The 144,179-nt window shown below is 43.9% G+C and overlaps 1 protein-coding gene across 2 annotated transcripts; it reads right to left on the bottom strand.

Annotated features, from left to right (window-relative positions):
- Positions 1-12,597: 12,597 nt before the first annotated feature.
- UCHL5 (ubiquitin C-terminal hydrolase L5) lies at positions 12,598-105,594 on the bottom strand. Of its 2 annotated transcripts, XM_040359676.1 has the most exons (12): positions 105,395-105,594; positions 103,664-103,727; positions 94,334-94,439; positions 87,520-87,645; positions 79,776-79,837; positions 75,995-76,125; positions 72,758-72,821; positions 68,414-68,516; positions 55,133-55,243; positions 49,141-49,239; positions 45,230-45,295; positions 12,598-13,560 (listed from the first exon to the last, which is right to left on the bottom strand). In XM_040359676.1, the coding sequence occupies exons 1-11, from the start codon at positions 105,468-105,470 to the stop codon at positions 45,263-45,265; spliced, it is 975 nt and encodes a 324-aa protein (XP_040215610.1). In that variant the 5' UTR covers positions 105,471-105,594; the 3' UTR covers positions 12,598-13,560; positions 45,230-45,262. The 2 variants fall into 2 exon arrangements, with proteins under 2 accessions (XP_040215610.1, XP_040215609.1); XM_040359675.1 differs by lacking the exon at positions 45,230-45,295.
- Between the last annotated feature and the right edge of the window lie 38,585 nt (positions 105,595-144,179).

A 144,179-nucleotide genomic window follows, 5' to 3' on the forward strand; every position in this document is an offset into this window, starting at 1 on the left:
TGACTTCCTCCTGGGGCTGTACCCCTGCTGTGCTCATTATGAGGGGCTCCCATCATCCCTGTGCTGTGCTCATTATGAGGGGCTTCCACCATCCCTGTGCTGTGCTCATTATGAGGGGCTCCCACCATCCCTGTGTTGTGCTGACTTCCTCCTGGGGCTATGCCCCTGCTGTGCTCATTATGAGGGGCTCCCACCATCCCTGTACTGTGCTGAGTTCCTGGGTTTTTAACTTCATCACCAACGAATAATCGTAATTATTATGATAATAATAAAACAATATTAATGAACATTCTTATTTTGTCTGATTCTGAATCTCCCATCGACTACCAGTACCAGTCTCCCACTCCCATATTTAAAAAAAGGTTATTTTCCCAACCCTCACTCAGCAGCAGAAGAAAACCTCTGATTGGTCAACAAAACACCAGTCACGTTTCCGTTGTAACGAAATTTTGATCGGAAATTGGTCAACGAAATTTTGTATTTCGTAAAATTCGGAAGCATAGCAATTCGGATTTCGGATGCTTCTGAATGTACGAATTTCCGATTCGTACGAAACGAAACGCACATGTCTAGAAAAGGCGGAGGATGTTTTGATTCCATGGCAGAGACAGTAAATGTGAATGTGACTGAGTACTAACTTTACTGCCATAATAAGAAAACAAGGATTTGAATGGGCTTTGTTAAAGGGTCACTAAAGGAATTTTTTTTTTAGCTAAATAGCTTCCTTTACCTTACTGCAGTACTGGTTTCATGTCCTCATTGCTCGTTTTTGATTTGATGTTGCTGTAAAACTGTTTTGATCTCCACACTCCCTGGTTGTCTGGCTCCTTATAACCATCGTACTGGGAGATTTTCATGATGGTCTAAGCCAGGGAAATGCAATTAGCGGACCTCCAGCTGTTTCAGAACTACAAGTCCCATGAGGCATAGCAAGACTCTGACAGCCACAAGCATGACACCCAGAGGCAGAGGCATGATGGGACTTGTAGTTTTACAACATCTGGAGGACCGCTAATTGCATATCCCTGGTCTAAGCTGTCATTACTGTGTGTCTAAAACTTAACAGAACCAATCAGATTCATTTTAAAAACAAAACACTGCCCTGGATTTGTTTGTTTTTGTTCTGTGGGTCTCTTTACTTCACATAAACTACAGGCACATTATATGATTGAATTTAATCTATTTTTAAATATTTTTTAAAAGGAATCAGTTAACTTCTATGTCTCTATACCCTGTAAACAGTCATTTCAGCAAAAACATTTTTTTTCTTTAGTGATCCTTTAAGAGAAGTGTGCAGTAGCACTGAAGCCCAGAGAGAGGTGAGAAAAGAGAAGACAACAGACCTAATGCTTCCATAGCTCAAGATAATGTGTTTTTCAAAAAGAAACCAGGAAATGCTATAATTGTGGCAGGATTGGCCATCTTGCCAGAAAATGTAGATTGCCTGACAGACGTAAACAGAAGAAAGAGGGATATGATGATAAATGAATAGTAAAGCAGCATGAACTTTCTGAGCTCACAGAAGTTAATTTGTGCATCTCTGAGATGGAGGGTAAAGACGCTTTTGTAACATTATGCTTTCCACAACTAACAGATGGTGGAATAACAGAATTGCAGTTGAGGAATCAAAGCTACGATAGTCTTTGTTTGGATGGTGATTTCATGGCTGCATTCATTTCTGACCTTGCTGAGATAAATCACATTATTAGGTTTAGTGGGAAGGATGAGGAGCAAACGTTTATGCTCATCTGAAAGACTAGCAACATGAAGAAAAAAATGGTGATGAAGGCAAAGATGGGACTGGTGACAGTACTGTAGCATTTAGTTCAATTGAGGGGTGTCCAATTTGTCTGAACAGTCTTTCCCTGGAGGTTGGCTTTCCAGAAGATTGATGTCAAGTTTTCTGTAAATCCTGCATTCTTAAATGGTGTGAAATCTCTTCATCCTGCCCTGTTGACCACAAACTTTTTCAAACCATGTATAAAATAGATCCGATTGGTGGATGCACCAAGATCCATGTCGTGGCAAGAACACAAAAATAAAGCTGCAGCTGCAACCTGTGTTAGTGGTGCTGTACAAAAAAGAAGATATGCTTTGGAACAGATGTTATGAAGCAATACTGCTTGAATTAGGAGAAATAGAAGTGAAAAGATGTACTACAATCAAGCCTGCCAGCTTTTTTTTCCTAGAGAGAAGACCTCAAAGATGAGGGTGACCAAATCTGCTTAAAACCTAAGGAAGAAGAAATGCAGCAAATCTCCCCAGTAAAGGACACTCCTCTTGAAAATTCTGTTCTGATCCTGTTTGCAGAGGGTTCACGCCTGTACAAAGATGGAGTCCCAAGAATGACATATGCTGTGACAACATTGGAGGAAGTTATTGAGACCCAACTACTCCCTTCATCACTTTTAGCGCAGGTTGCCAAAGTGGTAGCACTCACAAGAGCCTGTGAGACCGCAAAGGATCAAACAGCCAACATCTACACTGATAGCAAGTGTGCTCTCGAGTAGGGATGAGCCGAACACCCCCCTGTTCGGTTTGCACCAGAACCTGCGAACACACCAAATGTTCGTGTGAACTTTAAAACCCCATTAAAGTCTATGGGACTCGAACGTTTGAAATCTAAAGTGCTAATTTTAAAGGCTAATATGCAAGTTATTGTCCTAAAAAGTGTTTGGGGACCTGGGTCCTGCCCCAGGGGACATGTATGAATGCAAAAAGAAGTTTTAAAAACGTCCGTTTTTTCGGGAGCAGTAAATTTAATAATGCTTAAAGTGAAACAATAAAAGTGAAATATTCCTTTAGGTCTGGTGTGGATTTTAAGGGGAACTCCACCCCAAATTCAATTTTTTTTTACGTGGAGTTCCCCCAAAAATCCACACCAGGCCCCTTATCCGAGCGCGCAACCTGGCCGGCCGCAGAAAAGAGTAGGGGACGAGAGAGCGCCCCCCCCTCCTGAACCGTACCAGGCCACATGGGGAGGATGTTCCCATGTTAATGAGGACAAGGGCCTCATCCCCACAACCCTTGCCTGGTGGTTGTGGGGGTCTGCGGGCGGGGGGCTTATCAGAATCTGGAAGACCCCTTTAACAAAGGGGACCCCCAGATCCTGCCCCCCCCCATGTGAATTGGTAATTAATTGTACCTCTACCATTTCACTAAGGAAGTGTAAATAATTGTAAAAAAACACACACACACCATGGAAAAAAGTCCTTTATTAAAAAAAAAATCCAGCGGTGGTAATCCACTCTCGATCCCCGCTCCAAGGTTGTCGGTATCCAGCGATGGGTGATCTCCTCTCCGCCGGGGTCCAGCGATGAGAAGTTCATCCAGGTCCGGGATCCAGAGCGCAGCATCGTTGGCCGCCTGTCTCCACCGGAGACAGCCCGGCGAATGGCATGGCTGGAGCTAGTGACATTTCTTATATAGGTGAGGCGGGGCCACCCGTCACGTGACCCCGCCCCCCTCTGACGCAAAGGGGAAGCCTGGGCTAGATGTGGACATTACAGTGGGGAGATGTGGACATTACAATGGGGGAGATGTGGACATTACAGTGGGGAGATGTGGATATTAGAGTGGGGAGATGTGGACATTACAGTGAGATGTGGAAATTACAGTGGGGGAGATGTGGATATACAGTGGGGAGATGTGGATATTACAGTGGGGGGCTTATGACATTAAATTGGGGGAAGCTGAGGACTGTGTTGTGGGGGTGCTGAGAAATGTAATGTGGGGGCAATGAGGACAGTAATGTGAAGGGGGGCTGAGGATAGTAATGTGGGGGGATAATGTAAATAGGGTCAAAGGACAGTACTGGCGGGGTTGGTGTCAAGGAAGTGTGAGAACATTACAGTGGGGAGATGTGGATATTACAGTGGGGAGATGTGGACATTACAGTGGGGAGATGACGTGGATAATACAGTGGGGAGATTTGGACATTACAGTGGGGGAGATGTAGATATTACAGTGGGGGAGATGTGGACATTACAGTGGGGAGATGACGTGGATAATACAGTGGGGAGATTTGGACATTACAGTGGGGGAGACATAGATATTACAGTGGGGGAGATGTGGATATTGCAGTGGGGAAGATGTGTATATTGCAGTGGGGGAGATGTGGAAATTACAGTGGGGGAGATGTGGATATTGCAGTGGGGGAGATGTGGATATTGCAGTGGGGAAGATGTGTATATTGCAGTGGGGGAGATGTGTATATTGCAGTGGGGGAGATGTGGATATTACAATGGAGAGATGTGGACATTACAGTGGGGAGATGAGGATATTACAGTGGGGGAGATAAGGATATTACAGTGGGGGAGATGAGGATATTACAGTGGGGGAGATGTGGATATTACAGTGGGGGAGATGTGGATATTTCAGTGGTAAGATTTGGACATTACAGTGGGGAAATGTGGATATTACAGTGGGGGAGATGTGGATATTACAGTGGGGGAGATGTGGATATTTCAGTGGTAAGATTTGGACATTACAGTGGGGAAATGTGGACATTACAGTGGGGGAGATGTGGACATTACAGTGGGGGAGATGTGGACATTACAGTGGGGAGATGTGGATATTACAGTGGGGAGATGTGGACATTACAGTGGGGAGATGTGGACATTACAGTGGGGGAGATGTGGACATTACAGTGGGGAGATGTGGATATTACAGTGGGGAGATGTGGACATTACAGTGAGGGAGATGTGGAAATTACAGTGGGGGAGATGTGGATATTACAGTGGGAAGATGTGGATATTACAGTGGGGGGCTGATGACATTAAATTGGGGGAGGCTGAGGACTGTGATGTGGGGGAGCTGAGAAATGTAATGTGGGGGCAATGAGGACAGTAATATAAAGGGGGGCTGAGGATAGTAATGTGGGGGGATACTGTAAATAGGGTCAAAGGACAGTACTGGCGGGAGGGGGGGGGTTAGTGTCAAGGAAGTGTGAGAACATTACTGTGGAGGGGGTGTTATAAAGGAGGACCTGAGGACACTCATCAAGAGGTAGAGGACTCTCATGTGCATTGGGGACTGAGGATGCTGATGTAAGAATGGGTTCAGATCTGTACATGTGCACTAGGTGCACATGTCGTGGGTGGGGCAGCCCATTTTAATGGGCTGCACTACCCGCAAGAAACACGGAGAAAGACGTCTTTGATGTCTTTTCCAAAATAGTGTGGCAGCCGCATGCGGTTTGGCACATGCAAAAAGGCGCCACGGGTAACAACATGATGTTTGGACCTCTGCTGGAAGAAAATTTTGCTGACCGGACCTCATTTCATTACCTCTGGTCTACAGGATTGGAAATAGTGTAGTGGTTAATAATTCTTACTCTGAATGGTCTAAGGTTATCAGCGGTGTACCCCAAGGTTCAGTGTTGGGACCCTTACTTTTTAATATATTTATAAATGATATTGGGTCTGAGATCAAAAGTAACATTTCTGTCTTTGAAGATGACACCAAGCTATGCAGTGGAATAACGTCCTTACAGGATGTCGCAAATTTACAAGCCGACCTCAATGCTCTAATTGGGCGACTAAGTGGCAGATGAGGTTTAATGTAGATAAATGTAAAGTTATGCACGTGGGGGCTAAGAATATGCATGCATCATACATACTAGGGGGAGTACAACTGGGGGGATCTGTAGTGGAGAAGGATCTGGGGGTTTTAATTGATCATAAGCTTAATAATGGCATGCAATGCCAAGCTGCGGTTTCCAAAGCGAGCAAAGTCCTTTCTTGTATTAAGAGAGGTATGGACTCCAGAGACAGAGATATAATTTTGCCCCTGTACAAATCATTAGTAAGACCTCATCTGGAATATGCAGTTCAGTTTTGGGCCCCAGTTCTCAAAAATGATATCGGAGAACTGGAGAAAGTGCAGAGAAGGGCAACCAAACTCATAAGAGGCATGGAGGAGCTCAGCTATGAGGAAAGATTAGAAGAACTGAATTTATTCACTCTTGAGAAGAGGAGAATAAGGGGGGATATGATCAACATGTACAAATATATAAGGGTTGAAAAGAGATTTCACCTCCAAATACGGAAAGGTTTCTTCACAGTAAGAGCTGTGGAAATGTGGAATAGACTCCCTGCGGCTGGACAAGCCGTAGTTTTATATATTATTATTTTTTAGGGTAGGTGTATAATTGATTTTTCATATATGTGATTGATTCATACAAATATATGTTTTCTATACATTTTTAATGAATGGTCAATGAGGTCCTAATAAAGATATAATTTGTCCCCGTAGATAAAGATATACATAGGAACATCTTTTAATTTAATTTTAGACTTGTTTTTTTATTATATGAATATGGCGATACATCACGCACTCATGTGGAGATTAGATTGTAATGGGACATTACCACGGAGGTCAGCAGTGTGATCGAACGAGAGCGCCCTGCTGGTTTGCAGATTTGGGTGACACAATCTCATACTCTATGAATGTGAGCTCTGTAGTCACAGGAAGAGGGAGTGTCCTCACAGACTGTGGACAACTGTGGTGATGCCTGAAGGGTTGCATAGGCAACAGTCAGGTATATAAGGTTTCACCTAATTTGACCCACCCATCTACTGATGAAGGCCAATGAAAGGCCGACACGCGTTTAGAGGGGAGGAGTTTTATATGTGATGTCAGGCGAAGCACCGTGAGTCTTGATCTGAGGTGAATGAGCTGGTGATTTGATACATGCTGTTTTTATTGTTATTTCTTGTAAGTGTAACTTTTTAAGGGGGCTTTTTTAATAAATTTAAAAGCAGAGAACACTATGGTACTTGTGTTTTTTGTTTTATGTCCTTAACCCCTGGATATATAAATGGATTATTAAAAAGCGAATGGAGGAAGGTGGTGTTTGGAGACAATGTAAACGTTGATTTCCCACACAGAGGTGCAGTCTGGAGACTGTAGGAATTACTACCATTGGTAAAGTGGATTATACTCATCCTTGAGGTGAGCAGGCATTTTAGCAGGTGGTGGCGTGCACTGAACATTGGATCCATTTGATTAGGATTTTTCACAGCGGTGACAGATTTGGAAACCCACATATGAACTGATTTTTATAATTTATTCATTTTCTTTTTTATAAATTGTTTTATGGAATGTATAATTATTTGTTTACATAAGATTTATATATACGCAGCGCTGCACTATTTTCACAAAATTCATATGGGATTGTATGATATTATTTTTTTATGGTTGAATTGGATGGACTTTTTTCAACCTAACTATAACTATTTTGGGCTGTTGCTTGCCCCTTTTGTTGGGCAGTGGTCTCCATTGGGAGGTCCCCTCTGACTGGGTGTCATCATCCTTGTGGAGGCAGATGCGTTTAATATATGCACATAGTTCCTGTTACTATTATAATAATTTTTATATGTTCATTATATCTTTTTATTTTTGTTTAGTATTGTGAAATTCTTCTGTTCCGCCCGTATGTCCCTGAAAGGGACTAATACGTGTAACTGTATATTGAATCGATTCAGCCTTATACCAATGTATTGTGACCATCCAGCTGCTGTTCCGCTATATTGTGACTGTTGCTATCAAGTTGACTTTTTTTTAACCTTGAGCTTTATTAAAAGTTGTCTAAAATGTACTATATTTCTGTATCTGTTTCTCATTACTATATGTAGAGCACTGCAAAAGTCCCCCTTTGTCCCTTCTAACTTTGTATACATTATCTATGGGATGAGGTGCTAATCCTTATGGGTGTTTCTGCCATTAGTCTGACCCAATTCTTTTTGGTCTACATAACTCTAAATACTTTAACCCTTTTGCTGCACCAGGTTTGTACAACGTACAGACCTACAGCACTGCTTCCAACTGGCCAGGTTTGTTCACTGTAGGCACCTGAATTTCTCCTTCTACTATAAGCTCATGGTCACTTCAGTGACCTCAAGTCGAACCTGAATGTTTTACATGCAACAGTGGGTCCGACATTGCACAGGGACAAGTCACATCCAAGTTACACCCATTCAAAGTTGCGTCAAAGCTGCATCAAGGTTGCACTGCAAAGTTATGTGACTTTGGAGTTGTACAAATGTCAATGGAGCCTGAGCCAGAGTTTCTCAACCAATGTGCCATCTGGGCTCCACTGGGGTGCCACAAGCAGGGGACCCAGTTTGCCCTGGATCAGCATCATGAGTTGACATGGTGGGGGCAGGCCAGCCACCAGCACCATAACAACCAATAATGCTTGAGAGCCAGAATGTGCAGCATTATTTGTTGCTATAATGATGGTAGCTGGCTTGCCTGCACCATGGCAATGTGTGACTGATCCAAGGCAGGCCACCCCCATGGAAATCCACCTCCTGCAGACTTCTTCGACCTCCCACCCTCTGCCGCACTGTTGGAGCCAAAGGGTAGGGCTCTGATGTGAAGAAAAGACTGTGTAATTGGATGGTTTGGTGATGGGATGGCTCTCTGATTCAATGTATACAGTATATAAGGTGGTTGTGTGCATTGTCCCAGGCTTAGTTTTTTCCATTGTCATGCACCTGTGCTTCCTTGCAGTGTTTTCAGCAATCTCTTTGGAGCCTGTCAGGTCCTTCACAGGGCACCCAGACTTGAATGAATGAAAAAACGTATATAGCGCGGCACATGCGAACTGAATCGCCTCTGGGCTGGACTTGTCTTCCTAGCGCTTGCAACTGTCCACACTGATCACCGCTAGCAGCCCCTCTGTGCCTGCTAGCTCCATCAAAGCTCACGTCCAGCGTTTACAGCTTTCCATCCTGACATCTGTCATTTCTCCCTTCCGAGCCTGTCAGGTCCAATCCAACAGATACACAAGAAACGCAGGCACATAGACCAGAAGATGCGAGCAAGAACTGGATTCCTTTTGGCTTTCCCGAAACCTTTACTATACTTATTCTAAGCGCCAGTTGTTTGTCATTATACCTATCAGTAACATTTATTGTTTTTTATATTTTAGACTGGGTGCTATAAGCTTTTCTATACTTTTATAGGGTGTTGTGATTGAAATTTTTTTGTCTTAAGTGCATTTGACCTTATATACCAGTACTTGTTTCCATCAAAGAGTTAAAAGTCTTTTTAAACTGCTTACACAACATTTATTAGGCCTGATCATGGGTGCAATGCTTTGCAGGCTCCTGTTGGGAAAATAATTATTTTTGTATTAAAAGGTGGATTTGGGCTGGGTTCACACTGCAGCTCACAGCAGGAAACCGCTGCGTCTCCATTCACTGTTTCAGCCCAAATTTTTGGCTGATATTGGACCCAAATATGCACAGGACTCCTGTGCAATTTGCACTGGAGCCACTCCGGAGATGTGTGAACTGGTTCTATAGAAACCCGGTCACAATCTCTCCTGTGATGCGAAGAAATTCCAGCCTCAAGCCGTCCATAGATCAAATCTCGGCCAGTTCAGCACGGACCGGATGGGCAGGCTGATTGTACCCAAGTCGATCAATCAATAGACTTGGATACCACTAGCATGTCCGATTTCCGGCATGCAATTATTGCCAGTAGCTATGGCCGCTAGCAATAATCAGCCAAGCAGAGATGGATTTCAGCGCTCCCCCCCCCTTCACCAGGAGGGCACAATAGCTCCGCAGGAAGGATTTCCCCATCAACAAAGACTGTGTTGATGGTGGAATTGAGCGTGGTTGCAGGAAAGAAAATCACATCATCTAGGGCCTGCCTTCCAATAGAAACCGACCAGCATTCAGCCAGTGCGTACTGGAGTCGGTTCGGCCAGCTTCTGTCGAAGGGGCATGACTGAAAAAGGTCTGCCGATCAGCAGTGTTCTTGTGGGGGGCGCGTCCCCCTGTCAGAGCACAATAGAACAGCAGAGGAGATCGCTGTACTAACATCAGATAGTTAGTACAGTGGCTCCTCCTGAGCCATCAGTTTTTCTTCCTTCAGCCCTGCCAGGTTAAATGAAAAGAAATTACACTGTGTACTAGGCTTTAGCCTTCAAACTCTCAAATAATGTATGTGGGTCTTTTATATGCAATGTGTTCCTTTAGTCAGTTTGTCTTTGAGGACTATAGTAGAGCTTTTCGTGTGTGTGTGTGTGTGTGTGTGTGTGTGTGTGTGTATAAAAATATACATAAACACCTTTTAATTTGGGTTTTTGACTTCCCCCTGCCAATTGTAACATAGAAACAGCCTAAACCTATTATATATTTGGTGTTTTTTGGGCCAAAGGGGTCTTAATATAGAACATATAAAAATATCAAGGGTATTGTTTACAGGTGTCAATGCAAAGAACATTAAAAATAAGATTTTTTAATACCAACTATAAAATTATTTGAGGGACAAATTAACTGAAGACGAGTGGCGTATACAACCACCTACAGGAGACCAGGACAATGGCAAACAAAAAACTGTAGGCCAGTCCTGGGTATTATTCCTCCTATAACCCATGTGTGGCAGTTTTGTAGCAAATTGTAGCAAACAATAGCAATAGTACAGCGCATGCGTGAGTCGTGCTGCGCCATGCTGACTGGTTCCCGCTGTGTTCTGGGAGCCGAGTGTTTCCCAGAACACAACGGGGGGGGGGGGGGGGGGGGGGTGGTTCGGTCGATGGGATCGGACATCCTGCCCGCAGTCTACCCGCAGACTGTGTGGCAAGAAGTGGGTGAAAATACTTGTCTTTAGACAGGTATCTGCACCCCCTCCCCCTGAAACCGGAGGGGGGGGGGGGGGGGTTCCGACATGCAGGAGTGGAGGTGGAGCTCCGCTTTTAGTGAGCTTTCAAATAAAAGTAGGCGATTCTGCTCCTTAAGACCGAAAGCTTGAATGCTGGTCTGACGTACCTACATACAAGTGGTCAAACTGGAAGCTTGCAGCACCCACTATTTTTTTTCCTCCCTCTCTTACGCCTCCTGCTTTGAGTAAATTTCTAGAAAAAAAAAAAATTATGATTTTCACATGAAGAATACATATCAGAATTGACCTGGGCTGGAAGTAGTTAAAGGATCTATAGTCCAAATGTAAAATTAATATTTTTCCATACTGATTTTCAGTTTACTTAAAGCAGTAGTGGAAGGCTTAAAAAAAAAAAAAAAAAGCTTTCCAGCGGCATGCTGTCACCACTGCAGAATGGCTGAGCCGTGATGACTTTACTTCCGCACATGCTCACGAGAGTCGCGGCCATGCCACAGGGCTCTGAAGGAACGGCACGGGTATGGCGTTACCTCAGAGCGCATGCTCTGGTGACGTCACCGGCTGCACCCTAGAATATCTCTTAAATGGTGCGCTTTTAAGAGGTATTCATTTACCCTACAGGTAAGCTTTATTATAAAAGTTTATCTGTAGGTAAAAATAAAAATACTGCCTTTACTACCACTTTAATCTTGATTATCTTTGAACATTTATTTCCTTGAATCCTGGGACACACTATGCCCGGTTAGTAGGCACTGCTTTGTCACAGAGCCTACCTCTTAAATTACCCAGGTGCTGAGAGGAGAAATTTCAGGAGGCAGTCAGTACAGGAATCACAGCTTGCAGGTAGCAAGGTACCATGGGATATGTAGTTCTTAGAAAACCAAAAGTAACAGCAGAGGAGAAGCTGAAAAAGATGCAGGGAGTCCATGAAAAGAGTGAAAGAGATGGCCTGCAGACATGAAAGGACATTTTTAATGTAAGCTTATATTGGATTGTCAAAAATATCATTTGTTTTTCAATTACAATGTTGATGTTAAAAAAATATATGCCGAGACTGTAGATCTTTGAGGAAAAAAAATACCTTAAGTTTGTTTGATCATCAGAAATGACATAAGTAGACTAATATACACCTGATTTCTCCTTAAAAGGGAACCTGTCACCTGCACTACGATATCATATATGAACTTTATCAGCTTAAAGTGGAGGTCCGATCCCTACTGTGCTTGCACGCTGCACTTTTCAATTGTTCCGGCGACAATAAGGTGGCGAACTTTCAAGATGAACAAGCAAAGGTTCCAGTTTGGGGTGGAACTCCGCTTTAATAAAAATACATTTAAAAACATCTAATTGTGCCACACATATTAGGCGCTGCCATGCATGCTGTATTGAGAGCGATCACCACTAATGTACTTCCAAGAACCAATGGAAGTGATGTCCATCCCATTCTGCCCACAAACTGGATGGACCTTGGCAGGCATGCACATCTTCCCCTGTACTGTTGGTGTTTACTAAGGAGCCCCTGTAATGGCACCTCACCTGCCCACCAGATGGATCTCCTCACCCCTCCACAAACTTTCGCCATACTGGCAGCCTCAGCAGGGGGTGAAGAAGAGCCAAAGGTCACAATCAGGGAGGATGTAGAAAAAGCGACCCGACTCTTGGCACAGGACCTTATCTGTTGATGCCAGAGAGGTCTGGCAAGGCATTCCCAGGTGAAAGGTGACAAGTTAATCATAAAACAACGGTAGTTGCTGTGCGTGTGCCTACAGGAGTTCAGGAAGCACAAGAACTGAAGGGCAGTAGCTATCAATTTCTCTGTGTGCTTGGGTTTCCTGTAGGAGAAGGTGCCTATTTTTCATGTGACCGTCCTGGAGTATGACTTGGGAAAATAGAAGGTTTGGTTTTCATTTAATTTGCAAACACCAAAAGGCCTCTTCATCATCCTTTTCCATGTCATTATTAAATAAAAATTAAACTTTTATTTTGTAAGAAAATGAAAATGTTGGAGAAAAATCCCCAGTATAATTGTAATAGGAAAGCACACTTGTAAGCAAGTTGTCAATTACACCATACAAAAAAAAAAAGTAATGGTAAAAAGGAGGGACCTAAACAACTAGGCACACAAAAAGATATTTTTTTTAAACAGAACAATGCTACATAGGAAGGAGTTTAAGAGAGTGTATAATTGTCATGGTTATCCAAATTTAAAGGAATGTCAATAAGGGTAAAAGTACAAAATAATCATTAAAAAAAACCCTACAAAAAGGATGAAAAAAAAGTCTGTTTTGCTTACTTTTTATATTCCTGAAACAAAGGCTCCATTCAGAGCTGATCGTGGGTGGAAACTCCGCAATTCTGCCCGCGTTTTTAAACTGCTGGAAAACATGGGGTTTGTTTCCAATGCCATTACTTCTAATAACAACCCGATTTTGCCATGTGGCAAATTGCAACGCTGTCGCCCAAAATAAGCTTGTGTTCCTTTTTGCCATTCGAAGTAATGACAGCGCAGACGCATCCCACGTTTTACAGCAATTTGAAATCCCGGGGGGAAATCGCAGTGATTCCACCCGCGCTCAGGTGTGAATGGAGCCTCATAAGTTTTAGGCATTTATGTTAATAATGGACAAGTCCATACTTCATCTTCCACTATATTTGTAAACACATTTTAATAGTAACACAATCTGTACAGGGCTTTCTGTAATAACTGTAAATGTGTGCCATCGGTAGGAATTCAAATAGTGATAAATATATGTATAAAAGAACTGGAATATTTGCAATACATGTGAATGACATAAAAAGTCTGAGTGCTGATTTCCTCCAGAACTATGCAAAATAAGCAAGACTTGTTTCTTTTTTGCCTTCAGCAAGGTTTTTTATTTTTTATTTTGCTTCCTGCGCTCTTCTTGTCTGCTTTTCTTTAGCCTAGAAAGAAGGGGAAAAAATGTCCCAGTAAGTAAAGTGCTGCAAATGGAAGAAAAGGTTTTGTGTATATACGTAAAATATTACATACATTGTATGGTGTAAAGGTTTCTAAATTAGTTACTTTAAAGGCAAGATGAGTATAATAAAAAGTTATATTTTATTTACAGTGAATCATTTACAAACAAATCAAATATAGGAAGAATTAAAAAACATACTCAACACAAGAAATGCATAAAACTATGGTGTAAACAGGAGGTAGACACCAGATGGCAGTTTACGTGATAAACAATTGTCCCCTTGATACCACAAGATCATCATTTAAATTCCACAGCAGAATTGTGTATTGCCATGAAACACATACGTACTTTTATGGGTACTAAATAGCGAACTGCATTTAATCTCACAAACAACTTGAAATGACTGGGAACATTAACCTCTTGACCACTGGGCACTTAAACCCCCTTCCTAACCAGATCAATTTTCAGCTTTCGGTGCTCTCACAATTTGAATGACAATTACTCAGTCATACAACATTGTACCCATCTGAAATTGTTGTCCTTTTTTTCACACAAATCGAGCTTTCTTTTGGTGGTATTTGATCACCTCTGCGGTTTTTATTTTTTGCGCTATAAAAGAAAAAAGACTGAAAATTCTGTAAAAATAAAAATAAAATTCTAGTTTCTGTCATATTAACAGGTTATTTCTCACACACAGCATATGTATACTACAAATTACACCCCAAAACACATTCTGCTATTCCTCCAGAGTATGGCGATACCACATGTGTGAGACTTTTACACAGCATGGCCACATACAGAGGTCCAACATGCAGGGAGCACCATCAGGCGTTCTGGAGCACCCAGGCCAATTCTGACATTTCTCTCCTACATGTAAAAATCTTCATTTATTTGCTAAAAAATTACATAGAAACCCAAAACATTATATATGCTTTTTTTTTTTCAAAGACCCTAGAGAATACAATGGCGGTTGTTGCAACTTTTTTATCTTGCACGGTATTTTCGCAGCAATTTTTTGAACGTGTGTTTTTAAAAAATAAACTGTTTTGTGCTTAAAAAAAAAAACAAAAACAGTAAAGTTAGCCCAATGTTTTTGCATACTATGAAAGATGAAGTTACGCTGAGTAAATAGATACCCAACATGTCACCCTTCAAAATTGCACACGCTCGTGGAATTGCACCAAACTTTGCTACTTAAAAATCCCCATAGGCGACGTATTGCAAGGTATTGGGGTATTGTGGAGTATTGGGGTATTGTGAAGTATTGAGGGTATTGCAGAGTATGGGGGGTATTGCACAGTATGGGGGGTTATTGCACAGTATGGGGGGTATTGCAGAGTATTGCGCAGGGATGGATGGCTGGATCTGTGACTGCAATTGTCACAGATCCAGCCACAGCAGCTGCTACTGCCACCCGCTCCCCCCCCTCGCCTCTCACACTGTACCGAACGGTACAGAGAGGAGAGGGAGGAACCGGCGTCATTACATGACGCCGGTTTGTTTAAAAGTGATCGCTCCGTCATTTGACGGAGCGATCACGTGGTAAACAGCCGCTATCAGCGTCAATTTTCCACGATCCGTGATGCGCCGGGTCTTCTAGACCCCAGGGGGCGTGCGAGAGGAGGATTCTGGGAGGACATCCGAGGGACGTCCTCCCAGAACAACTCCACCGCGCTGTAGACGTATTTTCTCTATAGCGCGGTGGGAAAGTGGTTAAGGTGAGCCTTAACGCCCACACACTGCACATGTGTGTCCATGGCAGCCGAGTCACAGGCTGCTTGTGGACAGCCAATCAGAGATTGGGTCCTGGCCCATAAACACATTGAAGGGCCACCAAATAGGAGTAGGAGGGGGTTGATAAGTGCCCTTTCTTGTGGTCTGTAGATAAAAATTCAAATATCCTAATACATGTACTAGAATTTTTCAAATTGGCAAACACAAGCATTTTCGGTTTACTGAACTGTAGACATTAGTGAAAATAATATTGCATGGGTCTTCTGCAAAACCACTACATAGAATAATCAGTCAGAAGACTACGATGATTTAAAGTGCTCCTAACCCAAATATAAACCAAATGTCACTGCACATATTCCAGTAATGTCAAGGAGTTTAATTAAAATGTTCTACTTTCATTTAAAGTGGTTGTAAACATTTACATATACCCAGTAGAGCGACTAGCCTCAGGTGATACACAGAGAGGAAACCTATCCTCCTACATAAGTTGTACCCAATTATCTACAGCTCTCTCCTCTACAGCCATTCAAAGTGCACAGAACCTTTCTGAACTTCAGGAGGCAGGAATCTGATGTCACACAAAGCTCAGCACAGAAAGGAGAGTCGAGTGTAATCTGAGATTTGAGTGGAGGGAATGGACACAGCCCCCTCCACACCATCTCACAGGAAACATGCACAGCGGAGGCTGGCAATCACCTGCTGTGTGCTGGAGATCAGAAGTAAGTCATGCAGATAGCAGAAAGGCTAGAAATCAATTATTTTTTTGGATTGAGGCAAGTACACACTATAGAAGTATATGCTTTGTTAAATTTTCCTTTCAGTGGTTTACAACCACTTTAAAAGTGTATCAAAATGTTTGAGAAAAAGTGTAATATTTAGCAGCTCCTATCCTTTAAGACAGTAGCTACATGATTTTTTTTTTTTTTTGAAGCCCCGCCCTGCAAAACTGTCGACAAAGGATGTCAAAAGTAACACTGAGATTGCTTTGTATCCAGGGGGAGGGGGAAGACTGCGATTATCGCTAGCGGGTGTAGCAGCTGCTTGCGATATCTGGAAGCGGATCCGGAAGGCTGGTTGTACCAAAGTTGATCGCTCAACCAACTTGGTACATTCAGCCTGCTCATTTTACAGTTTAAATCTCAGCCAGTTCCTGCTGAACCAGCAGAGATTTAAATGGTGTATGGACGACATTATCAAGTAGCTCTAAACCACACCTTTAAATTAATTTCATTATTTGGACTCCAGGTGTGCAAACTACTGTCTCCAATTAGCTTTTATTGACGCAATTAGTCTGAGTTCACATTTTTTCCCCCATCCAGCATTGTGCAGCAGGGTGCGTTCAGGAAAGGAACAAACATGTTATACTTACCTGCTCTGTGCAGTGTATTTGCACAGTGCAGCCTGGGATCCTTATCTTCTCGGGTCCCTCTTCAGTGCTCCTGGCCCCTCCCTACTGTTGGAGTGCCCCCACAGCAAGCAGCTTGCTTTAGGGGCACACAAGCCTAGCCACAGCTCCCCAAGTCCATTCAGACACAGAGCCACCCCCTTTCTCTCCTCATTGACTGACAGCAGCGTGAGCCAATGGCACCACTCTGCTGTCTCAGCCAATGAGGAGGGGAGTCCCAGGCAGCCGAGACACTCCTACAACATTGCTGGATCTAGATAGGGCTCGGGTAAGTATTAGGGGGGCTGCTTTACACAGAAGGCTTTTTATTTTAATGCATTTTCCCTTTCATGACTAAGCATATTTCTGACATTTGATGCTTACAAAATCCATATTTTTTATACTAGAAAATTACTTAGAACCACCCCCAAAAACACACACATATACGTATATATATATATATATATATATATATATATATATATATATATATATATATTACACACACACACACACACACACACACACACACACACACACACACATTATATATATAGTTATATATAGTAACGTTTTGTAGAGAATGGGGGGGCGGGGTCTTTCTTTACCACGGTTGCTGAGAAAGAACAAGTTTCTGTTTGTCACTTTTTATTTGTTACTACTGAACTCTTACTCCAAGTTGTACTACAGGCACTGTCATATGTCCTGATGCATTTTATATTGACCATCCCTATGCTAGATATAGCTCCTTATGGCTTAAATGTTGAAGGTGATTTATTGGAATGTTAGGGGTCTGAACTCACCCCACAAGCGGTCCCTACTTAAAAAACAAACAAACCCCATATTGTTTGCCTTCAGGAGACTCGCCTAACCAATGCTACAATACGGACCCTTAAAACACCCCTGGCTGGTTACACAATACCACACCACCTACTCCCGAGAGGTCTCTATCCTGCTAGCAAAATCCCTCCCAGCAGAAATTCTATTAATAATGACAGACCCTGAAGGGAGGTAAATCATAATTTCCCTCCCTCCGTATTGTCTCTTTACATTAGTAAATATATATATCCCACCTCCATTCTCCCCAGACTTACTGTCTCACTCGTCTCTTCTACTGTCTAGATCCCCTGGTCCACTACTGTTTGTAGGAGACTTTAATGCTGTACTTGACCCTGCCATAGACCGCTTGAGGGGTGGGGGCAGGCCCTACCCCTCATTTGTTGATTGGACCCAGGTGTAACCTTGCTGCGATATGGCGATGGAAGCATTCAGATAAGCGCCACTTTTCCTGCCACTCTGACCATTTCAAGAGCATGTCTCGTAGAGATCTGGCATTTGCCCCTGCGGAGGTACTCCCTATAGTTCAGGTAGCCTATCTACCCAGAGGAATCTCTGACCATGCACCTTTCTGTGGTTCTCCTCCCCCTACCAAGTGCAGAGAAAAACAGAAAAAGGCGCCGCCAGGTTAGAAACAGTACATTTTTAATTAATAACAGGTGCATTTATCCACTTACATCTATAGTGTAAATCCGGCACATGTTCTTTTTCAAGCCCTTCAATAGCAACCATCCGCGGCTGTGAAGCCGTTTCAGCTCTCCTGCAGCTGTCTGTGTTGGTGAGAATGGTCCTCCTGTCATCTGACAGGAAATTCGGATGGCTAGGGTGCTGAGACCAAGGCTTAATCCAGGCTAGTGTTGGAGCGCAGCGTAGGGCATAATGACGTCATGGGCGGTTGCGACGTTTCGGAGCATGCGCACTCCTTTTTATAAACTTTGCGAATGAGAAACGTATTGGATTTATTCCCTTGATACTCTCTCGCCCGAGGGTCTCAAAGAGGCCCTGGAAGTGTCCACCATATTATAAAGACCATCCCAATTGATTGTTTTTCTTTTTATAGGCATTATTATCATGATGTTCTGTACCTAAAGCAGTTTCATCCATTTGGGGTGGTGGGCATACCAATCCAATAGTAAGTAAACTTATATACTGCTTCATAAATTGGGATCTTAGTACATACAAACACACTCCTTTGCTGCTATAATAATCTTTATACTATATCTCAAATGGCCATCTTCCCCCTATTTTTATTTAATCCAATCTTTATCTGTAATATTAAAATTAGATTTTATATTTTCACTCATCATCATCATGTATCCTATTATTAAATTATCTTTATTCCATATACATAGATATATATTTCCTTCTAAAATGACCCAAGTTTTATCCATTCATTACTATCAGTTATCAATGAATAGAATTGCACATATATTATCGTAGGATTTTTTCACGAACCAAAACTATTTAGGTCTTCGGCCTCGTACACACTGGCGAGAATCTCATCAGGAAAAAAACATTTTTTCCCCCGACAAAATTATTGGCAAGAAGGCTAGGGGAATACTTAGATGTGTTCCTACAGCCACTAGCAGCAAAAGGTGAATCATTCATCAAAGACAGTAAGGATGTTATAAATACATTAGCGCAGGAAAGAATAGATGACTCCACACTGTTAATAACTATAGATATAGAGTCTCTATATACTAATATAAAACAAATAGACGCGTTTGCAGCAGTAGCATGGGCCCTAAAACAGAGAAGATTTGTTTTGGAGGGGTTGAGAATGGCCATGAAGAATAATTTCTTTTGGCACAACCATAATTACTATAGTCAAATAAAAGGGGTAGGTATGGGGAACAAGTACACCCCAAGTGTGGCAAACATTTTTCTAAACAAGTGGGAGAGTGAAGAGGTTTTTGGAAAGTGTTGGCCACACATACAAGCGGTTTCATTGATGATATCCTGATTATATGGAGGGGAAACCGTGAACAACTAAATGGTTTTATAGAACATATTAATACCAACAAATATGGAATTAAGTTCACAGTCAACGTACAACCTGATGTAACACAATTTTTAGATTTGGAGATATTCAAACTAGGAGATGAACTGCACACGAGAAGCTATTTTAAAGATACGGACCGTAATGGGTACATCCCATATAGTAGTTGCCACCACCCACAGTGGAAACAGGCCATACCCAAGGGGCAGTTCATCAGAATCAAACGAAACTAACTCCACGGAAGACTACTGTTCACAGACTAACACCCTTATCGACAGATTTTTAGATAAGGGCTACGACAGAACCAGGTTGGAACAAACAAGATTAGAAGTAGGATCTCTGAACCGGGAAGATATGCTTAACCACTTCCCGAGTGGTCGTACGGCCGCAGGGTGGCTCTGAATCTCTGGGAGGCCATCTTTCCTCGTTCCCCCGAGCGCGCATCGGGGAACTTCTGTACTGGCCGTGTCCCTTGGACACAGCCAATCACAGATCGCGGTAAATAAATAGCCAATCACAGCGGCTATTTACAGCACGATCGTGTGGCCAATGAGAGATGATCTCAAATGTAAACATATGAGATCATCTCTCATTGCCGTCTCTCCATCCTCACACAGACAGCGCGTGAGGAGAGAGAGAGAGAATCTGTGAGTGATACAAAGTAAAGTGATACTGTAAAAAGTGTTACAAAGTGCCCAGTGCCCAATCAGTGCCCAGTGATACCTGTGCCACCAGTGTCCACCTGTGCCAACAGTGCCCACCTGTGCCACCTCATCAGTGCCCACCTGTGCCACCTCATCGGTGCACATCAGTACCCATCTCAGTGCCATCTGTGCCGACTCATCGGTGCACATCTGTGCCGACTCATCGGTGCACATCTGTGCCACCTCATCGGTACCCATCTGTGCAAACAATCAGGGCCCATCTGTGCCACCTCAATGCACATCTGTGCCACCTCATCAGTACACATCTGTGCTGCCTCATCTGTGTACATCTGTTCCGCCACCTCAGTACCCATCTCTGCCACCTCAGTACCCATCTCTGCCACCTCAGTACCCATCTCTGCCACCTCAGTACCCATCTCTGCCACCTCAGTACCCATCTCTGCCACCTCAGTACCCATCTCTGCCACCTCAGTACCCATCTCTGCCCATCTGTGCCGCCTCAGTGCACATCTGTGCCACACACCTGTGAAGTCGCCAGTACCACCAAAAGAAAGCTCTATTTGTATGAAAAAACAAAGTTACTTACCGGTAACGTTCTTTCCCGTAGTCTTTCAGGACAGCCACCTGAGAGACCTTGGCTCCTCCCCTCTATTGGAAACACTGCGCCAGCCTATAAATTTCCTCCTCCCCTGCTGGTCCTCAGTTCTTTTAGAGCACCTCCAGTTACTGGGGAGACACAAGAAAAATTATACACATCGTTAACCATATCACAATTCCTGTAAGGAAATCTTATACATACCTTTGGGTGGGTTACCCGGCTGTCCTGAAAGACTACGGGAAAGAAGGTTACCGGTAAGTAACTTCGTTTTTTCCCCTAATCGTCTTTCAGGACAGCCACCTGAGAGGATAACCGAGCACTTACTCTAGGGCGGGACCACAGCTTGCAAGACCTTACGTCCAAAGGTCTGATCCTTAGCTGACCAAAGATCCACCCTATAGTGTCTTACGAAGGTGGCAAAACTGGACCATGTCGCCGCTTTACAGATCTGCTCCGGCGTTGCTCCAGCTCTTTCTGCCTGTGAGGCTGCCATAGATCTTGTGGAGTGCGCTCTGATACACTCTGGAATCTGTATGCCTCCTAACCTGTAAGCTTGTTCAATGGCTTCTTTTAACCATCTAGCTATAGTGCGCCTGGTAGCTCTATGTCCTTTCCTAGCTCCAGAATGCAAAATAAATAAGGAGTCCGTTTTCCTTAAAGTTTTAGTCACTTCTAAATAATGCAAGACGCATCTCCTGACGTCTAAGTTATGGAATTTTACTTCCTGTTCCCTAGAAGGGTTCGGACAAAATGAAGGTAATATAACTTCTTGCTCTCTATGGAACCTCGAGATTACTTTAGGCAGGAATTCCGGGTCCATCTTAAAAATTATACGATCTGCGAAGATCTGAAAAAAAAGGGGGTCTGATCGATAAAGCCTCTAACTCACAGACCCTTTTTGCTGTGGTGATTGCCACCAGAAAGACTGCTTTTAGCGTCAGCGTCTTTAGGTTGCAATCTTCTAATGGCTCAAAAGGGTTTTGCTGTCAAAGTCTGCAGTACTAATGACAGGTCCCATTTCAGGAAGACTGAATTTTGTATAGGTCTTTGCCGGCTCAGGGATCTGAAGAATCTGACTATCCATGGGTCAGATGCTAGCCTTTCCTCTAGGAAAACTGACAGTGCGGATACCTGACTTTTTAACGTACTAAGGCTTAGTCCTTTTTCTACACCCCTCTGCAGAAACTCTAGGACGGCCACTGAACTCTGTGTATTAAAGGAGTTTTCTATGCACCAATTGCCAAAGCACTTCCACACCTTATCATAGATCTTGCGTGTCTCTATTTTTCTACTTTAGCAGAGTCGCAATTAAGTGGTTCGAGAAACCCTTTGCTTTCAGCAGCTGCTCCTCAGAAACCACGCGGCCAAGTTCCACTTTTCCACTTGGGGGCAGTATACTGGGCCTTGGGAGAGTAGGTCCTCCTGGACTGGCAACAACCAGGGGGGCTCTATAGCTAGTTCTTTCAGTATAGAGAACCACGGTCTCCTGGGCCAGTGAGGTGCTATGAGAATCAGGTTGGTGTTCTCTGCACGCAGTTTTCTTAACACTGCTGTAATTAATATTGGTGGAGGAAAGGCATAACATGTCCTGAAAGTCCACCCTTGTGCCAATGCATCCACTCCCAGTGCTCCGTCCTCTCTGTTAAGAGAGAAGAAGGTCTTGACTTTTTTGTTTTTCTTGGATGCAAATAAGTCCACTTGAGGTGTTCCCCATTTTTGCGTGATTTGCTTGAACACCTTCCGATTCAGTTCCCAGTCGCCTTCCTTCAGCTGAATTCTGCTGAGGAAATCAGCTACTGTGTTTAAATCCCCTTTTAAGTGGATTGCTGATAGAGAGTGTATGTTCTTTTCTCCCCATGTCAGGATTTCTTTCGCTAGTGCCCACAGGGTTCCGCTTCTTGTTCCACCCTGCTTGTTTACATAGGCAATGACTGAAGCGTTGTCGGACCTTATTTGAACATGATGTCCTTTCAGTTGTTTCTGGAAGAATTGAAGTGCAAGCCCTACTGCCTTCAACTCTTTCCAGTTGGAGGATCTCATCCTCTCTTCCCTCCTCCAAGTCCCTTGGGTTATTTGGGAGCCCAGATGTGCTCCCCATCCTATACCACTTGTGTCCGTGGTAAGGATTTGAGAAATGGGAAGTGTCCACAGCCGACCCATGGTCATATTCTCCACCGTCCTCCACCACCATAGGGTTCTTTTTACCTGTGTCGGTATTTGAACCTGGGTGTCTAAGGACTCCTGCTTGTGGTCCCAAACCTTTAGAAGGAACATTTGCAGTGGTCAAAAATGTAAGGCTGCCCATTGAACAGCTGGGATTGCTGATGTTAGTAACCCCAGTGTTGACATGATCTGTCTGATGGCACATGGTGAATTTACCTGGATTGCCCTTGCTTCCTTTTGGATTTTTTCTATCTTCCCTTTGGGTAGAAAAATCCTTTGCTGAACAGAATCTATCACGTACCCCAAGTATGTAATTTGTTGTGTGGGTTTTAGACTTGACTTTTCCACATTTATTAACCACCCTAGATCCTTCAGAAAGGTCTGTGTGATTTCGAGGTTCTTTTGCAACCTCTCTGGGGTTTCTGCGAACAGCAGCAGATCGTCCAAGTAGGCGATGATGGATATGCCTTGGACTCACAAGGGTGCCAGGGCTTCTGCCAGAATCTTTGTGAAGATCCTGGGTGAGGAGGAAAGGCCGAAGAGTAAAGCCTGAAACTGTAGATGCAAGGTTCTGTTTTCCGTCTCTACCGCCAATCTTAGGAACCTTGATGGTCCTTGTGTATTGGGACGTGTAGGTAAGCGTCCTTTAGATCTAAAGAGACCAGAAAACAGTTTGGAGGTAGTAAGGCCTTCACTGAATATATTGAGTCCATTCTGAACCTCTTGTAGGTTATGGACAAATTCAGGGGCTTGAGGTTTAGGATTGGTCTGACCTTTCCCGTGGGCTTTTGTACTCCAAAAATGTGGGAGTAGAACCCGAGTCCCCTTTCTTTTTTGGGGACCTCTACTACCTCCTGTTTTTTGAGATCCTCCAGGGCTCTCATTAACCCTTCGGCTTTTCCTCTGTCCTTTGGAAGCCTTGTTAAATAACATTTCTTTGGGGGTGGTTTGTAGAATTCCAGATGATAACCTTCCTTCATGATTCTCAATATAAATTGATTGGAAGTTATCTTTTCCCACTGAGGGAGGAAGGCCCCCAGTCTTCCTCCCACTGCGAGCAATTTGTCATTTTTTATCATAGGCTTGTTCAGGAGCACGAAAAATAGCTCCTGCTTTGCCTTTTCCTTTCTGGGCCCAGGGCTTTTTTTGATTGTCTGCCTTGGGTGTTGTGAAGCGGGGACCTTTTGGAACCCAATTAAAATTGTTTTGTCTCTTTTTATTCTGCTGTGGCTGACCCCAAGGTGCTTTGCGTTTCAGCGGAAACGCTTTTTTCTTATCCGCTGTACGGTCTAGCACCTTCTCTAATCCAGGCCCAAAAAGCAGGTCCCCTGTAAATGGGATGCCGCATAGTTTGGCTTTAGACGCGCAATCCCCCTGCCATGTCTTCAACCATAAAGCCCTCCTAGTGGAGTTAGCCAATGCAGATTATCTGGCTGCCATCCGCACAAGTTCAGCTGAGGCGTCTGCAATATAAGCTATGCCTCTCAACAATGTGGGAAATGAGGATAGGATTTGCTCTTTTGCAGTCTCCTCCTCAATGTTAGCCTGAATTTGGTTCAGCCAAAATTCCATGTTCCTGTCCTACCACCGTGACTGCCATTGCTGGTTTCAAACTACCCAGCGTGGAGTCCCAAGACTTTAATAACAAATCCATTTTCTTATCCATAGGCTCGGATAAAATGCCCATGTCCTCAAAAGCTAGGTCTGTATGCCTTGATACTTGGGAAAAGGCAGCATCTAGCTTTGGTGTCTTGTTCCATATTGAGGATGGGTCATTCGAAAATGGAAATCGTCTTTTCAAAGCTTTAGAAAAGAATGGTTTTCTTTCTGGTTCCTGCCATTCTTTCTTAATTGCTTCGATCAGAACTTCATGGGCTGGGGAATTTTTATTTTTCTGTTCACCTAAACCCTCATACATCTGGTCATGCAGGGATAGTGATTTGTTCTCTGTTTGAATACCCAGAGTGGTATATATAGCTCCCAAGAGGTGATCTACATCCTCCAATGAGAGTTTGTAACGGGAGGGCTTTCTGGAATCACCTTCCTGAGCCTCCTCCTCTGATTCTTGTGAACCGGACACTGCGCTGTCAGGTTCCTCTTCTGGCTCCTCACTAGGAACTCTTGAAGGGCCTGCACTAGTGGAAGGTCTTACTTCCGGTACTAACGCTGTTGCCTGTACAGGAGGAGAAGCTGGCTGAAGCTGCGGGATCTGAAAACTTTCAAAAAATGTTTTAAAAGAACCAAAGGTGTTAGATAGTTCTTTGACTGATGATGCCAGATCACTTTGTTCCGCAGTGTGCTCCTGTACTAGCTTGTTAATACAGTCGCTACAAATAGCTTTTTTCCATGATTCCCCAAGTGTGACTTTACAGGATGGACACTTTTTCCTTGAGCTATGGGTATTCTTATCTTTGTCAGTTTTCTGAAAGACACAAGGGAACAAAATATACCCCATGGTTAGTACCGTAACTTTCCCCCTGCTACACGGCAGGTGCGCAGTGCATTCATACGGGCTTACCACACTAGGGGCCCTATGAATCACCCTCTGACACTGAGGGGTTAAACCACCTCCCTATTACCCTGGGGGGTGTAGAGGGATGGTGGGCTTTTCTAGGAGAGGGGAAATACACCCTAGGTTCCCCTTACCTTAGTATGGCTGGAGCTGGTCTCTGCTGGAGCAGTATCTTTGCCTTCTGTTCCCGACATGTCTGTCACCAGCGCCGCTTGTGCGGTCTCTACAGCGTTATGCAGCTCCCTCCAGCCATTGCCTGGCTCCGTTTTTGAAGTCCGCGCCCGGAACCGGAAGCCGTGAACCCGGAAGTGCACGCCCCCGTATGCCGGACATGACGTCACCCGCCGTCGGCTCCGAGCGGTCCCAACACTCAGCGTGGTTTGCGTTCTGGAATCCCCATTCCTCCTGCAACCACACGCCGCTGAGCATGAGACGCTGGCTGCACTTTACCCGCACCGCACTCGGTGCATACAAGAAACGGAGCCCCCCCCCAACCTGCACTCAGGGATGTGGGGGCGGCACCCCTGTCTCCAGGTTAGTAACTTGATTTTTTTGTCCAAGAGCCCCTGCTCCCTTCCAGGACCGGTATATGCCTGAGCCTCCCTTGGCTCTTCCTGGCTGATTACTGATGGTGTCTCCCCTCTGGAGGAAACACAAATAACTGAGGACCAGCAGGGGAGGAGGAAATTTATAGGCTGGCGCGGTGTTTCCAATAGAGGGGAGGAGCCAAGGTCTCAGGTGGCTGTCCTGAAAGACGATTAGGGGAAAAAAGGACAAAGAAATCATTTGGGTACAATGTAGCATGACTGAGTAATTCTCATTCAAAGTGTGAGAGCGCTGAAAGCTGAAAATTGCTCTGTCAGGAGGGGTGTTCAGGGTGCTCTGTCAGGAGGGCCCAGTAAGGAAGTGGTTAAAGAAAAGGTAAAAACACAACCCGAAAAGAATGTCACCTTTATAACATTTGTTAGGCCCAAATTTATATACAGGAGAGCCAGAAGAATTAGAGACACCATAGTCAAAAATGTGCCGGACCCAAAGAAGATGGTGTCCTTCCTAGACCAAAAGGGTTTCTTCAGATGCGGTAGGTGCAAATCTTGCCGCATTACAGAGGGACCGAGGAAGGTACACCATTTTCAATCTCATGTAAATAAGGGGGAATTTAAAATAGAGAAACTAATCACGTGTTGCAGCACACATGTCACGTATGTTTTAGAGTGTGAATGTGGACTGCAATACGTGGGTAGAACCACAAGAAAACTTTCAGTACGAATAGGGGAACATATTTTGAAAGGGTTCATACACCACAGTGTATCATTGCACTTTAGGCAAAAACACAACAGAGATCCAAAGTAAATAAAAGTTTTACGCCATCGACAAAATGGAACAAAACTGGAGAAATTTGAATTTAAAAAGAGAAGTATCGCGTAATGAAACCCAGTGGATTTTTAAATTGGGCACACTCAGACCTAATGGAATGAATGTGGAATTAGATATAAAATTGTTTTTTGGAAGATTATTAGTGAATTTTTATATATATATATATATATATATATATATATATATATATATATATATATATATATATATATATATATATATATATATATATATATATATATATATATATATATATATATATATATATATATATATATGTATGTATATATATATATACACACACATACACACACACACACACAGTACAGACCAAAAGTTTGGACACACCTCATTCAAAGAGTTTTCTTTATTTTCATGACTATGAAAATTGTAGATTCACACTGAAGCAGTGGCGGCTGGTGCTCCATTAGCCCGTATACTAATCAATTCCCATGTTACCGAACCATTCCCAATCACCAGAGGCACCTCTGTCACCCCTCTTGTTTGCTCTGGCTAGGGAGCCCCTGGCTGTACAGATCCATAGCTTTCCATTAAAGGCCTCCCCATAAAGGATATAGAGGAAAGGATATCACTCTACGCAGATGATACCTTATGCCTCGTTTCCACTGAGCGGATCGGTACGGTATGCTATTTTGGGCGTTTCTACTATGAAAGTGTGCCATTAAACCGAACCGTACCATTCTGGGTCCTGCTTCAGACGTGGGGCCATAGAAAATGGAACGGTTCGGTTAGGGTGGAGCTACAATACATTCCACTGATTGGTGGACACGCTAGGCATTTTTTCTAAACCCTGTATGGCCCCTGACGGTGCGACTTGCAGTGGAAACTCTCACCAGAATAGACCGGACCATTCTAACTGTTCCAAACTGTACCGACCCGAACCGCTCCGCTCAGTGGAAAGAGGCAATAGTCTACCTAGCAGACCCCCAAGACTTTCTCACTAATATCTTAGCTGAAATTAATACATTTGGTGACTTTTCCAGATTTTGAGTGAATTGGGACAAATCATTTCCTTTTCCCCTAGACCAAGCTACTATGTCAATAATTCCTTCGGACTCTAAGCTGCAAGTCGCCACCTCCTTCACATACCTAGGAGTCACAATTCAATTACCATTATCCCTATACATAACTAATAACCTATGCCCCTTATTGCTACAATTGCAAACACAAACCAAAACAGTGGAAAGATCTACCCCTAGACCTAATATTCTCAAGACGATTTACCTGACTAAATTACTATAGGTCATGGCAAATTCTCCTTGTAAAATTCCAAAATCCATTTTTAAAAGTATTGACTATTTTCACTGCATTCCTCTGGAATGGTTGCCCCCCCCCCCCCCCCCAAGGGTTGCACTGGAGACATCCACGATTGGCTCCAACCCAACCCTAACAATGCCTGTAACACTACTGAAGGCGCTATAGTCTCCTCCTTTCATAACATTGTATATAGAGGATACCCTCCACCTGGACCAGGTATGACCATTATACGTACCTCCCTCTCCCTAATGCAAACTGTAGTAGCAAAGCTTTCTACTGACTCCTGGAGGGCTTCCACCAATAGTCCACTATGGTTTAACCCTTACTCTCGAATGAACTATGCTCCGTGCCTGACCCAAAAAGATGGACGTCTAGGGCAGTGATGGTGAACCTTGGCACCCCAGATGTTTTGGAACTACATTTCCCATGATGCTCCACTACACTGCAGAGTGTATGAGCATCATGGGAAATGTGGTTCCAAAACATCTGGAGTGCCAAGGTTTGCCATCACTGGTCTAGGAGAATTAAATATCTATGCCATATATATACCCCTCAGGGGTTCAAGTCCTTCTCTCAAATGCACTTAGACTTTATCTTACCACACACCTACCTGTTTTACTACTACCAACTCAGACATGCTATCCAAACACAAGTCGGTTCCCTGGACAGTCCTCTCAAAATGCCAGACCTGGAAAAGCTCCTTAGGTCCTCGGACCAGACAAAGCTCATCTCCACCTACTATTAGGCTCTTGTGACAAACACCAACCCTAGATTTAAGACAGCACAAAATACAACACTTATGAAAAAATACACTATCTAATGAGATATTAAAGTGAGTACATAGTGGGTTAATAGGAGTAAACCCATATGCAGCCCTGTAGGTGATCAGCTGGCGTCTCCTCCTCACTGCTTCTCATTAGACAGAAAACGACCTTCCCAAAGATCCAGTCAGAAATATTGGCACCCCAGATGTTTTGGAACTACATTTCCCATGATGCTCCACTACACTGCAGAGTGTATGAGCATCATGGGAAATGTGGTTCCAAAACATCTGGAGTGCCAAGGCTCCAAGTTAGAGACCCATGACTAAGTCACGTGCCGAGTGACGTAACGCGTGGGGGAGGAGCCTATGTGACGGGATTACGATCCTAGTGAGGAGACCATCACACTGAGCGGCAACTTGATTCCGAGCCTGTGTTAATCGGCGGATTTGTGAGTTCATACACCGTCGGTGTAGTCCCTTGTCCACTGTCCTTGTCATACAATATTGTACTATGAGGCTTGTCCTCTCTTTTTTCTCTTTCCTACATATTGGAGTATTTCTGACTGGATCTTTGGGAAGGTCGTTTTCTGTCTAATGAGAAGCAGTGAGGAGGAGACGCCAGCTGATCACCTACAGGGCTGCATATGGGTTTACTCCTATTAACCCACTATGAACTCACTTTAATATCTCATTAGATAGAGTGTATTTTTTCATAAGTGTTGTTGTTTCCTAGTAACATTATTCACTGTTTTCGATAAATACTATCACATTTACTGTATTCACTTAGCACTAGTTAATATTAGCGCTATCTCCTATTCATTTCACTCCAGATGGGACTGGTCGCCTGCATGCCAATGTGCTTTTGAAGTTTCTAAGCGGAAGCTGTTGGCGTCACGCATGCTCGTGCACTATGACCTCCAGAAGCCTCTCACCTTGGCTTGTGATGCTTCACCCTATGGTCTGGGGGCGGTACTATCCCACATCTTACCAGATGGGTCAGAAAAACCAGTGGCATTTGCCTCCAGGTCTTTGACAAAAGCAGAAAGCAATTACTCACACATAGACAAAGAGGCTCTTGCGCTGATATGGGCAAGTAAGAAGTTTCATCTTTTCCTGTATGGTAGGGAATTCACCATACTGACGGACCATAAACCGCTCCTTCAGATCTTTAGTCCTGACAAAAGAATCTCCCAGACTACTGCGGCCCACCTCCAACGCCATGCCCTATTCTTGGGGGCATACAACTACAAAATCCAGTATCGTGGTCATGATGCCAATGCGGACGCAATTTCCCGACTGACAGGGAGGTCCATGGACTCTTCTCAACCTGTCGAGAGTTGTCGTTACACCAGCCTGTCCTTCTTGTCTTCTGGGGAGATAGCAGCCCATACAACCAAGGATACCTTTCTGAAAACAATACTCTCCTGGGTACGGTCCGGTTGGCCTGCAACCGTCACACAGGAGTATGAACCTTTTTCCGTAGGCGTATGGAATTAACTGACTGGCGACTGTGTTTTATGGGGAAGACCGAGTGATCATTCCACAAACCCTGCAGAGAAGCATTCTGGACTTGCTACATACTGGTCATCCCGGGGGCACACGTATGAAACAAAAAAGCCAGAGGCTATGTGTGGTGGCCAAACCTAGACTCATATCACAACATATGTGAATGCTTGTGCTGGATGTGCACAAATGGCAAGAGACCCTCCGAGGGTGCGTCCAGCCCTGGACTTGGCCCACGGTTCCTTGGTTTCGCCTACACTTGGACTTTGCAGGCCCGATCAGAGGACACACCTTCTTGATCATAGTGGACGCCCATTCAAAGTGGCCTGAGGTTATTCCTGTTACTCAGCCGACTACGGCAAAGGTTTTCATACTGTTACATCTTGCTGCTACGTTTGGATACCCCAGAGAAATCGTCACAGACAACGGTGAACAATTCACCAGTCAGGAGTTTCAGCATTTCCTGACTACCCACAACATCAAGCACAAGTTGACTGCACCTTACCACCCGGCTACAAATGGTCAAGCAGAGCGGTTTGCTCAGACTTTCAAAACGCTATTTCAAAGCTACAGTGGCTGCAAGTAAACAACACTCCCTGTCACACCAGCAGCTGGACTCCTTCCTTTCTGCTTACAGAAACACACCACATGCAACCACTGGGAAAACTCCAGCGGAACTCCTCCTGAGTCGGCAGCCATGGACCGTTTTGGATATGCTCCGCCCTCAAACAGTCCAGGAACATGTACTGCAGTCCCAAGACAAGATGGTCAAACACAATGAGCTCCCCCGATTCACAGCCCAACAAAAAGGTATGAGCCCGATCTTATGGGGCTTCCAACAGCCGTTGGCTTCCTGCTGTCATTGCAGAGACTTTGGGACCCAAGATGTACAAGGTGCACCTGGAAGATGGTTCCATTTGCAGATGTCATGTGGACCAACTGCGTCCTCGTTCTCAACTGCCCAAATCCCTGATGCCGGCTGAACCACCAGTGTCTCAAGAAACTGCTCCCAGCGAATCAGGATGCACGGACACTGATGATTGAGGGAATTCTGAACTCAGCTCCAACAGAGCCCTCCAGCTCTGGTCCGGAGGTCTGTTCACCCTCTGAGCTGGTGGATCCCTTCTTGGCCCCACCGGTGCCCATTCCGGCCAGCCCTGTTTCCTCCAGTCCCCAATCGCTGGATGCCCGGCCTCAACGACACTGTCGCCCTCCTGACCGGTTTCAGTTGCAAGAGCGATTACGAGACTTTCGACTGGGCCAACGGAAGTGATCCGATGACATATTAACCCCACAACTGTTCCTAGAAGCTTGGTCTCCCATCTGGATGCGGGAGAAGTCTTGTAATTCTCCTGTGTTTGAAGGACTGTTATTGGACAGTTATCAGTTAATGTTTTGTGCCTGTTTTGTTGTTTTTTGTTTAGGGATGGGTGGAAGGTGTTATACCTGAAGGGTTCCACATGTACTGTCACTTTAAGGCTAGCTCCACCCAGCAGTGATGACAAGGGTCAAGGGGCATAGTAGCCATCTTGAAGAGCGCATGTAATCAAGCAGATAAGATGTACTGTCCTGGGATGCATGTTGCAGTGTACAGATGACCTGAAATAAACATCCATTGTTCCAGACCAGAGTCGTGTCTCTCACAACACAGAGGAAATAACACCCCCTCTGCCAACTGTTTCTGGGGATGTGGATAATCAGCTGATTTTCTCCACTGCTTTTGGACCTGTCCCAAAGTACAAGATTTGTGGAGAACCATAGGCTCCATCTCCTCTGCACTAGGTCTCCCAAATAAAGTCAACCCCAAGAATTTTCTATTGGGCATCTTTGGCGACCTCACCATTCCCTCCCAGACCAAAAGAAGAAGTCCCTTCTACTGAGTCCCTACCTATATACAAGCTTACCTTTAACATCTGAAAGAGGAAAAAAGCATTCCACAAAATATGGGGCAGATGGCAAGCTAGTCCCCAGTCCCTCTCCCCTATACTGCCATAATAAAAGACTACTGTAAAATCCGCACTGTACTCCTACTCTGCCTCAATCATAATGTATGAAACTATAACACTTAACCTCCAAGATTAATGTTTGTACAAGATGTATTTCTACACTGCCTAGTGAAATGTCTACATGATGTAAACCTCCCCTTAGTTATAAGCTGGAATATGAGTATTATGTACTGAGATTTTTTTTTTTTTTTTTGTATGCATGTCTGTTGAGAAAATGCAATAAAAATATCTAAATGACAATTGTTGCAATATTTTATGTCACACGATATTTGTGCAGCGGTCTTTCAAACGCAATTTTTTGGGGAAAAGACACCCATGAATAAAAAAAATAAACAGTAAAATTAGCCCAATTTTTTGTATAATCTGAAAGATGTTACGCCAAGTAAATGATACCAAACATGTCACGCTTTGAAATTTCGCACACTCGTGGAATGGCAACAAACTACGGTACCTAAAAATCTCCATAGGTGACACTTTTTTTTTTACGGTTACCAGGTTAGAGTTAGAGTTCTAGTGTTAGAATTATCGCTCTGGCTCTGGAGACAGGGGTGCTGTAAAAAAACTTTATTTTTTTACATTGTGTTTTAAAAAACAAAACAAAAAAACTCTGATTCTGAATACTGCATTTATTTATTTTTAAAACCGGCGCCATTGACAGCCGAGTAAACCGGAAGTGGCGCTGTGATGTCGCTTCCATGTTTACATACAGGAGACTGGCACAAACCGGTTTCCAGCTTCATGCAAGTCTGACTCTAGCTGCCGAAACGTGTCTCCTGGTGTTACAGGAGGCCCACCAGGAGATCCGCTCCTCCAGTATAATGTACTGCCCCCTCTAAAAAAAAAAAAACAGTCCCGGGATGATGCTTGCAGCTGCAGGCATCATCCCGGTATAACCCCCTAAAGCCGAGGCCACATATATGCGTACGCTTGGCGTCAAGGGGGTTAAGATAAAAAAAAAAAAAGAAAACACGTCTGACTTTACAACCACTATCTACATGCGCATTCCCTGGGATTCATATAGAATGGCACAGACAGATTTTGCTAAAGTGTCTCTTGTGCATTCTAAAAGTGGTGAAGAATACGCCAAATTCATGTACCGGTCTGGAACTTGTACTTTGAATTTAGTTCATGCTGTGCCACTTTTGCCAAATCTGTACACCAAAAAAAGTAGGTCTTGATTAGCACGATTTATACGGTTGGCGCGTTCAATGCGACACAATGTAAAAGCGAAGCATTTTAGAACTACCTGAATTTGGTGCACTAGTCACTGTCAGAACCAGAAGTGTTGCAAATGCTTAGTGAATTTGGCGCAATACAGATACAAGAGAGATTAACAACAGAAATGTGGAGCAGTAGCTTTATTGGATTCCCCTATTGCGTTTGTCTGTTGTATCTTACAGTAGATGAGGATAAAATCAAATGTTCTAACAAATGCTGCAGATAAACAGTTAATTCCAAGGGGTTCATATGCTTTTTTTTTGCCACTGCACAATTAAGAGCGTTCCATTGGAACGGACTGGGCAGGGGGCTCAAACTAGATGCATAATTTACTTATTTTTTACTCGTTCTAGAATGATAATGGATGTTATATATTTTAACCACTTCAATACAGGGCACTTTTACCCCCTTACTGTCCAGGCCAATTTTCAGCTTTCAGTGCGGTCACACTTTAAATCACAATTCTGCAGTCATGCAACACTACCCAAAAGTACATTTTTATAGCTTTGTTCACACAAATAGAGCTTTCTTTTTGGTGGAATTTAATAACTACTGGGATTTTAATTTTTTTGCAATAAAAAAATAAAAAAAGGCCGCCTCGCGATAGGATGGGAAAATCACCTCCCGGTCATCATTTGTCTATAGCAGGGATATGCAATTAGCGGACCTCTAGTTGTTGCAGAACTATAAGGCCAATGAGGCATAGCAAGACTCAGCCAGCCACAAGCATAACACCCAGAGGCAGAGGCATGATGGGACTTGTAGTTATGCAACATCTGGAGGTCCGCTAATTGCATATCCCTGGTCTATAGGCTGTGCGTAAAGTGGTTAACCAAATGTACTGTACATATTTCTTCCTGAAAAAGATGTATACTGGGTGAGTGAGTAGCTTTAGAGTCCAGAATTACTATAAATATTTGGGGATTTTGATACCTAAAAATAAATTTATGACATATGCTCTTAATTACCTCCCTATACCTAATAAAATAATATCTGAACTACGGCAATGTTGGACAGGTATCATTTGATTAAAATGATTTGTTTGGCTAGGTTGCTATATCCGCTCCCGACAATTCCCCTACTGTTAAAACAGATATTGAGAGGTTAAATTAGGTCTTTTCTTTGTGGCAAGGTAAAAGGCCTAGAATTGCTCTAAAGAGATTACACATGCCTAAAGTGTTCGTTAGGTATTATTCTTCCAAATTTTTGCATATGCAATTTGGCTTGCTTGGTACACTAAGTTAGGGATGGGGTTAATGGCACATTATACTATACCAACATTATATAGAGTCTCAGATGGTAGAACCATGGTCTACTGTGGGTCTTTTGCATATGCCTTTTTGAACTCTCCCTATACATATTAAAAAATAATTTGCTTTTGCAGGATACTTTGACATCATGTAGAGGGGTTGAAGAAGTTTTTTTTGGCTTTGGGAAGGCAAACTCAAGTTTTTTATTTGGAGAGAAGTTTGTACAATATGTCCTCTACATCCCAATAGTTTCCTCTTACCATTTTCAATACTTTGTCATAAGTATGGTATATTGGAATTACATTTTTACAACATGCAGAACATAGGAGTTTTCCCATTTCTGTCTTGGGAAATTGATTCTCATTAAAGCTCCATCTGATTTTTAGGTGTCTATTAGATAAGCCATCTGAAAAGTTTGAATTACGTGGTTATATCCTCTTGAGGTAAGACATAAAAAAAAGGACAAAACCTTTTAAACTCGGGAATTCTAGTTTAACCACTTGAGGACCGGCGGACGACGATATACGGCGACAAAATGGCATGGCTGGACACAAGGGCGTACATGTACGTCCCCTTAGAACCCAGCCGTGGGTCGCGAGCGCGGCACCCTGTCCTCTTCTCCATGACCGTCCCCGCGGGAACAACGGACCCGATCGCCGCCAGTGTCCCGCAATCGGGTCACATAGGTAGAACGGGGAGAGGCAAGTGTAAACAAACCTCTCCCCGTGCTTTCTAGTGTGGCTGTCACTGATCGTCTTTTTCTTGTGTTAGGGAACGACGATCAGTGACGTCACATGCACAGCCACGCCCCCTCCTGGTTAACCCCATTCACTGCCAGTGTAATTTTTTACAGTAACCAGTGCATTTTTATAGCATTGTTCGCTGTAAAAATGACAATGGTCCCAAAAGCGTCCGCCATAATGTTGCAGTCACGATAAAAAAAAAACCGCTGATCACTGCCATTACTAGAAAAAATAAATAAAAAAAATGCACTAAAACTATCCCCTATTTGGTAGATGCTATAAATTTTGCACAAACCAATCAAACGCTTATTGCGATTTTTTTACCAAAAATATGTAGAAAAATACGTATCGGCCCAAACTGAGGGATATTATAGCAAAAAGTAAAAAATATTGCATTTTTTTCAAAATTGGCGCTCTATTTTTGTTTATAGCGCAAAAAATAAAAACCGCAGAGGTGATCAAATACCACCAAAAGAAAGCTCTGTTTGTGGGAAAAAAATTTCGCCAATGTATGTTTGGGAGCCAGGTCGCATGACCGCACAATTGTCAGTTAAAGTGACGCAGTGCCAAATCGCAAAAAGGGGCCAGGTCCTTAAGCTGCATAATGGTCCTGGGTGTAAGTGGTTAAAGAGTTTTTGAATATACCACTCGAGGAAGCTTGATCTCATATCCAGCAGGGTTGGAAATGTACTACTAAAGTAAAAAGTGAAAAGGTAAGAGCCGTTCCTCTCGAGTTCCCCTTGCGCCTATCTCACGATCAGCGCGTGGTTCCGTAGGTATCAGCAGCCTCTAGGCGTTTCGCGTAGAGGCTGCTGAGGATGCAATATACTTTGAGAAACGCGTAGAGGCTGCTGATATCTACGGAACCACGCGCTGATCGCATACATGGCTGGAGAAGCTTGGTGCCGGCATACGGGCACAACCAAATGCGAGTGCAATACTTACCTGTTTTTATGTGACCAATACATTTTTTACGTACTACACCATGAGGGGCACTCTTTTTTTTATGAGCCCTCGTAGGAGGGAAAGAGACCCCACTAGTACATCCAAGGCATCTGGCAGTTGGTGAAAATACGTGCAAGAGGAGTGGTTATCCTGGGAATGAACCAAAGGCATTTATTGAATGAGATCTGGCGAGTGGCCATTTCTAGCGGTGACGGGAATATCACGGTGACATTTCATTGTGTTATAACACCTCACGAAAGAAGCATTCATATAAGCACCTGATTAGTATATTGGGACTTTAATAAGAGGACCAATTTAGAAATCCTCTGTCACATATATATTTTTTCCACTACATTTTTTCATATATATATATTTCTATTAGAATACTTGTTTGTTTTTGAGGTAGTGATCATTTGAATCTGGCATAGGGGCACATATGCTTTATAAGAGCACTATTTTATAAGTGTATAAGCAGATATATGCAAGTTGTTTTGTGTTTTCTTGTGTTTTTACAATTTTTCTGAGAAGAATATTTGTATATAAGCACTTGCCACATATTTATACACATTTATACTTATTCGGTGTATTACCAAATGGAGGTGATATGTATTGGGGGGCTAATAACTAAAATCATTGCCCAGAAGTAGGTGGCGATAGATGAACCACTAGGGAAGCGCAATTCACAATACACAGCATATTACATGCTGTTCCTACTTCATCACTATGATATTCGTTCTCTGTATTCTACAAAAAAAAAAAACTGGTTTAACCTGCTGCTCTCTGTCTCCACTGTCTTCTGCTTATGTCCCCAATTCAGCTAGGGATTTTGAAGCTGTGTTGGAAACACTGCACATGCTCTGGTTTTAGCGAGTTTCTATGCTAAGCCTTTCCTCCCCATCTCATCTGAGCAGCCCATGTGACTAGAGAGTCACACGTGTGGGTGTATACACAGTGGTAAATGACAGCCCACCCCCTCCTCCTCCATGCCCACTAACCACAATATATTGGGGGGGGGGGATTATTGCATGTAAATTAATGGTGGAGTCACCTCCTTCTTATTCCAAGATACAGGTTGGAGGGGCGTGACACGGCCTGTGACTGGCAGAAAACTGCCCACACCATGTTATTGCCACAAAATAAGATGTGATTTCAAATATATATTTGTATGCCAATTTCAAAGTTTATTGATTTTATTTATATTTACGCTGTATTGCAAAGGCTGTTTTTTTTATATTGAACATAATATTCTTAATTTATTGAATTTGTGTATACAACAATGGATAATATACCATAATGCCATAGATAAAAAAAAAAAAAAAAAAAAAAAAAAAAAAAGCATACTGCAATATAGAAACAATATAAAAATGTACATAAATGTCCAACATATGCATCCCACAAAAACCCTTACCCATATGTTTCATGAACTCGTACAAATTTTTCTGGGTATAATATCCCAGAGCAAGAACGCGTCTCTTATAAGAAATAAAGTGCTATTCAGAACCACAGATTGTTGGGGCCCTAAAAGGGATAGCCATAAATTTCCCATTTAAAATCTGCACTTCGACACTTAAATATCTGGTACTTTTAATGAAAATTAGTGGCATCATCCACATACATGCATGGGTGCTCAACCTGTGGTCCTCCAGCTGTTATGGAACTACAAGTCCCATTATGCATTGCAAGGCTAACAGTTACAAGCATGACTTCCAAAGGCTGAGGACTTGAATTTCCGCATCAGCTGGAGCGCCACAGGTTGAGCACCCTTGAGAAAAGACAATGTGCGTTTAGTATTACTTTAATTTCATATGATTTTTATTATTGTTTTCTGTTAACAAGTTAACTGATTATATTTCAGCTTTTTATCAGATTATTTAAGATATGGTAAAAGAAATATAACTTTTCTTTTGGTTGTGTTACAGTTGTTTGCTAATGTATTATTGATATTTGGCTGGGTTGCCTTTTACAGATTTTTTTTGGTGGAGTTTCTATATCAGACAACTAATTAAAGCAGTAGTATACCGCTGGAACCCCCCCCCCCCCCAAAAAAAAAAAAAAATAAAGCCGCTATGACGTCAATCCTGCGCATGCACACAGGAGACCTCCATTCCAGCAATTTCCACCACGACTGTATTCACAGAATATGTTGAGATTTCAGGTGATCAATCAAGTTTAATTGGTCAATTAATTAAACAAATTCTCTGGTCACATGGTCTACAGTGAAAAAGTATTTATACAAAGTTAATTTCTGTGATTTTTAGCTATGACTAAGCACTGTTTGTTATTGTGAAATGCGTCGGCTCTCCTGTCAGTCCTGCTGTAGCATGTATTTTTGATTTCATGTTTTGAATAAAGAGGCAAACACTTTTTTGGAGTGTGGCTGTCCAGAACTTCTTCCTGTTTTATTGCTATATGTATTGCCATGCCAGCACCTGGGCTTCTAAACTGGAAGAGAGGTTTTCACCTTTGTTTGACCTACCTAAAGCGGCGATATCCCCTTCCGCCACGATCCACTGGACCTTCAGAGCGCATGCGCTGCTCCTAAACCGTGCAAGTTTAGGAAATCTTAGTTTTGCCTACAGGTAAGTATATATATATATATATATATATATATATATATATATATATATATATATATATATATATATATATATATATATATATAGGATTACCTGTAGGTAAAAATCACCAAGCGGGGTATACGGCCGCTTTAAAATCTTACTGTAATGATTCTTTAAAATGTTTTATATGCAGTGGGTACAGAAAGTATTCAGACCCCCTTAAATTGTTCACTCATTGTTATATTGCAGTCATTTGCTAAAATCATTTAAGTTATTTTTTTCCTCATTAATGTACACAGCATATTGACAGAAAAACAGAATTGACATTTTAGCAGATTTATGAAAAAAGAAAAACTGAACTATCACATGGTCCTAAGCAAAGTCCCTTTGCTTGTAAAACTCATATTTAACTCAAGTGCTGTCCATTTCTTCTGATCATCCTTGAGGCTGGGTTCACACTATACTACACGACAGTCATAAGACTTTCATCCTACTTTGCTCTGCGACATCAATCCTACATTGGTCCTACATTGGTCCGACTTAAATAAACAGGATACTACTTTGATCCGACTTTGTCATAGTCTGACAATCAAAACAATCCCAGTGTGAGATAATTCCTTTTACTGCTGCTGTAATCACAATGTCAAAAGTCGGATGGTTAGGACAAGGATCCTACTTTGAGCCGACTTCAATGATATTCAATGGGCTGAAGTAGGATCAAAGTCGGACCAAAGTAGTACAGGGAGCATTTTCAAAGTCGAACTGACTTGTGTCAGACCAGTTAACCACTTAAGGACCCCTTCACACCGATATACATCGGCAGAATGGCACGGCTGTCCTGCGATCGGTCACCTGAGCTGAAGAACGGGGAGAGGTGTGCGTAAACACACCTTCCCTGTTCTTCATTGTGGCAGTGTGAGCGATAGTCTGTTCCCTGATATATAGGGAAAGACGATCACTGGCGTCCAGCCCCGCCCCTCCTACAGTTAGAAACACATATGAGGTCACACTTAACCCCTACAGTGCCCCCTAGTGGTTAACTCCTAAACTTCAATTGTAATTTTCACAGTAATCAGTGCATTTTTATAGCACTGTTCGCTGTGAAAATTACAATGGTCTCAAAAATGTGTCAAAATTGTCCGATGTGTCAGCCATAATGTCGCAGTCACGAAAATCGCCGTCATTAGTAAAAAAAAAAAAAAAATTATTAATAAAAAAGCAATAAAAAACTATCCCCTATTTTGTAAACGCTATAAATTTTGCGCAAACCAATCGAAAAACGCTTATTGCAATTTTTTTTTAACCAAAAATAGGTAGAATACGTATCGGCCTAAACTGAGGGAAAGAAAATGTTTTTTTTTTATATATTTTTGGGGGATATTATAGCAAAAAATATTGCATTTTTTTCAAAATTGTCGCTCTATTTTTGTTTATAACGCCAAAAAAATAAAAACAGCAGAGGTGATCAAATACCACCAAAATAAAGCTCTATTTGTGGGGGAAAAAAGGATGCCAATTTTGTTTGGGAGCCACGACGCATGACTGCGCAATTGTCAGTTAAGGCAACGCAGTGCCAAATCGCAAAAAGGGACAAGGTCTGGGTCTTAAGTGGTTAAGACGGCTCTCATAGGGAAACATTGATTTTCACACGTCATGCGACATGAGCTCCCAATGTCGGACCAGTGTGAACCCTGCCTGAGATACACCTTCATTTGAGTCCAGCTGTGTTTGATTATACTGATTGGACTTGATTAGGAAAGCCACACACCTGTCTATATAAGACCTTACAGCTCACAGTGCATGCCAGCGAAATGAGAATCATGGAGGTCAACAATTCTGTGTTTTTCTGTCAATATGGGGTGCTGAATGTACATTAAAGAGGAAAAAAATGAACTTAAATGGATTTTAGCAAATGGCTGCAATATAACAAAGAGTGAAAAATTTAAGGGGGTCTGAATACTTTCCGTACCCACTGTATGTGCATTAATTCTAAAAAAGTACAAATAAATTGGTATATTTTAATTGTTGAAGTCTTGAATAAATGAAAGCATCTTAAAAGCCCCAGAACAAGTGTAAATGCCAAAAGATGGCTATCTTTTGGCATTTACACTTGTTCCTCAAATATTATCCCCATACATTCCCTTGAAAGCACAAACCTATATACAGTACATGCATCATCAGCTAAATACTCGTTACTTGGCTGTCTTGGATTTTCATATTTTGAATTAGTGGCCCAAAAAAATCATGCATTAAGAGAAGTCAGTAAAGTCACACCACTTTATATGTATACTTGTCCTAAAATGTATGGATCAGTATAAAAGCCAGGGAAATACGATTTGCCAGGGCTTGACAAATTTGCTTAGAATCTAGGAGCCAGCTGAAAAAGTTAGGAACCAGTTTTTTAAATCAACTGCCCAGTGCCCATTTGCAAAATCTTATAACAGAAACTACGAAAAACTTTTTTTTTTTTTTTTTTTTTTTAATATTTGGTCTTTCATTTATAGCGCAAACAAATTAAAACCCAGTGGTGATTAAATACCTACAAAAGAAAACTGTGTGAAAAAAAGATAACATTTTCATATGGGTACAGTGTTGCATAAGTATATATTCAAAGTGCAACAGCATTGAAAGCTGAAAATTGGCCTGTGCAGGAAGGGGCTGAAAGTGTCCAGTATTAAGGTGATTAAACTGACAGTGGGTGCGGGGATAATTACCCCAAACCAATGTCACAATGGTAAAGGAAATCTGTAATAAGAAAAGAAAAGTGAACTGCCAATGTAGACCGTATTGTAAAAATGCTAACCGCTTGCCTGTCTATAACTTCAATATTCTGAGTTACTGGTCCAAAACAAGCATGCAAGTGAAGACAAAGCATCCGATTTGCACAGTGATGATGTGACTTAGGAAAGACTGAAATCAGTGGCTCAGCATGAGAGCTAGCCAACTAGCTATTTTTCTCTTTTTTTTAGAATGGCAGGCTACATATTTTTCTCCCAGTACAGATCCTCTTTAAAGGCCAAGTTCACCTTTTGGAAAAAACGAATAAATGCACATATTTCTGCAGCTCACGGGCACAATGTCAGGCTCCTACAGACTCTCATTATTAAGGTATTTATATAGCGCAGTCAATTTACGCAGCAATTTACATATACAATGTACATTCACATCAGTCCCTACCCTCAAGGAGCTTACAATCAATCTAGCCACCTGCCTGTACCAGCAGTTACCGAAGAGCGGGAAAATCAATTTACTATGAGAGCCCTCATCAGCACCCTCACAGTTGACTTAAAACTACAACCATCTGCTGTGGCTGAAGATGGTACTTGTAGTCTATTCATTCACAGATCACTGTTAATGAATAATGCAGCTGTGTGGGCAGAGCCACGCACAGCTGCACAATTTTTAAATTCTGTCAGCACGTGTGGGGAGTATATCCCCTGCCCACTGTCACAGGGGGAGGATTTGGGGGACTGCTGGAGCATGTTACAACCTGAATATGGGTGTAGCTAGTGACATGCTCCAAAGTTGAACTTATCCTTTAAGTGTTTACATGTGTGATCAATTGGCATACACATTTTCTAAAACATATGATCAAAATTGTATGTAACTGCTTAATAAAAAAAAAAAGAAAAAAAAAGGAAATGTGTTATTTGCAGAAACAGTCATAAACCAAGCAACAGGATCGCTACCCATAGTGCTTCAGTTGTTAAGGCAATACTTTATCTTTTACATTAAATGAGAGATTTAAACAGAGCACACTAAAGATGGTGAGCTCTTCTTGTCCCTACTTGCATTTGTTATATCTGAGATACATCTATCCACCTGGGCAGAAGGCAGTGAGGATTCAGAAGTGGCAACTGCTATCTCTATCCCCTTAGAGGAAAACTGCATGTGACCTACTGATAAAAGCAGGGGTCACGACAGTGAGGTGAGAGACCATACTGCACAGGTGGTGGAATCAGTGTGAGCACAGCTGTGATTTTCTTTGATTTATATTTTTTATGCTTTATATATTTTTTGGACATTTGTTAGACTGCATGCATTAATAAATATAATATATTGAAATATTTTTTGTATGGATTTCCACAATTTGTATTTATTTTCTGCACATTTAAAATGGAGCGATATATAAGATTATATAGCTTCTGGTAAGCCTCCATTCATTTCGGTGCTGGATTTATACATCTTTTTTACCTATGAAGATTTATTACCATTTCTTTATTGAAGTTTATTTTGCACATTTATCCACTGTGAAATGAATTTTGAGGATTCATTTATTATTAATTTTTTCAGTTTTTTATGGACTACTTTAATGTGTTTCATACGGACACTTTTCAATGATTGGTTAATTATTAATATACCCAATCCTTTATCTCACTTATAATTAGCGCTACACTTTATGTTTTATAGGGTTGTCCCGATACCACTTTTTTAGGACTGAGTACAAGTACCGATACTTTTTATCAAGTAGTCGCCGATACCGAATACCGATACTTTTTTTAAAATGTGTCCCCAAATGCAGCGATGTCCCCCCACAGATGCAGCCATGTATCCCCCCATCCAGCCATTGTCTCCCCCCATGCAGCCATTGTCTCCCCCCATGCAGCCATTGTCACCCCCCATGCAGCCATTGTCACCCCCCATGCAGCCATGTATCCCCCCATCCAGCCATTGTCACCCCCCATCCAGCCATTGTCACCCCCCATCCAGCCATTGTCACCCCCCATCCAGCAATGTATTCCCCCAGCCATTGTCACCCCCCATGCAGCCAGCGTCACCCCCCATGCAGCCAGCGTCACCCCCCATCCAGCCAGCGTCACCCCCCATCCAGCCAGCGTCACCCCCCATCCAGCCAGCGTCACCCCCCATCCAGCCAGCGTCACCCCCCATCCAGCCAGCGTCACCCCCCATCCAGCCAGCGTCACCCCCCATCCAGCCAGCGTCACCCCCCATCCAGCCAGCGTCACCCCCCATCCAGCCAGCGTCACCCCCCATGCAGCCAGCGTCACCCCCCATGCAGCCATTGTCTCCCCCCATCCAGCCAGCGTCACCCCCCATGCAGCCATTGTCTCCCCCCATGCAGCCATGTATCCCCCCATCCAGCCATTGTCTCCCCCCATGCAGCCATTGTCACCCCCCATCCAGCAATGTATTCCCCCAGCCATTGTCACCCCCCATGCAGCCATTGTCTCCCCCCATCCAGCCAGCGTCACCCCCCATGCAGCCATTGTCTCCCCCCATGCAGCCATGTATCCCCCCATCCAGCCATTGTCTCCCCCCATGCAGCCATTGTCACCCCCCATCCAGCAATGTATTCCCCCAGCCATTGTCACCCCCCATCCAGCCAGCGTCACCCCCCATCCAGCCAGCGTCACCCCCCATCCAGCCAGCGTCACCCCCCATCCAGCCAGCGTCACCCCCCATCCAGCCAGCGTCACCCCCCATCCAGCCAGCGTCACCCCCCATCCAGCCAGCGTCACCCCCCATCCAGCCAGCGTCTGCCACCATCCAGCCAGCGTCTGCCACCATCCAGCCAGCGTCTGCCACCATCCAGCCAGCGTCTCCCCCCAGCCAGCGTCTCCCCCCATCCAGCCATGTCACGCTTACCTGCATCCCCGCTGCCGCCGACTGTGTAATACGCCGGGAACATTACAACTTTGAATCACTGTAATGATTGGCGCCGCGCTGCGTATAGACACTCCCCCTCGCTCGGGATTGGACAGTTCACCCGAGCGAGGGGGAGTGTCTATGCGTGGTGCGAATCATTACAGCTATTCAAAGCTGTAATGTTCCCGCCCGTATTACACAGTCGGCGGCAGCGGGGATGCGGCGAATGGCGGCGGATTGCGGCTTCGGTCGGCGGCAAGTATTCTATTTGTGTATCGGGGCGGGGTATCGGCGTCTGAGTACCGCCGAAAAAACTCGGAATCGGTCCCGATACCGATACTAGTATCGGTATCGGGACAACCCTAATGTTTTATATATAAGATATTGCACTTTGTTGCTGCATCTAAGGTTGCCGATTTATAGCACTTGTGATCAAAATTTTGTGCAAATGTATTATTAAATTTTATGAAAAGTTGCACTACACAAATTTGGGTATATAACCAGGGAACTACCATTTGCGAAATGACAAGTAGTAAGGACAGCCTTCATGTCTTTCTCTTGAAAGAGGGCATCCTGTTCTAGAATAAAAAATACATAGAAAGAAAAAAATAAATAAAACATTCATATACAGGGCCTTGAAAAAGTATTCATACCCCCTTGAAATTTTCCACATTTTTGTTACAACTAAAAACGTAAATATATTTTATTGGGATTTTATGTAATAGACCAACACAAAGTGGCACATAATTGTGAAGTGGAGGGAAAAAGATAAATGGTTTTCAAATTCTTTTTACTAATATCTGAAAAAAGTGTGGCGTGCATTTGTATTCAGCCCCCTTTACTCTTATACCCCAACTAAAATCTAGTTTAACCAATTGCCTTCAGAAGTCATCTACTTAGTAGATCGAGTCCACCTGTGTGCAATTTAATCTCAATATAAATACAGCAATTCCGTGAAGCCCTCAGATTTGTTAGAGAACCTTTCTGCACAAACAGCATCATGAAGGTCAAGGAACACACCAGACAGGTCAGGGATAAAGTTGTTGAGACGTTTAAAGCAGGGTTAGGTTATAAAAAAAATCCCAAGCTTTGAACATCTCAAGGAGCACTGTTCAATCCATCATCTGAAAATGGAAAGAGGAAGGCACAACTGCAAACCTACCAAGACATGACTGTCTACCTAAACTGACAGGTCAGACAAGGAGAGCATTAATAAGAGCAGCAGCCAAGTTGCCCATAGTAACAATGGAGGAGCTGCATAGATCCACAGCTCAGGTGGGAGAATTTGTCCACAAGACAACCATTAGTCGTGCACTCTACAAATCTGGCCTTTATGGAAAAGTGCCAAGAAAAAAGCAATTGTTTAAAGAAAGCAATAAGAAGTTCCGTATGTACGTATTTTGCGAGAAGCCATATGGGTGACACAGCAAACGTGGAAAAGGGTGCTCTGGTCAGATGAGACCAAAAATGTGCGTTTTGCTTTTAGGCCAAAAAGTTTATGTGTGTGGCGGAAAACGAACAGTGTAGATCACCCCGAACGCACCATCACCACCGTGAAATATGGTGGTGGTAGCAACATGTTGCGAGGATGCTTTTCTTCAGCAGGGACAGGAAGCTGGTCAGAGTTGATGGGAAGATGGATGGAGCCAAAAACAGGGCAATCTTAGAAGAAAACCCTGACTGGGGCGGAGGTTCAGTAGGACTACAACCCTAAACACACAGCCAGAGCTACAATGAAATGATTTTGATCAAAGCATATTCATGTGTTAGAATGATTAGAAAGGCACAAAAGTGAATGTGAACAGAATGTATATAAAGTCTGTAAAAAAAAAAACATAAACAAAATATATATAAAGTCTGTGTGGAGACCCCCAAGAACAAAAAAAAAAAAAAAAAATTATATATGAAGTCCGTGTAAGGTCCTATATCACACTGAATGTGACACTAGGTTAATAAATAAATCACACAGTGCAGTGCACTTAGAATTCCATAGGAAAGGTGATGAATGAAAACGTTGACATGATGGTTGAGTATATAGTTGTCTGAAGAGATCAACAAGGCATCACATGAAAGAGGTAAGTATAGTAAGGTACTCTTACCGGAGGATGTGGACAGCAAGTCTCATGAGCGTGGTGGGTCTCAGCGGACCTGAATCTCTGCGTCGAAGGACTCCCCAGACACGATGATTGGACACGTCAGATGAGATGAGTATCACCGATCACAGGAACTGGGCAGACGTAGCTTCAATTGCAGGGCATGAATGGAAGGCCCCAATGGGCAAGATGGAAAAAATGGAAAAGAAAAAAGATGCTCCAAATGGTGCAGGTCAAAACAAACCTTGACAGGTTTTATTTGGTATACAAAATATAAAAATATGGTCACGTGAACAATACAAATAAAAGCAGTATGGGGTGCTATAATCCAATTATGCATTATAGCACCCCATACTGCTTTTATTTGTATTGTTCACGTGACCATATTTTTATATTTTGTAAACCAAATAAAACCGGTCACGGTTTGTTTTGACCTGCACCATTTGGAGCATCTGTTTTCTTTTCCATCTTGCCCTACGAGCCCATTGGGGCCTTCCATTCATGCCTTGCCATTGAAGCTACGTCCGCCCAGTTCCTGTGATCGGTGATACTCATCTCATGTGTCTGGGGAGTTCTTCTACGCAGAGATTCAGGTCCGCCGAGACCACCACGCTCATGAGACTTACTGTCCTAAAAAAACAGCCAAGTCCACACCCTCCGGTAAGAGTACCTTACTATATATATATATATATATATATATATATATATATATATATATATATATATATATATATATATATATATATATATATATATATATATATATATATATATATATATATATATTTTTGTTTATGGGGTTTTTATAGGGACTTTATATACATTCTGTTCACATTCACTTTTGTGCCTTTATAACCATTGGGCACACCATTTAGCGCTTTACTATTGTTCTACCATTTTCTCCACTTTGTTTGTGTGCCAGCTGCTTTGTTTTATATTTATGTTTGGTTTAGCGCAGTGTTTTCCCTTTTTTTATGTGTTAGAATGGCCCAGTCAAAGTCCAGACCTAAATCCAATTAGGAATCTGTGGCATGGACTTGAAAATTGCTGTTCAGACACTGTTTTGACAGAGCTTGAGCTATTTTGCAAAGAACAATGGGCAAAAAATTCACCTCTAGATGTGCAAAGCTGGCAGAGACATACCCAAAATGACTTGCAGCTGTAATTGCAGCAAAAAGTAGTTCTACAAAGCATTGACTTAGGGGGGTTGAATACAAATGCAGACCACACTTTTTACATTTATTTGTAAAACATTTTGAAAATCATTTATCACTTTCCTTCCACTTTAAAATTATGTGCCACTTTGTGCTTGTCCATCACATAAAATCCCCATAAAATGTATTTATGATTTTGGTTGTAACATGACGAAAATTTCAAGGGGTATGAATACTTTAAGGCACTGTAAAAACATTCCAATTATAATTCTACCAACCTGATATTTTAACCTCTGCCACAAGGCTTCTTTTTCTAACATTGAAACTAGTTGCACAAAGATGGCTCTCTCCCAATCCCCCTACATTAAAACTCTGGAAATCTCATGTTAATGTCATCTTGTCCATTGAAAAAAAAATAAAAAATAACCTTTCAAGAAAGTGAGGTGGAAATGGAAATCCTCCCCTCTGGGCCATTGTTACACAGGTGTCAATCATTAGATTGACTCGAATGAGAACAGCCATTAATGGATTGAAATTTAGCTGGCCCCTGCTGAACTGGCCGAATTTCGATACACTTTTGGACTTCTTAAATCAGCGTTGCCCCCAAAAGTGGAAGTTCCTCTTTAAGGACTCGTCGTCCCCTTACATGCCACATTTGGCATCCACTTCCACTCGGGCCACCTAAGCCACGCAAGCGGAAGTTCTCCTCTCCCTCCCTTCAACCTTCTGGGACACGTCACAGGTCCCAGAAGATTGCCTGGCCAACTCGCCCATGCGATGCCGGGGAGAGGCTAGGGAGAGAACTGAGGGTTCAGGTAGCCACATTGCTGGATGGTGGTATAGTGAGGGTGTGTTTATTAAAAGTCAGCAGCTACAAAAAGCTTTTTTTGTAGCTGGTGACTTTCACTAAACACAAAAATGACTGGAACTCCCCTTTAAGTATTAACTGTCTCAATTGAAGTTGCCTACAGCTTTTCATGGAGAGGGAAGGTCATCTGTTAGGATCTTTTTGTTTATCTTCTGACAGCACAGGAAAAACACATTTTAAACTATTTTTTTATTATTTCATTAAAACACCATATTCTACAACTGAATTATACATGGTTTTTGTGGTTTATAGTTTACAGTCTAGTTCTACGTTTACGGTAGAAAAACCCTTTGTCAGTTTCTGCTTACCTTTTCTACTAGCGGTATTAATTGTTGGTGTTCTGCCAAAGTTTTTAATAACTCCATAATGAATGGTAGATAGTTGTGTTTTCGTCTGATATTTTCAATCTGGAAATAGAAAATTAAAAACAAAAATGTTTTTTTTAATTTGAAAACCCAACACGAAAAAATATTTGTTACTCACCCTAAAATGCCTTTCTCCAAGTTCATTGATGGACACAGCTTCCTTCTTCTTTATATTCAAGACTGATAGAATTTTATAGCGCTAGCTAGCAGTAGGACACTAGGCAGAAAATAATTTGGCACCTCCTGTGGGCAGTCCTTACTGAATAAAATCCCCTCTCTGCATAGGCAATCCAGTTCATACTAAAGTAGTGTCAGAAGTAAATCTCCAACAGAGGGGTGGGCGCTGTGAACTCAGAAAAGGGGATTTTACGGCGAGTAGTCTTTTACTACGGACTAAGACTAGGATGCCATTAAAGTTCATGTAAAGGCAGGCGTCAATACTTTTGGTAATATAGTGTATATAGCCACATAGCTATGTGTATACAACAACCAATAATAGAATTTAGCCTCATACTTGTTTTTGTATTGGGCCGTTTTATTTATCTTTAGTATTGTGAATCAGTTAATTGCAGACTAAGCTCCGTGGGGCAGAGTTAAAACATGGCCTGGAGGGAGCCCAGGTTGAGGTTGTCCCTCTCATACCACCATAGAACTCAGTGGATGAGTGGCACAAGGGATCTTTCCTCTCCCATCCTTCCAGTGAGTACAGGAGCTGGGACAAGCTCCATCCCCTGCAGGTACTCCTGCAGTGGTTGCAGCATCACCCACACTACCCATAGTGATCGAGCCTCAGCAGCACACTAAAACTGTGGGTCACAGTGGGGGGGGGGGGGGGGGAGTGTCTGTCAGCCAGGGTAACACAGTGACACAGAGTGCAGGCACCCAGTCATACGTGTCCCCGCAAGACATTAAACTCAGTGTTCATCCCGCTCCAGGATGGGGCTCGTCGCAGTCGACCCAGTGCATAGCCAAAGGTCTGCATGCACTCGTTGGCCAGACTGAGGTGACCACTGGATCTAGATTATCCAGCCTGTTGTTCATTCCTGCTGCCAATTGAAGCTCTCCACAGGAGAAAAAAAAAAGGAATAGAATCACAGGTCCCAAGCAGGGAACTGGATTGCCTATGCAGAGAGGGGGGTTTATCCAGTAAGGACTGCCCATTGGAGGTGTTGAGTTATTTTCTGCATATTGTTCTACTCCTGGTAGGTAGTGCTATAAGACCGTATCAGTCATGACTATAAAGATGAGAAGAAGTGTCTGTCAACGAGTGAAAGAAAACTTGTTTCTATACCTAGCAGAAGCAGAAATAAACTCTTCTATACTTTACAGTCAATGAAGCCGCCATCTTGTTTGATCTGCATTTGCCACGGTGCTGCACATGTGGTAAATTATGACACCAGTCATTTGAATTGTTTGACCAGTTTGGTTTAGAGAACAAGCAGCTGTGACAGTTATCATTCCTAGCCTCGAATGTAATCATTAGTTTTAGTTCCATTTACTTCTATTTTAAAAACTAGTTTGTCCTTTTCTACACAGGAAGAAAAGATCTGCCTAGAAAAAAGAACTCATCATGTTAATTTAAAAACTGTCATGCATGTTTGGTAAAATCAGCAATTTTTTATAGAAAACATCTTAGAACCCTTATTTTAAATGTTAAACATTTTCTGAACGAAAAGGCCCTGGAGAATAAAATTGTGGCCATTGCTATTTTTAATACTGCATAATATTTGTGCAGCCATTTATCAAATGCTTATTTTTAGGAACAAATACATTAAAATGGATTTTAGTGCACACAAAACACAATACCCCATTGTTTAGACAACAACAGTGTCCCCTGACCAGCCTTCCTTGAGGAAGATTGACAGTATCCAGTTGAAATATGTCTGTATAGGCAGGAGGTGATGTCGTCAGTACATGTGCATTGTTGTAGTGTGTGCACTGTCCGTTTTCTACTATTGAATGTAAATGGCCGGGGCCCAGCCCGTTTGTGTCAAGTTGATTAGTGCATCTTTTTCTCGCTCTGCTTCTATTGAACCTGTCATTGGACACAATGACACTGCAGTAGCAAAACGGAAGCAAGACAGCTCAGAAGCAAGACAGCTCAGAAGCACCAGGACAATGAAAGGAGAGAGAGGCACAGACAGGGAAACTTTAGGCAAACTAGCATAATGGCTCAAAAGGAGGAAACTTTCAGAACCAAGTTCTGAAAGGCCCTTCACTTACCTTATCCAACGCTGCAGGACTCTGCAAAATACAGGCAGTCCAATCTTCGCCTATCACGGAGAGCTAAGTCTGCAGACCTTCAGGGACCGGGGTCCATGGACAGGAACACCACACCCCTGGACCTATATCGCACCCTGTCAGTAAGCTTTTGGTATTGGGAAATTGACCAAAGCACTGAAACCCAGGATCCAGCCCTCAAAAGAGGAGCATTACAGGCCAAACCCCGTTCTTGTCAACCGGGGCCCAGGTACCGTCCACTTTGGCTAAGAAGCACTTTGGACGGATCCGGTTTCTATGAAGGGTTTTTATATCCAGCATGGATCCCTCCAGTTTAGCTCCTCAGAGAACATGTTCCCTCGTGACCAACACCTTAGACACTGGCGAAAAAACTAAGGTACTCCCGGTATGGGAGGGGTTATATAGGGGAGAAAACTTCTGGCCTTAAGGGTGTGCCAGTGTCCATCACCTGAAGGTAGACTCTATAACCCACATAGTAATTACTATGCTTCTCTGTGTCCCGTGATGTACGATAAAGAAACCTGTAAAACTGTCAGGTGGTTTGCAACTAGGACCAATGTCAGGAAAGGCCTCATGTACTACCTACCAGGCAGCGGGCGCTCATGAGGGTTTCAGATGGTCTGAGGTGACAGTCATTTTAGCCAGGCAGTGAAAAGAAATCAGAGATCGTAGTTTCACTTGGTGCTTTAGCAGTAGTGCGATAGTGCTTTTTCTAGTCTGCACATCAGAAAATAATGTAGAGCAAGGGCAGAACTCCACCTAGTAGATGACGTCGGTGATCTGTACCTTATTGCAGTGAAGATGGGGAAAAGGGTGAAAAATTTCAAAACGGGCACCCAACGGTACCAACTGTGAGATAGCTCCTGGTATTTCAGCCTGACCAGCCTTGCTCAGTAAGTCAGTCTTCAGAGACAGGGCACACCAGAGGCTGTGCCATGGCTCTGGACCAAGAAAGCACTCTGGGGCTAACAAAGTACATGAAGGTCTGGAAAGCACTACAACTTTAGAGCCCAATGTCCAAAGGTCACATTCCAGGCTAGCTTCACTATGTTCAGAAGCCTTTTAAAAGTGTGAGTCGTCAAAGTGACTCTTGAGGCTGTGCTAGGACTCTTGATCAGGACAGGCCAACTTAACCAGTATACTCAGGTCTGGAAAGCACTTACAGGTTAGCCCCACATTTATGCAGTTTAACAGAATTTGAGTACAGCCTCCAAAGCTTATGCAGAGGCTACAACGATCAGGATAGCCCTGTGCAGCCCAGGTAATTCTACATTTAATTTTTTTTAGCAAAATACTTCAGGGTTTTCAGCAATTCGGGTTTCAGGGCTACTTTACATGAGAATCTCTCTTTTTAAACTGAAAGCCACATCATATTTTTGTAGAAGTGAGCAAAAACTCGACATACACCTAGCAAAAAGGTACTATACTTCCCTTATCACACATGTAAAGTAATGAACCGTTTGAAAGGACAGAATTGTTTTTTTGAAGAGGCGTTTGATCCAATAATTTTGTAAAGGAAAGAGAATTAATTTTAAACCCTGTACTAAACCCATGTTTCAAATGGTTAAGGTCCTTTACAAGTACAAAACTAGAAATATGTTAATCTGCTCTCTATAACTATTATATTAAAAATCTTCACTTATTTGAAGACAGAGATACAACTGCCAATTAACAGTCAGGGCAACCCGATTTAGATCTGGCCATGTATCTGTAGCCCAATATATAAAAGTTGAATTACAGAATCTTGCTTGGTAACCCATATTAAAATGTATTATTGCTTTTAAAACTGGAAGCTTTGGTAATTTGGTCTTAAACGACTAGCTATTGGGGGTGCGTATCTTCGATTCGATTCCAAGATGCATCACGATTAGAAAGATGGGAGGAGTCTGGAGATGGGGAAGAAGGAATCCATGAATAGGAAAGGAAGGATGGCTGGAGTAGTCTGGAGATGAGAACTAGTGGTAGTCTGGAGATGGAAGAGTCCAGGGATAGAACTGAAGGATGGAGGGGTCAAGGGATAAGAATTGAAAGATGGTGAAATCCATGGAGAGAGAAAGGAAGAATCCGGGGATAGGGAAATAGGAATCCATGAATAAGAAAAAAAGGATGGAAGAATCGGAGGATAGGAATGGAAGGCTGGAAGAGTCCAGGAATATTATTCAATGGAAGAGTCGGGCGATAGGAACTGAAGGATGGAGGGGTCGGTCCAGAGAGAATTTTTTTGTTATAGAATTATTGTTTAGGGCTGCATGGGGTGGGGGTTGGAGCCTGTGAATGGAGGCGAGTTGGGTGAGGGCTATGCGGTAGCCATTGGTTTGAATGGGGAGGTGGAAGAGGAATGGGCTGGGAGCCATATCCGTCTGATGTGTAGTTTGAGTGATTAGGAGTAGTTTGAGACATATATAAAAGGTGGGGGGAGGGGTTGGGCGAAAGATAGTGGAACCTGCGGGGGGAGGAAGGGGCTGTGAAGAACATTAGGCAGTTTGACAGCCAGCTGGGGAACATGATGTCATATCTGCATTAAAAACAACATCAAGCGGGCGCTGTATGATTAGTTGGCAGCTAGCACAAGGTGATAGTGAATATACAACTTTTAATAGACCATAAAACAAAAAAGGTGTGCAGTGCTTTGCGGTGATAAATGTACAAGAGAGTCTTATTAAGTAGTGAACAAATATAGTCCCGAAATATATTTATATATAAATCTGATTGAAAGAAATCTTCTGTGTATTCAAAGTAATTCCAGCGCTGAGTGTGCTCTGCTGTGTTCAAATCATTCACCAGAAATCAGGAATGATTTGAACACAGCAGAGCACACTCAGCGCTGGAATTACTTTGAATACACAGAAGATTTTTCAATCAGATTTATATATAAATATATTTCGGGACTATATTTGTTTACTACTTAATAAGACTCTTTTGTACATTTATCACCGCAAAGCACTGCACACCTTTTTTGGTTGTATTGCCCCATCTACATTCTGTATGCAGTCTGGCACCTCCCTTACCATGTCAGTCCTCTCAGTGTCCTCCCGACGGCCCCCTCACCTGGTTCTACCGCTGTTCTGGCTCTCCTCTGGCTCCACTTCATCCTCCTCCATCACACCTCCGGCTGGATACGCCGCGGCCGCCCTGAACCATTCCGGGGACCAAAAGCACTGATGGCTCCACTCTCCTCCTCAGAGCTCCGTGCTCCACAAGCCGGCCATGGCCGCTGCCACTTAGCAGCAGGGACAGCTCCAGCCACCACAAACTCCGCACACAGCACTCCATGTTCCCGCCAACCTGCACAGTGCACACAGTGTGGGCTCCTCACTTCCGCATTACGCTGCCTGGGATCACTTGCTATTGTCCTCCTCTCCTCGCAACACAGCGGGATAACGTCAGCAGGAGGCGGGAAAAAACGTCATGTAAACTCCGGCTGCTTTCGGCTCCACTCGGAGGCGGCACAACGCGAGAATGACGTCATCCTCCATAATCGATTACTTAAAGCTACAACATCGATGCCGCATCGTGGACGGATCCCGATGCATCGATGCAACGATTAAATTCAACACCCCTACTAGCTATAGCATCCATTTTTCTATCATCTCATTCTTACCATTATCCCATTTAACAAATTCTGAATTACATTACTTTTATAACCCACAGGTAGCCAAATCAAAAAATACAATTAAGCAAAATAAAAACGAACCTTATATCGCTTAGTCTTTTGGTTTTCTTCTTCAAGAAGGAGTTCATATTTAGCAATTTCAGATTTATTCGAGCTTACAAAACTACAATGATCCATTTCCATTGGCTGCACCTGTCAATAAGCGGAAAAACACATCATTGGTTTTATTTTATACATATAAAAACAGATGAAATTATGTGGAAGCTTACCAGAAAAAAAAATCCAGACAAGTTATTGTACAATCCCTAGTCCGAATACAAAATTGTTAGTCAAGGAGGTAAAGTAAAGTGCAAGTCCAGTATTTCTTGTGAAAAAAAAAAGTGCAAGTCCAGTCAAAACTTTTTTTTTGTAGTTCTGTACAATGCGGAGAAGAATTAGTCCTGTTTTTACTGCTATCTGGGGCTGTGTTCCAGAGATTTGCCTTTTCTGTCATGACAGCCATAACTTCAGCAGACAGAAGTGAGAGAAATTTGAACAGTGATATGGAAAATTAAAATTAAAAACATTACAACAAAACATTAGCCTTCCCCTAAAGCACTTTTATTTTTATCTGCATTTCTGTTTAAAAGAAAAAAAAAAAAAAAAAAAATAGATGATGATATTTTTGATCTTTAAATCAACGTTTCAAAACTGAAAAAAAAAAAAAAAAAACTTAGGGGCTCAAACACCACCAGCCTGTAGCATGTAGGCTGGTTAGGACCTTGTTTATACTTGTGGTTGGGGGGTGGTAAAAACCTTGCTCAACTTCACATTTTCAACATTGCTGTACTTTATAAATGTGTAGAGTATTTTTTTTTTCTTTAACAGGGGTATGGTCATACTGCAACATTTTATGTTTCAATATGTTTGTTTTTAAACAGAACATGACAAGCTCACAGAGATAAACATTCAAATAAGAAAGCAGTCACATATTGGCATTGGGAAAAACAAACCGATACATATGAATACCAGCAATGCGATCAGATTACATATCCCCAATCATAACACGGCTGTCCTCTAAAGGGCAGCAGCGCCCAAAGGGGTATATACTACCCCGTAAACTATATATTTGGGATCGTCGCAGACAATTAGAGACGGACCCAACAGGCTGGCTCCAGAGAGCAAAGAATAACTGATCCAGGGTTCCCAAACCTTGAAATGCGAATCCTTCAGGATACTGGACATCTGCACATTAATCTTTAGAGCATTCATATGAGTTTTCACACCCTGGATGGCAACAGTCTGGGTTTTCCAGGCATGAGCAGCAATAGTCATATTGCAGCTTTTTAAATCTGCCTTGATGTGTAAACATTGCATACCCAAGGACAAATTTTCATATGCAGAATGATCTCTTCTGTATGATCTTTAAATGATATACAAAAATATGTAATCGATTAGCAGTTAGGTGCTCCTATTGGTTCAATTCAGCTGGTTACATAATAGTGATCACATTATATTCCTATTGCAGCAGAATAGTGACGAGTAGTTTCCATCAAAAAAGTAAATCATTTAAGGTCAATTCATCTGTGCGGTCCAGGGCGATGAGCAAATATTTGTTGTGTTAAATGGTCATATTAGAATCATTGAGGCCTCCTTTGCTGAACTTAGGGCTCTCCTTTTCAGAAAGCTACATTCCCTGGCTGTCGTGCTGAATCAATGCCTTAAAAGCAGTGTTCAATCTCCTTTTTACCGTCGAGGAATCCCTGGCAAAAGGTTTGAGATCTCGGGGGAACCCAAAAAAATAGCATTCAGATCTACAGCTCAGGGAACATTGGAAGTCGCGATATAACAATTATTTTAAGAAACAGCATTAAATATTATTAGAACTTACTAATTTTATGTGAAATGTGTGTTTTTTCTTCTGAAACAAACACACACACACACACACACACACACACACACACACACACACACACACACACACACACACACACGTGTACAGGGCACATAGCCGGTTACAGGTCACACGACATGGCACAGTTCCCATAGCAGGGAATCCAGCACACGTCAGCGCACGCGTCCCATAGCAGGGAATCCAGCACACGTCAGCGCACGCGTCCCATAGCAGGGAATCCAGCACACGTCAGCGCACGCGTCCCATAGCAGGGAATCCAGCACACGTCAGCGCACGCGTCCCATAGCAGGGAATCCAGCACACGTCAGGGTACGTGTCACACAGCAGGTAATCCAGCACACATCAGGGTACATGTCACACAGCAGGGAATCCAGCACACATCAGGGTACGTGTCACATAGGGAATGGAGCACACGTCGGGGTACAGAAGTTTTTTCAAATGCAGAGTAGCGCCTGGGGTGGACGGGGGGGAAAGGAGGGGCCAGCCGGAAAAATTGTGCCATGAGAGAGCTCTTATTACAGTTCAACTCTGCATGCTGGCTGAGACCCGTCAGCTGTCTGTGATTGACCGGTAGACTTGCCATGGAACCCCTGGGGACTTCTCCCTGGTTGAGAAACACCACATTAAAGTGTTACTAAATCCACAACAGTAAAATCAGTCTGAATATGCAGTAAAGCAAGCACGTTATACTCACTGCGGAACCCAAGGGGTTAATCCTCCGCATTGTGTAAAAATGCCGGTTTGATCCTGTCTTCTCTGATCCACCCTTCTTCCACTGTCCCCAATCTATATCCCAATAGTACTGAGCCTCTGGGACACTATGCACGTGCTCAGTTTGGTGTGTATTGCTAGAGAGTCATTTTCTTTATTTTTTTTCTTGTGAGGGTGCATGTGATCAGCACAGGTCCGATCAGCATTGTCCAGAGTAGAAGGAAAGCTCATCCTACAAGCTTTAACCACTTGCCGACCGGCCACCGCCGTTATACGTCGACAAGTTGGCTCGGCTGGGCGAGAGCACGTAGTATGACGTCCTCTCTCCCAGCCGCCACTAGGGGGCGCGCGCGCCCCCCGCTCGCCCCCGACTCCCGTGCGTGTGCCCAGCGGGCGCGATCGCCGCCGGGCACACACGATCGCTCGGTACAGAGCGGGGACCGGGAGCTGTGTGTGTAAACACACAGCTTCCGGTCCTGTCAGCAGGGGAAATGCTGATCTTCGGTTCATACAATGTATGAACCGAGGATCAGTGTTTCCCCTAGTGAGGCCACCCCCCCCCCCCCCACAGTAAGAACACACCCAGGCATACTTAACCCCTTCCCTGCCCCCTAGTGTTAACCCCTTCACTGCCAGTGGCATTTTTATAGTAATCCAATGCATTTTTATAGCACTCATCGCTATAAAAATGCCAATGGTCCCAAAAATGTGTCAAAAGTGTCCGCCATAATGTCGCAGTACCGAAAAAAAAAAAAAAAACGCTGATCGCCGCCATTACTAGTAAAAAAAAATAATAAAAATGACATAAAAATACCCCCTATTTTGTAAACGCTATAACTTTTGCGCAAACCAATCAATAAACGCTTATTGCGATTTTTTTTTACGAAAAATATGTAGAAGAAAACGTATCGGCCTAAACTGAGGAAAAAAATGTTTTTTTATATATTTTTGGGGGATATTTATTATAGCAAAATGTAAAAAATATTCTTTTTTTTTCAAAATTGTCGCTCTATTTTTGTTTATAGCGCAAAAACTAAAAACCGCAGAGGTGATTAAATACCACCAAAAGAAAGCTCTATTTGTGGGGAAAAAAGGACGCCAATTTTGTTTGGGAGCCACGTCGCACGACCGCGCAATTGTCTGTTAAAGCGACGCAGTCTGGTCTTTGGGCAGCAATATGGTCCGGGGGGTAAGTGGTTAACCAGACACCGATAGAGGTCACTAGACTGATTTATAATGCTGATGAGAAAATAGGATTTTTGGACTCACAGTAAAATCCATTTCTCTGAGTTCATGGACAGACACAGCAGCATTGTCCTTAGGGTTATATATCCTTCCTTTCAGGAGAGACTAGGCAGAAAAAACAGCACTTCAAGTGTTAAAACACTTTTCAGTACAGCACCTCCCAGGGGGCGGGTCCCCCGGGTACATCCCACTCTCTGCACATGCAGCCCCAGTTCGTAAACAAGCAGTACAAAGGAGGGGTGGGTGCTGTGTCCGTCCATGAACTCAGAGAAATGGATTTTACGGCGAGTACAAAAATACTATTTTCTCTTCCATTCGTGGACGGACACAGCAGCATTGACCTTAGGGACGTCCCCAAGCAGTGTCAAAAAATTTCAAGGGGTGGGAAAAAAAAAACACAGCAAACCAAGCTTCACCCAAAACAAACCTCAACAGAGGAACTTCAACCTTAAACTGCCTGTAAAACCTTGCGGCCAAAGGAGGCATTCGAAGATGCACTCACATCCACCTTGTAAAATCTTGAGAAGGTGTGGATTGACGACCAGGTCGCTACCTTACACACCTGTAACACAGACACTTGATAGCGGAAAGCCCAAGAGGCACCAATCGCCTTGGTCGAATGCGCCGTAACCTGAAAGGGTGGCGCCCGCCCCTTTAGGGCATAAGCCTGGAGCACGACCTGTCTGATCCACCTAGAAATGGTGGCCGACGAGACCGCCAGACCTTTCTTAGGACCAGTTACTTCCAGAACGGAGCCGTAGCAGACAAGTACAGCCGTAGGGCAAGAACCACGTCCAAGGAATGAAAAGTGGCCTCCTTCTGGTTTTTCGGCCGAGGACATAAGGATGGCAAAACAATGTCCTCAATGTAAAAAGCCAAAACAACCTTTGGAAGGAATGACGGCTGCGGCCACAGCACCACCTTATCCTTATGGATGACCAAGTAAGGAGCCTTGCAGGACAAGGCCGCCAGTTCAGATACCGTCTGACCGAGGTAATTGCCACCAGAAAAAACACCTTCTGGCACAGAGTCAACAAGGGAATCTCCTGAATGTCTTCAAACGGAGCCTCTTGAAGCACCGAAAGGACTAAATTCAAGTCCCATGGAGGCAGTGGAGGGCGCACAGGAGGGGCCACATGAGGAACCCCCTGCACAAACGTACGCACCAGGGAGTGCGCCGCCAAGGGTCGCTGAAAGTAGACAGCTAGAGCCGAAATCTGACTCTTAACCGTACTTAAGGCGAGAGCCTGATCCACTCCACGCTGTAAGAACAGCAGAATCTAGGACATCACGTATGTACAGGGGGTGCCATTTCATCTCCTCACACATAGAGATGTAGGCCTTCCACGTACGATGGTAAATCTTTCATGAAGTAGACTTCCGTGCTCGCAGCATGGTAGAGACCACCGAGCCCGACAGGCCTCAATCTTTCAGCACCTTTCTCTCAACAGCCACGCCGTCAAAGCCAGCGACTATAAAGCAGGGTGAAAGATCGGACCCTGCGACAGAAGATCTTCTCTCAGGGGTAGACGCCAAGGGACGTCTGCCACCAGACGCACCAGGTCCGCGTACCAGGGCCGGCGTGGCCAATCCGGAGCGATCAGGATTGTTGGCATCCCCTTGGCTTCCACTCTGCGCAGCAGGCGAGGAAGAAGCTTCAGAGGAGGGAAGGCGTAGATTAGGTGTAAAGTGACCCCATGGTGCGTCCGCCCACAGATCCCTTGACCTGGCCACGAACCGCGACACCTTCCGATTGAGACGGGATGCCAGAAGGTCCATGTCTGGAGTGCCCCATTTTTGGCACAGGCTCTGAAACACCTCCGGGTGTAGCGACCATTCTCCTTGTTCTAGTGTTTGGCAACTTAGGTAGTCGGCTTGCCAGTTCAGCACTCCCGTAATGTACACGGCCGACAGAGCCGGCACGTACCTTTCGGCCCACCAGAGGATTGCGAGACTTTCGTCGCTGCAGCCGAGCTCCGTGTGCCCCCCTGATGATTGACGTACGCCACGGCTGTGGCGTTGTCGGACTGGATCCTGACCAGTCGGTCCTTTAGACCCAGAGACCACTTGGAGAGACAACTTGATTGCTCGGAGCTCCAGTACATTAATTGGTAGGCAGGACTCCTCCTGAGTCCAGCGCCCCTGGGCTGACTGGACACTCCAGACACTCCCCCAGCCGGAGAGGCTGGCATCCGTCGCGACCACTGTCCAATGGCATGGCAGAAACGACTTTCCGGTCCGAAGTACCGGAGATGTCAGCCACCACACTAGGGATGACTTGACCAGTCACCTCACCCGAATCTGGTAATCCAGACGAAGGAAGCTTGTCCCAACGTGACAGAATCTCTTTTTGCAACACTCGAGTGTGAAATTGGGCATACGGCACTGACTCGAAAGAGGCCACCATCAGACCCAGCACTCTCATGCAAAAGCGAAGCGACGCCCATTTCTGGGTCGTCAACCGCTGCACCGCAGTGTCTGTAGTTTTTCCGTTGGGAGGAAAACTCTCGCCTCTGCGGAATCCAGGACTAACCCCAGGTATTCCAGCCGCTGAGACGGTACCAGTACTGGACTTCTGGGTATTCAATAGCCAACCGAATTCTCGGAGGGTCCGACAGGTGATAGACACGTCCTCTTCTAATTCTGAGCTTAAAGAAGCTCTCAGAAGAAGGTCGTCCAGGTATCCCACGATAGCGATCCCGTGCTGCCTCAGCAGGGCCAGAATCGGAGCGAGCACCTTGGTAAAAAACAGTGGTGCCGAAACCAGACCGAACGGGAGGGCCACAAATTAAAAGTGGTCCTCTCCGACCGCAAAACGCAGAAATCTCTGGTGTTTTGCGCATATGGGGATATGCAAGTACGCGTCCTTGATATCCAAGGATGCTAGAAAATCCCCCTGATGGAGCGCTGCTACTACTGAGCGAATCGACTCCATCCTGAATTTTTGTACTTTGACAAAGCAATTGAGGGCCTTGAGGTCCAGGATTGGACGGACCCCTTCCTTCTTGGGGACTACAAACAGATTGGAGTAAAACCCCTGAAACCGTTCCGTTGAGGGAACTGGTACAACCACTCCCCTGACCAGCAGGTCCTGGACAGCCCCTGACAGATCCTTCCTGCGATCCGGAGGAAGCCTGAGGTTGGAGGGAAAAAAATCTGTTTGGTGGACAAGAGAGAAACTATCTTGTACCCCCCGAGGAAACTACTTCGCAAACACAACGGTCGGAAAGAAGAGACCTCCACCGAGCCGCAAATTCACGAAGTCGGCCCCCCACCAGAGATGCGGGCGGGGGCAGACCTTCATGCAGAGGCAGGCTTGTTGGGCTTGCGGTACCAGGGGCGCTTTTGTCCTTCAGCGGACGCCTTAGCACCCTGAAAACGTTTTCCTGCCGCACTTGGTGGGCGAAAAAAACGCTTGGGGGTAGTAAAGGAGGGCCCTTGCTTCTGGTGAGGCTCCTTATCCTTTCCAGATTGCGGGAGCAGAGTGCTCTTACCGCCTGTGGCATCCTTTATGATGTCATCCAGGGACGCCCCAAAAAGCAGTTCACCCTTAAAGGGTACGTCCACCAAGGCCGTTTTTGAAAACTGGTCCGCAGACCAACACTTCAGCCACACGAGGCGGCGTAGCACCACCGCATAGGCAGAGGCCCTGGAGAGCAAAGGGATCCAGGCCCTGCACCAACTGGTCGGCCAGGTCCATAGAGGTCTCAGACATTCTGTGCCTCCAGATCCTGTAGCAAGGACTTTGCCCGTTCTGTAAGTGTCTGCGACACCAGAGCCCTGGCCAAAACCGGTCTCACCGCCGACCCCACCACTGTGAACATGGAGCGGGCCATAGCCTCAGTTCTATCGGCGGGGTCCTTAAAAGCGGGAGCCCCTTCCACAGGTAACGTGGTAGCCGTGTTCAGTCTGGACACAGGGGGGTCCACTGACGGAGGAGATACCCGTTTTGAGGAGGATTTCCTAAAAAAGTGGGTAACGGCCCGCAAAGCATTTTGGAACAGCAAAAACTTTCTGCGGCCGATCCATTCCTTGTACAACAATTTGTCCAAATATGGAACACAAGGAAACACTTTAGCGGTGCAGGGTGGTTTGCGGAACCCAAAAGGGACCGGCATGTCTGATGCCTCCGCCAAATCCTCGAGTTTCTGAGTATCCCGCACCGCAGTGATAAGAGCTCCAACAAATTCCTTATCATGCTTTGACCCTGAAGCAGAGTCATCCTCACTGTCCGTGTGGGCTAAGCCTGCATCATCTGACATGACAGAAGCAGGGCCTGATTCCGTGTCAGAGACATCCCCAGAAGAAGGCAGAGGAAGGGGGCGCTTTTTACCCCCCTTCTGGCCACTCGCCTTTTCAATCCCGGCAACAAACGCCTCAAGGACCGCCGTCATAGAATCCACTGAGGCCGCAGGAACAGGGGCACCAAGGGTTAACTCTGGCATGCTTGGGGTAGAAGCTTCCGGTTCGGACGCCATGCTGACCCACCGTATATGCTGGCCTTGTACTGCATGGCAGGACCCACAGGCCACCCTCCCAGCTGCAACAGAGAGCAGGGGACACCCCAGAGGACTCACCACCCCACCAGGCTGTAGCGCTACTGAGAAGCGGAGAACGCTGCCCGTGCTGTGCCGTCCCTCAGGAAGAGTGCTGAGAGCTTTTGGCACCGTTATTCTGGTCACTAGAGGCCAAAACTCTTCCAAGATGGACGCCGACATGCAGAAAAACAGCATGCGGACTACAAGAAAATGGCAGCCGAGTCAATAGAGGCGCGTCAGCGGCAAAATGGCAGCCATACACGTGTTTTAAAAAATACAATGACAAACACAGCAAAACACAGTAAAATCACCAGGCCCTGCAGGCCCCCCCCAGCGCACACGGCATCATACAGGACAGGAAAACCACACCCCACAGCAGCGCAGCCCCCCGGTAGTAACGGAGCCCCCAGGGACCCCCACCTCACGGCCGCCACCCAGAAAAACGGGGAAGGAGGGAGAGGAAGAGAGAGGAAAGCAGGGCGGACCCTCAATCGACCTCCCCAGGAATGCACCAGCCGAACCACCATGCCAAGGCAAGGGGATACTACTTACCCGTCCTGCAACCACCGGCTGGAGGCATTCCAGACAGAACCAACATCCGCTTACGGCATGGCTGTCGACCCGGCACACTGTGACACGGCCATAGAGACCGGTCATATGTGTGCCCTGGAGCACGTCGCTCACCGGCCACCCCTGGAGCACGGGGAAGGTCGTGGACGGCCCAGCGCATAGCTAAAGGCCAGCACACGCTCGATGGCCAAACATGAGGGGACTACATGGATCAAGGATCCAGCCTGTCACCCAGTTAGCAGTTGATTGTAGATCCCAGGGTCCAAAAAAAATGCAGGAAAAAATAAAATAAAAGCGAAAAAAAATCGCCTAAAAACCTCCAGAGCACATGGGCCCCGAGGAGCCACGGTGCTGTACTGAAATAAGTGTTTTAACACTTGAAGTGCTGTTTTTTCTGCCCAAGTCTCTCCTGAAAGGAAGGATATATAACCCTAAGGTCAATGCTGCTGTGTCCGTCCATGAACAGAAGACAACAGGTATTTAGCAGTTTATATTTACTTAAATTGCATTTACATGTTTTGTGTACTGTGGAAGACCAGATATAGTGAAATGCAGGGTCCTGGGTTTAGTAACACTTTAAAGTGGAATTGAACTCCAAAAACTAAAAACCCCTGACAAGTAGGGTTATTATAAACAGAAGAGACCCTATTGGTCTGCTCTGCATACTAACAAATTTTGGCATAAAGCTACTGGGGGCCCATTAAAGTGTTACTAATCCTTAAAACATTTTTTATTCTACTGCATGGTTTTCATTAACAAACATTTTCAGGTTTCCTTGTGAACCCCCCTCCCCTGTATGAAGAGAGAGGGAAGAAGGGGGCAAAAGGGGGCAGAGAGGGGAGAATGGCGGCGGTGCGTCCATAAAAGGGGCGCAGGTGCCCCGCCCCCTCTCTCCTGCCCATCACCATAGATAGATTCATGAATGCATGAATCCATCTATGGTTGCCGTCCCCTATTCAGGTGTCCGGCCCCCCTTTTTTTTAACCGCCTGATTAGAGCCGTTGGCTCTAATAGGCTTCCAAATTGGCAAACAGCGGGCGCAATGTTGTGCGTTCGCCGTTTGTGTTAGGGAAACAAATAAATCGCTTGGGTCACCCGATTGGCTGAAGCGACAGGCACTGTGATTGGACGCCCATCAGGTGTCCAATCATAGCAGAGGACGGGAGAAGACAGACATCGACGAGGACGTGGAGCGTGGAGGACAGCGTGTGACCCGAGACAAGTTTCAGGGCGCGGGGGGCCACAGCAGTGGCGCCGCTTAATTTTTTTGTTTGTTTGCGCCCCCAAAAAAAATTGAGCACCAGCAGCCGCGAGGGAAGAAGAGAAGAGATCAGCAGTTGCACAGTGTTAATTTTTACATCAAATTTCGATTTAGTTATGGATCTTTTCACCAACATGCCATTTTAGTTTTAGTCATATTTTAGTAGACTAAAATCAAATGTGTTTAGGTAAATTTTGATGCATTATTTCTTTAGAACTGCCAAACATTATATACTTTTGTAAAAATCTATTAACATGTTTAATTATTTATGGTATTAAAGGTTTGAACATGCACTACAGACACAGATTTAGCTGTTGTGTTATAAATTTAACTTTGTTTTACTCAGTGACAAAAATTTAATTTTAGTTTTAGTCATATTTTAGTCATCTGAATTGTTTTAGTTGTATTTTAGTAGACTAAAACAGTATTAATTTAGTAAAAAAAAATAATAATAACACTGCAGCTGCATCTATTCTGCCCTTACTACCTCTTCACACAGCATTCAAGCAGCAGCAGGAGCCATTGGCTCTTACTGCTTTTAATGAAATACAGTGAAGAGGAAGCTGGCCCACGTCCCGCTGTGTAAGTCTATGGAGCACAGCATCAGACACAGGTTGGGAGCAAGCACGCACAGCATGTCTCCATAGCAAACGACTTGCTGTGGAGACGAAAAAAGTTGGAAAAGCAAAGATCGCCGCCAGGGACCTGAGAAGAGGAGGAGAGCCTACAAATCTGTTTTGAAAGAACTGGGGGGGGGGGGGGGGGGGGACCAGATGAACCTTTGAGGGGGGGGGGGGAAAGAGACATAAGGTTCACATGTAAACAACGGTTGATTTCTTAAATCTGAGTTTCAGCCAAAAATGGGGAAGCTCTGCTTGTTTTCTTCTCCCTTTTAGGTAACGGGTAACTTTTTTGACAAGTCATCGTGCCGCAGCGAGTTTTCCCGGAAATTCGCCCCCCCCCCCTCCTTCTTCCCTTGCCGCTGGGCCATTCACAATGCGCAGTGTGCTTCGCACATGCACAGTAGGGAACCGGCAAGTCTCCACTGCATGTTTTCCCTACAAGGAATGGGAGCGGCAGCACCCGAGAGCCGACTGAAAGATTGTCTGGGGTGCCCACATTGCAGGATCCCTGGACAGGTAAGTGTCCCAATATTAAAAGTCAGCAGCTACAGTTTTTGTAGCTGCCGACTTCATTTTTATGGTTTTGTACTGGAGCTCTGCTTTAACCACATTTAAAATTAGAAGCATTTAACATAAAATCTCCCACGGTACATCAAATGTAACAACATTACAACCTTCTGGCCAACAGCCCCAAGTTAATTTTTTTCTTATGAGCTTACACAGCCATTAAACTTGGTGTGGTGTATATCTATCTGTTGCTTAGCAAAACTCCTAGAATGACTGACTCCCATGCTTACAAGGCCCCACCTTTTCAAATAGATAAAAAGGTCCACTTTAGGAATTGTAGCCACAACATACTTTGCCCATTTCACGTCTATTCTTAATCCAGTTCAGACTCATGAGTATGCCATCAGAAGGTAGGCCTGGGAAATTGCATTGGCATTCCCTTGTTGCTAGCTAGTCCTGTGTTCCACAAGAATAATGCAGCTCTGGAAGGCTAGATGAGGCCAATATTTCTCACAATGTCACACATGTGAAGGTACAAAAGTCAGTAATGAGCCATAAAAGACAACCCATAAAATTAAAGATTAAAGCTTCCAGCAGCAATTTAATCATTAGGCATTCCCATGCCACAATACTTTATTTTCCTCTGCAGGTGGCATCTTCCTGTTCACATAGTCCACTGGATGACTTGGTGGACCCAAGGACTCCTAGTTCCAAACCAAACACCTTCAGATACAAGACCAGCAACTCTGAACAAGACAAAGTGCAGGAGGTGTTTCATGTCGGATTACTGCAAAAGGTGAAATACACAAAGGATACCATGTTTGAAGAATACACATGCCTCCTGCATTTAATAATTTATTTGGTCTGGCGTTCAGCTCCAAGATTGTCTAGATACCAGCACTGCTATTCTTAGCATCATCCGACCTTTCTGGCAGTGTTAGAGGCTCTGTGTTCCAGCCCGTCACCACTGCTCCTCCTCTCTGGCCCTGATGTCCTCTGTGCTGCTGGTAGCGGCCAAGGAACCCCAACAGGATCCGTAAGGACAGTTTGAAGTAGAAAAGGCAGCGCTGTTTGTATCACACTAGCAGCGCAATATTAGAAAAAAGTAGTAGATTCAGCTACTAAAATGCGAGTTGATTTACATGACATCTTAATCCTGGAATAGATGGGGTGGTGACTGTCTCCAACATTCTCTTGAGCCTTTGAATTTGTTGGATCTCTTGAGAGTTCAAAATGGGCTCAAAAACCTGAAGCTCCAACATCATGGGAAGCTCCAAGGTCTATGGGGACACTGGTGCTTCACCAGCCAAAACTGGCAAGGTACCAAAAAAAAAAAAAAAAAGTACAATTTCATATATAATCTCTCTCCCTCTCTTTCATTTATAATCAAAAACAGACGGAAGCCTCTCCACAAATTTGAGCTGTACACTCATAATGGGGTCATGACAAATTCATAGCAGGCAGATCCACTGCCGGTCTTTACAGTCCTCGTGGATTCAGAGTACTCTAATCTGGACCCGATTCAGTTTCTTTAGATCCACCAGATTGGTATGGACTAAAAAGTCAGACTTCAAGAGTCTAGGAGGACATGATAACCATGATCACATTTACCATACACCCAGGCAATTTTGTTTTTCAGGTACACACCAGACAAGGGAAAAAAGGAGTACGACATATCACATCCACCAGACATTCAGACTGGGCAAAGCTTTGGCATTTTCTCATAGTGCTGACGCTTGTTTATCTGCTCCCTAGCAGTACAAGTTTTTGCCAAAACCAGGACTGGCATTCAAGCGAAGCAAGGGATACTGAAAGCCGCTACTGTTCTAGTTGCCTGCACTTCATACCTGACAACAGCTTTCCATATTCTTACAGTAATTAAATAGTATTCGTACAGTCTTGTCATAACCTGATTTTTTTTTTTTTTCCCACAAAGCAAAATGTTTCAAACCAGTTAGAAAAAAAATTATGAAATCTTTGATCTACATTTAAGAACAAACATTTTTTACTGACCTCTGTAAGCTGTTTTTGTAAATCACAGATTTTCTTTTCATATATCTTCTTTCTGTCTGAAACAATTGCCATCAGATTGAAACGTATCTCACCTTCAGAGTATCTGAAAGGGTAAACAAAATCATTTGATCCACATCATTATAAAGAGGGGAAAAAAAATAAAAATAAAAAAAAAAGCTTATGGTAGTAATATTGGATGGACAGATCAACATTTTCCTTGCTGTCCATGTAATTATTATGTTGGTAGCAATGTTGGCATGCGCACAAACTTTTGCTTTTACTCCCGACTGCCAGCAGATTTTGGGAGCCGCCCAATCACTTCTATACACTAGTAATGAAACCATTGCCCTGTACTCTCATCAGCTTCAAGCGCAGAGATATATTTGAGAAAAATAAACAACAATTTAATAAAAAACACTTTAAAGAAAGTGAAAAGCGTGCAGTCTTTTAAAGCATTTCCTTGCACTTTGTGAAAATAATACAAGGCTTTTTGTGAATGAAGTAGGGGGTAGGGCCAGCAGAGCCAATGTCATGATCCTTGCACTGCACAATAGTCAGATAACTATGTCTGTAGCATCCAGGATAAAAAACAAAAAAAACACACACATATTAGTTATACTTGCCTACTCTGTACAATGGTTTTGCACAGAACAGCCCAAACCTCCTTTTGGGGTCCCCTGCTGGCTCTCCTGGCTCCTTCTCTTCTTGGTGTGCCACCATAGGACGGTGGCACCCCTGTGGACTCAATTCAGAGCAGTGCGTTCTGCCTCTATAGACAGACAAGGCTAGGCTTCGTCCCCCCACTCCCTCATCACAGGATGTTCGTTTGGGTTTCCACCTGGAGCAACTATTCCCTTTTCCCCTAGATTAATTTTGGGTTAAATTTGTTTTGGTTTAAATATTCATTCACTAAGCAGCAGCTGTAGTTTATTTCACTTGTTCATTATTGGCACAGTGGTGATAGAGGTTACCCAGGGCGTTTGTATCCTATAATCAATCATATATTGTCAGTTTGTGGGATTAGTTATTGGATATTATAACAATTTATGGATTAGGAAGTTCCTCACAGACCTGCAGGATTATGCTCGAAATTAAAAAACAAGATACAAGATAATACGGCGCTAATATTTAAACCTGTGAAAAATATATATGTGAAATATATCTTAAAAAGTTGAATGCAACATTCATAAAAATAAATGTAAAATAAATGACCAAAAGAATGATCAAAAATTTGATAAAAGAATTGACAATATGGTATTCAATGTGACAAATCCAACCATATAAATAAATGAAGTGACAAAGAAATAGTCCATAAAAAATCAGTGCAAATTAAGTCCAATTAAGGTGAGCATCTGTGATTAATCAGGAAAGGGATCCTCCACCAAAAAGGTCACCCAATGTGTGGGAAATGAAATCTCCTTACCAGAGACAAAGACCGGGCTTTCAACGGTCTAATTCAGCATAAGGATGTTTAAAGTCTTCCTTGAAAAGACTATTCCAGACACTGCTATGAATCACCAGTATTGATAACTCCAAAAGATAGAATCCCATTCAAATCCGCTCCAGTTAAACATTGGTGTTCATAAAAACATTTAGTGTGTCTTTACTCTGGATCTTTCTGCCATATGACCGGTACTTTCATTCCGGAAGAGTACATGCTAAGTTTGTTCATACTTCCCAGATCATTTCTTAACCTGTTTATTATCAGTAAAGGAGTCTGTCATTTGCAGGTCAAAAAGTAGCAGATCTCGTAGCTCCCTGTGAATGGATTCGCGAAGTAGCCGCTACATCCAGCGTGTACAGGTGAAGGGTCACTTTGATTTTCAACTTGTAAATCAAAGTGACCCTTCACCTGTACACGCTGGATGTAGCGGCTACATCGCGAATCCATTCACAGGGAGCTACGAGATCTGCTACTTTTTGACCTGCAAATGACAGACTCCTTTACTGATAATAAACAGGTTAAGAAATGATCTGGGAAGTATGAACAAACTTAGCATGTACTCTTCCGGAATGAAAGTACCGGTCATATGGCAGAAAGATCCAGAGTAAAGACACACTAAATGTTTTTATGAACACCAATGTTTAACTGGAGCGGATTTGAATGGGATTCTATCTTTTGGAGTTATCAATACTGGTGATTCATAGCAGTGTCTGGAATAGTCTTTTCAAGGAAGACTTTAAACATCCTTATGCTGAATTAGACCGTTGAAAGCCCGGTCTTTGTCTCTGGTAAGGAGATTTCATTTCCCACACATTGGGTGACCTTTTTGGTGGAGGATCCCTTTCCTGATTAATCACAGATGCTCACCTTAATTGGACTTAATTTGCACTGATTTTTTATGGACTATTTCTTTGTCACTTCATTTATTTATATGGTTGGATTTGTCACATTGAATACCATATTGTCAATTCTTTTATCAAATTTTTGATCATTCTTTTGGTCATTTATTTTACATTTATTTTTATGAATGTTGCATTCAACTTTTTAAGATATATTTCACATATATATTTTTCACAGGTTTAAATATTAGCGCCGTATTATCTTGTTTTTTGTTTCTTTGTTTACTATGGTATTTTAGTATTAATACTGGCAGCTTTTCACAGAAATTAATTTTTTTCACTGTTAATTTATTTACACGTTAGCGCAGTGTTTTTTTCTGTCTATACAGAGAAATCCCTTTCCATATTATGCTCGAAATTAACCTACCACCACTAACTAGACCTAAAGATCCTTCCTGAACTCACCGCTGACCCTTGAGGAATTGACAAAGGCAGAGGTTACCTATAGAAATATTTAAAACATATACAGATACTGGGGTATGCCTGTACTTTACTTCCATAATTGCTAAAGGTATACTAGGGGTGCTCTTCTGTGATTGACAGAGGCTACTGTAGTACCAGTTCTTGAAGATAAGCAGCCCTTAGATTCAGGCCCTTATAAGCCTATAGCCTTATTAACCAGCAATATAACAATTTTGGGAAAAGTACTGGCAAACCACCTGATGTCAGTCAATCAATACATGGTGACCAGTCAGGATTGTTGCCAAACAAACCCACCTCTATGAACCTTAGTAAGCTGTATAAAAAATAAAAAAATAAATAAAAAATAACACACAAACTCTTCCTAAAAAGTCCAGGTGAACTGGCCTTGCTGTCACTAGATACAGCAGAAGCCTTTGACAGCACAGACTGCACGTATCTTTAAAGGGTGCTGAGATGCTTTGGTGAATCTTTTATTGCTTGGGTGCAGCTGCTCTACATTCATCTGCAAGTCATCATTAGAAAGGAAGGCTCACGTTCTGAAAAAAAAAAATTCATACAGGTACCAGGGGTACACCATGTTGCCCCTCATATTGGCACTAGCCAGTGAGCCGCTGGCAACTCCGATAAAGGAAAATGAGCATATGAAGGTGTAATGGTCAGGGGTTAACGCCGTTACGATATTCCATTCCACCAACCCAAGACAGCTTCTGACACTCCACAATCCAGCAGACAAGACCCATTGGATTTCCCCCCAGAATAATGACACAGCTCTGTTCTCTGGTTCCAGACAGAATGACACTTTAATGGTAAACTTAGGTTTCTTATATACAGTTAGAAAGCATGCTGCAGGAATCAAAGGGACAATGACACACCCCACCCACAACATCACACAATGGGTGCCAACGAGTCCCCCTCAATCCACATCTTAGACAGACTTTCTGACTCCGCGATAAGCTATTCTCACCTGCTACACTCACCTGCTACACAATACACATTCCTTTAGTGAACATAAGTCAGACGTCTGACCTTTAGAGTGTGTTAACTCACAACACATATTAGCATCAATAGAACTTTCACACAATACAGGGTTAGTTAGCATGGCACCATGAAATTTCTTAGGAGCCAAGCTTAATTAACACAAAACATGAATTATCATTACTGTCCCATCTTTTGTAATCCATGATATCAGTTCTCAGTCATCCTATGCCCCTAGTGGACATAGGATGACCCTAGACACAAGAGTCATTGGTGAAACTGACACAGGAGTACCCCACATCCTTCAAGAGCCTCTGGGTCTCACAGGCCATACCGTTACAAAAGGGTTTTAAAAGACATAGTTTAATGCTCTTTTTTTGGGGTAACACCCAGTTTGCTACAGGCTTTAATGGACACTATGAAATACCGTAAGCTGGACTAAATCAGCCTTGTTACTACTTAAAGATAACCCAACAACTCCACAACCCACATGTAGGAATCTGGCAGTGAAAACTTAGTCTGTCCCTGTTTAGCATGATTTTAAATCCCAATGCATGTAGTCACACCAGACTGAGGAAAAAGGTAGTAAAAATGTGAAATTACTTTTGCATTCGCTTTTCAATAACCGGCCGCACAACACTTATCCAGTCATCTTGGTTGCATGTCCCTGCAATAAAAGTAGACAGGAAAATAACTTTTAAATGTGTTTTCAAATATTTGAGGTTGTGCAAATTTTCCAAATGTAACTTTTTCGAATGTTGAATGTGATGAAATTTTAAGTTGAAAGTGTACCAGAGAACTAAAATATCAGAATCTGAATCTCTGCATTCACTAAACACCCCTCACTGAGAACAGTTATTTTGGTCCTCAAATTTGGACTAGTATTGCCCTGTCCAACATATTCCCAACAATTAAAACATAACTATTCCCTCCAACAAAGTAATATACCATCCTGTTTGAAATGCATCAACTGAGGTTAAAATTGAGTAGAGATGGGAAGGTATGGAAAAACCTGGGGGGGGATTTTTTTTTCCTCAAACCCATTTATTTTCTAAGAAAAAAAAAAAATGTGGAATATATGTTTTTTTTTTACAATGATTAATAAACAAATCTATAAACATGAAGGTCTTAAACATTTGAGACTTTATGTAAACTCTTTCAGATTTCTGCCTCTACGGGGCACTGCAGGGGAAAGGCTCCAGTTTGGTTTGCTTGTGTGCTCCATCTTGTACCTTCTACAGTTGGGTGTGTGTTGGGATACAGTAGATGATAGTTTTTTGTCCTATCAGGACCTTAATTGGCAGGTAAGATAGCAAATTTGTCTGAAAATTGTGTTTATTTTTTTAAACTTTAAGGCCCCTTTCACACTTGTGTGACCGGAAATTTGTGCGATTTTGCCACAATTTTTGCCCACGACTTTGACAAGACTGGAAGGACAGGACAAGTTGCACAAGTGTGAAATGGGACTTCATTGCAGCATAACATTTACCTATAGACTGGTCAGTAAATTGTTTTTTCTTGCTCTCCTCTTAGTAAAAATGGTGAGACCAACATCCAGAGTTTGGAAACATTTTCACTGTGCAATTTAATATAGCAAAAAAAAAAAAAAAAAAAAAAGTTATTTTTTTCAAAAATGTCGCTCTTTTTTTGTTTATAGCGCAAAAAATAAAAAAACAGCAGAGGTGAGCAAATACCACCAAAAGAAAGCTATAATTGTGGGGAGAAAAAAAAAAAAAGTTTTTAACCACTTAAGCCCCCCGAACCTTTAGGCAGCTAAATGCCCAGGCCAGGTTTTGCGATTCGGCACTGCGTCGCTTTAACAGACAATTGCGCGGTCGTGCGACATGGCTCCCAAACAAAATTGGTGTCCTTTTTTACCCACAAATAGAGCTTTCTTTTGGTGGTATTTCATCACCTCTGCGGTTTTTATTTTTTGCGCTATAAACAAAAATAGAGCGACAATTTTGAAAAAAATTCTATATTTTTTTACTTTTTTCTATAATAAATATCCCCCAAAAACATATATATAAAAAAAAAATTTCCCTCAGTTTAGGCCGATACGTATTCTTCTACCTATTTTTGGTAAAAAAAAAAAAAAATCGCAATAAGTGTTTATCGATTGGTTTGCGCAAAATGTATAGCGTTTACAAAATAGGGGATAGTTTTATTGCATTTTTATTAATTATTATTTTTTTACTACTATTGGCGGCGATTAGCGATTTTTTTCGTGACTGCGACATTATGGCGGACACTTGACAATTTTAACACATTTTTGGGACCATTGTCATTTTCACAGCAAAAAATGCATTTAAATTGCATTGTTTATTGTGAAAATGACAGTTGCAGTTTGGGAGTTAACCACAGGGGGCGATGTAGGAGTTAGGGTTCACCTAGTGTGTGTTTACAACTGTAGGGGGGTGTGGCTGTAGGACTGACATCATCGATCGAGTCTCTTTATAAAAGGGATCACTCGATCGATACGCCGCTACAGTGAAGCACGGCTCTCCCCGTTCTTCAGCTCCGGGGAGCGATCGCGACGGAGCGGCTATAAACGAATAGCCGCGCCGTCGTCCCGGATCGCTCCCCGAGGTAAGCTGCCCGCCGCGGGGGGGGGGGGGGGGGGGGGGGAGGGGTCCCGATCGGACCCCCCACCCGCTAGAAGGCAAGGACGTATATATACGCCCATCTGCCTGTACGTGCCATTCTGTGGACGTAAATAGGCGTGCGGCGGGCGTTAAGTGGTTAAAAAGCAAGTTTAGTTTATTTATTGAACAAACTAGTCCATATAGTAAACTTTGTGTTGAGCTATTCACTTCACGGTCAACACGTCTAGAAGAAAAGAGATTTCATCTCCAAATACGGAAAGATTTCTTCACAGTAAGAGCTGTGAAAATGTGTAACAGACTCCCTCCAGAGGTGGTTCTGGTCAGCTCAGTAGATTGCTTTAAGAAAGGCCTGGATACTTTCCTAAATGTACACAATATAACTGAGTACTAAGATTTGTAGGTAAAGTTGATCCAGGGTAAATCCGATTGCCTCTCGGGGGATCAGGAAGGAATTTTTTCCCCTGCTGTAGCAAATTGGATCATGCTCTGCTGTTTTTTTTTGCCTTCCTCTGGATCAACTGTGGGTATGGAGATGGGTGTATTGGATTGTACTGTGTTTTTTTTTTGTTTGTTTATTTTTTTTTGTGGTTGGCTGGATGGACATGTGTGTCTTTTTTCAACCTGAATAACTATGTAACTAAATAATAATAAAAAACACACACGATTTTTTTTTGGTCATGACTTCACAATTTCTGGAAATTTTACATCTCTAAGGCTCCATGTCAATGGGGCTTAAAAAAACAAAAACTGCAGTACCCTTGGCAGAAAAAAAAAACGCTTATATAGAACATTTTTGTACAGCAAATAAAAAAAAAAAAGAAAAATCTGAAAGGTTTTTGTCTCTTAACATTGAGCTCAAAATATGCAGAAGCAACGATTTTTATGGAGCCTAAAGTTGAGATTTACACAGGCCTGCAAGGTCGACGTTGGTGACCTAAGTTTTTCCAAATGCACTTGGGCAATACAGCTTTGGTCACTTCCTGCGGCGAAGTAGAAGCTGGCTGATTGAACCATGGTGAAAAGTGGAGAACCAGGGCATACCTCTTATTTATAGATTTATTTTTCACAATAGAGTTGTTTTGAAGAAAGAAGTTACATGTAAATACAGGATAAGACGGTCATATATTGGTACACTCTAATTGGTTATGAAGTTATTGTTACATCAAATGCCCAATAAATAGAAAATACATTGAAGTCCAACTAAAAATATACTTTGAACATAGAAAATACTTACCTAGGTCAATAGGTCCATCTCTCAAGCCATCTAGCTCATAAAGTCTCCCATTGACTGGAACATAACTTACGAAATGAAAAGCATCGTCGTCTTTTGCCGTAGACTTTGCATCAAACTCAAACATCTGCTGCCTAAAATTAAAAGGAAAACAAATATTTAGGCAATTGATATACCTTTTCCCCCCCTTTAATGCTTTGTAAATCAGAATGTTAGGACATTCAAAAATAGAAGCATTTTTTTTTATAATGTAATTTCTAACAAACTAGGGTGTGTCACAATATGGCATCTCAGAAGGCGATAACTTGCCACTATGTCAAACCACTGAAGACTCAGTGTAGCAACTCTTCCATGTGCAACAACATCTCACATGTTCCTTTGTCAGAATATAGCAAGGTAAATGATATTAAAATGGTTGTATGTATACACATATATGTGTGAGATATATATATATATATATATATCTCTATCTCTATCTCTATCTCTATCTCTATCTCTATCTCTATCTATATATATAAAAAAAATATTCTATCTTGCAAGACAAAGGCATAATGAGCTAGTATGCATAGTAGCTCATTATGAATTACTTACTCCTCGTACCCCCCTCCGGCCGGCGACATCTCTCCCGGGGGTTACTTCTGGGTATTGCGGCACCGGCGCTGCGGTTGGCCAGAGCCTCGATGACGCCACTCCCACGCATGAACCATGGGTAACTGCACACTGACTGAAGCAATGGCATACACGTTCCATTGCTTCAGTTTGCTCTACTACTCATGTGCCGATGACATTGGCATATGCAGGGGACAGGGGATATCTCCTAAACCATGCAGGTTCAGGAGATATCCTGGATAGCTGCAGGTAAGCCTTATTATAAGCTTACCTGTAGCATAAAGTGGTTGTAAAGGGCTTACAACCACTTTAAAAAAAAAATTTTTTTTTTTAAGCAAACAATTGCCACACAGGCCAAATGCTGACATTTTTTTCCTTCATGTAAATTTTTTATTTTTTTGCTGGAAAACTACATAGAACCCCTAAACATTATGTATGTTTTTTTTAGCAGAGACCCTATAGAATACAATGGCGGTCATTGCAACATTTTATCTCGCACGGTATTTACGCAGGAAAAAAAAAACAAAAAAAAAACAAACAAACACTGTTTTATGCTTTAAAAACAAACACACACAAATCAGTAAAGTTAGCCCAATTTGTGTGCATAATGTGAAAGATGAAGTTACACAGAGTAGATACACTTTTCATGCTTTGAAAATTGCACACGCTCGTGGAATGGCACCAAACTTCGGTACTTAAAAATCCCCATAGGCAACGCTTTAAGTTACAGAGGAGGTCTAGGGCTAAACATATTAGAATTATTGCTCTCGCTCCAACGTTTTTTGCGGCAATACCTCACATTAGAGCTGCACGATTCTGGCTAAAATGAGAATCACAATTTTTTCGCTTAGAATAAAGATCACGATTCTCACGGTGCAACATCTTTTTTCACATTATACAAAAAAATGCGGCTAACTTTGTTTATTTATTTTATTAATTAAAGTGTATTTTTTTTTTTTTTAAATCGTGTTTGAAAAACCGCTGAGCAAATACATAAAATATTGCAACAACCACCATTTTATTCTTTAGGGTCTCTGCAAAAAAAAAAGGATTTGGCAATTTTAAAGCGTTTACATGAAAAATCAGTTTCTGGTGGAGTAACTAATGTTAGAACCTATCTAGGTTAAAAAACACTTATTTTTGAGCTTACCACATTGTGTACAACAAAATAAATATTGCCTAGTAAACTATCTGGTAAAATCTTACCCAAGCACGTCAGCCATTTACAACATTCAGTGCTGCTGGCTCCTGCGCTCTCAGTACCATTTCCTTGAACTCTAGTCTTTACAGGCAAAAGTTACCAGTGAACGGTGCAGTCTCAAGTCAGTCTGTTAGTTAGGAAAGGAGAAGAGGAGCAGGGAAGTGCCATGCCATGCTAGGCTAAGGGGCAGTGTGTTCCTATTGATGGGGTGCCCATCCTTTTAAAGAGCGAGGGCCACTTAGGCAACTTGGTAACCAGTTCCAGGCCACAATGAGCAGATGACAGGTGTCCGCTCTGTGGCTTTACTGTGCGTTGGCCGCACTTTGCCGTAGACTCCCATTATAGACTGCAGGTGTGGTGCACTTTCTGAAAGTATAGCAGAAGTCTATTGCCCAGAAACCACTGCAGAAAATTAAAAAGAAAAACACACACACACACACACACACACACACACACACACACACACAGTGATTTTAGAAACAAAACTGACCTTTAATAATAATATTATTATTATTTACTTTTATTCAGGAATCTCCCTTGCTACAGGTATTGCCGGCTGTTGCTGTCCCAGGCAGAGTGCAATTGGTAGGACTCCCTCTGACAGGAGTTGGTGCAAATTCTGGAAGCATCAATTTATGTGTCCCTGCTCTCTCCGCAGCCGTACTTACTCTAGCACCGGCTCCATTCAGAACACTGATGCTCTGGGATGACGGGTCAGAAACCCATGATCTGGGCCTCCCAACCCGTCATCCCAAAGCAGGAGGTCGCAGGTCGTATCCAAGGGCCAGCGGCTGGGCACCACTGGTGTAAGTAGACACAACTCTAATCCCTGCATGCAAAAGTGGCGCCATAGTATTCTGGCAAGAGAAAGAAGCCACCATGAAACAGGAAACCTGGGGCAGTGGTGATGGCACCAGCTGAAACAGGAACACAGGCAAGGATTAAAATGTGAAGATGTCAGATACTCCGTAGGGGATTAAATCAGTTGATGAAAGTGGTGAAAAAACTGAGGGTTTGAGGGTTTATCATCACATTAAGTATGTATAATTCAACCAAATGAGATTTCACTTTTCCAACTTTATAGCAAATCAAACTGCCTCGGGATTAAAATGTTGCATCTTGCCTTAGGGGCTGTGAGGAACACAGATGGAAAATTTCAAAATCGAAAGTATGCTTTAGTGCTTTTTTGACCTTCAATGCAATTACACCACCACTCAAACACCCTAGTTTACTACAACAGACTGGGGTGAGTATCATCCATGCCGACTCATCTGTTATTCCCCATGGCTCCATTGGATATTATCAATGTAAAGAGCATCTGAAATTGTGGTAAATAAGCAGCTGAGGGATGAACAAGTAGTACAGTTCAGTTTGGGGTTCAGCGAGTTGACAAAAGTTGTTAAAAGTACACCTGCCCTTTAAGAGCCGGTTCACACTGGGGCGACCTGGGATCCGACTTCATGTCGCGCGGTCGAGAAAAAATGAATGGAAGTGAATGGGAGCCGTCTTAATGTACACTACTGAAGTCGCTCTGACTTCAGAAAAGGTTCCTGTACCACTTCAATCCGACTTCTAGGCAACTTGTACCCATTGATTTCAATGGAAGTGGCCTCAGAAGTCGGATCACTGTCTTAACTGAAGCAACAATACAGAAAGATAACATACAATTCTCAGCCAAACCCGTCCCCCCACAGAGCTGATTGTTGTTTGATTGGCCACTGGAAAGCCTCCTGTCCTGGAGGCAACTTGAAGTTGCCTTGTAAGTTGCCTGATGATTCATACTCAAGTCGTGTCCAAGTTGCCTCCCAAAGTCGTGTTGCCCCTGTGTGAATGGGCTCTTACTGTTGACTTGGAATTCCACTCGAACTCCAAGCATTTTTAACAATGTAAATATTTAAAAAAATTTAATAAATGTGAAAAAGCAAATTCCCATCTAAAAAGGTCCACATTAAAATTATAAACATAAGGAAGTACCTTGCAAAACTATTATGCACTTGTCGGATCACTTCTGAGTTGCTCAATGCCAATCCTTTCATCTGAAAGACAATAAAAGTGCAACACTCAGGTCACTTGTGCTCTATAGAGTCTCTGAACCCCCTTGAATCTTGCTCACACATTTGAAGAAAACATTTAATGTTTCAACTAAGATTAAAAATAGGATTTTTTTGTACTCACCGTAAAATCCTTCTCTCTCGTCTATGGACGGACACAGCTCCTTAAATATTGACATTTGGGTTATGTTCATAGGAGAGGACTAGGCAGAACATGTTTTTTTATCTTAATACATGTAACTTTAACAGAGTTGAACAGCCCCGCCCAGGGGGTGGTCCCTACGGTCATAACCCCTCACCCTGCAGCTCAGTTTCACTTAGTCCTCAGGGACTAAGTGAAAAACCCTTAAGTCCACCCTCCTTGCTGCACCGACCGGGGGGGGGGGGGGGGTTAACCAGGGGACTCACCACCCAGAGGGAGACCACTCAGCACCGCTTCCCTGTATACACAGCGCGTGTGTGTGTGAGGTAAAAACTGTGGAGAATGAGCTGTGAAAGTCAGTGCTAGAGGCCAAAACCCACTCCAAAATGTCCGCCAGGCGCCTCAGATAAAAGGTCTCGGACCACAAGAAAATGGCCACCCACAATACAACCTGCGCCACAGCACGGCCGCGACAAAATGGACCCCATTGGAAATTTTTAATAGAGAAAGCAAGTACACTAAAAATGGCGTTGGCGCTTCAAAAAAATGGCGCCCAATCCCCAGGATGTGGACAAGAAGGCCGTGCAGCGACTTCCCAGGAGACAGACCCCCCCTCACAGAAAGCGGACACCAGCGCCCCACAGGGACCTGGAGCCCCCCCACAGGTACACCACGGTCGCAGCGGGCCCTAGGGCAGGAGGGAAAAGGGCGACAGAGCAGGGAAAGGGAGGACAGGAGAACCCCTTAATCCTGGGAATGCCCAGCTGTTCCATCCTGCCGAGGCAGGAGGAACCGTACTTACCCGTCCTTGCTGGCACGTCCCTGACGGACCCACAACCGATGGTACGGAGTAGCTGTCGGCCCGGTCCACTGTGAGCGAGACAACAGAAGCCCAGTCATATGTGGACCCTGGAGCATATGCTCACCGGCCACCCCTGGAGCCATGGGGTATGTCGTGGCCGACCCAGCGCATAGCCAAGGACTGCTCACGCTCAATGGCCAGACTGGGGAGACTACAAGGATCTATAATATCCAGCCTGCCACCTAGCCGGCAGTGAATAGAAGAATCACAAAAATAAAATTAAAAAGGTCTTCAAGGACTCTGGGCCCAAAAGGGAGCCACATCCTTCTCCTCTGCTAGGCAGGAAAAAAAAAACTGGAGCTGCATGCTAAGGGGTTGTGACCGGAGGGACCGCCCCCTGTGCGGGGCTGTTCAACTCTGTTAAAAAGTTACATGTTTTAAAGATAAAAAACATGTTCTGCCGAGTCCTCTCCTATGAACAGGAACATAACCCAAATGTCAAGATTTAAAAGAGCCGTGTCCGTCCACTGCCACTGTAGAACCCCACAGACTTCCACAGGACTGTGTCCCAAAACAGGAGTTTCTTCGGAGACAGCCCACAAATTAAATTATATAGAAAATCTAAAGATAAGCTATAAATGAGGTCTTCAACCTATCTGAAAGAACAGACAACTCTAAAGTGACATAATAAATCATATCATCCTTTTGCTTATGGTCTTGTCAGCGACACTAGTGAACTAAATAGGTAGTGCCAATGAATTTAAAAGGTTACAGTTTATTTAATATGACTCTGAGAATCTAGTGTGTAAGGTAATCAGAGTTGTGACTGCCAGACCTTTTGACCAAAACTTCAGATTCTTTTAAATTAGGGTTGTCTCGATACCGATACTAGTATCGTATCGGGACTGATTCCAAGCATTTGCCCGAGTACTTGTACTCGGGCAAATGCTCCCGATGCTTCACCCGATACTTGTACTGTCAGCGGTGATCAGTGCGTGGGGAAGTTGCAAGCACCGATCACCGCTGTATAGATTTAAAATTGAATTTCTCTGCTTCTCTCGACAGTCCCCCCCCCCCCCCCCCCCGCGGCTTTCAGCTACTTTAAAATCAGCTGTGATCTGTGCTTGTAACTCCCCCACACACGATCACCGCTGACTGTCCCGTGTCCTCATCCAGCCCCCCTCCGTTTTGCTGCAGTCCGTCTCCCTCCCGCCGTGTATCCCGCCGTGTTTCTCTCCCCTTCCATGCTCCTCCTCCACCCCCCTGGAAATGTCAGGATGGAGAGCGGGGTAGGAGCCGGTAAATCCGGCTCCTTACTGCTCCTAATGGACAGAGTCAGTGATCACTGACTCTGTCTATTCACATAACTGAAACATTGTAAACTGTGATTACAATGTTTCAGTTTATGAATGAAGAGAAGACGCTGTCTTCTCTGCATTCATTTTCAGCGCAGCTAATGCTGCTGAGAAAGGGACGGGGAACATGTGTCCCTAGTCCCTTTCTCTGTCTCAAAGGGAAGATGTCAGAGGTCTGTCAAGACCCCCAATATCTCACCAAAGCCCCCCCCAACAGGGCTGAAAAAAAAAATAAAAAAAATAAAGAATAAAAAAACAAAAGTATAAAAAAATTATTGTAGAAAAATAGGATTTTTGTACTCACCGTAAAATCCATTTCTCTGAGTTCATGGACAGACACAGCAGCATTGACCTTAGGGTTATGTACCTTCGCTCTAGGAGCGACTAGGCAGTACAAAAAAACAGCACTTTAAGTGTTAAAACACTTCTCAGTACAGCACCTCCCAGGGGGCGTGTCCCCCAGGTACATCCCACTCTCTGGAAGCATCCAGCCTCAGTTCGTAGACAAGCAGTACAAACAAAAGAGGGGTGGGTGCTGTGTCCGTCCATGAACTCAGAGAAATGGATTTTACGGCGAGTACAAAAATCCTATTTTCTCTTTCGTTCATGGACGGACACAGCAGCATTGACCTTGGGGACGTCCCCAAGCAGTGTTAAAAATTTCGAGGGGTGGGAAAAAACACAGCACACCAGGTTTCACCCCAAACAAACCAGAGTTCCTCAACGGAGGAACTTCAAGCTTAAACTGCCGCCTGTAAAACCTTCAGATGCCTCCTTTGGCCGCAAGAAGCCCTCACATCCACCTTGTAAAAGTTTGAAAAGGTGTGGATTAACGACCAAGTCGCTGCCTTGCAAACCTGCAAGACAGACGCTTGATGACGGAAAACCCAAGAGGCACCAATCGCCCTGGTCGAACGCGCCGTGACCTGAAAGGGAGGCGCTCGCCCCTGTAGGGCATAGGCCTGGAGCATGACCTGTCTGAACCACCTAGAAATGGTGGCCGACGAGACCGCCAGGCCTTTTTATATGACCAGTCACCGAGACGAACGGTGAGTCCGACCTCCGAAACGGAGCCATAGCAGACAAGTACACCCATAGGGCTCGAACCACATCCAAGGAATGCAAAGTGGCCTCCTTCAGGTTTTTCGGCCGAGGACATAAGGATGGAGAACAATGTCCTCATTATTGTGAAACGCCGAAACCACCTTTGGAAGGAATGATTGCTGCGGCCGCAGCACCACCTTATCCTTATGGATGACTAAGTAGGGAGCCTTGCAAGACAAGGCCGCCAGTTCAGAAACTCGTCTGACCGAGGTAATTACCCCAGAAAAAAACACCTACTGGGACAGAGTCAACAGAATCCTCCGAATGTCCTCCAACGGAGCTTCTTGAAGCGCCGAAAGAACCAAGTCCAAGTCTCAAGGAGGCAGTGGAGGACGCACAGGCGGAGCAACATGCCTGACCCCCTGCACAAACGCACGCACAAAGGAGTGCGCGGCCAAGGGTCGCTGAAAGTAGACAGCTAGAACCGAGACTTGGCTCTTCACCGTACTTAAGGCGAGAGCCTGATCCACTCCATGCTGTCAAAACAGCCCAGTGGACGCACTTGGCGGGCAAAAACAAAACCGTTTGGGGTTAGTAAATGAGGGCCCTTGCCTACGGCGAGGCACCTTACCTTTCCCAGATTGCGGGAGCAGAGTGCTCTTACCGCCCGTGGCATCTTTTATGATGTCATCCAGGGACACCCCAAAAAGCCGTTCACCCTCACAGGGTAAGTCCACCAGGGACTTCTTAGAGGACTGGTCCGCAGACCAACCTTTAGCCATACAAGGCGGGGCAGTACCACCGCGGAGGCCCTGGATAGCAGGGGGGAGCACATCCAGGGCCGACACACAGACACATTTTAGACCTTGTACCAACTTGTCGGTCAGGTCCACACAGGTCTCAGAAGCATTCTGCACCTCTAGCTCCCGCACCAGGGACTTGGCCCGTTCGGTAAGTGTCTGCGACACCAGAGACCTGGCCAAAACCGGTCTCACCACCGGCCCCACCACTGTGAATATGGAGCGGGCCACAGCTCTCCTATCTGCGGGGTCCTTAAGGCGGAAGCCCCTTCCAGAGGTAACTTGGCAGCCTTGTTCCAAAACAAGCTTCCCAGCCTGGATACAGGGGGGTCCACTGACGGAGGAGATACCCACTCTTATAGGAAATCCTCAAAAGGGTAACGGACCGCAAAGCATTTTGGTACTGCCAAAAACTTCCTGCGACCGATCCCATTCCTTGCATAACAGTCCAGATATGGAACACAAGGAAAACATTTTGCGGTGCGGGCGGCTGCTGGACCCAAAAGAGACTGGCATCACTGATGCCTCCGCCAAATCCTCAAGTGCTGGAGTAACCCGCACCGCAGTGCCAAGAGCCCCAAACGCACAATCATGCGCTGACCCTGCAGCAGAGTCATCCTCACTGTCCATGTGGGCTTAGGCCTGCAGTATCTGACAAAAACTGAACAAGAGCCGGACGCCGCAGCGAGGCCTGAATCCGTGTCAAAAAACATCCCAGAAGAAGGCAGAGGGGGGGACGCTTTGTTACCCCCCTTTTTCCCCCCACCACTTCCATACTGACCACAAATGCCTCGGACTGCCATCACAGCATCCACAGAGGCCACAGGGACACTAAGGGTTAACACCGGCATGTCAGTGAGAGTCACTGCAACTGCCATGCTAGTACTGCCAGGCAGGACCACAGGACACCCTCCCAGCCGCTACAGAGAGCAGGGAACCCCCCCCCCCCCGGAGGACTCACCGCCCAACCAGACTGCCGCTGCTGAGAAGCTAAAACGCTGTCTTGTGCTGCGCCATCCCTCAGGAAAGTGTGCTTAGGCCATCAGTGCCGTTATTCAAGCCACTAGAGGCCAAGAGCTGTACCAAGATGGCCGCCGACATACAAAAAAAACAGCCTGCGGGCTTCGAGAAAATGGCCGCCGTCATTACAACTGTGCCATAAAACACAGCCGGTCACCGGCAAAATGGCGCCGAAACTGCGTTTTTTTTTTTAAACATACAGAGTGAAGCCCCAGTGACACACGGCAACCTATATTGTTCTGCCTAGTCTCTCCTAGAGCGAAGGTACATAACCCCAAGGTCAATGCTGTTGTGTCCGTCCATGAACGAAAGAGAAAAACACACTGACACGGTCCACCCCCCCCACCCCCTTAAAAAAAAAAGCATTATAAATAAAATAAAAAAATAAAAAATACTGACACATGTGCCGCTGTCACATGAGATTAAAAAAAAGTATTGGTATTCGGTATCGGCGAGTACTTGAAAAAAAAGTATCGGTACTTGTACTCGGTCTTAAAAAAGTGGTATCTGGACAACCCTATTTTAAAATGCATAAAATATAAAAAAAAAAAAAAAAAAAAAAACACATGTCTTCTCGGCACTTCTTAAATTAGATGTCCCTGCAGATAACACAGCACAACAATCACCTGACTTTATCTACATGGTCTTAAACTAAGTATATACAGTTAGGTCCATATACATTTGGACATAGGCACAATTTTCATACTTTTGGCTCTGTATGCCAATGGAAAAAAATTAAAACAAACCAATCCAAATGAATTTGAAGTGAAGATTTTCAGCTTTAAAGCAGAGGTTCACCCTAAAACAATTATATACCATTCCATCCAGCATACTGTCGACATGTACAGTATGCTGTTTTTTTTTTTTTCCGCTGTACATACCGTTTTATACTTCCATTTATTTTCTGACTCCCGCAGGGAATAGGCGTTCCTATGAAAAGGCGCGTCACGCGTTCCGAAAATAGCCGAACTGGGACTCGGCTATATACGGCGCTGTATAGAGCCGAGTCCCAGTCCGGCTATTTTTGGAACGCGTGACGCCCCTAATACGCACGTCAACATCTACGCCTCTTCATAGGAACGCCTATTCCCAGCGGGAGTCAGAAAAAAAAGAAGTATAAACCGGTATGTACAGCGAAAAAAAAAAAATAACACACACAGCATACTGTACATGTCGGCAGTATGCTGGATGGAATGGTATATAATTGTTTTAGGGTGAACCTCCGCTTTAAATTCAAGGGGTTGAACATAAATATCAAGTACAAATTTTAGTAAACTGCAACCATTTTTATACACAGAGCCCCCCACATTTTCAGGGACTCAAATGTAATTGGACAAATGAATATAATTCTCTCTCTCTCAAAAAAAAAAAAAAAAGTAAAATTGGAATATTTTGTTGAGAATCCTTTACTGGCAATGACTACCTGAAGTCTGGAACCCGTGGACAGTACCGAAGACTGTTTCCACCTTGCTGATGCTTTGCCAGGCTCTAAAGGCAGCTCCATGTTTTACAGATTACCTTGTGTGCTTTGGATCATGAGTTTTTCTACACTTTTTTTCTTCCCCTCATTCTGGAACAGATTAATCTTAGTTTCACCCATCCAAAGAAAACATTTCTAGAACTGGTCTGGCTTTTGATTCTAAAAGTGTCCTTCACTTGTCTGGGTGTTGTGAATGATTTTTTCTTTACCCTATAGAGCATGGGTGCTCAACCTGTGGCTCTCCAGCTGTTGCGGAACTACAATTCCCATGAGGCATTGCAAGCCGCTGACAGGTACAAGCATGTCTCCCAAAGGCTGAGGCATTATGGGAATTGTAGTTTTGCAACAGCTGGAGAGCCACAGGTTGAGCACCCATGCTATAGAGGATCCTGCGATCATCCACCACTGTTGTCTACATTCTTCTTTCCTCAGAATGTACCAAACTGTTGATTTGGACACTCGTAATGTTGCCGTTATATCTCTGATGGATTGGTTTCCTTTTTTAAGCCTTACAATGGCATGTTTCACTTGCATGGATGGCTCCTTTGAATGCACGATGTATGTTCACAGCAATAGATAAAAATTGTGCCCGTGTGCAAATGTTCTATTTTTTTTTTCTTGAGATAGCCATGCATACAAGAGACTGTTCAGTCTCCATAAATTTTCCCAGCAACCAGGTAGTGGTGGATTCTTTAGGTAGGTCTGCTTAATATATAGTACAGTATGTACATCTTAAAAAAAAAAAAAAAAAAAAAAAAGGTCTGCAGAGATTTTATAGTCATATTATAATTTGTATAGCCAGCTTGGAAATCTATCAAAGACAAAACTTTAAAACCTTATACAAATCTGTCCAAAGTTTGAGAGAAAGACAGCTTGCTACATCTGTGCACTCTTTAGATGAGCCACAGTAATATGGGATTTTCTTTTTGTTATGTACAGTATAGATGCACATTAATAAAGCAGAAATAAAATTATATTATGAAGCATAAAAAAAAAAAAAAAAAAAAGATAATCAGGTACTTACTGCAGCATCAAAACTTTGGGTAAACTCTTTAAATTCTGTGAGTGTTTCTCCCAAGTGTACATCAAGATGGTTTGTATTCAACAAAATGCTGACAATTGCTTGAGTAGCACATGCATTGTTTATTACCTGGGAAAAATAAAAATGTATGTTTGTTGCAACTTATACAGACTCAATGATTAACAAATATGCCCAAGAATGTCAAACACTTTTATATAGCTTGTGAAAAATATCCCAGCAACCGTGATTTTTTGGTTTGTTATATACTGTATATTATATTTTAGAAAAGGATTAAAAAATAAATAAATAAAAAAACACATGCAGGTAGGTGCTGAAAAGGGCATCTAGAGGAAGCGAGTACCCTCCCTGCTGTCCTTAACAATTAGTGGTTTGAGAAAATAGGATCTTCTGATTCTTAAAAAACAGACGTTAATCAGCATGAACCACTTTAAAAAGGAATTCTACTGTCACAGAATACACTTAAAAAACGATTGTATTAATGCAAATAATAGTTATTTTTGACAATCCAATAAAAGCTTACTTGGAAAATCTCCTTCCATGCTGCGATTGCTCTGTCTGCTGGCCATTTCTTTCAACAATTTCCTGGACTGCCTGTGTGCTTTAAAGGTTCTCCTCTGTTCATACCTTTGGTTTACTTTCTAATGAGTACATATCCCTTGATACCTGCAAGCACCGACTCCATGTCCTGAAACTCCTCTCAGCTCCTCTGAAGCTCAGAAGACAGACTCTATGAAATGTGTGACACAGCATTACCTACTCACAGGATATAATGACTACGTGTCACAGAGGGCAAGAGGCAAATGTGTAGTGATCTTTACTGGGTTGTTTTATCGACTTCAAAATTGTTGAGAATAATAGGAGTAGGCTATAAATAAATTCAAGGTGTTAGGAGTAACAGTGACAAAAGCACATGTTCCGCCAACCTATTATAAGTGTTCAAAACACAGGACTGGCCTTTTTCTGTAAAACGTTACCACGGTTACTCAGAACAGGTGCCATTCAGAGAACACTTTGCATTTTCCCAATGAAAGTACTCACTTCCTCCTCCCAAAAAAGCTGCAACTGGGCTTGAGGCTGAGGTGGGTGGAGGGGTAGAAAGGAGTGGCACTTAATAGTTTGCGTGAGGTTCTACTTAATTTTATAATTCCAAATATTATCCATTTCCTTATCATTCTGACAAACTACATTCATCCCATAATTCTGCCAAAAGCTAAAAACAGATCACCATTTCAGCAGAAAGTCTGTCCTGGATTCAAAGAATATTAAGAAGCCAGTGATGCCAGTGACTGCTCATGGCAAAGGACTGAAAACAAGATTATTATAACCCAATGAAATCTCACTGCTTAAGGTAGAAGTAATCGGTGTTCGGGCAAATCTGCTGATCAATTCTACCAATTACAACAAAGATAGCCCGAGTTAAAGCGGAGTTCCACCCAGAAATGGAACTTCCGCAGATCTGCTTCCAGTTCCAGGGAAAGATCTCTCCTTGTGCGGCGATCTACACAATGTCTGGGCTCTCCTCCTCCCCCCGCTGCCTTCTAGGAGAGACAGGTCCCAGAAGACAGCAGGGACCATTCAGAAAGCGTAGCGCGACTCGCCCATGCTCAGTAGGAAACAGGCTGTGAAGCTGCAAGGCTTCACTTCCTGTATCCCTTAATAAGGATGCCGGCACCTGCACCTAGAGTTGATGGACGGGTAAGCTTCGGGTGCCAACAGGTAAGACAGGTAAGTGTCGTTATATTAAAAGTCAGCAGCTACAGTATTTGTAGCTGTCGATTTAAAAAAAAAATCCCCAGGCGGAACTCTGCTTTAAAGCAGCCAACCTTCTGATGGCTGCCTTAACTCTGGTACTGGTACTGTATACAGTTTACACATGGGTCAAATGCCGAGAGATGACATTTGGCCCGTGTGTATGGCAGCCGGTCTGACAGAAGCTGGTGTTTCGTCAGATTAGGCGACCCGTCAGAATTGGCGGCAACCGAACGTTGCTTCCGTTACCATCTTGCTACACCCCTGTACTCCTCGATAGTAATGATACACCAAGAAGGGGGCAAGTGAACCCACCAGAGTTTTTCATTTCACACAGGAAACAGAGCATATATGGTGAAAAACAGTATTTAGAAATCCCTCTGACTGCTTACATGTTGAACTATAAAAGCAGCAGTGTTCTGTCACATTAGCAAAACTGAGATTGGTTTGCTGCTGCTTTTAAAATTCAACATTCAAACAGTCAGTCGGATTTTGAAATACTCCAATTCACCATATAAGCTCAGTTTACTGTTAAAAATAACAGTGAAATGCAAATGGGTGTAACAAGATGTCCGCTTGCCCCCTTCTCGTGTATCGTTACTGTGGAGTGGGGGGGTGTAGCAAGATGGCGGCGACGGAACATCACTTGCGTTACCAATTCTGATGGGACGCCATATCTGACAAAACACTGGCTGTTTGTCCGGCTTCTGTTGGACGAGCATGCTGAAATATCAGCAGACAACCGGCTCCTGATCAGCACTCTTAGCCAATGACGCTGATCGGAGTATTCTGGCGGGTGGCCCCCCCCCCCCCTGTAGGAACAGTTCAGGAGTAGGAGCTTTGACTGCCTCTAAGCTCTGGTAAAAAGACTGAGTGCATGGCTTTTATTAGCGTTATGTACAGGGACATTGGCAAAAAAAATGCCAAAAGCTCTAAAAAAAAGTGAGTTTAGGAGCAGCAATGTGCAGAAGGCCTTAAGCCAGGGTTCCAATTACCTAGTAATTTCAGGATGGTGAGCAGGGAGAGACTGGGTTCAGCATCAGGGTGTAGGTGGGCAAATATTTTGAATTGCAGGAAGACATTAGGAGTCTAGGTAAACCACTCATTCAAGAAAGGTTTAACAACGTCCAGACTGTCTTCCGCACATTTATTGCGGCAAGGCGGCCCGGCTGCGCGAAACGGCGTACCTGTACGTTAGAGCTGCACAATTAATCATTAAAAAAAAAAAATCGTGATCTCGATTCAACCCCCTGATCATCTCCAATGCAGATTTTTTCATATAACAAGTGGAGAGACTTTATCACAACTCAGCTGTCAAAAACTTAGTAGACTGCCCGGATATTTTCTTTTAACAGGAAACATTGTTACTAAGGCCCCATGTACATAGGACGCTGGTAAACGCACGTTCAGAGGCAGTTGGACACTTTTTTAAACTGCCCCTGAACACATTCAATGTTATCCTATGTGTCCATGTACACAGTCTTGTTTATTGTCATTTGCATGCATTTTCTTTATGAAGGTGAAAATGCCCCACCTATTGTCCTAATCACTCCTGTCTAACGCTCACCCAGCTCCAGCACCACTCTCCTCACTTCCTGATTTCACAGGAGACACTTAAGGCAGCGGAGCATTAGGCTTAGCTCATCAGCACTTCATGGGTTTTCAGATGACAACCCTGCTCAGGAGCCAGTGGTAGTGCCTCCTTAGCAATTTTTCTCTTTCACTAATGTGCGCTGATGAGGGGGCACTGGTGGGCACCGACAGGCCACACTGATGGGGAGGCACTAATTGGCAGCACTGGAGGGCACTGGTGGGACAGCACTGATGATCAGTGCCCTGATCAGTGTACATGTCCTTTTTACACAAACTGGTTAGTGTCTCTTCTAATCATGCTGTTAGCGTGAGGAAAGGAGTGCCAATAACCGGCTTCTGTTTACCTCTGATCAGCTGTTATTGGACACATCTGATCACATGGTAAAGAGCTGCGGATTGGCTCTTTACCTCAATCTGTAATCAGCAATGTCAGGAGGACAATGCAATCACAGAGCATACAATCATGGGAGGTCACCATATATGCCGGCGTACCAGAACTGGACGACAGTGCTGTAGCCGTCACGCAGCTATAGTACAGTCGGAAAGTGGTTAAAGGAGAAGTACATCCAAAACTCATTTGGCTGCACTTTTGTGGAGTTCAAAGTGGAAGTCACCAGCTCTCTGCTCACTGAGAACTGCAGTGTTTGATCGCTCAGTTCTCAGTCTTACCTGGTAAATATGATTTCTTAAAAATAAAAAAAAAAGCCAAACTTTTCTTTTAAAACATCATTAAATGTAAGCAGTCCAAGTACCTGACTTTAGCTTAGTATCAGCCTCTTGCACTTTACAGCAGAGATCACCACAAGGAAAAGAGCAGCATCTCTCTAATATGTTAATAGATACCTTGAAGTTCTCATGCAGCTACCAACCCATGTACTGACAGGAAGCCAAGAACACCTCCCTAAACAAGGAGGCGCACATCATACGTGAGGATCTCCCACTAAAGGGCTAGAACCTGCGACGCCATCAGCAACTAGAGCTACCAGAGCAGAGATGATTTAAAATAGAAGACATATTCCTCCACAGGGAGAGGCATGTCCCTCTGGAGTGTCCTGACATGGAAATAAGTAAAAGTCTTCACTATGAAGGAATCATCCTGTGCCACTTTTTACTTTTGTGAAAAAATAAAAATAAAAGACTGTATCCAGGAAATGGTCCAAGTTTTCCAGTTGTTGCAGTGGAACTACAGAGAAACTCAGATCATTTACCAGCCACCTCAAGGTTGCAAAGGATTTGGTGCAATTAGACTGCATTGCTATGATGGGGCATTGATATTAAGATAATCGATAAAGGCAATTACCAAGATGCCCCTAGTTCTCAGCACCACTGACATTGGAGCAAGTACCTTAATACCCTGAGAGCTGTACCCTTACCAAAGAGAAAGGATACATACTGAAAGGGTTTCTCCCCAAGCAAAAAGTGCAGAAAACCTTGACGATAAGAAAATAGACGGGGACATGACTACATCTCAAAAGTCCACCAAGATCATAAATTCTCCCTGTTCTAGAGAGGTCAATTAGATAAATTCCATCACAAATTTTTGAAGGGGGAGAAAATCTTAAAAGAGCCTTCCAATCCAAGAAGCGGTAGACTGAAATGTCTAATTTAAGTACTATGAAGAGATTTTAAAAAACCTGAGACAGTACAGGAGCTAACATTTCCTTAAAAATAGGCCTCTGCACTGAAGAAAAGCGAGGCTTAAAAAATAGAAAAAAAGAAAAAGAAAAGGCGAATGGAAGCAAAGGAACATGTTGGAAGGGGGGGGTTAAGATTTCTTCCTTACCTGCAAAATCCTTTTCGTAGAGTACATTTCTAAAGAAAGGAAAAAGCGATTGATGTGTGCTAAAATGGCAGCAAGAAAGTACAGCACAGCTGCCAGGTAAGTGAAAATAAGTTACTGCTCAAAAGTAAAAAAAAAAAAAAATCAAACTTTGGTGCCTCTACCCAGCAAAACACAGAAAACCCTTTTCATGCACTACACACAATACGACACCGAGTGGGGCAACGGCCACTGTGGAGAATACCAGCATCTATGGGTCCAGTCTAATGCCGCATACACACGATCGGACATTCAAACAACAAAACCGTGAACTTTTTTCCGTTGGATGTTAGCTCAAACTTGTCTTGCATACACACGGTCACACAAATGTTGGAAATTCAGAACGTCAAGAACGCAATGACATACAACGGGCCGAGAAAAATGAAATTCAATAGCCAGTGCGGCTCTTCTGCTTGATTCCGAGCATGCATGGAACTTTGTGCGTCGGAATTGTGTACACACGATAGGAATTTCCGACAACAAAAATTGTTGTCGGAAGATTTGAGAACCAGCTCTCAATTTTTGTTGTCGGAAATTCTGACAGGAAATGTCCGAAGGAGCCTACACACGGTCAGAATTTCCGACAACAAGTTTCCATCGAACATTTGTCGGAAATTCTGATCGTGTGTACGCGGCACAACTCAAGGTGTCAGAAAGCAGCTGCAGTAAATATCTGATTCTAGGAGTCTGTCGTGACTTTTAGCAAATGTTGGTTGTGAATAATCAGGATCTGGGGTTCTAGTATGACACTGACAGTTACTTTTGATATAAATATCTTGAGCTTCAAGAGAGGTCTTACCTACCAAGGACAATAAGCTAATTGGACATCATCATTTGCCTTTTGATTTTGCTCAAAGGCTCTCAAACAAGAGATTAAAGGATGCTGCTATTTCTAAACTCTATGAAAATGCTAGTTCCCTGGTTGGCTAGATGTCTGATGCTTTTTACTCCAGTGTTTAAGTTGCTAACCCAGAAGAAGAATAGGAGATGGCTCTGACACTGACTCATTTACAGCATGCTCATTTGGATCTATGAGGTCTACCACAGCCAGACATTAGCATTTGTGCAGTGGCAGTCAATTTCCAACCTCCCAAAGGCAGGGTGAGATCTCCTAATGAAGCCTTCTAAACAAAACCCAGGCTAGATATAGATCGTCACATTTTCAAGTGTAGTGTGCATACAAGTGAATTATGTGCTTTGGTTCTTCCCTGATGGAGGGCTTTAGTCCACACACCAGAGAGGGGGATAGAGTGAATGAGCAGCAACAGTTCTACATCGTGAGAGCAGATGGTCCTAAGGATTACTGTGCCAATGGTCACAGTGAAAGAGTAACAAACCACACGGTCATTGAGTGGGGATTACAACACTTATAGAGCGCATTTAACCCCCATAGGAAAGCAATAACAGCTACTGTTGTTGGAGAGGAATCCTAAACTGTCAGTGGCCTGTTGCTGCATTTACAGTAGACTAATTTACCTATTGCTGGATTTGATGTTGTGGTATTGGATGCATCAGTAATATGCATAGTATTTTGTGTTTTATGCACTCCACATACCCGCTGCTGATACCCAGCACATTAGTCTTGACAGCACAAATAATCCTGCAAACATCCAATACTATTTTTATTTAAAATACCTGTTTTGCAAAAAATATTGTATCCAAACGGGAATCTTGTACTAAAGATCCAGGTGGCTCTTCTCCAGGCTGCCACTTAAAAAGGAAGATCAAACCTTGCACTGGTCTGCAACACATAATGATAAACAGTATAAACTACACAGAAACAGCACTGAAACATAACAGTATATCCTGATAGACACATTTAACCAAGAGTAGTGCTACCGGCAAAATTACCAGGTGAAAAAAAAAACACACTATAAAATGTTTGTACACTAACTACAGTATAAGCCAAGTGATATTCAGTGACTTGTTTTTTTTATATATCAATCCTCTAACTTTCCAAAATTCCTTTTTGGGGACACAAAGACATTAGTTATGTGTAACGGTGTGTATCCCTATACAGTAAAACCTTTGAGAGCGTTTTGCAAGACGTTTTGGACTTGATACACAAGCAGCGCCATGTCACAACCGAGTATAAAACAGAACAGAGACACCTATAAGTGTAGCAATATGGTTACATTTAATGAAGGTACAACATTTAGCAAGTCACAGGGTTGACGATTTAAACAGGCACATCCAAAAATGCAGGCATCCGGGGTAAAGTGATTCACATAGACCAGGGGTGCCCAACCTTTTGAAGAGCGAGGGCCACTTAAGCGACTTGGTAACCCGGTTGCGGGCCCCAATGAGCAGAGCGGGTGGATGGCATGTTTGTTTCTGCTCTGCCTATGCACAGAGGACACTGACATAGCCCACTATACTTTTTAGCAGATCGTATTGGAGGTAGGACACAAGTTTGTTTATGTCTTCCACTACTTAGAGGTGAATGGAGGGTCCAATTGGTTGGACTGACCGTGTGAAAGGGGCCCAAGGCTGCTTTCACACTGATGTGCTGTGGTTAACCCACACCACGGGTGCAACGCAGTGTACCGTTGGCTTTCCTACACTTTTCAATAGACTTCTATTATATTCTGCAGATTTGGTGCACTTTCAGAAAGCTCACCAAACTCGCAGGTAATAGAAGTCTATGGCTCAGTACAGGTAACCCTCGGGTAAACTAATCTGCACCTGCGGATCCGTTTTAAAGCAGCCCAGTAAACACTGCAGAAAATATATGCCTATATACACACTGATCATTAATAACAGTATTCTATTCCATCCCAGAGCAGGAGATCGCACGCCACATCAGAGGGCTCCGCGGGACACTGGTTGGGCACCCCCGACATAGACCATCCTCCACATCACCATCGATGCTGTCCCTTACACGAGCGCTTCAAGCCTCGCTTTTAGATCACTCTACTGCAGGGTAGTCTTCCTGGTCACTATTGCAGACTGACAGCGGTGAGAGTAAGTGGTGCGGAGGACGGTCTAGGTGGATAGCTTTACCCCAGATGCCTGCATACTTGGATGTGCCTCTTAATCATAAGCCAGAGAGTGTCAAACTTTCATTTAGTTTCTTGAAGTCGTCACAAAATCTTAGGGAACCATGCAGCTTAGGAATTAGGACTTCACCTCCATTCTTCTTCAGCCACTGCCTGTCTGCAAGCTTCTGGAATATGATAGAGCTTAAAACTAACTCAAATATTGGGGTTGGTGACAATGTCATGTTTATAACTACATCTGTGCAGCCTAGCAATTCTGAGAAGAAATCTTTATTTTGCGATAGAAACTGTCTCACCTCTTGCTGTTGTAATAAAGACATGGACTAGGGTATCTGAACCGCGTTTAAACCACCAATACACGGATCAAAATTCGGCCAATTCATTAAGGACCAGACAAATTTCAATCCCTGTATGGGCACCCTGGTTATACATAAAAATCAAAAATCAACCATTTTTTTTTTTATTCAACCCACTGACTAAAAAAAAAAAAAAGTCTACAACGTATTACACCTTCCCTCTTTGTTTATGGGCTTTTCACCCAGGGCTAGGAGGGCTTCTCTATCTTTATGCTTTGATTACATTTACATGATCGATCCGGTTACCTCCCCAACCTTTTCCAGCATTTCTTAGGGTATTTGCAACTTGGCCAGGAACTTACTTTCCACCGTGGGTACTAAAAGGAGTATACGATCCCCAGGGTAGAAAGTGCTAACCTTTGCTGATCTATTGTACACTCATACTATGCTTGCTGCAATCGGTTTTCGAACAAGTAGCAGACATTACCAAGGTACGTCTCTCTTGCATGTCTAAGATATGCCCTATCCCTATGATGATCCACTAGGGAGTCGTTTCAGTCTTCCAGGTTTATTTTGCAATACCTAGCAATCCTCAGAATGTCTCTCATACAAAATATTAAAGGGTGGAAACCCAGTGGAAGACTGTAGGACCTCTCTAATTGAAAACAAAACAAGGCAAGAGACAATCCCAGTCTTTCCCATTTTTATCCACCACCTACTTTAGCATACCTTTGAGGGTTTTGTTAAATCTTTCTACCAAACCAGCCATCTGAGGGTGGTAAACTGAAGTATGCAAGTGCTTAATACAGGGCTCGACAAAATCCGGGCGCCCGGTCGCAATTGCGACAAGAAATTGTGACCTGGCGTCGGGGAAGCTTAGGCCTGCAGAAGGCCGCAAAGCCACGGCCTCAATTGCCGGCTGGCGCGGCGGGGGAGCACGCCGGTAATTGAGGCCGCGGCTTTGTGGCCTTCTGAAGGCCTAAGCTTCCTTCTGTGATCTGGCGCCATCTTGTGGTGGCCGTTGGCATTACAAGTAAAACAGCAGTTCTAATGTGTTTTTCACTGCAATCTCCTTCCCTCTAATTAGAACCCCCAAACATTATATACATTTTTTTTTCTAACACCATAGAGAATAAAATGGCGGCCGTTGCGATACTTTGTCACACCGTAATTGCGCAGCGGTCTTACAAGCGCACTTTTTTTGGAAAAAATTTTTTTTATTTAATTAAAAAAAGTGTAAGACAACAGTAAAGTTAGCCCATTTTTTTTTATATTGTTAAAGATAATGTTACGCCGAGTAAATTGAAACCCAACATGTCACGCTTCAAAAATTGCGTCTGTTTGTGGAATGGCGACAAACTTTTACCCTTTAAAATCTCCATAGGCGATGTTTAAAAAAATTCTACAGGTTGCATGTTTTGAGTTACAGAGGAGGTCTGGGACTAGAATTATTGCTCTCGCTCTACCAATCGCGGCGATACCTCACATGTGTGGTTTGAAAACCGGTTACATATGCAGGCGCTACTCACGTATGCGTTCGCTTCTGCGTGCAAGCTTGGCGGGACGGGGTGCGTTTTCTGGTTACTAACTTTTTTAGCTGGCTCCTAGATTCCAAGCATATTTGTCAAACCCTGGCTTAATAGTCAACAATTTATATAACTCTTTCATTAGCTTCAACATAAAGGAGGTCTCTTGGGACTTCCTGCGGGTAAACATGTGGAACAACTCTCTAGAAATCGTCTGGAGTAAGAGTTTAAGGAACAGCCTCAGGATACCATGGGGATTTGGTCAAGAGAGACCTCAATCACAGGCAACGGAAGCATTGGGCTAAATCAGGCTTAAAGACCAACTTTTGACACTCTAGAAAGGACTGAATAGGTTTTTCCTATGCCAGGTGACCCCCCCCCCCCCCCCAGGAGATGTGTAGGGGCCATGTCAAACACTGTCCTCCTGCAACGGCTAGACATCACGAGTTTAACAATCCCATCCCAAATGTTGTCAACCTGATAGAACAGGTCATGGTAAACAGCAATATGAGGAAACGCATTCTCAAGCCCTGGAGCTAACGGGCTCCCATTGTTTATCTTCACGTTTTCCCAGGCTTTTGCTAGCATAGTCATGTAACTGGGCAGTCCTGAAGTTGTCCCAAGAGACCTCTAGCTCCAATACACCCGGTTCACCCACAAAGTCTGCTAGGGGAAGAGACATTTTCACCAGGGATCCCTACGGCATTACCATCAACATTCGGTTCAAAGAGGTTGGGTGCCCACCCCTAAAAAGTCCAGGCTCTGGACTCTTTTCCTAGTAGACCCTAGCAAGCAAACAGGGATGTGCGTCAGACTAGCTAACACTCCACAGGCTCTGGGTCCAGAGGACACTTGGTAACAAAGTGACACCACTCACTGCATCACCAACACTGGGAATGCCTATGGATTCTGCAGGGGAATCTCAACATAAGGCAGTCCTCTGACCACTCTCAGTAGTTCCTCTTGACATTACTGACTGTGATGCCGGTTTTAGACTGCAGACCCAGAGAATAGGTCCTCTCAGACAAAATAGCATTCCACCAGCTCAGTTTGTCCTTCGACTTCGGATCAACTTGACTCATTCAGCTCTGGAGGAAGAGCCCCCAGAAACCATATTGTCTCTCTTCACTATTTCGGGCTGCAGCCAACATTTAGCCAGGTTGATTAGGCCAAACATGTTGGAGATGGGGGATCCATCTACATTGTACCTCCAGCTGAGTACTTGCAGCACCCTCACCGAGGTTGTGACCCCCATCTTTTAGTTTGTCATAATCTCTGGCATCCTCCGCGGTCAAGTCGAACTATGCCTTATTAGCAGTCCCCTGCTAACAGTGGTGCAACAAGCGCAGGGACCTTCAAACCAGGCCTGCGCCTCTGCAGTTCTCTTAAACGTGCATAAGAAGGCCGCCACATTATTTTGGGGCGTCATCTTTTGTAGGAGGTGGCTCTTTGTGCCTGAAAGGATGTCGCAAGGGAACACAGTGGAAAAAGTCCAAGCTGGCAGCTGCTGTAGCACTTATGCTAAGGCCTGTCGGTCTCTCTCGACTGCCTGGGCCAAAGCAGTCACCTGAGCCCCTGTGCTTGCCAACTGGGCAGGTAGGAGTCTATAGATATCCCATTTTGCTACTGGGCAGCCAGCAGCTGAAAGGTTTCTTGTGCTTGCTGCTGCTGGACAGCCAATATGCTATTGTTTTTTTTAAGTAGTCGCCGATACCGAATACCGATACTTTTTTTTAAATGTGACTCCATATCCAGCCATTGTCTCCCCCTATGCAGCAATGTCTCCCCCCCATATCCAGCCATTGTCTTCCCCCTATGCAGCAATGTCTCCCCCCCATATCCAGCCATTGTCTTCCCCCATGCAGCAATGTCTCCCACCATATCCAGCCATTGTCTTCCCCTATATATCCAGCCATTGTCTTCCCCTATATATCCAGCCATTGTCTTCCCCTATATATCCAGCCATTGTCTTCCCCTATATATCCAGCCATTGTCTTCCCCTATATATCCAGCCATTGTCTTCCCCTATATATCCAGCCATTGTCTTCCCCTATATATCCAGCCATTGTCTTCCCCTATATATCCAGCCATTGTCTTCCCCTATATATCCAGCCATTGTCTTCCCCTATATATCCAGCCATTGTCTTCCCCTATATATCCAGCCATTGTCTTCCCCTATATATCCAGCCATTGTCTTCCCCTATATATCCAGCCATTGTCTTCCCCTATATATCCAGCCATTGTCTTCCCATATATATCCAGCCATTGTCTTCCCATATATATCCAGCCATTGTCTTCCCATATATATCCAGCCATTGTCTTCCCATATATATCCAGCCATTGTCCTCCCATATATATCCAGCCATTGTCTCCCATATGCAGACATTGTCTCCCCCCATATCCCCCTTACCTGCATCCGCGCTGCCGCCGACTGTTTAACACGCGCGGGGAGTGTAATGATTGGCGCCGCGCTCAGACACTCCCCCTTGCTCGGGATTGGACAGTTCACCCGAGCAAGGGGGAGTGTCTATACGCGGCGCCAATCATTACAGCTGTAATGATTCGTGCCGCGCTGCGTACAGACACTCCCCCTTGCTCAGGATTGGACAGTTCACCCGAGCAAGGGGGAGTGTCTATACGCGGCACGGCGCCAATCATTACAGCTGTAATGATTTGTGCCACGCTGCGTACAGACACTCCCCCTTGCTCGGGATTGGACAGTTCACCCGAGCAAGGGGGAGTGTCTATACGCGGCGCCAATCATTACACTCCCCGCGCGTGTTAAACAGTCAGCGGCAGCGCGGATGCGGCGTAACGGCGGCGGGATGCGGCGTAACGGCGGCGGGGGGGGGGGGAGTATTCTATTTCGGTATCGGGGGGTATTTGCGCGAGTACGAGTACTCCCGCAAATACTCGGAATCAGTCCCGATACTAGTATCGGTATCGGGACAACCCTAATATATACTATTAGATTTTCGTCTTCAGATTTACCACAACCATGTAGTGCTAGGGCCTGCCTGATTGCATACAAATTGAAACGCTTAAGATTTGACATTATACGGTTTTGGTATATCTGAATACAAAAATCTAATAGTGTGTATGGGGGGGTCTAAGCCTCCTGGCTAGTAGTGAGACCACACTGGCTCTCCTTCAGGCCTCCAGACATGTTTCACAGCTTGCTTCCATCCTTTCCCAATAACCAACAAATTAACCCAAGTAAAAGACAAAATTATACAAGGTGTGAACAACTGATGGGTTATTTTTTTAGATTTTTTTTTTTATAAAAAAGATAGTTTTGTGATTTGGGCTGTATGTTTGAGAGCATTATCCTGCTATAGAATTTGGGAATGCCAAGATGCCTTCCCCTGATGGTACTGCATGATGGAAAGGCATGTGCACTAAAGAGACTATTAAAGGGTCACTAAAGGAAATTTTTTTTTTTTGCTGAAATGACTGTTTACAGGACATAGAGACATAATAGTTAACTGATTCCTTTTAAAAATGATTAAAAATAGATAAAAAAACAATCATATAATGTGCCTGCAGTGTAGTTTCGTTTTTGTTGTTGTTTCCTGGTTCTCTGATGTACAGAGAGCCACTAGAGGGCAGTCAGCCAATAGAGAGCAGTGATACTTTGTCTAAAACTCCTCAGCACCAATCCAGTTTAGTTTTACTCACACCTCCTTGATTAGTGACCACCGTGAGAAATCTCCCAGTACTGTGGTCATCAGGAAACAGGCAACCAGGAAGTGTCCAGAACAGAGAGGATTTACAGCAACATGAATGCAAAAACGAACAATGAGGACATGAAACCAGGACTGCAGCAAGGTAAAGGAAGCTATTTAGATAAAAAAAAAAATTCCTTTAGTGACCCTTTAATTCTTACCAAACCCCCAATAAATGCAGTTGCAAACCTGTATGGAACATGCACCATGCTTCAATGTTGCCTGCAGGCACTCATCCTTATATCACTCCCCAGGCCTTTAGTGGAAAAACTAACTGCTTTCATTTTTATGCACATCAGTCTTTATGTTTTCGTGCATAAGCGAATCACTATGGAAATGTTACCATGTTGGAGGTTCAGCTTTTCTTCCATGGAGACCACTTCCACCCAGACTGCAGATAGGAGTACCAGGATCCCACTGGTTTCTGCCAAGTCTGAGGTAAAGGTGCCACTGGACTTCTTGGTTCAACATGGAAATTTTTACCCTCTGGATAAAGGAGATTATTTTATGGTGGATTTTCTATCACCATCCGGGGATTTGGGGGACTGATCATCCTCCATTTATTTCATCATTTACGGACTGAATTTTATTTAAATTGCTTATCACATTCATTGTTATTTAAGGACTTCTTATTCATATTGTCACATTATTTGTGTATATGTGTCACTATGTGTTTGATATTTTATGGTGATTGGTGAACCTTTTTTTTTTCCAATATTTAAATCACTATCAATATATTTTTTAGACACAGGTTTAATATATCATGAGTCTTCATTTCCCATTTATATAATGGGAACTTCTTTAGTGCAGCTTTAAAATTTTTACAAGTGTTATTTTTGTGACAAACATAACTTTTGGAATTATGGCCAAAAAGTTCAACCTTGGTTTCATCAGACCAAAGCACATTTTCCCACATGCTTTTGGGAGACTTCAGATGTGTTTTTGCAAAATTTAGCCTGGCTTGGATGTTTTTCTTCGTAAGAAAATGTTTCAGTCTTGCCACTCTAGCCCATACATATGAAGAATACGGGAGATTGTTGTCACATGTACCACACAGCCAGTACTTGCAAGATATTCCTGCAACTACTTTATTTTTTACTTATATCTAATGCCTTGGAAATTCTTTTGTACCCTTCTCCTGACTGTTAGCTTCCAAAACATCAGAGGGATCTCATTGGCTTTGCTGTAGGATGTGACTAAGAAAATGCCAAAGACCAACACAGAGTAAGCCCGCACAAATGGCACCAGAGCAAATGGCTTGCTATGGGAGCACTCAGCGTGGGGGAAAGAGCCCAGAGTGCTGACTGGGGACCCAAGAAGAGGAGGTTCATTCTGTATTGCGTTGTCAGTGAAAAGTGATCTGCAGTGTAATGCATTTCACAGAGTGGCAAAGGGGGCAGCTGACAAGCATTCAGGAGATAAACTGGGCTTTTTCAATGGGAATACCGCAGCACATCTACGAGCCTACAATTTGGGTTGCTCTTCCACCAGTCACTTTAATAAGTTGCAGAGGCAGCAGTACGGCCAGCCAACTGCAACTGCTCATTTTTGCTGTGCCAGAAAGCATTGTGTACACCCATCTGATGCTTTTGTGTCTTGAGGGACAGTGGATGGGGGGGGGGGGGGGGGTTTTACAGAAAAACCTTGACTCAACCACGTTTTCACTTCCCAAAAAAGCAAGGGGAAATGAGCCCCTAAAGGGAGAGGATGGACACATCAAACATCAAGTTGATTTTTTTTTTTTTTTCAATTATACACACACACAAAGTTCACTTAAAGTGGAACTTCAGCTCATTTGTCTCCTCGACCCCCATGGTATCCGCCCCCCCCCCCCGGTGCTACACTTGACACCTTTCGGGGGGCGGATACCTGTCTTTGATAGGTATCCTGTCCCCACTTCCAGGAGACCGGGCCGCAACGCATCAGCTGCAGTGCCAACATCGCCGGACTCCAGGAAAGGCAAGTGTCCTATTTCTAAGTCAGCAGCTGCGGTATGTGTACCCGATGTCTTTTAGTTTTTGCAGGAATGTGCGGAACTCCGCTTTAAACATAATAGAAAAAAATATATATATTATATATCAGTTTGCTTATCATCAAGCCAACCTGACCACTAGCAAAAATTCCCATCTCTTAAAACTAAATTATTGCAAAGGATATCTCTGAAAATTAAAAAAGAAAAATTGACATTAAAAAGGAACTGTCATGGGGTTTAACATCATTGGTGTTGAGCACTGGCCATAGGTTATTGCTGCCAATAATTATTATTATACAGGATTTATATAGCGCCAACAGTTTTCACAGTGCTTTACAATAGCTTACATTATAACCCCTAAGAATTGTACACAATTGGGATTACCATGTACTTGAAAATGTATGACTACAGGTAAATAAAATTGTGACAAGTAAACCTAACACTTACTGCAAATCTTCAAAGTGTTCTTCTTCTAAACTCCAAATTTCTTCCACTTGAACTCCTTGACAACCTATGCAAGAAACACACAAATGATCACCTAAAACGCAATTTAATCTGGGTATACACACAGTTTTATACTGACAGATCCACCTATCAACACAAGTGATGTAGGGATCTCTCCCACCAAGACAAGATATTATATTCTGACAATGGAGACGAGACATGTCAGAGTGTTTGGAGCACATTTTTTGCCGGACGCCTAGCAAAGCCGCATACAATAGGTAATATGGACAGCGGTTCACATTTGAAATATATATAGCTCAGCATCGCCAGAGGTAAGTACAGTGGGGATGATGGGTGGAGTTTTCGTTTTTTTCTGTAAAAGGTGTACATGTTAAAGATGTAATTTGATGTACTATTAACGGGTCTTTAAAGGCGTTGTAAAGGAAAAAAAATAATTGCCTAAAATTAAATGTCTGCAAGGTAGACAGACAGAATAGTGTAATAATTCTGTTAAAAAACTAGTAAATCCCTATTAAATTCCTTCATCTATATCACCTCCAGCGTTCTAGTTTCTGTTCTCTCATTCACTTCCTGGTTTGCGGCACTCGTTCATGTAAGAACCACATTTCCCAGTATGCTTTGCGGCACACCCAGTAATTCACACCTCCTTGAAGTCTCTAACCGTTAGAGAGCGTCCTGCCACACAGATGTAGTTCCCAGGAGGGGCGAGCACGTCACTGACCACCGCAGTAAAGCCTCCCTTCACGGTGGTGAGCAAGGATGAGCTCCAGCGTGTTCGCATGGTACACGTGCAGAGCCCGCCAGGAAGTCTGCACGGCGCTGCGCTAATCACAGCCAGGGAAACATTTCCCGATCTCTGCAGCCGAGCATCGGGACAATGTCTCCCTGGCTGTGATTAGTGCAGCCACTTCCTGGCGGGCTCTGCACGTGTACCATGCGAACATGCTGGAGCTCATCCTTAGTGGTGAGTAACAATCAGACAAGCAGGAAGTGAACAGAACAGACAAGAAATAGAGCAACTTCTGAGCAAAAACGAACAATGAGGAAGTGAAAAGAGGAATGTCTGCAGGTAAAGGATGCGTATTGTGGGAAAAATAAATACATTTCCTTTACAACCCCCTTTAACAGGCTGAACCTTAGATAAGATTTCAGTGACTGAATTTAGATCTACTTTAAAAATTGTGTCCATTTAATATAGACATGTTTATCATAACCAAAACACATTGTAGTAAAAACATTACACATTCTTTGCTACTAATACAATTAAAAAAAGGTAATGATAAGGTTTCATTCCAAGGGACATTGACACCCGTTGAGCGTGCATGCCGCATATAGCGCCTGCATCCCCCTGAGCTGCAGCAGCCGCAGGGACACTAGTGGACCTTAGCAAGAAGGGGTACAAGGATCCCCATACACATTGATCTGTGCTAAGGAGTAGCTGCAATACATTCCATTTTTATTTGGGGGTATAAATCCACCCATGCATTTAACCCTTGCAGTGCCCTGTGTTCCTTCAGCCTACAATACATAAACAACCCTGTCTGAACGCAGGACTGAGCAAAGACAAGAAATATACACAGTAGATGTCACTTATTGTGTGATCAGCACCTACACGTAACACTATCCAATAAAACACTAATGACATCACATCTGTTTTGAACAAAAACAACACAGTTTCATGTTGAATGTATGGCATTCATATCTGCAACGTACCAAAGCCTTTAATAAGCTCGGTGAACACACCGGGGTCACTCTCCATCAGACACCATTCTCCAGCACTGCCCGCCATGACAACCCTGCCTGCTTCACCGCATGCACAACGGAATTACCATGTGTACGGCTGAGTCATTGAAACATGCAATCCGCATACACTAGAGCCCCAACAACATCGTCACTTCCGCTCTCCACTGGTGTGACCCCGTATCCGCCAATCAGCGCTCACCACAGCACTGGGCGCGACGTCACTCCCTGTCTGCTCTGTCGGAATCATTTCACTGCTGCATGGATTCATTTCCTGTGGCAGACGGTATACTGCAGTGAAATGAAATGTTTGGCATCCATAGGCATATGACTGTGCTTTCAGTATTTCTCTGTACTGTTTATGAAATAAATACAAAATATTGCTAACAGATGGAGTCTTTTGATAACAAAATATTTTCATAATTCCTCCTTTTTGTCTATCATGTGCTGGGCAGTGTATGCTCCCACCATCTTTTTTTTTTTTTTTCTCAAAAAGAATGTTTATTGACACATATGACAACAATCACAGGTACAGGGTATTTGTACTAAACTAGATCAGTCATTCCAGAAAATGTCAGCATTGCATATAACAACCCCCCCCCCCCCCCCAAAAAAAGAAGGGGAGAACAGCATTACAAAACAAAACGTAGAGATTCCCTTCCGCATTCCATACAGTTGGCATTATTACACACATCACCCACCAGGCCCTAACTGAGCCCCATCCACCACTCCGGCACCGTGCTTCCGCCACCCGCCTCAGCATCTAAACCAATAGTCTCTCCAGGACCAATTCAAGAGGTGCCAGCCCAGGGGTATCCAGCCATGGAGCCCACAGGAGATCAAACTTCCCCCGCCGGCCCCTGTGCTGATAAATATACTTCTCCAGGCGTAGCGTAGCGCCCATCTGTGTTATCCATTCATTAATCTTGGGAGGCTCAACCGCCTTCCAATGATGAAGAATGAGTTTACGGGGCTCCCACCATCTTTAGGGCAAACTCCGACAAAGGTCCTAGATTAACTTTAACCACTTCAGCCCCGGAAGGTTTTACCCCCTTAATGACCTTTGCCATTTTTTTTTGAGATACAGCACTGCGTTCTTTTAACTGACAATTGCGCAGTCGTGTGACATTGCACCCAAATAAAATGTATGTCCTTTTATTTCCCCACAAACAGCTTTCTTTTAGCGGTATTTGATCACTAGGAATGGGCCGAACAGTTTGCGGCAGAACATGCGAACGGCCTGAAAGTTCGCATGAACTTTCGAACACCGTTAAAGTCTATGGGACACGAATGTCAAAAATCAAAAGTGTGAATTTTAAAGGCTAATATGCAAGTTATTGTCCTAAAAAGTGTTTGGGGACCTGGGTCCTGTCCCAGGAAACATGTATCAAGGCAAAAAAAAAGGTTTAAAAACGGCCGTTTTTTCGGGAGCAGTGATTTTAATAATGCTTAACCACTTGATCACTGGGCACTTAAACCCCCTTAATAACCAGACCAATTTTCAGATTTCGGTGCTCTCACAATTTGAATGACAATTACTCAGTCATACAACATTGTACCCAAATTACATTTTCGTCCTTTATTTCACACAAATAGAGCTTTCTTTTGGTGGTATTTAATCATCGTTGGGTTAAAAAAGACTGAAAATTCTGTAAAAAAAAAAAAATCTTGATTTCTGTTATAAAATTTAGCAAATTTGTATTTTTTCTTCGTACATTTTGGCCAAATTTTATACTGCTACATATCTTTGGTAAAAATAAGTACAAATTGGTGGATATAATTTGGTCTTTGTGAAAGTTATATCCGCCTTGTTCTTTGATGTGGGTCTTTTAAAGCGGTGGTTCACCCTAAAATCCACTTTCTGTCACTAGATCCAGCATACTGCTGACATCTGCAGTATGCTGGATTTTTTTTCTTTTTTTTGTACTTATCGTTTTATCCGTATGTCTGCTCCGGCTCGAGCGGGGAATCCGTCGGGGAATGGGCGTTCCTAAGTAAAGCGCAGTTGATTGACGGGCTTGGATAGCACGTCACACCTTCCGGAAATAGCCGACGTGACTCTCGGCTGCTTACGGCGCTATACGGCGCCTGCGCCTGCCGTGTAGAGCTGACTGCGCAGGCGCCGTAAATTGCCGAGAGTCATGTCGGCTATTTCCGGAAGGTGTGACGCGCTATCCAAGCCCGTCAATCAACTGCGCTTTACTTAGGAACGCCTTTACCCGGAAGGATACGCCGCTCGGAGCCGGAGCAGACATACGGATAAAACGATAAGTACAAAAAAAATAAATAAAATCCAGCATACTGCAGATGTCTAGTGACAGAAAGTGGATTTTAGGGTGAACCACCGCTTTAAGTACTGTTGCCAACGGACTGCATGGCAGGTCGACATATGTCTGGTCAAGCATGTGGTGCCCAAGCGGCTGCTGTTTTGGCCACCCTTGATACGTTTCAGACATATGTTGCAAACAGCAACGGTGCGATCTGCTGCACACGTGGGGTGTTCGCGGCAAATTCGAAAGCCGCTGAACCAGTGTTGCCAACCCCCTGAAATGAAATTTACTGGCAGGATGCCAACATTTACGAACGGCACCAATTTTTTACTAGCAAAAATCCTTAAATTTACTGTCAGAGCCAGATAGCTCCAGCTTGGTGGCTCTGGTTTTATCCTATAGTCTCCTTTCCACAGTCCACACACCTCCGACTCCTCCTGAGACCCCCATCCCGGCGGTGTTCCCACTCTTGACTTCTCTCCAGACTCCCCCTCAGAGACTGCAGACATGAATACAGGAGGTGGAGGACAGAGGCTGCGGACATGGTACAGGGGGTGGAGGACAGAGACTGTGGACATTGTACAGGAGGTGGAGGACAGAGACTGCGGACATGGTACAGGAGGTGGGGGACAGAGACTGCGGACATGGTACAGGAGGTGGAGGACAGAGACTGCGGACATGGTACAGGAGGTGGAGGACAGAGACTGCGGACATGGTACAGGAGGTGGAGGACAGAGACTGCGGACATGGTACAGGAGGTGGAGGACAGAGACTGCGGACATGGTACAGGAGGTGGAGGACAGAGACTGCGGACATGGTACAGGAGGTGGAGGACAGAGGCTGCGGACATGGTACAGGAGGTGGAGGACAGAGGCTGCAGATGTGGTAGGTTCCTTCTCTGCTCCTCTTCAGTATGCTTCTGTGCCCCTCCAGTCCACAGGCACATCTGTGTGACAGGCGGTGTCCTCCTCCTGTGCCCTATTTATCCACAGGGCAAGGCACTGACATCAGGCATGTGACCTCCTCTGCCCCCTTCACGGCTTCACCCCTCCAGTATTTGAGCCCTCTCATTCATTCATCGTCCTCTGCTCTCCTGTCCTCCTCGGCTGCTGTGCGAGGCAATAGCACCGCCGCCACGGCGCCAAGAAGGAATACCGTCCGCTGCTGTACTAGGTTTCCATTTAAAAATGGCACCATTACGTTACTGCGCATGCGCCGCACGGCCGAGTGTGTACGAATTTTCCCGAGCTTGGCAGGCTTCGGAACGGCGCATCATTTTTACGGGCACCGCTGCCCATAACGGACAGCCCGAAAACGGGCTCAAATTTACGGGCTGTCCGTAATTTAACGGACGGTTGGCAACACTGCGCGGAACACCCATTAAAAGTCTATGGTAGAAATCAAAAGTGCTAATTTTAAAGGTTAATGTGCAAGTTATTGTCATAAAAAGTGTTTGGGGACCTGGGTCCTGCCCCAGGGGACATGTGTCAATGCAAAAGAAGTTTTAAAATGTCACGGGAGACCCTGCCCCCTCTGATGCAACGGGGGTTTCCCGTGACGCTGTTTGCGTGTTTAAACAAATTTTTTGCCTGTTTGCATGTTCTGCTGCGAATCGAACCGGAGGGTGTTCGGCTCATCCCTAATCTACAGCAATTGCACTTGTACTGCAAAGTGGATTTGCCTTTTGTAAATAACCCCCATGTGAGTTGGAAAACTAACACTACATATCATCCTGAACACATCATTCCCACTGTGAAACATAGTGGTGGCAGCATCATGTTGTGGAGATGCTTTTCTTCAGCAGGGACAGGGAAGCTGGTCAGAATTGATGGGAATGAACACTAATTACGCTAAGAAATTGGACTTTAAACAGCACATGGTTACTTCATGTAAAAATCTAAGGGTTTTATTGTAGAAATATATAAAAAACAGTAGTACATTCAACACTGTTTATATAGTAGTTATCAATACATGGCCCAAAATAATGCTCTATTATCACTTCCAACAACTACAATTATTTTGGTAAACTCAGATGGGTACACACCCAACAAACAGTAATAGTTGAACAATACAAATGTGAAGTGAATAGACCTAAAATGGGTCCAAATACAGAAGAATTTTCTTGCTCTGCTCTACATGTTTACATGTTTAAGGTACTGTACGTAAACACTACAGATATACTATATATGCTTTGCACACATTTCACGATTCCATTCCATGAGGTTTACAACCACTTTAAGTTCCAAAAAAAACTTGTTTGAGTGAACATAATTTCTTTACTGTGTGTTAGGCCCCGTACAGACGAGCAGGCAGTCCGATGAAAACGGTCCGCGGACCGTTTTCATCGGACATGTCCGCTGGGAGATTTCGGTCTGATGGCTGTACACACCATCAAACCGAAATCCGCGCAGACAGAGAACGCGGTGACGTAGACGACACTGACGTTCTCTATCGCGCGAGTTCAGTGCTTCCACGCATGCGTCGAATCAATTTGACGCATGCGCGGGATTTCTGTCCGCTGGTTAGACGTACTAACCAGCGGACATGTCCGCCGGACAGCTTCCCAGCGGACATGTTTCTTAGCATGCTAAGAAACATTTGTCCGCTGGAAATCTGTCCGCTAGCCTGTACACACGATCGGATCTGTCCGCTGACACTGGTCGGCGGACCAGTTTCAGCGGACATGTCTGGTCGTGTGTACGAGGCCTTATTGTTAAATGTTGTTGTCACACATAGGTAGTATCCCCATACCCAGGAGAAGCATTAAAATGTGTTTTGGTGTGCAATAGACATATGCAATTCGTTTTGTTTCTAATTCGTTTTTTAACGAATTTTGAGAAATTTTCGTATTTCCAAATTTTTCAATTTCCAAATTTTCGTATTTCCGGAATTTCGAATTTCCGTATTTCCGAAAAATTGGAAAAGTAAAAAAATAATTTTCATTCATAATTTTAGAATTTTTGAATTCCGAATTTTTTAATTTTTTAGTTTTCGAATTCTCGAATTTTCGTATTTTGGAATGTTCGAATTTTTAATTTTTTTAATTTCGGAATTTCGGAAAATTCTTTTTTTTCTTTTAATTCTTTTTTTGCTTTTTCGGAAATTCGGAATCCCAAATTTCCGAATTTTTGAATTTCCGAATTCCAGATTTTTCGAATTTCCGAAAAAAGCAAAAAAACGACTGAAACAAAAACGAAAAAAACTAATTTTTCGAATTTCAGAATTTCAGAACAAAGCAAAAAAAAGAATTAAACGAAAACAAAAAAAAAAAATTTTTTTCGGCAGTGCACATGTCTAGTGTGCAATTCCGCATATATCCATGGCATGTTTGAAAAATATCTCCTTACCACTTTAAGACTGCCCACCGTACATTTACTGCAGCATTTATTGCGCAAAATTACATACCTGTATGTCGTTTTGTGTAATAGATACAGGGTGCGTGGCGCAGCTCAGGAGCTGATGCCCATACCCGGCAGCCGTGATGTCCGCTGGCCACTCGCGATTACTCCTCACAGAGGCAGAACGGGGATCTGCCTATGTAAACAAGGCGGATCCCCTTTCTGACAAGGGAGGAGAGAGAAATTAGCTGTTCCTAGTGATCAGGAACAGCGATCTCTCTGTTCTACCAGTCAGTCTGTCCCCCTGACAGTTAGAAAGCACCTCCCTAGGGAACACTTAACCCTTTGATCACTCCCGGTGTTAACCCCTTCCCTGCCAGTGTCATCAATGCATTTTTATACACTATGGTAATTTAGGGGGTAAATCCTTCTGGGGCTAAAGTGGTTAAAGTGACATCTTTGTCTAAAAAAATATATATATTTTTTGTCATTTAAAAAAAACTGGTGACAAAATGTTTTAATCTACCATGGACTCAACATACCTCAAATACCTTAGGATGTCTACTTACCAAAAAGGGGTCATTGGGGTGTCGGGAGTGTTTGTACTATCCTGGCATTTCAGGGCCTTCAAAACTGTTGTAGTCAGGAAGTGAAATGAGGAAATTACGCCCTTTAAAAGACTGAAGATGGTAATTGTTTTTGGGCCCACACATGCGGCTAGGCTCCCAGAAAGCCTCATACATGTGGTATCACCATACTTGGGAGAAGTAGCAGAATGTGTTTTAGGGGTTGTTTCTACTATCGTAACATTTTAGCACCTCAAGAAATGTGATAGGCAGTCAGAAAGTAAAAGCTGCGTAAATTCCACCATAGAGTATATTCCATAATGTGTTTAACACAAAACCAATTAATATACACATTTTTTTATAAACTATAAATATATCTCTGCACTGGTCTGGTATAGAACTGCTGTAACCCAAATCCTGGAAGGAATAAAATAAACAAAAAATATACTAATGGGGTGCTGTTCCCTTAAATTAGTGAACTCATGTGATAATGTGCAGACATAGCACACAATCACTCCTATAACTTGTGCTCAAACAATGAATGTAAATAATGTATATAATCCAGGGCTTTTTTTCAGGGGGAACTTGGGGGAACTCAGACCCTTTGGTGCCTGCTCACCACAATCACTTGTAAACACAGACGTCTGGTTTCTGTGTGTGCAAGTCACAGCTCTGCACCCTGTGTGTAACCCCCCTGAACTCTACACTCTGTGGCCCGGATTCAGAAAGAAGATACGACGACGTATCTCGTGATACGCCGTCGTATCTCTGAGTCCGGCCGTCGTATCTATGCGCCTGATTCATAGAATCAGGTTACGCATAGATCTCCCTAAGATCCGACAGGTGTAAGTGACTTATGCAAATGAGGAGTTACGCCGATTCAGAAACGAACGACCGCTCGGCGCTTTTTTTTTACGTCGTTTGCGTTCGGCTTTTTCCGGCGTATAGTTACCCCTGCTATATGCGGCGTATCCTATGTTAAGTATGGCCGTCGTTCCCAAGTTTTGAATTTTTTACATCGTTTGCGTAAGTCGTTCGCTAATACGGATGGACGTAATTTACGTTCACGTCGAAACCAATTACGTCCTAGCGACGTCATTTAGAGCAATGCACGCTGGGAAATTTTACGGACGGCGCATGCGCAGTTTGTTCGGCGCGGGGACGCGCCTGATTTAAATTTTACACCCCCCCCTAGCCGCGGAATTTGAATTCCGCCGGGGAATTTACGATACGCCGCCACAAGTTTTCAGGCATGTGCTTTCTGAATAAAGCACTTGCCTCAAAAACTTGCGGCGGCGTAACGTAAATCAGATAGGTTACGCGGATCTAAAGATCCGCTAGCCTATCTGAATCTAGCCCTGTATGTAATGCAATCCTGGTAATGAATGCCCCTTTAAGACCCTCCTACTGTTTGTGAAATCTGAACGGGGTCGTGGTTGAGTTCCTGCACCTATTTTCTGAGAAAAAAAGCTCTGATTTAATCTTATCATAAATTCACCACTGGTAATGCAAAAAAATGGTCGCAATAAATAATGAATTTTTCAAAAGATTTTTAGTGTGCCCAAAAAATATTATATTGAATACAGAAACTCAAGTCCATAAAACAAGTCCACACACATGATAGAAAATAAATATAACAAATGAATGTGTAAATATAATGGGGCAGATCCACAAAAGGATTACACCGGCGTGTCTATTGATACGCCGGCATAATTTTAAAATTCCCGCGTCGTATCTTTGTTTTGTATCTACAAAACAAGATACGACGGCATCTCGGAGGGATCCGACAGACGTACGTCTTAAGGTGCAATATTTCGGCGCCCGCTTGGTGGCGTAACCGCTGAATTCCGCGTTGAGTATGCAAATTAGCTATTTACGGCGATCCACGAACGTACGGCCGCGCATTTTTTTACGTAGTTTTCGTTCGGCTTTTTCCGGCATATAGTTAAAGCTGCTATATGGTGGCGTACTCAATGTTAAGTATGCCCGTCGTTCCCGCGTCCAATTTTGAATTTTTTACATCGTTTGCGTAAGTCATTCGCGAATAGAGATTTGCGTAGAATGACGTTACCGTCGGAAGCATTGGCTTTTTCCGGGTTAATTTCGAGCATGCGCACTGGGATACCCCCACGGGTCACGACGTATTAACATAAAACACACCCCCATTACATCCATTTGAATCCGCGCCCTTATGCCGCCAAAGATACGCTACGCCGCTGTAACTTACAGCGCAAATTCGTTGAGGATTCGTTGAGGATTCGAAAAAATTAAAAGTTGCGGCGGCGTAGTGTATCTTAGATACGCTGCGCCCGGCGGATTCTTACGCTCAGGTACGTGGATCTGCCCCAATATGCCCACCAGTGCTCAAAGAAAATTAAAAAGTGCTCTGTCCACAAGAAAAGAGGATGGCCTCTTACCAGATCAGATGGATCCCTATTACAGATATCAAAGTAGCTTGTGCAGGAATGATCACAGGTGTGGAAGTTTCAAACAGCATGTCTTGATATGCTTGCAGGGATTAACTCCATATGTTCAACGATCATATATAGAAAAGGGAGAAGCCTCATAGTATAAATCAGCAAACTTTTTTATTAAAAATATAAACGTTACACTTACATTGAGGTTAAAAATTTTGAGCATGAATTGTTTCACTAGCAGTGGTATCAGCCTGCCAACTAGTTCAGATAGCGTTGCAAGTACTCTCTGATCCCAATCGTTTCCACACAACTGTCATCCATTTCCCAGTAGACGATAGTTGTGTGGAAATGTGTCGGATTGCAGAGTACTTGCAACCCCTCTTTCTGGTCTTTCTTCTTTTTTTGCTTGATTATTTTTTTTCGTATAATCTTTATTTTAGTAACATTTTGTCATTACAACAAGGGAATGCGCACAAAGAAAGGGGTGGGAAGAAAAAAGGATAATGGAGGGATACGAGGGGTCATGTCTTTTTTCTATATATGGAACCCCAGAGTAGAAAAAAGTTAAATAGAGAATACAAATGGTAAAAATACGAATTTAATAATTAAACACTAGGGGCCAGATTCACGTAGCTCAGCGGATCTATAGATCCGCTCGATCTACGTGAATTAAGATCCCCTCCCGCAAGTTTAGGAGGCAAGTGGCTAATTCACAAACCACTTACCTCCAAACTTGCGACGGCGGATCCTAAATCCCCCGGCAGAATTCAAATTCTGCGGCTAGGGGAGTGTACTATTTAAATCAGGCGCGTTCCCGCGACGATTTAAATGCGCATGCGCCGTCCGCGAAATTTCCCGGCGTGCATTGCTCCCACTGATGTCGCTAGGACGTCAGTGGTTTCGACGCTTATGTAAACGACGTCCGTCCGTATTCGAGAACGACTTACGCAAACGACGTTAAAAAATTCAAATTCGACGCGGGAACGCCGGCTATACTTAACATTGGCTGCGCCTGATAAAAGAAAGGGTAAGTATACGACGGGTACGCCGCTACGGAAACGTCGTAAGAAGACTGCGTCGGGTCCGCGTACGTTCGTGAATTTGCGTATCTCGCTGATTTACATATTATTAATCGTAAATCAGCGGGAACGCCCCCGGCGCCATTTTTAAATTGAAAAAAAGATCCGACAGTGTAACACTGTCAGATCTTAGTCCTATCTATGCGTATCTGATTCTATGAATCAGGCGCATAGATAGGACCAGTGTAAGTCAGAGATACGATGGTGTATCTGTAGATACACCGTCGTATCTCTTTGTGAATCTGGCCCCATAACTATTAAATGATGAGGTAAAGGAACTACATTAACATGGTAAAACGTATCTGTTAATCAGTCTCCTTTCCACATACACGCTAAAAAGTATTAGACCTCTTTCACATTGAGGCCTGGAGCCGCGGTGACGGTATAGCCGCGCTATTTGTAGCGTGGCTATACCGGCGTATTTACCGCGATATTCGGGCGCTAGCGGTGAGGTTTTAACCCCTGCTAGCGGCCGAAAAAGGGTTAATACCGCGGTATTACCGCGCTTTCCCATTGATTTCAATGGGAGGGCGCGGTATGGGAGCGGTGAACACACCGCTCCTATACCGCGGTAAAGATGCGACTAGCAGGACTTTTGGAGCGCTCCTGCTAGCGCACCGCTTCAATGTGAAAGCCTTCAGGCTTTCACATTGAACACTACAGGGCAAGTTTTTTCATGCGGTATAGCAGCGCTATTTTTAGCGCTGTACCGCATGAAAAACGCCTCAATGTGAAAGGGGCCTAAGAGCTTGTTTACAAAAGCTTTGGTCCTCTGATGAGTGTTCCACGGTAGATTGCTCTTCAGGGGGGTTTGGGAGGCGGCAAAGAGACATGTAGTTTCCTCACCACCTATTTTAAACCCTAAAAACCTGCAGCACAACACAGCAAATGTGTGCATAGTACGCAGTTGCAGACCAGCATCAGCACCCATGGCCCCCTTTAGGTACAATAGGTATAATTTTTGCCATGTTGTGATGCAAACTCCACCGTTTGTAGCTTAAAGCGGGAGTTCACCCAATTCCTTTTTTTTTATCTTTTCCCCTTAGGCCTAGTACACACGAGAGGATTTATCCGCGGATACGGTCCACCGGACCGTTTTCGCGGATAAATCCTCTCGAGGATTTCCACGGATTTGGATCCGATGGAGTGTACTCACCATCGGATCGAAATCCGCGCCGAAATCCCCTCGCGGTGACGTGTCGCTCCGTCGCCGCGATGATGACGCGGCGACGTGCGCGACGCTGTCATATAAAGAATTCCACGCATGCGTCGAATCATTATGACGCATGCGGGGGATCCCTTCGGACGGATTGATCCGGTGAGTCTGTACAGACCAGCGGATCAATCCGTTGGAATGGATTCAAGTGGATAGATTTGAAAGCATGTCTTCAAATTTATATCCGCTTGAAATCCATCCCAGGGGATAAAAATCCGCGGAAACAGATCCGCTGGATTGTACACACCAGGGGATCTATCCGTTGGAGGCGGTCCGCGGATCAATTCCAGCGGATGGATCCTCTCGTGTGTACGGGGCCTTAGATTCCTGCTCGTTGTGTCTAGGGGAATCGGCTATTTGTTTTAAAATATGATCCGTACTTACCCGTTTTCGAGATGCATCTTCTTCCGTCGCTTCCGGGTATGGGTCTTCGGGAGCGGGCGTTCCTTCTTGATTGACAGTCTTCCGAGAGGCTTCCGACGGTCGCATCCATCGCGTCACTCATAGCCGAAAGAAGCCGAACGTCGGTGCGGCTCTATACTGCGCCTGCGCACCGACGTTCGGCTTCTTTCGGAAAATCGTGACGCGATGGATGCGACTGTCGGAAGCCTCTCGGAAGACTGTCAATCAAGAAGGAACGCCCAGTCCCGCAGCCCATACCCGGAAGCGGCGGAGAAGATGCATCTCGTAAACGGGTAAGTACGGATCATATTTTAAAACAAATAGCCGATTCCCCTAGACAAAACGAGCATGAAGCGAAGGGGAAAATGTGTAAGGTATGGGTGAACCTCCGCTTTAAGGGAGAGCAGGAAAAACACAAATTTTCCCACATAAGGAAAAAAAATATATATATTTGTCATTACAAAGGAATATATAAATGTATGAATTCTTATGGTGTAATGCTGACACCTAGTGGTCCTATAGTGTACTGTTGAACTATTTAGATTATATCCACAGAAGACCATGTCATTGGCAGGACAAGGTCCTCTGACCCCAAGCTGCCAAAGTGAAACCCACCTACTGAGCTGAGAACAGCAATTCCATAATGCTTGCACAGGGTGCAGAAATTATATATTTAAAAAAAAAATTGCTGTGCACTGCTAAAGTGTTCAGGTTTGACTTGAAGAAAAAGTGGCAACCCTAGGTGGACTAAAACACGTAAACATGATTCAAAACCCGGATTGTCCGACATTATTCAGGACAAGAATGTGGCTCGGAACAGGGTCTTACAGGAGGGTGAGGGGGCACTATGTGCGCCACATTACTATTCTCTTTGGAGTGCCTAAAGGTGTTTTAGGTCTGTTAAAATCCTATAGTGTACACTAATTTGTATTTTATTTTTTATGCTATGCACTGCTAAAGTTTTCAGCTTTGGCTTGAAGAAAAAGTGGAAACCCTAGTGTAATCCATCAGATATTTTGGAACTGCAGTCAGTCAGTATCATGGCTTTCAAATTGGCTGCAGTATCACGATGTCTGACTGGTTAGAAATTACAATGGGTGAGTGCATTCTCTGAACTGATGGACCACAGAGCTATTCCACTGACTGTGGCTGTTTTCTGAGCTACCTGAAGCACTACTGCAAATCCTGACTCCAGTCCAGCTGTCAATCCTATCCCCACCACATCCCGGATAACAATGGCCCAGATTCGAAGAGATCTGCGCTATATTTGCGGAGGCGCAGGGCAACGATTTTGCCCTGCGCCCGCCGGGGGCGGGAATCATTTAAATTAGGCGCGCTCCCGCACCGAGCGTAGAGCGCATGCTCCGTCGGGAAACTTTCCCGACGTGCATTGCGGCAAATGACGTCGCAAGGACGTCATTTGCTTCAAAGTGAACGTGAATGGCGTCCAGCGCCAATCACGAATCACTTACGCAAACGACGTGAAATTCAAATTTCACGTCGCGGGAACGGCGGCTATACTTTAGCATTGGCTGCCCCTACTATTAGAAGGGGCAGCCTTACTCTAAAGATGCCGTACGGAAACTCCGTACCTTGCTTACGCAGGGCCCCGCGCAACATTGTGAATCGGCGTAAGTATGCAATTTGCATACTATACGCTGACCACAATGGGAGCGCCCCCTAGCGGTCAACGCAAGAATGCAGCCTAAAATCTGTGTGGCATAAGAGCCTTATGCCACGCAGATTTTAGGCTGCAGTCGGTGTAACGAGTTCTCTGAATCAGGAGAACTCGTTACGCCGGCGCAAGTCAGCAATTGCGCTGCGTAACCTATGGTTACGCAGGCGCAATTGCTTACTGAATCTGGGCCAATGCTTCTACAATTGTGGAGGTAGGCTTGAGGTCATTGCCTCTTCTGCCTCTGGGTTGGCCCAGCCCCGGCCCGTATTACAAAGAACTTCTTATAAATATATAAATTTTATGATCAAAATACCTTAATTAACATCAGCGTTTGCTTGATAATGTGTAACAGTATAGTGTGTGCACCAAATACCTTTGCAAGCCCAGATAGTATTTAGTAAAAGTAGTCACTGTGTTGGAACAGAGCTGTGAGTTGGACACAGCAGGTCCACCCAAGACACACTGGGCTGGATTCAGATACGAGATACGACGGCGTATCTCCGGATACGCCGTCGTATCTCTGAGTGCGGGCTGTCGTATCTATGCGACTGATTCAGAGATTTCCCTAAGATCCGACCGGTGTAAGTGTCTTACACCGTCGTATCTTAGGCTGCATATTTACGCTGGCCGCTCGGTGGCGCTTCCGTAAAGTTGCGCGAGGAATATGCTAATTAGGTATTTATGCCGATTCAGAAACGTACGTCCGGTTTACGTTAGGCTTTTTTCAGCGTATAGTTACCCCTGCTATATGAGGCATAGCTAATGTTAAGTATGGACGTCGTTTCCGCACCGAGTTTTGAAAATTTTACGCCGTTTGCGTAAGTCGTTCGCGAATAGGGCTGGACGTCATTTACGTTCACGTCGAATATAATACGTCCTTGAGGCGTACTTTGGAGCAATGCACACTGGGATATTCCACGGACGGCGCATGCACCGTTCGTAAAATACGTCAAATACGCGGGGTCACAGTTAATATACATAAAACACACCCACGTCAGCCCTATTTGAATTAGGCGGGCTTACGCCGGACCAAATACGTTACGCCGCCGTAACTAAGGGCGCAAGTTCTTTCTGAATACAGAACTTGCGCCCAAATTTACGGCAGCGTAACGTATCACAGATACGGCCGGCACATAGATACACAATTGTATCTGAATCCAGCCCACTGTTTAGAGTAAGCTACAGGAGGGATCATAGAAGGCCTGCCATCCAGCACAAGGCTAGAGAGCAACAGTGATCAGTTTATTTTTTGTTGTTGCAGGAAACCCTGCACACAAGCAAAGTCAGAGAGATGTTCCAATAGAGTTTGTTTCAGACCGAATTTCATGAATTCTGATGTCCCAAGCTGAATAAGTATTTTAGTTATACTTTATGACAGTGTGCAGTCTAAAAAAGGTACAGCATGTCTGCTACCATTTACTATCGAGGTGTTCTGCAGTGAGTAGCTGATAAAGTGGTTGAAACCCTAAAAATAAGAAAAAAGTTTATTTTCCTTTAAGGCCCCGTACACACGAGAGGATCTATCCGCTGGAATTGATCTGCGCATCAGTTCCAGCGGATAGATCCGCTGGTGTGTACAACCCAGCGGATCTTTTTCCGCTGATTTTTTTCGGGCCGACCGATTTCCAGCAGATAAAAATTTCTTAGCATGCTAAGAAATCTATCCGCTGGAATCGGCTTCAGCGGATCGATCCGGTGGTCTGTACAGACTCACCGGATCGATCCGTCCGATTCCCTCCCTCGCATGCGTCGTAATGATTCGACGCATGCGTGGGTATCCTTATATGACAGCGTCGCGCACGTCGCCGCGTCATCATCGCGGCGACGGCGCGACACGTCATCGCGATGGGATTTCGGCGCGGATTTCGATCCGATGGTGAGTACACTCCATCGGATCCAAATCCGCCGAAATCCTCGAGAGGATTTATCCGCGGATACGGTCCGGCGGACCGTATCCACGGATCAATCCTCTCGTCTGTACCCGGCATTAGGCATAATCTATAGCAGGGGTGCCCAACCTTTTGAAGAGCGAGGGCCACTAATGCAACTTGGTAACCGGTCGCGGGCCACAATGAGCAGAGCAGGCGGATGACAGGTCCATGTCCGCTCTGCATATGCAGAGCGGACACGGCACACTCTACTCTACGGGTCCTCTGATTTGATACGCCCAAATGGAAGGGGAATGATCCCCTTCTGTTTTTTTTTTAGTGTATCAGATTGGAGGTATATGTAAATTGAAACAAATCTGTTTACATCTGCAGTTTCAGAGGTGAATGGACGGTCCGATTGGGTCGGACTGATTGTGTGAATGGGGCCTAAGACGCACGTTTTCACACTAACACTAATGCAGCGCAGTGCACCTGTGCCATAGACTTCTATTATATCCTGCAGGTGTGGTGCACTTTCTGAAAGCTCACCAAACCCGCAGTTTGAAAGCAGCTCAGAAACCACTGGCCAGAGATGCCCATACATACACTGCAATTTTAGTAATAAACTGACCTTTAATAACAGTATTCCATTTAGGTATCGCCTGCTGTTGCTGTCCCAGGCAGAGTGCATTTGGTATCACTGCCTGCTAGGAGCTGGCGCTATACAGGAAGCATCAGCTTACACAGCTGTTCTCCACAGCCGATTGCTTTCTCTACCGCCGGCTTCATTAACAACACAGATTTTCTGGGATGGCGGGTCCTCAACCCATGATCTGGGCTTGCCAATCCGCCATCCCAGAGAAGGAGGTCGCGGGCCACATCAGAGGGCTCCGCGGGCCACATGTGGCCCCCGGGCCACTGGTTGGGCACACCTGATCTATAGCATAGTGCTTGTGCCATGTAATTTGCCATATATATATATATATATATATATATATATATATATATATATATATATATATATATATATATATATATATATATATATATATATATATATATATATATATATACACTGCATCGAGTCTCGCCAAGCCTATATCTGACTGCAGGCCATTCCTGGTGTACTTTTCCAAATATACTTTAAGGCAGGCAGGCAAGCGCTTCAGTGATCTTCAGTGCATTAAAAATATATACAGTCTCCTACATATGTGTAGCGCCTGGTTACTTTCCAGAACTGGTGCTATGTTAAATTTAGAGGGGGTCAGAGAGTTAGTTAACTCTGACCATGTTGATTTGTTCAAATTTGGGTCTCGGTCTCAGCTTTGACTGTGCTGTGGGTTCATTCTGTTGTTTCTGGGGTGCTGATCTCACCCCAGGTCGGCAGGTGGCAGCAGTGGAGTCAAGCATTGGGTGCTCTTGCCCAACAGCCTATCAGGACTGTTTGGCCTTGCTGTGCATGCTGGGAGAGAGTATTTATGAGGCAGACGCCATCTTCCTGGGTCTCTTCTTGTGTGGCGCCCACCTTTAGGGTAGCCACTTCATGCCGCCCTGGCAAATGGCCTTCCGGGCTGGGGTGCGCGTGCAACTCAAGGATCCTGGCTTCGGGACCACGTTGGCCCAGAGCAATTGATCTGCCGTTTGGGGACTCAGTAATCGACTGGGTCCCACCTAAGAAGGTCCTGGGCCGTCCGTCCAGTTAGAGGAGGCCGTACGGTGGGGAGTCTGCTTGAGGAGTACCATGAGAGGCTAGTGTTTCGATAGGGGCCGGACTATCCATCGGGGACCAGAGGAACCAGACACTGAAAGGTTGGATGTTGGCCGCCTGTCAGTCGGTACGCTAATTCAAAACTACCTGAAGGAGATCCAGGTGCCAAGTCTGCTAAGGAGGATTATCTCCGCTGTTCAATTATCAGGAGGGTCTGTGGCAGAGACTTTTTCTTAAGGTTCGAGTGACATTCTGGCTGCCAAGTCAGTGAGAGAGGCCTGTCCAGGTGCGCTATACCCACTCTGGCTGGAGTGGTGAAAGAGCCATTACATGTGGGAGCAGGACTGTTTCCCTATTGCTGACATCTGCATCTGTTATCTTCATTTCTTCTAAACCTCTACTCTTCACCAAAGTTTTATTGTATTTACCCGGCTGGGTAATAAAGAGCACAGAAAAAGACACCTGTCGTGAACATTCCGTTACTACAACTTTCACCAAACACCCCTAGACATCAGAGAAACACGAGATAACATGCTGCCCAAAACAAACCAGCAGCTCCTTCGGGGATAGTGCTACATATATATATCCACTGCATACATTCTCGCCAAGCCTATATCTAACTGCAGGCCATTCCTGGTGTACGTTATCAAATATACCTTCAGACAGGCAGGTGCTTCAGTGATCTGCATTGCATTAAATATATAAACAGTCTCCTACATACCGTATATATATCCACTGCATCGAGTCTCGCCAAGCCTATATCTGACTGCAGGCCATTCCTGGTGTACATTTCCAAATATACTTTAAGGCAGGTAGGCAGGCAGGTGCTTCAGTGATCTGCAGTGCATTAAATATATATATACAGTCTCCTACATATATATATCAACTGCATCGAGTCTCACCAAGCCTATATCTGACTGCAGGCCAATCCTGGTGTACGTTTTCAAATATACCTTCAGGCAGGCAGGTGCTTCAGTGATCTGCAGTGCATTAAATATATATACAGTCTCATATATATATATATATATATATATATATATATATATATATATATATATATATATATATATATATATATATATATATATATATATATATATATATATATATATAATGTGTATCCACTGCATCCAGTCTTGCCAAGCCTATATCTGACTGCAGGCTATTCCTGGTGTACTTTTTCTAGTAAACTTCAGGCGGTGTTTTGCTAATCAAATTTTACAGCATGTCTGGAAGGCCACCAAGAAGAGGCAGACGCTCACAGGCCACTAAAAGAGGGAAGGCAGGCTCTGTGTCTACAGCCAACAGTGCTAGTCGTGGACACTGTGCATCCTCAGCACGTGACCGTGGGGCACGCTTGTCCTTTTTCTCTGCAGCTGGCCGTGTTATTGAGCCACAACATGCAGAAGAGTTGGTGAAGTCCTCATCCTCTGTCACCCAGGCTCAGAGTACTTTGCCTGTCAATGCAGCTGCCAAAGTGGCCTATTTTATCGGCTCAATGTCATCAGCTACTCCTTCCCTGGCCCCACCATCATGCCCTGAGGAGTCCCCCGAACTGTTCGACCACAGTGTCAGGTACATTCTGCAGGAGGATGTGCAGCATTTTGAGGGTTCCGATGATGGTACCCAGGTTAAGGATGAAGGCAGTAATGTGAGCCCAGAGAGAGGGGGTGCCCAAGAAGGACAAGAAACTGGCAGTCATGTTCCTCCAGCTGCAGCATACTACCAAGTTTGCTCCAGTAACGAGGAAGGAGGGGATGATGAGGTCACTGACTCTACATGAGTGCCTGATAGAAGAGAGGAGGAGGAGGAGAAGGAGGCACATCTCCAACGAGGCAGGATGCCCTCCAGGGGCTAGCTTAATGGCAACCACCCAACTGCATCACACCGCAGAGCTATGCATGTGCAGGGAGCTGCTGACTCCCCACGTATTTTGAAAAGTTTGTTGATGTGGGCCTTTTTTGACACGTGTGCAGCAGATCGCACCGTTGCTATTTGCAACATATGTCTGAAACGTATCAAGGGTGGCCAAAACAGCAGCCGCTTGGGCACCACATGCTTGACCAGACAAAGTGAAATGTGCGGTACCTCAGTGGCAGGTTCCCAAACGCTATTTTTTTTCATGGAAGGCCATTCTGGCTCTTTACCGGCATGTGGCAGGCAATGTCTTGGCCTCGTTGGACAGGATGTTCAGCGGTAAGGTGCATATTACCGCTGACTCATGGTCCAGCAGGCATGGAGGGGGACGTTACCTTTCTTTCACGGCGCACTGTGTAAATGACATGGCAGCTGGGAAAGATGCAGGACAGGGTGCAGTATTGTTGGAGCTTGTTCCACCACCACGCCTCCAAAATGCTAGTAGTGGTGATTCTGCCACAGCTCTCTCCTCCATCCCCTCCACTTTTTCTTCCTCTATTGCCTCTTCCTGTGCAGATTTGTTCTCGGAACCAGCAGTGCTCCACAGGCGTTCAAGGAGCTACGCAAGCACTCAGGCAAAAAGATGCCATAAGGTGCTTTATTTGGTCTGCTTAGGAAAGAGGAGCCACACTGGGGCTGAGATTCTATCAGCTCTGCAGGGGCAGACTAAGAGGTGGTTAACACCATGACAGCTTCAGCCAGGAATGGTTGTATGCGACAATGGCACCAACCTCCTTTCTGCCCTCCGACAGGGACACTTGACTCATGTTCCCTGTTCGGCTCATGTCTTGAATTTGGTGGTGCAGCGGTTCTTGTGCAGGTACCTGGGCTTACAGGATCTCCTGAGGCAGGCCAGGAAAGTCTGTGGTCATTTCTGCCGGTCATATAATGCCAGTGCTTGGCTGGCTGACCTTTAAAAGGAATGCAACCTGCCCAAGAACCGCCTCATTTGTGACATGCCCACCAGGTGGAACTTAACTTTAGCAATGCTGAAGCACTGCAGCAGAGGACCATCAATGAAAACATGTGTGAGTATGGCACCAGGACAGGGTCAGGGGAGCTTGGCTTTTTTCGCCACGCCAGTGGCTACTGATCAAGGATGCATGCACTGTCCTGTCACCATGAGGAGGCAATAAGGATGGTGAGCAGTGACAGTGAATGCATCAGTGATACTGTCCCTCTTGTCTTCCTGTTGGAGCACACGCTTCAGGGAATAATGGACAGGGCACTTGAGGCAGAACAACAGGAGGGAGAGGATGACTTCCTTACGTCTCAAGGCCCCCTTTATACAGATAGTATCCCTGCAGGCCCGCCGATCACACAGGAAGAGGAGGAGGAGGAGGATTGCATCAGCATGGAGGTGGAGCGTAGCACTCAGCATCAGCAGCAGTCTTCAAAGGATCGTTTTCAGTCCCCAGAAACCCATGGAGTTGTACGTTGCTGGGAGGAGGTGACTGTGGATCAGGTGATCCTCAGTGACCCAGAGGACTCCGGATCGAATGCCTCAGCAAACCTATGCTGCATGACCTCCCTGATCCTGCAAAGCCTGCGAAAGGACCCTAGGATTCGTGGTATCAAGGAGAGGGATCATTACTGGCTGGCAACCCTTCTTGTTCCACATTGCAAGGGTAAGGTTGCATAACTAATCCAGCCTTCGAAGAGGGAGCAGAGGATGAAACATCTTCGGGAGGCCTTGCAGAAAGGTTTGTGCAATGTGTTTCCAGAGCCTGGGAGGTTACAATTTTCAGGTCCTGGACAACGTGCTGCTGAAGCTTCGGTCAGTCACAGGAGCGGTGGAGAAGGTGGCCGTCTGAAGGATACCTTCAGACAATTCTTCAGCCCCAAGGTCTGATCGGTTCCAGCAACCATCACCAGCGTCTGAATTACATGGTGCAGGAATACCTAGGGGCAAGATCAGACTTGGAGACCTTTCCAACAGAAAATCCACTGGGTTACTGGGTGTTGAGGGTGGACCACTGGCCAGAGCTTGCACAATATGCAATTGAGCTACTGGCCTGTCCTGCATCCAGCGTTCTTTTAGAATGCACATTCAGTGCTGCTGCAGGCTTTGTAACCGATCACAGAGTGCGCCTGTCCACAGACTCTGTCGATCGGCTTGCCTTCATAAAAATGAATCAGTCTTGGATCACCAGCTACCAAGCACCGGATGCTGATGTAACCGATTAATTTTTATATGGATGTGGGATCCCTTGAAGACTGCCTATGCTGAGTGACTATCATATTTTGCTGAGTGACTATCCTATTCCTCCTCAATCTTGATGATGCTAGCTTTTAAGAATATTTTTGATTCAGGGCACCACCACCACTGCCTAAGGCCCAATTTTTCTGCCCCTGTTTAACAGGGGTGTGTAATTACAATTGTTGCTGTAATATTTCACAGCAGGGCTCGTTCCTGTGCTCAACTAGAGTATCTGTGAGGGTTTGCAGTGTTGTGGGACCACCACAACAGCCTAAGGCCCAATTTTTCTGCCCCTGTTTAACAGGGGCGTGTAATTACAATTTTTGCTCTAATATTTCACAGCAGGGCCCGTTCCTGCGCCCAACAATAGTAACTGTGAGGCTTTACAGGGTTGTGCCACCACCACTGCCTAAGGCCCAATTTTTCTTCCCCTGTTTAACAGCGGCTTGTAAATACAATTCTTGATATAATATTTCACAGCATGGCCTGTTCCAGTGCCCACCAAGAGTAACTGTAAGGGTTTACAGTGTTCTGGTACCACCAGCACCTAAGGCCCAATTTTCTGCAGAGTATATAGGGCAGGCCGTATAGTATATACAGGCGGTCCCCTACTTTCAAACATCTGACTTACAAACAACTCCAAATGGAGGGAGACAATAGGACGTTAGAGGAAATCTACCCCTAGGAAGGGAAATTCTCTCCTGTTAAGCCCTGTACACACGATCGGATATCTGATGGAATCTAATCCAATGGATTTTTTCATCAGATATCCGATGAAGCTGACTTTCATCAGTCTTGCCTACACACCATCGGTCAAAAATCTGACCGTGTCCAAACACGGTGACGTAAAACACTACGACGTGCTGAGAAAAATAAAGTTCAATGCTTGCGAGCATGTATCGACTAGATTCTGAGCATGCGTGGATTTTTGAACGATGGACTTCCACACAGACGATCGTTTTTTTCTATCGGTTTTTTATCCATAGGAAAATTTTAAAACATGTTCTATTTTTTTTAACCGATGGAAAACAAACCGATGGGGCCCACACACGATCGGTTTGACCGATGAAAACAGTCCATCGGTCTGTTTTCATCGGACAAACCGATCGTGTGTACAGGGCTTAAGAGTTAATATGGGAAAAAAGTGTCTCCACTGATGCTTTCTCTCCAATCCTTGTTTCCCTAAAAAACACAAATTGTCAAAATCCAATTGTCAGATGCACAGACAGCAAAACAAATGTTACATGGGGTGATAACCCTTCCCTATGTTATCCAAAAAGCTTAAAAATAGATGTTTTGGCTGGAGCTACACTTACAAAATGTACCTGTTCCAAATTACATATTTACTTTCCCTGGTTATTTTGTAATGTTTCAAGTCCAGACACCCCTATGTCAGACCATATGGGGAACCACTGGCACCCCTTATCCCTACTAAGTAAAGTAAACATCTGAAACCTGTCATATTTATATTTATTTTGAAGTGAATTTCATGCTGGACAATAATCTGCTGGTTAACAAACTGTAAACATTTGATATTCAGAGATATGAATACTTATCTAAAAAACATCTGCAACATGGTCATAAATGTAGTGACCTCCCATGGTGTTGTCTCTGTCAACACCCCTTTGATCCCAAAGAAAAGGGAGATGCCAGGACAGTTTAACAGTTCTCATGTACCAGCAAACCATGAATCAAGTTTGAGAACCAATAATACCTGGTTCATCGACTGAATGCTGATAAAACCAAGGACACTGCAAGCATGCATCCTTCTCAACTGTTTTATTTCCCTGTTGCTGTAATATTTCTTTATTTCTTTGTAACACCCTTTTTTCAGTAAATATTTTATTTGTACCAATTTGACCTTATTTTGAAAAATATTAATCTTGTCCCTAAGCTTTTAATGCTAGCTTAACAAATCCCTGTCCCTTAACCACTTAAGCCCTGGACCAATATGCCAATATGCTGCGACGTGGCTCCCAAACAAAATTGGCATCCTTTTTTCCCCACAAATAGAGCTTTTTTTTGGTGGTATTTGATCACCTCTGCGGTTTTTATTTTTTGCGCTATAAACAAAAATAGAGCGACAATTTTGAAAAAAATGCAATATTTTTTACTTTTTGCTATAATAAATATCCCCCAAAAACATATATAAAAAAAAAATTTCCCTCAGTTTAGGCCGATACGTATTCTTCTACCTATTTTTGGTAAAAAAAATCGCAATAATCGTTTATCGGTTGGTTTGCGCAAAATTTATAGCGTTTACAAAATAGGGGATAGTTTTATTGCATTTTTTTTTTTTTTTTTTTTTTTACTACTAATGGGGGCGATCAGCGATTTTTTTTGTGACTGCGACATTATGGCGGACACTTCGGACAATTTTGACACATTTTTGGGACCATTGTCATTTTCACAGCAAAAAATGCATTTAAATTGCATTCTTTATTGTGAAAATGACAGTTGCAGTTTGGGAGTTAAACACAGGGGGCGCTGTAACATTTAGTGTTCACTTAGTGTGTGTTTACAACTGTAGGGGGGTGTGGCTGTAGGACTGACGTGATCGATCGAGTCTCCCTTATATAAGAGATCACTCGATCGATGCGCCGCCATAGTGAAGCACGGGGAAGCCGTGTTTACATACGGCTCTCCCCGTTCTTCAGCTCCGGGGAGCGTTCGCGACGGAGCGGCTATAAACGAATAGCCGCGCCGTCGTCCCGGATCGCTCCCCGAGGCTTACCGACCGCCGCATGTAGCGGGGGGGTCCTGATCGGACCCCAGACCCACGTCAAACAGAGGACGTACAGGTACGTACATGTGCCTGTCCGTGCCATTCTGCTGACGTATATCTACATGAGGAGGTCGGCAAGTGGTTAAAGAACACTACGGTACACAATAAATCGCTCAACATACCTGTCTGTGGTGTGTGTTACAGATGTTTATACAAAAATAATAATTGGTATTGCTAAGATTTTGAGCTTCCGTCTCTCTGTCAAAAGGCAATGGTGGAAGCTAAAGGTTTAATTGTTTAATTAACGTAGCTCAGTGGCAATCACTCTCAGGCTGCTGGCACCTAGATTGTGGTCCCACGAGCTGGAAAATCTTTGTACAGGATGCAGCTGAGAGTAGCATTGTTATGTAAGTGACAGCATGGTGTGAGATTGGCCAGTCCTTTGTCACGAGTTGGTAAGGAGGGCAGGGATCTGATACTCACTTCCGTCACAACAATCACTTAACCACTTAAGGACGGAAGGATTTACACCCTTCCTGACCAGGCCATTTTTTGCAAAAAACGGCACTACGTTACTTTAACTGACAATTGTGGGGTCGTGCGATGCTGTACCGAAATAAAATGTCCTTTTTTCCCAGAAATATAATTTTTTTTTGGTGGTATTTGATCACCTCTGCGGTTTTAATTTGTTTATGCTATTCACTATATCTGGTCTCAGTACAAAGAAAATGGTAATGCAATAGTTTTGGTAAATATAAACGGCTAAATACCTTTTCTCATCAACAGTATTTACAGTAGCAGTCTTGTGACTTCTATCAGTTCCTGGTTAAAGCTTGTAGGACGAGTTTTCATACTGCACTGAGCTGTCTTATCAGGATCCAGGACCCCTGGCCCTCTGTCTGGACAGTGCTGATTGGCCCTGTGCTGAACACATGCACTCTCTCAAGAAAAAAAACTCTCTAGCAACACACACCAAACTGAGCATGTGCAGCCTCCAGTAACTCTGCATGTTCTGGAGTCAGTGAAAGAAGAGGAGGATCTGTGCATACAGGATCAAGCAGCCCTTTTACACAATGCAGAGGATTAACCCTTTAGGTTCCACAGCAGTGGCGGCCTGTCCATTAGGGGGGCCTGGGTGCCGCCCCCTCTCTCCAGGCCACCCCCTATATGCATGATAGATAGATTCATACATAGTATGAATCTATCAATGGCTGCCGTTGCCTCCCGGTGTGTGGGTAAGGAGCATGTGGGTAAGGAGCATGTTGTTAAGAGAAACACTTTCATGCTGAGCACTGGAATCAAAGACAACTCTGATTTTGTCTGGTTTGCGTGGGTGATATACGCCAAAGGATGGAAGATACCAGCATTCTTCTCCCTCCTTTAGTGGGGGTGCAAGCCCTGCATGATCTCTGTCACATATATTTTGCATAAAGTCCACAAAGTGCTTTTGCATCTCTGGTTTCCTGCTTAAGTGTCGCTTTAAGAAGGAGAATCTACTGATGGCCTGCTGCAAGTTGTTGGGCAATCTCTCTTTTGGGAGACAAAAAGGTAGGGGTTCTACCCAGCTATTGGCTTTTGGAATTTGCCACGAAAACCCCAAATTGTTCGCTGTTCGCCGAACGGGCGAACAGCCAATGTTCGAGTTGAACTCATGTTCGACTCGAACCTAAAGCTCATCCCTACTGGCTATCTTCTCTTTCACCCAGTAGTGATGTGGGCATGGCTCAAAGTAGGTGTTTTGGCCATTTGGCAGAACATTTGTCTTGAATGACGAAATGTTGGTAGGTCTCTTAATTTTTCCTATAAAGACATTGCCTATGATGAACCAACCTAGATCCATGCGCTGGGCAAACGGGGCATCTGGGGGTCCACTGACTTGTCTGTGTACCTTGTGAACTCTTAAGCCTCGTACACACGATAGGTTAAACCGATGAAAACAGTCTGAAGGACCGTTTTCATCAGTCCAAACCGATCATGTGTAGGCCCCATAGGTTATTAAACCTTAGGTTAAAAAAATGGCAACTTGCTTTAAAATTTAACCTATGGATGGTAACCGATAGGTCAAAACCGATCGTTAGTATGCAAAACCATCGGTTAAAAACCTGCGCATGTTTAGAATCAAGTCAACGCATGCTTGGAAGCAATGGCATTGAACTTCGTTTTTTTCAGCACGTCATTGTGTTTTACGTCACAGCGTTCTGACACGATAGGTTATTTAACCTATGGTGTGTACGCACGACGGACCATCAGTCGGCTTCATAGGTTAACCTAGGACAACTGTCCTTCAGACCGTTTTCATCGGATGGACTGATCGCGTGTTCAAGGCTTTCGAATGTCTCTTCCTAACAGAAGAAGGATCCGAGTATCCTTGTCAAGCGGTGGTATATCATTTGCAATTACCTTCAGGTAAGCAGAGGTGTATTTAGGTTTTGTGCTGCCCTAGGCCTGACTAAACTCATGCACCCCCTAATTACATATGACCCACCCCTTCCTGTTTAAGACACGCCCTATCATCTGTAAACCACACCCCTTCCACTTTAGGCTCCACCTTTTCCTGTTAGAGCTCCGCCTCTTCCTCTCTGTACATTAGCACACTCACTCCATACTTACATCAATCAATCCAGTTGGCTCCTTTCTAAATTGTTGCCCTTACCATGTGTATGTATGAATGCGAGTTAGGGACTTTAGATTGTAAGCTCCTTGAGGGCAGGGACTGATGTGACCTCTGTACCCTCCTCATACCCTCCTCATACCTCTGTACCCTCCCCATACCTCTGTACCCTCCCCGCACCTCTGTACCCTCCCCATACCTCTGTACCCTCCCCGCACCTCTGTTTATGTCTGTACCCTCCCCCTAAATTTACGAGGGATTAAATAAAAGGATGGATCAGAGGTCTTTTTTTTTCATGTGGGGGGCGGCTTTGGTGCCCGTGGGTGCCACCCCCGCAAAGTGCCGCCCTAGGCCTAGGCCTTGTCGGCCTAGGCCAAGATACATCCCTGCAGGTAAGAGTGATGGAAAGCAAAGGTTGGAGTAGGGATTTCTTCCCTGTTAGCAGGTATCTGATAGCACTCAAAAAGTGTAGTTAGGGGTAATTGCAAGTTACCTTTGAGAGAAGATACCATGAGTCCATGAGCCCTTCTTCCAGAAACATCTATAGTTCCACTACAGGTACCCAAGGTGTAAGGATAAGCTTTGCCTTTTATTTCAAATTGATTAACCACTTGTCTAACTGCCGCCGTCAATTGACGGCGGCATAGTAGCTCAGTTGTTCTGACAGGACGTCATATGACGTCCTCGTCTTTTAAAGTCACTAGGGGGCGCGTGCACACCCGGCGCTTTACTGGGAACACAATGCGATGGCCGCCGGGCACCCGCGATTGCCCAGTAACTGAGCAGGGACGTGGAGCTCTGTGTGTAAACACAGAGCTCCACGTCCTGTCAGGGAGAGGAGACCGATGCTGTGTCCCTTGTACATAGGGACACAGATCGGTCACCTCCCCCAGTCAGTCCCCTCCCCCTACAGTTAGAACACTCGCTAGGCTACACATTTAACTCCTTCTTCGCCCCCTAGTGTTAACCCCTTCCCTGCCAGTCACATTAATACAGTAATTAGTGCATATTTATAGCACTGTTCACTGTATAAATGTGAATGGTCCCAAAAATGTGTCAAAAGTGTCCGATGTGTCCGCCATAATGTCGCAGTCCCAATAAAAAATCGCAGATCGTCGCCATTACTAGTAAAAAATGTTTTTTTTAAAAAAATCATAATTATGTCCCCTATTTTGTAGGCGCTAAACTTTTGCGAAAACCAGTCACTATACGCTTATTTTTGATTTTTTTTTACCAAAAATATGTAAATTGGATATTTATTATAGCAAAAAGTAAACCATATTGTGTTTTTTTTCAAAATTGACGCTCTTTTTTTGTTTATAGCACAAAAAATAAAAACCACACAGGCGATCAAATACCACCAAAAGAAAGCTCTATTTGTGGGAAAAAAAGGACATCAATTTTGTTTGGGAGCCACGTCGCATGACCGCGCAATTGTCAGTTAAAGCGACGCAGTGCCGGAAGTTGAAATTTCGCCTGGGCAGGAAGGGGGTATATGTGCACAGTAAGCACGTGGTTAAACAGTTCTGATTTTGCAAGTGATCTATTGTTCTGATCGTCTAAGATAGCATACGCCTTTAGAGTCTTTTTTGGTTGATCCTTGTGGTATATGTTCACCAAGCATATTTTAGCAAAGGACTTATCACAGCGGTCTTCTTCACAAACTTCAGTGTAGGATGAGGAAATTATAGTAGAATTAGGCACTTGGGCCCGGATTCACATACATCGGCGCATATTTATGCCGCCGTAGCGTATCTTCTTTACGCTACGCCGACGCAGTGCAGAGAGGCAAGCACCGAATTCACAAAGCACTTGCCACCAAATCTGCACTGGGTTTCTTAGGCGTAAGTCGTCGTAAGTGGAAGTGGGCGTGAGCCATGCAAATGAGGCGTGACCCCATGCAAAGGATGGGCCGAGCGACATAAAGATACGAATAACGAACGGCGCATGCGCTGTCCCGTGGACGCATCCAGTGCGCATGCTCAGAATCACGTCGGAACAACTCCCTAAGATACGACGGATCACTGCCTACGACGTGAACGTAACCTACGCCTAGTCATATTCACGTACAACGTAAACGACAAAAGATACAATGGCTTGTGTTCCCTGGTCCATACCTTTGCATGGGTTGCGCCTCATATATGGGGAATAACTTTATGCCGGACGTACGACTTACGCAAACCACGTATATTATGCGCCGGGCGCAAGTATGTTTGTGAATCGGCGTATCTCCCTCATTTGCATATGTGCATAGAAAATCAATGGGAGCGGCAAATGCGCCCAGCGTAAATATGCGCCCACGATACGACGGCGTAGGCAAGTTACGTTGGTCGGATGAAGCCTATTTTCAGGCGTATCTAGTTTTGTGGGCACGGCGCACAGATACGACGGCGCATATTTGAACTTACGCGGCGAATCACGAGATACGTCGGCGCAAGTGCTTTGTGAATCGGGGCCTTGGTCTATATTCTCCCCACCATGCTTTAACCTGGGAGGAGAGTCAGCAGGTTGTGCGGAGCTGGGCTCATGCGGATGGAGGGCTTGCACATGTTCTTCAGAGCCACACTCTATGAACTTGATTCACACATTACAGTCCTTTGCAAAATGTTCTGTAGAAGCACAGCACCTGAAACATACACTGAATATCTTTAAGAGGCTTTTTCCTAAAGCCGACACATTTTTTGAGGGAGTGTGGCTTCTTGTGAATAGGACACTCTCTGTTAGGGTTTTCAATCTTCCTACTCTGTATGTTCATTGCCACAACTGTGGTAGGAGTGGGAAGGATGTCAATCTTTTTCACGGATACTGGGCTTCTACGGTTTCTATAGTTGCCCTGAAGACTGGTACTCTTAGGAAAGGGTGAGAAGAGACTGTACTCACCATAGGAAAAACTTGGATCGTTCTTGGTCTCTGCAATTTTCCCAATGAATTTGCAGAAGAAAGAGAATGGAGGGAAGGAAACCTTGTTCTCTTTTTTGTATGATGACCCTAGTGCAGACCATTTCTCTTGCAAACCATACGGGAGCTTGGAGACAATTGGGTTTACCCCTCTTGTAGTGTTAAGGTAACGGAGTCCAGGTAGTTTTGGGTCTGCCTTGGCTAGCTGAAGCTCAAGGAGAAGGTCACTCTGGAACTCCTTGTTGTCCTTGCCAGATATCTTTGGGAAAGTTTCCAGACGCATGAACAAAGCATTTTCTATAGCTTATGGACTGACCTTAACTTCGCACTAATCGATCCCATGCTGCTGTAAGGCCTGCTGTAGGATTGTCCATGAAAACCGATCTTAATGGCTTAACACATGCAGCAGATAGAGGACCAAGCCATCTGATCAGCAGATCCAACTCTTTAGCAGCTGTAATGCCAAGATCACTGATTGCAGTTCTGCAAGCACATTTCCAACTTCTGTAGTTCCCAGGTTGGTCATCAAAACTTGTAAGACCAGTCTTTGAGAGCTCTCTGCAAAGTATGTACCTCACAAACTCTGCTGTCTCAGTTGCCTCGGCCTTAATGCGAGATGCTGTTGGCTGAATGGTGCTGATTGCGCTATCTTTGACATTGTTGTTAAAAGACACAGGGAAATATGGTGCAGCAGATGCATTCAGGTGAGTTGCTTGCTTGAAGTCAGTTGTTCCAATGGTTTGTTTATCCAAGGCTGTACTGATGACTATAAATTGATGACTTGCTTGAAGCTTGCTCTGATGCTCTGTGACGTATGAAGGAAGGCTAGATAGGCATGTAGAAAACAGACTGGAGTAATTTTGTGAGCAGGAGCAGGAAGTTGCTGGAACCTCTTTAACTTGAAGCTGCGAAGGAGTCTCTATGTTGTTAGGAGCATTGGAGACGATGGAGTGTACACTGCAGTGGCTTAGGATATAGTCTTTAGTACGTTTGAGGGGGTCTTCCATATCTGCTATTTTTAGGTTGATGCTGTCTTTCTCACTTGCATCTTCATTTGCACTGATAGCTTGCTCTAGGACCCTTAGCTTTGCCATAGCTGCATCATGTTTACACTGTTCGTTTAAGGGGGTTGTGAAGGTAAATGTTTTTTCACCTTAATGCATCCTATGGTACCGCCCCCCCCCCCCCGAACCCCCGTTTTACTTACCTGACCCCTCGAAAGTCCCGTGCGCGTCCACGTGATCCTCTTCGGTTCCCAGCCTGGCCGTTGATTGGCTAGGCTGGACCGATTGATAGCAGCGCAGCCATTGGCTGGCGCTGCTGTCAATCACAGCAGATGACGCGATGCGCCGGGGGTCGGCGGCTATGCCCGCCGCTGTATCACGGGAGCACGCTCGCAAAAGCTTTCCACCATGCTCGTTCTATCGCATGAAGGTGGAAAGCTTTTGCGAGGAGGAGCCGAGACAGCCGCCGAGGTACCCCAGAAGACAGGGTTAGGGGACACTCTGTGCAAAACGAGCTGCACAGTGGAGGTAAGTCTAACATGTTTGTTTAACAAAAAAAAAAAAAAGTTTGCCTTTAGTGACCCTTTAAGGTTTCTATTGTTGCTCTTTGACATGCTGTCTGGGCTTCCAACTCTGCTCTTTGACATGCTGTCTGAGCTTCCAACTCTGCTACTTGACATGCTGTCTGAGCTTCCAACTCTGCTCTTTGACGCGCTGTCTGAGATTCCAACTCTGCTCTTTGACGTGCTGACTGAGCTTCCAACTCTGCTCTCTTTTCTGCATATGCCACCTGCACCTTGCTGGCTTCCACTTCAGCGCGGGCACTAATAAGTCGCTCACTGAGTGTTGAGTGTCTTGAATCTAGAAGACTTGAGTATCTTGGGATCTAGAAGACTTTTTGGAATGTCTGGTGGAAACAGATCTGTGAGATGCAGTGTCCTGTAGCAGCTTTATCTTTGCTTCTGCCTTTAATTTGGTTTGCTGGATCAAACTGTCTCTTTCCAGATTAAGAACCTTAAAGCTCTTTAATTCCTCCAGTAAACCTTCCGTGTTCATACCTTGTAAGACATTAATGAACTTGTTACTAGTAAATAGGGATGAGCTTTATGTTCGGGTCGAACATGAGTTCGACTCGAACATTGGCTGTTCGCCGAATAGCGAACATTTTGGGGTGTTCAAGGCAAATTCGAAAGCCGCGGAACACCCTTTAAAAGTCTATGGGAGAAATCAAAAGTGCCAATTTTAAAGGTTAATATGCAAGTTATTGTCATAAAAAGTGTTTAAGGACCTGGGTCCTGCCCCAGGGGACATGTATCAATGCAAAAAAAGTATTACCACTTGCTTACTGGGCACATATACCCCCCTCCTGCCAGGGTGAAAATTCAGCTTCCGGCACTGCGTTGCTTTAACTGACAATTGCACAGTTGTGCGACATGGATCCCAAACAAAATTGACGTCCTTTTTTCCCCACAAGTAGAGCTTTCTTTTGGTGGTATTTGATCACCTCTGCGGTTTTTATTTTTTGCGCTATAAACAAAAAAAGAGCGACAGTTTTGAAAAAAAAATCAATATTTTTTACTTGTTGCTATAATAAATAGCCCAATTTTTTTTTTCTTTTAAATGTTCTCAGTCTAGGCCGATACGTATTCTTCTACATATTTTTGGTAAAAAATAAAAAAATCGCAATAAGCGACTCGTTTGCACAAAAGTTATAGCGCCTACAAAATATTATTATTTTTTATTATTTTTTTTTTTATTGGGACTGCGACATTATGGCGGACACATCGGACACTTTTGACAGATTTTTGGCACCATTCACATTTATACTACGATCAGTGCTATAAATATGCACTAATTACTGTATAAATGTGACTGGCAGGGAAGGGGTTAACACTAGGGGGCGAGGAAGCGGTTAAATGTGTACCCTGCATAGTGTTTCTAATTGTGGGGGAAGGGGACTGACTGGGGGAGGTGACCGATCTGTGTCCCTATGTACAAGGGACACAGATCGGTCTCCTCTCTCCCTGACAGGACGTGGAACTGTGTGTTTACACACACAGATCCACGTCCTTGTCTCTGTAACCGCCGATCGCGGGTCCCTGGCGGACATTGCGGCCGCCAGGCACGCGCATCGGCATCTCAGCGATGTGGCCGGCACACGCCCGCCTCCCAGTGGCTGGAGGCCGTATATAGACGACCACTCAGAGATTGGCAACCACACTGCGGCCATATATAGTCGTACGACTGGCAGGAAGTGGTTAAAGACTGCCGTTTTTTCAGGAGCAGTGATTTTAATGTCGTTTTTTTCAATGCCTTTTATCTGTATTGCCGGGACCTGACAATTCATTATAGCCATGAGTATTTTTAAATGACTTCTTTCCTTTAGAAATGTCATTTTGTGCAGGGACTTTTTTTAAGGACGGGAAACTTGCGCTTCTCTACAGGCATAGGGAAAAAGTTACTGCTGGGGGGGGGGGCAGTGACAGGGCAGACTTTAAAGGCAAGACGGGAACAAAGGATTTAGAAAAAATATACATTTTAATTACAAAAAGTACAGTAGGATACATAAAAAACATCTAGAGTATACATTCAATTGCAAAATATCCTTGTCTACGCGTTTCGCCTTTTGGCTTCCTCAGGACGAGGAAGGAGAATTTTCGCAGTAGGACATTAAGTATTTCATTTATCAGAGTGGTTGTCAGCCAGCCAGTGCACCAAGAACGCTTGAAATCGCAGGTGTACCATCAATGATTTATACGTAGCTTATAAAAGCTTGTATAACCAGGCGTTGGGAATTCCTCTAAATGACAGCAAAATCACATATAGTTTGTAGGTGGACATTAGATCTAGCCTGTGCTATACGATATAGCATAGCACAGGCTATCCCCCGGGACGTGAGACATCTCTCCATATGTGAGGTTTTAAACCCTATTGGTTTTCCCTTAATGGACGGTGTATTGTGGTATTGTTTTGCATTAATACATGTCCCCTGGGGCAGGACCCAGGTCCCCAAACACTTTTAATGACAACAACTTGCATATTAACCTTTAAAATTAGCACTTTTGATTTTTCATGTTCTTGTCTCATAGACTTTAACGGTGTTCGAACAAATTTTTGCCTGTTCACATGTTCTACTGAGAACCGAACTGGGGGTGTTTGGCTCAACCCTACTCGTAAACTGATAGAGCTCATATGAGGCAGAAAGTTGTTCAATGGTGCCCTCTCCATAGTTCACGTTCAACAGACACTGTATTAGATTTAGAAACAATCTTCTCCCAAAATAATTTCAAGGTATTTGACAAATCAGTTCTTAAAGCTTCATAATTCGCCATTACTTTCCAAGTTGGTTTGACTGAGCGTTTGAGTCCAGTTAGCTCAGGATCTTGTGCTAGGGTTGCTGTGAGTTCACATTCAGAGTCGTGGTAACTCATGGCAGATGACTGAGTGATAAGCAGGCAGGATCTGTGTGCTGTAATATGACACCATGAAGCCTGGACTCAGGTTATGAGGCGTCCACGTGCTGCTCTCTTAGGCCGCGTACACACGGTCGGTCCATCCGATGAGAACGGTCCGAAGGACCGTTGTCATCGGTTAACCGATGAAGCTGACTGATGGTCTGATGTGCCTACACACCATCAGTTAAAAAACCGATCGAGTCCAACGCGGTGACGTAAAACGCAGCGACGTGCTGAGAAAAATTAAGTTCAATGCTTCCAAGCATGCCTCGACTTGATTCTGATCATGCGCAGGTTTTTAACCGATGCTTTTGCATACTAACCATCGGTTTTAAGCTATCGGTTAGGCGTCCATCGGTTCAATTTAAAAGCAAGTTCTAAAATTTTTGACCGAAGGATAACTGACCGATGGGGCCCACACACGATCGGTTTGGACCGATGAAAAGGTCCTTCAGTCCGTTTTCATCGGTTTGGACCGACCCTGTGTACGCGGCCTTATTCTTTCTTGCGATGAGGGCATTAAATCTTGTCTGTATCAGTACTGTCATGCAGAAATCTTGTCATGCGGACTGTGAAGCTCCATTTTTCTACTGTTCTGACTCAACTACAAGGCCATAAACTTTATCTCCAGCGTCATATAGGGCTTACACGACCTGGTGTTATATTTATCAATTCCGGCAGCTTAACTCAATGAATAAACTCACTGTTAGAGAGACAGACAATGAATCCTTTCGAATGTTTCATTTAATGATGGATATTCATGGTAGAAAAACGTTGGTGTTTTAAGCCACATGGAAAGATGTTATAGCATGGTGGTATACTGAGCAAATGAGTGAGAGATGAGAAGGGAGGGTTATATACAGAACTAAGGTGGGAAAAGGAGTTCAGCTAGACAGAAGGGAACAGAGCATAAGGACACAGAGCAATAATAAATCACATATTGTAAAACAACAGTCATAGCAACAGTGGAAGGTTCCAAATGAAGTCTGCAGGGATGACAATGTGCATGTTGTGTCTGCTGCTGTTTCTCCCTTTGGCCACAAGGGTGGCATTGCAGGTCCAAAAAAAAAGAGTTTTGTCAAAACCCCAGTTCTCCAGAATAGAGAAGGTGAAACCTCCAGAGTTGAGTGGTAGGACTTAAGAGAGAAGAGTACTAGGAATGCTATGTCCGTCATTGGAGAGACTGGCAGTGCCAGTGAAATGTTCTGCTGTAAAATAGGAGTGTAGCACCCTCATAGGTAGGGATGAGTTTCGTGTTCGAGTCGAACCCACGTTAGTCGAAATTCGAACATTACGGGCCGTTCGCACCAAATTCAAATGGCGCGTCACGGCCCATAATTTACTGCGGCATCACAGTGCATTGCTGGCTGATGATTGGCCAAGCATGCACTATGACCCACATGCTTGGCCAATCACAGCGCGCAAAAAAAGGAGAGCCATAATTGGCCAAAGCCATGGTGGCTTTAGCCCCACACTATAAAAGGCCGCCTGCAGGTCGGCCTTGTGAAGTGTGTTGCGGCGGTGGTTTTAGACAGAGAGAGAGTGTAATTTTTCCTAGGTAGATAAAGCAGGCAGGCTAGTCAGTTAAAGCTACAGGGCCAGATTCAGATGGGTCAGCGGATCTTTAGATCCGCGTAACCTATCTGATTTACGTTATGCCGCCGCAAGTTTTTGAGGCAAGTGCTTTATTCAGAAAGCACTTGCCTATAAAGTTGCGGCGGCGTATCGTAAATCCCCCGCCGGTATTTAAATTCTGCGGCTAGGAGGCGTGTAAAATTTAAATCAGGTGCGTCCCCGCGCTGAACCAACTGCACATGCGCCGTCTGCAAAATTTCCCAGCGTGCATTGCTCCAAATGACATCGCAAGGACGTCATTGGTTTCGACGTTAACGTAAATTACGTCCGGCTGTATTCGCGAACGACTTACGCAAACGACGTAACAATTTCAAAACTCGGCGCGGGAACGACGGCCATACTTAACATAGGATACACCGCACATACCCCTCATATAGCAGGGGTAACTTTCCGCCGGAAAAAGCCGAACGCAAACGACGTAAAAAAAATGCGCCGGGCGGTCGTTCGTTTCTGAATCGGCGTAACTCCTCATTTGCATATTCGTCGCGTAAAGGATACAGAAGCGTCACCTAGCGGCCGGCCTGGAATTGCAGCCTAAGATCCGACGGTGTAAGTCACTTACACCTGGCGGATCTTAGGGAGATCTATGCGTAACTGATTCTATGAATCAGTCGCATAGATACGACGGCCGGACTCAGAGATATGACGGCGTATCAGGAGATACGCCGGCGTATCTCTTTTCTGAATCCGGCCCACAGTGTGTAGAGGATATATATGCATTCCAGGTGTTGTACATATATTTTTACACTGTATAGTTTAGCTAGATCAGCTATTTCTAATTTAATGGCAGGCAGGTGATTGTGCTAGCTGCAGTATTCTCACGTGTGTACTGCCTTTGTCCTCGGTAGTTTGCACCTAAAGCTATTTGGTGTGTACTGCCCGTGTCCTCTGTAGTTTGCACCTAAAGCTACTTGGTGTGTACTGCCCGTGTCCTCTGTAGTTTGCACCTAAAGCTACTTGATGTGTACTGCCCGTATCCTCTGCAGTTTGCACCTAAAGCTTGGTGTGTACTGCCTGTGTCCTCTGTAGTTTGCACCTAAAGCTTGGTGTGTACTGCCCGTGTCCTCTGTAGTTTGCACCTAAAGCTACCTGGTGTGTACTGCCCGTGTCCTCTGTAGTTTGCACCTAAAGCTACTTGGTGTGTACTGCCCGTGTCCTCTGCAGTTTGCACCTAAAGCTACGTAGTGTGTGTACTGCCTTTGTCCTCTGCAGTTTGCACCTAAAGCTACTTGGTGTGTACTGCCCGTGTCCTCTGCAGTTTGCACCTAAAGCTACGTAGTGTGTGTACTGCCTTTGTCCTCTGCAGTTTGCACCTAAAGCTACTTGGTGTGTACTGCCGTGTCCTCTGCAGTTTGCACCTAAAGCTACGTAGTGTGTGTACTGCCTTTGTCCTCTGTAGTTTGCACCTAAACCTACTGTACTTGGTGTGTACTGACCGTGTGCTCTGCAGTTTGCACCTAACTCTATGTAGTGTGTGTACTGCCTTTGTCCTCTGCAGTTTGCACCTAAAGCTACTTGGAATGTACTGCCCGTGTCCTCTGTAGTTTGCACTTAAAGCTACTTGGTGTGTACTGCCCGTGTCCTCTGCAGTTTGCACCTAAAGCTACGTAGTGTGTGTACTGCCCGTGTCCTCTGCAGTTTGCACCTAAATGTACGTAGTGTGTGTACTGCCTTTGTCCTCTGCAGTTTGCACCTAAGGCTGCATTCACACCTAGGCGACAAAACGCCTGAAGCGCGACGCTCGTGCCGCTGGAGGGGCAAATTTCCATTGATGTCTATGAGATGGTTCACATCTCACGCCGAACGCCGAAACGCCATACGCCTGCCGCCTGAAAACAAGTCCCGGACCCTTTTTTTCAGGCGGCATTGGCGTTCGGGCATAGACATCAATGGAAATTCTTTGTAAAAAAAAAAGTAAACGAATCGCGGCAAAATACGCCGCGTACGCGGCGTTACAATGTAAATGCAGCCTTAAGCTACTTGGAATGTACTGCCCGTGTCCTCTGTAGTTTGCACTTAAAGCTACCTGGTGTGTACTGCCCGTGTCCTCTGTAGTTTGCACCTGCCCGTGTCCTCTGCAGTTTGCACCTAAAGCTACTTGGTGTAGGTACTGCCTGTGTCCTCTGTAGTTTGCACCTAAAGCTACTTGGTGTGTACTGCCCGTGTCCTCTGCAGTTTGCACCTAAAGCTACGTAGTGTGTTATGTTATGTTATGTTATTTTCGTTTTTTTCTATTTTTTCAGAAATTCTGGAAAGTTTTTTTCTGTTTTATTCGTTTTTTTGCTTTTTTCGTAAATTCGTAAATTCGTGAAATTCGAAAATTTGGAATTCTGAAATTCGGTTTTCCGAAAAAGCAAAAAACGAATAAAACGGAAAAAAAAAATTCCTGAAAAAATCGAATGAAACGAAATAAAAAAAAACGAATTTTCGGAAATTCTAAAAATTCGGAAATTTACCATTTTTGAATTTTAGATTTTAGAATATTAGATTTTTGAATGTTACAATTTCGAAATTTCAAAGGTTTTTATAATTTTATAATTTTAGAAATTCCGAAATTCTGAATTTTCAAATGAAACTTTTTTTCGTATTTCCGAATTTTTTCATTTCGGAAATTCGGATTTATGGAAATTTGGATTCTGAATTTTCGAAATTCTGAATTTTCGAAATTCTGAATTTTCGAAATTTCGAATATTCGAAAATGACAAATTCGAAAAATAAAAAAATCGAAATTTTCGAATTTTCGAAATGATGAATTTTCGAATATAAAATTCGAATATTCGAAAATTGAAAAATTCGAAAATTCGAAATTGAAGATTTTTCGAAATTTCGAATTTTCGAATATTCGAATTTTATATTCGAAAATTCATCATTTCGAAAATTCCGAAAATTCGAAATCCAAATTTCCATAAATCCTAATTTCCGAAATTTCGGAAAATTCGGAAATGAAAAAATTCGGAAATACGAAAAAAAATTCATTCGAAAATTCAGAATTTCGGAATTTCTAAAATTAAAAAAATCGAAAATTCTGAATTTCGAAAATTCTGATTTTCTTAATTTTCGAATTTTCGATTTTTTTAATTTTCGAACTTTCACGATTTTTATTTTCGAATTTTCAATTTTTTTTTCAATTTTCGAATTCTCGAATTCGAATTTTCGAATTCTCGAATCTTCGAATTATTTAATTTTCGAATTTTTCATTTTCGAATTTTCGAAAATTAAAAATTCGAAATACAAAAATTAAAAATTCGTAAATTCGAAAAATACAAAATTCGAAAATTCGAATATTCGAAATTTCGAAAATAAAAAATTTGAAAATGAAAAATTAAAAATTCAAAAATTCGAAATTTCAAAAATTCGACAATTTGAAAATTCGAAAATGTGAAAATGAAAAATTAAATAATTAAAAATTTGAAAATGAAAAATTCGAAAATTCGAAATTTCGAAATTCAGGACTCAGGAGATGCAATGGAGGACTTAGTCCTCTCGGCCCAAAACAGGAGGAAACAATATAATGAAACTTGGATAGGTTGGAAAGCATTTATTAACTCAGAGGAAGGGAAGAGAATGTTGGAAGAGAGATAAGAGGAGAAATGTAAATTCTTTTGAAATTAGATATCTGCATAAGGGTATAAAGGGACTATATAAGATCCTAAGCCTTACATCTCAAGGGATAGTGGGAACTGGGGGAGGGGTTTATTTATTTTTTAGGGGGGAGTTTGTTTTAGGGTGAAGAGGATAAAGAAAAAAGGAGAGAGGCATATATAAAATATA

The sequence above is a fragment of the Rana temporaria genome, chromosome 7 (genome assembly GCF_905171775.1).
Source record: "Rana temporaria chromosome 7, aRanTem1.1, whole genome shotgun sequence".
NCBI lineage: Eukaryota > Metazoa > Chordata > Amphibia > Anura > Ranidae > Rana > Rana temporaria.

Bases quoted from the DNA above. Each gene is read 5' to 3' on its own strand.
- UCHL5 (XM_040359675.1), bottom strand. From the start codon at position 105,470: ATGGCGGGCAGTGCTGGAGAATGGTGTCTGATGGAGAGTGACCCCGGT. The intron at 103,728-105,394 runs GTACGTTGCAGA...TTTCTTGCATAG, and splicing joins CGAGCTTATTAAAGGCTTTG to GTTGTCAAGGAGTTCAAGTG. The intron at 68,517-72,757 runs GTAATTTCACAT...TTACCCTTTCAG, and splicing joins ATTGAAAAGCGAATGCAAAA to ATACTCTGAAGGTGAGATAC.